The sequence below is a fragment of the Amborella trichopoda genome, chromosome 13 (genome assembly GCF_054954075.1).
Source record: "Amborella trichopoda isolate Santa Cruz 75 chromosome 13, AtrichopodaSantaCruz75HAP2 v2.0, whole genome shotgun sequence".
NCBI classification, from domain to species: domain Eukaryota; kingdom Viridiplantae; phylum Streptophyta; class Magnoliopsida; order Amborellales; family Amborellaceae; genus Amborella; species Amborella trichopoda.
Window position 1 is genome coordinate 22,977,501 of NC_142348.1, and position 112,500 is coordinate 23,090,000.

At 36.1% G+C, this 112,500-nt stretch overlaps 3 protein-coding genes, 1 long non-coding RNA gene and 1 other non-coding gene across 49 annotated transcripts in view; 2 read left to right on the plus strand and 3 right to left on the minus strand.

The window, feature by feature from the left end:
- Nucleotides 1-1,826, minus strand: part of LOC110006643 (histone acetyltransferase HAC12) — a 74,915-nt gene extending 73,089 nt beyond the window's left edge. For 3 of the 25 annotated variants that reach the window (XM_088856645.1, XM_088856644.1, XM_088856647.1), the window contains exons 1-2: nt 1,305-1,825; nt 1,069-1,167 (exon numbers count right to left, since the gene is read on the minus strand). Coding sequence is in view for 3 of the 25 variants with exons in the window: in XM_088856653.1 (XP_088712779.1) it covers nt 1,069-1,105 (37 nt within the window). In the remaining 22 variants the exon portion in view is untranslated. Of the gene's footprint in view, nt 305-1,068; nt 1,186-1,304 lie in introns of all 25 variants that reach the window. The other 22 variants (XM_088856642.1, XM_088856640.1, XM_088856648.1 and 19 more) reach the window with 18 other exon arrangements.
- A 7,625-nt stretch (nt 1,827-9,451) lies between these two features.
- Nucleotides 9,452-13,520, minus strand: LOC148779096 (histone acetyltransferase HAC1-like). Of its 7 annotated transcripts, none has more exons than XR_016048259.1 (4): nt 12,875-13,520; nt 12,250-12,389; nt 11,207-11,917; nt 9,452-9,795 (listed from the first exon to the last, which is right to left on the minus strand). XR_016048259.1 is itself a non-coding variant. In XM_088856654.1 (4 exons), the coding sequence occupies exons 1-4, from the start codon at nt 13,008-13,010 to the stop codon at nt 9,766-9,768; spliced, it is 456 nt and encodes a 151-aa protein (XP_088712780.1). In that variant the 5' UTR covers nt 13,011-13,515; the 3' UTR covers nt 9,452-9,765. The 7 variants fall into 7 exon arrangements, 5 of the variants coding, with proteins under 5 accessions (XP_088712780.1, XP_088712782.1, XP_088712781.1 ...); XR_016048260.1 differs by having other exon boundaries at nt 11,207-11,437; nt 12,875-13,513; XM_088856654.1 differs by having other exon boundaries at nt 11,207-11,437; nt 12,288-12,389; nt 12,918-13,515.
- Nucleotides 13,521-35,304: 21,784 nt separating this feature from the next.
- On the plus strand, nt 35,305-90,452 carry LOC148779097 (uncharacterized). 7 transcript variants are annotated; one of them, XR_016048261.1, is made up of 7 exons: nt 35,307-35,618; nt 52,589-52,716; nt 61,103-61,272; nt 76,923-77,000; nt 77,316-77,460; nt 88,505-88,637; nt 90,115-90,452. XR_016048261.1 is itself a non-coding variant. In XM_088856659.1 (6 exons), exons 3-6 carry the CDS (start codon nt 61,103-61,105, stop codon nt 77,971-77,973), a joined length of 675 nt encoding a protein of 224 aa, XP_088712785.1. In that variant the 5' UTR covers nt 35,305-35,618; nt 52,589-52,716; the 3' UTR covers nt 77,974-83,103. The 7 variants fall into 7 exon arrangements, 5 of the variants coding, with proteins under 5 accessions (XP_088712785.1, XP_088712787.1, XP_088712788.1 ...); XR_016048262.1 differs by lacking the exon at nt 90,115-90,452 and adding an exon at nt 89,948-90,094; XM_088856659.1 differs by lacking the exons at nt 88,505-88,637; nt 90,115-90,452 and adding an exon at nt 77,692-83,103 and having other exon boundaries at nt 35,305-35,618.
- Nucleotides 64,291-64,418, plus strand: LOC148779098 (U11 spliceosomal RNA). Its single transcript, XR_016048721.1, has one exon. It is a non-coding gene; the product is annotated as a U11 spliceosomal RNA (small nuclear RNA).
- A 7,186-nt stretch (nt 90,453-97,638) lies between the features above and the next one.
- LOC110006477 (uncharacterized) overlaps nt 97,639-112,500 on the minus strand; it is an 82,284-nt gene continuing 67,422 nt past the window's right edge. For 5 of the 9 annotated variants that reach the window (XR_016048266.1, XR_016048268.1, XR_016048272.1 and 2 more), the window contains 2 exons: nt 98,771-98,956; nt 97,639-98,127 (listed from right to left, as the gene is read on the minus strand). This is a non-coding gene — a long non-coding RNA (uncharacterized LOC110006477). Of the gene's footprint in view, nt 98,128-98,770; nt 98,957-109,107; nt 109,423-112,500 lie in introns of those variants that run through there. The other 4 variants (XR_016048276.1, XR_016048269.1, XR_016048275.1 and 1 more) reach the window with 1 other exon arrangement.

Sequence of the window (112,500 nt, forward strand, 5' to 3'; positions counted from 1 at the left end):
TTCATTTACCTTATTGGCTACAACAGCCACCTGTGCATTGGCCAGTGAGAGGAAAATAATCAAAAAGGAAGGGAGGGGGGGGAATCTATTCATTTACCTTATTGGCTGTAACAGCCACCTGTACATTGGCCAAAAGCTCCAAAACTCTTGAAAACCAAAAGAAAAATGCAATTTGAGATTTCAAGAGAGAGAGAGAGAGAGAGAGAATCCAATTCTTAAGGAAAGGGGGGAGAGAGAGGTGATTCTACTGACCTTGTAACTAGCCAGTAGATAAGAGGGAGAGGTTTCTTGTTACAAAAGAATTCTAGTCAAAAACAGGAATTGGAGTGTTAAAAAAGCTTCGTGAGAAAGAGATAGGGAATGCAAAAATTAGGCCGAAACAAAAGAACAATTGGCTGTGGAAGAACCCTTGAGACCACAAAATAAAAAAACTGAGCCAGTGAAATTCTAAAACTAAATCTGGAAGTCTTTCTCCAGAGCACAACCAGATAAAGAAAAAGGGCATCTAAGAATAGTGGTTGTGAGCTCAAAAATATGAAAAACACTTGAACCCATTTTAGGTTAGAACAAGTTTTTAGAAGAAGAAAGTAACCCTTACGTACAGAATAAAAAATAAATCCTAATAGTCATGCCTCTGTTACTAGGCCATGGAACATAGATTCTTTAAAAATATGGAAAAACAAAGAATAAATGGCCATGGAAGAAATCGTGAGGCCACAAAATAAAACAACTGAGCCAATGAAAACCTAAAACTGATTAAGGAAATTTTCCTGAAAATACATCAGACAGAGAAGAAAATAACACTAAGTATTTCTAAGATTTCTAAAAGAATATTTTAAAAGAAACTGATCATTAATCAATTTTGTGAAAATTTCACAGAATCAGTTGCAATGAACCTCTGAGTCAAAAACTCAAATTTCAGAGAATTCACAATAGAATATAAAAATTTCCTGTGCGCCAAACAAATTTCCTTCCTGATGAAAAAACAAACTAGATTCTACACGAGCAAGCAGCTAATATTTCAGAGAATTCACCATAAAATAAAGGAACCGTAAAACGATCTATTACCTCTGATCAGGGGCACTACATTCCCGGTTGTTGTCATCTCCTCTTCCAACCTTTGCCAAAAACCAACAGCTCCAAAACTCAAATTTCAGAGAATTCACACTAGAATATAAAAATTTCCTGTGAGTCCAAAAAAATTCCTTCCTGATGAAAAAAACAAACTAGATTCTACACGAGCAAGCAGCTAAAATTTCAGATAATTCACCACAAAATAAATAAACCCTAAAATGATCTATTACCTCTGATTAGGGGCACTCCATTCCTGGTTTTTGCCATCTCCTCTTCCAAATTTTGCCAAAAAACGACAGCTCCAAGACCGGATATAACAGAAGAAAATAAAAAAAGGACATGGATTCAAAAATTAGGGTTTCTGCTACTGTGAGAAGAGTGAACTAAGAGGAGAGCAAGGAAAAACCAGTCCTATCTCCCCCTCAACCACTAACCCTTCTTCTCTCTATTATTCTGCCTCCTCTCTTCTTCGTCTCTCTTCTTCTCTCTATTCTTCTGCCTCTTCTCTTTTATTTCTCTCTCTTCTTCTCTTTTTCTCTCTCTAAACTCGTTAAGTTTGGTTTTCAAATGGCATTGTTCTTGTCTGGTCGAGATATATAAAGGCACCGCTATCAACGGTCATTTGTTTGTGACGGTTGGATTCGTTTTTTCCATTGGTTGGGACATTGGATTCTGCCGAAACACATCCAACGGTTGGCAACTTCTTGCAAAATTCTCTCTCTCGCCCTCCCTCTCTCTAGGTAACATTGGCTGGCATATATATAGTAAGACCCAGTTTCTACGCGGCAAATAGAAATACGGGCCTGTTCATAAATCTATTTTTCAGATGGATTTTAAGACTTAAATAAATAAATTTTAAAAATTAAAATTAATAAATCTAATAAGAAAATATTTAGACCGTTAGTTTGTATTATTTTATATTTATCTTTAAAATGGATGCTTTACACGTTCTGAACCGCATATGTAGAAATGTTGTCCAATCCATATGAAACAATTTTCCACATGTTATTTATGGAGACGTAGTAATTAGAAAGGGAAAGGGTTTCTACGAGTCATGGGACTCATATATAGAGATGAGTCATCTCTTAAAAATTCATTTTTGAGATAAATTTTAGACCTAATTTTTAAGGAATATATAACCTTTAACATGGATATCATGAATTTATTAGAAAAACAAATTTTAAAAGCTGAAACAGATAATTTTACGAATGAAATATTTAGACCATTGGTTATAACTTTTTTCGAGAGAAACTACCCATATGAATCCATCTTTAAGATAGATGTTTTATGCCTCTGGGAATACAAATTTAAGAATTTGTCCCCTGGTTCATACAACAAGTTGCCAATCTGAAGATGGTGATACCTCAAACAAAAATAAATTTGAGAAAAAGAAAAAAGAATAGAAATATGGAAACGATGCGGTCCCTTCCACATACACATAGAAGGGACCTACAACGGTACTCCTGTAGGTGTACAACATACTTGAATTTCCTGGAGTACAAGACTGATTTATTTTATATAAATTTCAGGAGAAAAAAAATGAGTTCCTTCGCCTAAATTTCACAATCAAAAGTGAATTAAGTTGAAAGTTCATTTCTTTGATATAAATTTCAAGAGAAAAAATGAGTTCCTTCGCCTAGATTTCACAATCAAAAGTGGACTAAGTTAAAAGCTTAAATTATATCTTAGCTCGTTTTCCCTTAAGAGTCAAACTATTTTTTTTGTTAATTCAAATGTAGTGCGGTTCTCATACTTCCAAGCATATTGCTTTATTGTTGGTTGGTCCTTTTTGTTCCCCGTCTAATGACCTTTTTTATTTGAGCAACTAGGTTGGTAGAGCATGATAGCTTTCTTATGATCCACCGGTTAAGAAGTTTGGATTTATCTTTTGTCATAATGATGAGTTAGAAGTTAAAAGAGTTCTTAAGCAAAGTCATTGGAGAGTAATCCATTTTTTCAACTACAAAAAAGTGTTTGCTTAAGTTTAATAGTAATTTTTTGTAACTACATCTCTGAGGGAAGAAGACGCAATCCGTTTGGCTAAGTGTTTGCTTAAGTTTAACAGTAATTTTTTGTGGACATTTTCTAGCTTCTTGAATACCATGGCACCGAAAAAACTCCTACCATTTAGACTGGTTGTTAAGAAGGGAACCCTTCAACAGAGCAGTAGAGACCGCCTCTTATTAATCTTGATCATGAAGAAGAAATGCAAACAGAGAATCCTAGTAATGCTATTGTGGACCCTCAACAAGTTCAAACTATGGTGGCGATGGATGGTTCTATTGAGGAAGCATTGATGATTCCCCCGTTAAATGTTTTCCCAGCTGAGAACCTAGAGTTGATTTCTTTTAAGGATGACAAGTTTTCTCATCGAACATGAGGATTTTGAAAGTATCCTTGGGGACATGGGAGTGACTTTCATTGCTCTGAATAAACAGGTTGCAGATACTTTATGAGGAAAGGTCTAGAGGGCCAAGGAGGAAGAAGAAGTAAGGTGGGAGACAAGGTCATCGATACTCCTGCTGAGAAGACAAAAGCTGAGGGCAAAGGGATTGCCAAGAGTATTGCCAAGCCTACAAGATCATCACCTAGCCTTGCACCTCGAAAAATGGATCAAGGTGGTGGTGGTTTGGTCATCCTAAGTGATGACAGTGTAATGGAACCCGTAGAATCATGTACGTCCATATCCGCTGGGAAGGTGAGGAGCTTGTCGAAAATGGAGCTACTTATGCACCAAAATGAAGCTAATAAGTTGGAATGTTGGGGGCCTCGGTGAGTTGCGTCGTAAGAAGGAGGTAAAGCTTCTTGTCCATAAATATAAGTTGATGTTTTGTTATTGCATGAAACTAAATTACCAAATCCGTCTCTTTTTATTGTTAAGGAGATTTGGATTTTGGGTTTGTTATTTTTTGTGGGGTGGATTATGTCGGTGCCTGTGGGGGTTTATGGATTGTGTGGGATCCTAATGTTTCATGTTATCCTAACATCATTACAAATACTTGTTTTGTGGGAGTTATTTTGGGAGGTCATTTTTCTTCTTATATGCGGTTGTTGATCAATGCTTTTAGAAGTGTGAGGGTCGCCTCTAAGTCACTGATATGCTTAGACTATATGCCTCATGTGATTATGTGTTGGATAGGGTTAAGAGAACTAAAAGGAAATAAGAACCCCAATATCTAAGTATAATAACCCTACATAGGATGGTCATGACTCATAGGGAATGAGTCCATACTCTGATACGAGAACAACTTGTGGCATGTGCACTCACAATTGCGCAAGAAGCCACTCTTCTAAGTGTAATTATCCAACTAGGAAGAGCTAATACACATGTGCAGGGACCCTATATATTATTGTTTCTATGTCCCCAGGAGCGCACCTGTAATTCACTCACACCTAAAAGTATTGGAAAATTGATTGGGATGACATAGATAAACCATATTATGCGTCCTTACCAGAGCCTTTGGATTATAGGCTTGTTACGTCATTCCAAGTGAATGGACCATCATCACGAACTAGCGCAGTGCAGTACTCTGATACTAAAATTTCAACCCATAGATCTCATTTACCTCTTGTCCAATTTTGTTTTGATATCAAAATAAGTATTGTTTTTATATGAAAAATGATTTTGAGATTTTTAAGAAATTTTGGCAATTTTTAAAATTTTTTTGGAGCAAGAATATGAGGTTTTTTAATTTATTTGGGGTATATTTCAATCAAGGAAAGCTAGTGGAGGCCACACGTACTATCCAAGTGGCTATAGGGTGACACAAGGCACCTCATGGGACCGACATGCCTCTAACATAAAACCCCCTTAGGTGTCTTTCCTTGGAATTTGTGTGTTTTATAATAAGGAGTTTTATATAGTTTAAATGAAAAATAGTTCTATTACTTAAGTGAGTAATTTTGTCACACGCTTTAGATGGCACTCATGTAGTTTTTTTTCACATGTGTCTAGGGTTGAGGATACATCATGAAATTTTGGCTTAGGCCCTAAGTCTTGGATGATAATCATAGTGTAAATCACATTTTGGTGTGGCATCATCTATTGGCTAAGGTCAGGTGAAATTTTTGAAATGGCTTCATTTCCTTTTGAGCAAATATAGATATGGCCATTTGAGTTCTTTACGGTGTCCAGCCCACTTGATGCTCCATACTTAAGGTGATCCCCATAGCCTCTACTCTTTTATTTTTAGAGTATTTCTTCTATCTTTTTATTGCTGTAAATTTGTGATTACAATAAAAAATTTCTCCTTTTATGCTTGAGTGTTTGTGATCTTTGATTACCTTGTAAAACTATGCATCCACACCACGTAATGTGCATAGTCTAGTTTTCAATCTTGAATTTAGACACCACTTTCTCTACCATTTTGTTAATCTAATTTCTCTGAGAATTATATGAGATATTTCATGCATACTAGCAAGCATTTAGTGATTCTTTGAATGCCCCATCATAGTCATTTGATCCTAAAGCATTTCCCTTGTGAATCAATACTTGTTTTCTCTTGTCTATGGTCATATACTCCCATACATCATAAGATGTCTATGCTCATTGTTTTTATCAACATTATCATCAAAAGTACATTTATGTCTCTCATTTTGAAGCTAATAAAGTGGTTAATAATTGAGCATAAGCTTGCTGTCACATAAGTGAGACAAGCCCTTTTGTATCACAGTCGTCCGTGCTGTCATACATGGGACAAAATTAAGACCCTAAAAGGTCCGCTTATGTGATCTTGGCACAAAGGGTTTGACAATTGGCTTCCCCTTGATACTTTTCACTTATTTGTTGTAATTTTGAGTTTTTAAATGTTTTGTGGTATGGAGAGTTGATCATGTAATGTTTGGAGTTGGTTTATATTGTTTAGAAAATTATATGTGCACAATGTTGTCAGATTCTCTTCGGAGTCGTCTTCGATTTGGTGAGAAAATGAAGCAATTCGGCGCTTTAGCAGATCGGGGGAAGACTTCAAATATTTTTAATTTAATAAATAAATTAGATATATATCTAAAATAAATAAAAATAATGAAAAAATAAAAATTTCAAAAAAATGAAAAAAGAAAAAATATTTTTATATAGATATTTCTTTGCTTAGGCCGATGAGGCCAAGCTTCAGCAAAATCGGCTTGAATCATACCCAAATTTGATTGAAGCGGCCCAAATCTAACTGAAACGACAGTACCAAGCTTCGCTTCACTTCGGTCTGGTCGCTCTGAAAAATGTGCAACATTAATTTCAAATGTTTAAAAAAAACATCATGACTCCTAATGAACTACCAGAGAGCAAACACATTCGGGGTCAAATTCACCCATGTATTCCATATCATAGAAATACAGGCTTTACCTATCATACTGAGAGCGGAAGAGTTCTATAGGCTTGAACCTATGTTACAATTTACATCAGCCTGAAAGCTAGATTCGGGCCTTGAAGTCTATACATATGATTCTAGGAAAGGAAAATATACAAACACACATCAAATAAATCAATACCAAGGCCATCATGAGCCTATATACCTGACTTTATGCAGGGGTATTATATGGATGGTCTGCTCCTTCGATATCAAGCTTATCGTGAGTCTAAATTTAATAGCTTCTCTCTCTGTATCAGATTATTGCAATGTAGCAGCAACAACAGTAGTATCAATGGGCCGATCCTTAACTTACTGAAAAATACAATCACTCTCTTCTATCTCTCTCAATCATGCAAATATCATCAAAGAGTGTTTATGTCTCAGTCTCTCACTGAGCTGAACTGATCCAATCCTGTCAATCCGATGAAATTGAAGTCCTTTCCTCATCAAGAATTGAGGTTTATATAATCCTTCAATAGTTGATAAGCATAAAAGCTTATCATGTTTATCCATTTGTTTATCACGTGCCTTTATCTTTTATAATTGAGCCATAGATGATAACCATGTATCTTTGTTTGAATGTGAATGCTCTCATAGATGGCTTTGTTGATAACTACATGCTTGGTCAATGTTCATCTTATTTGACATTTGAATTCGAATTCGAAGCTCTAAGATTTCAGCAGGAACACCGTGTAAGAAAAATAAGGGATTTTGTTATTCGTATCCATCGTCGATTAAGTTGTTGCAGCCAAGTTCTACCATGTCTGCATATTTCTTCTACCGCTTCTTGGTGATGAACCCTTTGGTCATGAAATTTGGAGAGATTGTAGAGAACCCAGAGACGAACCCAATGATCCAAGTTTCGCTTCAAATAGATTATATATGAGAGAGATATCGTTCAACAAAGTGGACCCTTTGCTGCTAGAAATTACGCCAGTAGGATTAGTGATTTGCGGGCTCAACCGCTTCTACCTCAAGAATTAATATAATGTCGCACCTTTTAATGGTGATAAAGCATTAAGTCAGGAATCCAATGGTCAATCTCTCTCTCTTCGCTTCTCGGTGAGTTTACCAGTCAAGGGGTTTAGCTTGAGCTCGAACACGAGCATACTTCTTATGTGTGAAAGAGAGATGGAGTTTGGGTTTTAGAGAGATGGAGTTTTAAAGAGAGAAAGGTGAAGTTTGAGTTTTAGGAAGAGAGATGGAGTTTTGAGTGTGAGAGAGAGAGACAGAGTTTGGGTTTTAGAGAGAAATGAACTTTTGAGAGAGAGAGAGTCGATGATTTAAGCGAGAGATGGATTTTTAGAGAGAGAAAGAGATAGAATCATTTCATAAGTTATTGAGGCCAATAATACATGGTCAAAAGGGTTTAGGAGGTTGGAAGATAAAAAAGATGAAGTCATTTTGCTTACAAGTAATATTTTCAATTCTTGGGTCTAATGAGATATAAAAGTTAAAAATAGAAAATTAGAGGATATTATCCCAAAAAAAAAAATACACTATCTATGTGCCTAAAAAGAATAGAATCCCAAGATTGCACTGGAACCATCCAATTTTTGGAGGATATGATCTAGATGTTAAAGAACTCAAAATCTACAATTTTTTTATTTGAAAATAATTATAATTTGAAAATAATCATCTAATTATAATTAGATGGAATGCAAAATTTCAAATCAAATGCAAAAAAAATTCTTTAAAATAAATGTTTCACCCGATGGAGTAAATGTATAGTATGCTCCTGAACATACACAATGCAAGGAGAGAGAGAGAGAGAGTGTGTTGGCATGTGGGCCTTTAAAGAGTAGTTACTACATTACATTATTAGAAATAATCATCAACATTTAACCTCTATCGATGTAGAAAAAGCACTGGTTATAGTTGTGAAAATTAGATTTGCACAAAAATCAAGGGAAAAATGATTGGAGTTTGTTATGTCATGATAGTCAAGGCCCGTCAGTGAGATGTCTAAGGCTAGCAATGGATCGGGCCAGCCCATTGCCAGCCCAGCCCGACATTGCCAAGATTGGGTCAAAGGGATATTGGCTCAAGCCAAGCTGGGTCACATAGACTATTTAAAAAAAAAAGAAAAAAAAAAAAGAAGTCTTTAAGGAGAAACATCAAGCCTGGCATGGTCTGGACCCGGTAGACTCGACCCTTGAGCCACAGTGACCTGGTCCTCAGGCCATATTTTGTGGCTCGCAGCCTACCTCTTTTGGAATCAGGCCGGACTGTGTGACCCATTGCCAACCCTCTTAGTTAACCTCTCGCCACAAAGAACCTTTAATAATATGGATTTTATACAATGAAACCATTAAACTTTAGTATACTGAGGTCACAATTACTTATAACCATCCGATGTAAAACTTGATAGCTTGAGGGTGTCACAAAGTTCGAAAAAATTTATGAACCTAGAGCTCGGTCAATGAAATAAATATACCACCGAATTTTACATCTAATGGTCAAGATTATTTGTGACCACCACGTACCAAAGGTAAATGGTCTCATTGTATACTTTCCCTTGAAAATATAGTAGTTTTGCAAGTACATTCATTAAGAAGCCTTTGGTCACCAAAAATGCTAGATTTACGGTAGGAAAAGTGTTTCGTGCATCAGGGGACGCATGTCATATGCGCCCCCCTGATGCATCAAACATCCATCTCAAAAATATCATATTTTATTTTTAAAAGTTATTCTTTTTTTAGATTCATATTCACCGTGATGGAGATTCTCAACTGTTAAACTTTTGGACCTAGAATTCATCTCGAAGATGAGATGGATTTTGGAGGGAGGACTTATATAAATAGATGAGTCGGGGGACCGTCATTTATGGTTTCACATACATACAGTTACTAAAATTCAATCCCCAAATGCCCATCACATTCCAAGAACCTGTTGAAAAGCTAAAAAACTTCTTGTCCTTAGACAAGTTTCAGTACGAAATACCTTCTTTCAAGTATCATGCAATGGGTGTGGAATATTTTCCTTTGAGTATTGTACAATTGCTCCATCTTTAAAGTGAGATCAGAAAATGAATTCAGAAAATAATTATCAGATTAAATTATAATATACAATGTCATGGCTAATACATGAAGAGACAAATAAATAGATGGAAATGGACAGATGGATGGATTGATAGACAGACAAATAGATAGATAGATAGATAGATAGATAGAGGGAGAAAAAGGGAGTATTGCAAATTAATTGTTATACACAGCAACTTCAAGTGAAGATCAGAGCAAATATTGAATGAATCAGCAACCTCTTTTGGTTCTATTTCTTTCCTCCTACCTCTGCAACTCGTAAGGCAACGAAAGGTCGGTTCTTCTTCTTTTACACCAATCTCCTATTGGAATTCGACTTTTGATCCTTCAAGCTGATAATAGATAGGCAAATTTATAGTGTTAACTAGTGCAAATGAAAACCTTTAATCAGGTAAACAAAGGAAAAATGACATTGTTGAGATGGATTTGAGAGAGAGAGAGAGAGAGATGTTTAGAACTCCTCAGATTAAACCACAAGAGAGCATTAAGTTTGATGATGCATATGATATTAGACACCGATAAGGTGGGGGGGGTGGGGAGAGATATTTAAAACTTCAGAATAATACCGACAGGGGAGGGGGTGTTGGGGGTGGGGATAGATATAAAACTTCAGATTAATATGGTGGGGGGGGGGGGGGGGGGGGGGGGGGCGGCGGTGGGGGAAAGCGACCATCCCTTGTTCTTCAGTGCTCTCAACTGGATTAGCATTTGAAAGTGATCTAGTAAGGATAGCTCCCTATCATGTCTAAATCACATCTTTCAAATGCCTTTTCCATTTCTCCATTGCTCAGACATTGCATCAGCTGGAGTTAGCACAACCATTGAAAAGTTCTTCAAGTTCAAAACAATTGGGATATCGGCATTGCTCACCCAAGTTGAAGAGCAAGATCCAACTTTATTTGAAGCTGAGTAAAGAGATCATGAAATCCAAGGCTGTAAAATAACTATTAGAACCCCTTTCCCATGTGTGTGCATGAAAGGTAACAGGTAGATTTGTTGATTTTGCTTTTTTTGTCAGAGATGAGATTGGGTTCATTTGATCATTTAATTTTTTTAGTTATCTTCGATAAATAAGTCTTTTTATGTTATAGAGAACTGAAGGATAGAGTTGGAATTTAATTTGAGAAGATGAAGGGCTAAGATTTAAGAGTGACTAGGGTTTCTTATGGGGAAAGTGACTTAAGGTTACTTTTATAAATATGTAAGAAGGAAAACAAAACTAGAAGTATTGAATTTTGGGTCTCATAAAAGATTTTTTTATGTTTTATTTTCCTTCTCTGATTTTCCTAAATCATGTTGTAATATGCAATGCACTCTCATGACTCATGTTACAAAAAAATCATACAATCTTCGAAGGAATATTCATCATGGGAAAACAATGGTATATACATGGTCAAGGGAAATTATGACATAACCCAATACATTGTAGAAATCCCCATTCACCCTCCACTAAAGCCATGGATAATGATGGAGGAACAGTGGCAACCACCCTCACGTGAGTGGCTCCATGTCAATCTCTATCACTGTCCATCACTTCAATGTATAAGGAAGATCCAACATGACCGGGGTTTTACCATACTGCAGTGGATTAGAATATACATTGCCCATGGTAAAACAAATGTAACTAACTACATATTTATCAATCCATATAAACCCCAGAATGGGTCCTTTCACAACTTTATAGTGATTCAACTTAGCAACATATTTTAACAGGAATGTTCAACAAACCCCTTTTCTGCTCACCTCGTTATTTTCCGCTTGACCCTTCAGTGGCTGACAATGTAAGCTCTTGCGGAAATTGTCATGAACAGTATCAATGATCACAAAAGAGGAATGCTTTTCACGACGTAAGGTATCAAACTGTAAATGATTATCTACACAGAAGCCTAAGAAGGCTTGTGGTGTATAAAATATTTCACTTTGCAAAATACCATCCTTGTCCTTGGTACTTGAAGGAGGATCATTCATCTCAACCTGCAAGGAGTTAATATGTGGTGTTAATATAGCCAAAAGCATAGCGAGCAAAAAGCTAAATTGAGCTGTAAATAGAATTTAGTAAGGGTAAATATAACCTAATAAAATGGAAATGGGTAAAGCAATGTCGATTGGATCATCAACCTCCATTGATGGGATGGAGAGTGATGGAGAGAAGTAAGGTTTCCATGTCAGTTCAAGTGAACCCAGCACACACTCCATCATGGCCCATCTTTCAAAGTGGTTTGCAATGACCCAATGGACCATGATTTTTATATAGTCCACCATACTATACAGTCACATTTAAGAAATCTATAAAATATTAAAAGTTGAAATGCACATAAGATAATCCATGTATGATGAAATTTAAATGAGACTTCATGTCCAATTGCTCTACTTATCGGAGAAAAGGAATGCCTTCCCCTTCTGTTACAGGGAATTCGATTCTTGCAATCAATATTTTGTTCGGCCTCATAACAACTTCAAGATAAATAAAAAATTAGTTAACATTTTCATCATTTAAAAGTTAAAAACTGCTTTTGATTCAAATAGATATTGCATCGCATACTGACCGAATTAAAAGGTGAAATTATAAGTTCTTTAAAATATCCACTTTAGTGCATTTTTGCAATTAAATTCTATGGCATTCATTCAGTTTACGAAAGCTTTTCTTTTCTGTTCTTAATAAAACATAGATGATATGATTTTCCAGAATCATGCGAGTTTATCTTAAGACCAACATTTGAAAGACATAAGTCACTTAGAATGGTAAATTGTAAAAATTCATTCACTATATCAAAATAAGCACTTACTTCTCACAAAGATAAAAATTTTCACACAACATACAAACCCGGAGCTTCCTAGATAATTCAAATTCACCACAGTACTTGCATGCATGCTGCATGTGAACCACAATAAAATCCTCCCTCTTCTTACGAATGGAATCTCCAAGCTGGCAAAGGAAATACAGTGTAAATTAGCATTACATTCAATAAGATGAACAAACTAACAAAGAAAGAACCACACAAACCCTTAAAAGGTGGAAAGAATGTTAAAGATCCCAAGAAAATGGCAAGTTAACTAATTAATGATGTTATCTTTGTAAAAAAGTGGCATCTGAGGACAAATGTGATTTTTTGATAAGTGGTCAAGAATGTTTAATATATAACAGTTCAAGTAGCAAAAAAAAAAAAGAATGGTTTTGAAAGATATAGCTAAAAGAAAATTGGTCCGCACTTTCTGTGTCAAGAGTGCTTCCTTTGCAGTATCATTTGCAACAATAGCTTGGGTTGAACATTTTGTAGCCACTTTTGAAGGTGGTCTTTTTCCACTCTTTTGTCATTTTTCACCATCTTTTTTATCAATATTAGCAATAATACAATCTGCCCTTCTAGAAAAGTAATCCCCATCAAAATATGGCACAAAAGTCAAGGTCACCTTTGCCTTCTTTTCACTAGTACGCACAAAGAATTGTTCATACATAAGTATGCTCCACTACAATATCTTCATCTGTAGCCTTTTGTATCGTATCAAGATACCTAAGAAACAAACAACTAGTTATACTCCAGCTCATTATAAGTTCCCCTCTAAGACAGAGTACTTTAAACCTCAAAAATTGGCATTTCTTGTTAGCAAATTGGCATTTATAGTAATGATTAGATGCAAAAAAAAATAAGAATACACTGGCTCACACACGCACACATGCACCCACTGCAAGAAAGAGAGAGCTCACCACTGACGTAGTCTATCCAACTTTGGATATATTATATTTCCACACAGTCACACACCCTCACACTCACACTCACACTCACACTCATAGATATATATATTACACATATATGTGTGTTGTGTCCCCCAAAATGTTTTGGGGGTACTTTGGTTAATTTTTGTTTCACGAATTATTATTTTTATATTTTTATTAGGTGCGCTCACTAAGATGTACACATGCTCCAATTTTCAGAGCATTCTGATTTGTAGAAAAAAAATGAAAAATGAAATACTACCAAACAATCGTGACTGTGAGATTAACTTTGGACGGTGATGAGGATAGGCGAAATCACTGTTCATTTTCACCTATAAGCATTCGGAAGAATTTTTCTCATATCAATATATATATATATATATATATATATATATATATATATATATATATATATATATGTGTGTGTGTGTGTGTGTGTAGTATAAAAATTAGTGTACATATATGCTAATAATTGTATAAATATATAATAAGTGTTTACACGATCATGTACATCAATGTATATATATTAATGCATTATATATATGCAGTTATAAACTTTACTCGTACACACATACCAGTATATATACATCATATATACATAGCCTTCACATACACATATGGATATATTTTTTACACACTTATAATTGTATATATAGCTTATAACTAATTTATTGTATGGTTACTAATTTATTGTATGGTTATATGCATCAGTCTATATATATACACTGAAAGCAATGGTATGTATTGCTATACATCAATATATACAAAAATTGTTTTAATAACTGTATGTACATTAATATATATGACCATATATACAATTATTATCATTTTATACAGTTATTAGTGTATATGTATCCAGATTTGTATACTACACACACACACACACACACACACACACACACACACACACACACACACACACACACACACACACACATATATATATATATATATATATATATATATATATATATATATATATATATATATATATATATATATATATACTAGACATATATGCGTGTTGTGTATGAACTGATGTATGTATATTTACAATATGTATATATACTCATATGTTTTTCTGTATATATATATACTGATATGTGCACACACATGCACCTTTACGTATTGATAAGTTCATACATACATTTCTATATTGATTGATATATATGACTATATTGACACTGATTATCATTTGATACAGTTATTAGTGTATATGTATATATGTGTAAAGTTTTTATATATACAGTAATATATAAGATCATGTATATACTTATTATCAGTGATATATACTGTTATTAGCGCAATTTGTGTACATATTGATGTATGCAATACATTAGTTATCAGTGATAGGTACATATATGTTGTGTATGTATACACTAATACATGCATTTTATATACATTGATATATATGACCATATAAACGATATGTATATACAGATATGTATATGTGTATACTTATGTATTTATGAGTGCATATATATGGCCATATAAACGATATATATGAGTAGTTTATATATGTCTATATAGTGTGTATATATATATATATGATATGTATATACTGATATATTTATGCGTGTATATATAAACTTGTTATTAGTTATATATACACTGATATGCACAGGCACACGCAACCTTTCGCATTGATAGTGCATACATACATTTCTATATACATTGATATATAGGACCATATAGACAGGTTTTATCAGTTTATACAGTTTTTAACGTATATGTACACTGATATGTATATACGCACACTCATATGTATATGTATAAAGGTTTTATATAAACATTAATGCATAAGACCACATATATACTAATTATCAGTGATATATACAGTTATTAGCACATGTTTTGTATGTATTGATGTATAACAATATATACCATTGTTTTAATATAGATGCATGAACCATACAATACATTAGTTATTAGCAATCTATACAGTTATTAGTGTATAAAAACTACATTGATACGTGCGTGTGTGATGTTTGTATATATACGTATGTGTGTTTGGGTAAAGTGCACAACTATATATATATATATATATATATATATATATATATATATATATATATATATATATATATATATATATATATATAGTGCACTAATATATACATTTCTATATACACTGATGTTTATGACCATATATATACACTTATTATTTGTTTATATAGTTGCTTGCTATCATTTATATACAATTATCAATGTATATATACACTGATATGTGTACGCACATGCACCCTAACGCGTTGATAAGTGCATATATATTGTGTATGTATACACTAATTAATACACGTATTTTATATACATTAGATGATATATGTGCACATATCAACGTGTAAGGGTGCATGTGTGTGCGCGTAGCAGTGTATATATACATTGATAATTGTATATAACTGATAGCAATCAATTGTATACATACACGTATAAACATATGAGTATATACATATCGTATATATACACACATCACGTCATACATAACACGCATATATATGTAGTATATATATCTGTGAGTGTGAGTGTGAGTGTGAGTGTGAGTGTGAGTGTGAGTGTGAGTGTGTGTGTGTGTGAGTGTGAGTGTGTGTGTGTCTGTGTGAGTGTGAGTATGTATTTGTGTGTGTAAGTGAGTGTCTGACGATTGTGTGAGTGTGTATAGTATATAAATCAGTGGACATATATGTTAATATATGTATAAAGTGATAATAAGTGCATATATAGTCATATACTTCAATGTATATAGAAATGTATATATTAGTGCAATGTATATATACAGTTATGCATTTTACACAGACACACATATCAGTTTACACACATCGCCCATACACACATATCAGTTTACACACATCGTATATATACAGACATCACGCACACACACACACATAGCGATGTATTTTTTACACACAAATTACTGTATATATAGCAGATAACTAATGTATTGTGTTGTAATATGCATCAGTATAACTAATGTATAGCAAATAACTAATGTATTATGTGATTATATATAGTGAAAAAAATGGTATATATTGCTTTGCATCAATACGTACAGAAATTATACTGATCACTGTATATATCACTTATCATAAGTATATACATGGTCTTATACATTAGTTTAAATATATATCATCTAGACATATGCACATGAGTGTGTGTATAAATATATCAGCGTATATATAAGCTAATAACTGTATAAACTAATGTATTATATGATCATATATATCGCTGTAAATAGAAATGTATGTATGCACTATCAATGCATAAGGGTGTATGTGCGCATGTATTTCAATGTATATATACATTGATAATTGTATATAACTGATAGCAAGTATACACACATGCATAAATATATCAATATATACATATCGTATATAAACACACATCAGTCTATACACAACACGCATTTATGTGTAACATATATTTCTGTGATTGTGAGTGTGAGTGTGAGTGAGTGTGAGAGTGTGAGTGTGAGTGTGAGTGTGAGTGTGAGCGTGAGCGTGAGTGTTAGTATGAGTGTGTGTGTGTCTGTAGTATATAAATCAGTGTACACATACGTTAATAACTTTATAAACTGATAATAAGTGTATATATGGTCATATACCGCAATGTATAAAAAATTGTATATATTAGTGCACTATATATAGACAATTATTTACTTTACATACAAAAATATCAATATATACACATCGTATAGATACAGACATCACACACGCACACACATATCATTATATTTTTTGTACACTAATAACTGTATATATAACTGATAACTAATGTGTAGTACAATTATATATATATATATATATATATATATATATACACTGAAAGCAATGATATATATTGCTATATATCAATATGTACACAAATTGTGCTAATACTTGTATTTATCACTGATAATAAGTATATACATGGTCTTATACATTAGTCTATATATAGACCTTTTATACATGTACATATGAGTGTGCATATATATATATATATATATATATATATATATATATTAATGTACATATACGCTAATAATCGTATAAACTGATAATAAATGTCTACATAGGCATATATATCAGTATGTTAAGAAATGTATGTATGCACTATCAATGCGTAAGAGTGCATGTGCTGCGTATATCAGTGTATAAATAATTGATAGCAAGTTTATACATGCATGCATAAACGTATTAGTATATACATATCGTATATATCTATACACTGCATATGTATAAACTGATAATAAGGGTCTATATGGTTAAATACATTAGTGTATATAGAATACATGTATTAGTGTATACATATACAGTATATATGCACTTATCAACGCGTAATGCTACTTGTGCATGCGCATGCTGGTGTATATAAACATTGATAATTGTATATAACTGATAGCAAGCAAACTATATACATGCAAGCATAAACCTATCATTATATACATATCGTATATATAGACACATCAGTCTATACACAAAATGCATATATGTATAATATATATATATACATATCTGTGAGCATTAGTGTGAGTGTAAGTGTGAGTGTGTGTGGGTGAGTGTGAATGTGTGTGTGTGTGTGTGTGTGAGTGAATGTGTGTGTCAGTGTAAGAGTCTGTGTGAGTGTGAGTGTGAGTGTGAGTTTGAGTGAGTGTGTGTGTGTAGTATAGATATCAGTGTGAGTGTGTGTACAATATATATATCAGTGTTCGTATACGTTAATAACTGTATAAACTGATAATACGTGTATATTTGGTCATATACATCGATGTAACTAGAAATGTATATATTAGTGTGTTGTATATATACAGTTATGCACTTTACACACACATATAAGGATAACACATCATATATATATATACATTCATCACTCACACACACACACACACATAGCAATGTATTTTATACACACTAATAACTATATATATAGTTGATAACTAATGTATTGAAAGGTTATATGCATCAGTATATATGTATACACTGAACACAATGGTATATATTGCTAGCCATCAATACATACACCAATTGTGCTAATAATTGTATATATCATTAATAATAAGTATATATGCAGTCTTATACATTAGTGTATATATAAATCGTTTGTACATATGTATTTGAGTGTACGTATATACATATCAGTATACATATACGCTAATAATTGTATATGAATACAGAGTAAATCGAAATATATGAAATGAATAAGGGTGCATATGTATGAGCATATCAATGTATATATAAATGATAACAAGTTATACATACACGCATAACTATATCAATATATATATATCATATATATACACACTGTATATATATATAATCAGCAAATGCGTATCTATATGATCATATATATCACTGTATACAGAATGCATCTATTAGTGTACACATACACAGTATAGAAGCACTTATCAACGTGTAAGGGTGCACGTGCGTGTGTATACCAGTGTATATATACTTTGATAATTGTATAAAACTGACAGCAAGCAATTATAACATACATGCATAAACATATCAGTACATACATATCGTATATATGCACACATAAGTCTATACACAACACACATATATGTGTAATATATATATCTATGAGTGTGAGTGTGAGTGTGTGTGTGACTGTGTGAATGTGAGTTTATGTGAGTGTAAGTGTAAGTGTGAGTGTGAGTGTGTGTGTTTGTGAGTGAGTGTGTTTGTGTGTGTGTGAGTCTGGGTGTGAGTTTGTGGGTGTGTGTGTGTATGTTTTAGTATATAAATTAGTATACATATACGTTAATAATTGTAAAAACTAATAATAAGTGTATATATGGTCATATAAATCAATGTATATAGAAATATATACATTAGTTCACGGTTTACATACAGTTATGCCCTTTATACATGTACGCATATCAGTATATACACATCATATATATACAGACACCAAGTACACACACATATCAATGTATTTTTCCACATTAATAACTGTATATATAGTTGATAACTAATGTATTGTATGGTTATATGCATCAATATATATATATATATATATATATATATATATATATATATATATATATATATATATATATATATATATATATATATATATATATATATATATATATATATATACACACACACACTGATAGCAAATTTATACATATATGCATAAACATATCAGCATATACATATCGTATATATAGACATTGTAGATATATATATATATAAATTGTTAATAAGGATCTATATGGTCATATATATCAGTGTATATAGAATACACGTATTACTGTAAACATACACAATATATATGCACTTATCAATACGTAAAGGTGCATGTGCATACGCATATAACTGTATATATACAGTAATAATTGTATATAACTAATAGGTAGCAACTATATACATACATGCATAAATATATCAGTATATACATATTGTACATATACGCACCAGTCTATACACAACACACATATGTGTGTAGTACATATATATGTAAGTGTAAGTGAGAGTGTGTATACATACACAATACATTGACACTTATCAATGCGTAAGGGTGCATGTGCATGCACGTAACAGTGTGCATACATTGATAATTATACATAACAACAGATAGAAAGCAATTATATACATACAGACATAAACATATCAGTTTATATATATCATATAAGTACATACACAACACGCATATATGTGCAGTATATATATCTGAGTGTGAGTGTGAGTGAGTGTGAATGTGTATGTGTGTGTGTGTGTAAGTGTGAGTGTGAGTGTGAGTGTGAGTATGAGTATATGTGTGAGTGAGTGTGTGTGTGAGTGTGAGTGTGAGTGTGAGTGTAAGTGTGTGTGTAGTATATAAATCAGGGTACATATACGTTGATAATTATATAAACTGATAATAAGTGTATATACAGTAATATAGATCAATGTATAATGAAAGTTTAAATGCATCAGTATATATATATACACTGAAAACAATGATATATAATGTTATACAACAATACGTACAAAATTTGTACTAATAACTGTATATATAACTGATATTAATTATATACATGGTCTTAGACATTAGTGTATATAAAAACTGTTTATACATTTGCATATGAGTGTGCGCATATATATATCAGTGTACATATACGCTATTAACCATATAAATTGATAATAGGTATCTATATGGTCATATATATTAGTGTAAGTAGAAATTTATGTATGCACTATCTATGCGTCTGGGTGCAAGTGCATGCGCATGTCAGTAGATATATAATTGATAGCAAGTTCATACATACACGTATAAACATATTAGTATATGTATATTATATATATATACACCCTGTATATATATATAAATCACTAATAAAGGTCTACATGATCATTATATTAGTGTATGTAGAATGCATGTATTAGTGTATACACATACAGTACAAAAGCACTTATCAATACATAAGGGTGCATGTGCGTGCGCATATCCATATATATATATATATATATTGATAATTATATATAACTGATAGGAAGCAACTATTTGCTACACGCATAAACATATTAGTATATACCTATCATATATATACACGCATCAGTCCATACACAACGTGCATATATGTGTAGTATAAATATCTGTGAGTACGAGTGTGAATGTGAGTGCGCGAGTGTGAGTGTGAGTGTGAGTGCAATTGCGAGTGTGTGAGTGTGTATTTTTTACACACTAATAACTATATGTATAACTGATAACAAATGTGTTGTATGGTTCCATGCATCAGTATATATATATATATATATATATATATATATATATATATACATTGAAACCAATGGTATATATTACTTTACATCAATATGTTTTCAAATTGTGCTATTAACTGTATATATCACTGATAATAAGTATATACATGGTCTTATACATTAGTGTAGATATAAACCCTTTAAACATATGCATATGAATGTGCATTTATACCTATCAGTATACGTAGACGCCAATAACAGTAAAAAAGTTTGGGTAAAAAATAATAGCAAAAATTGATAATAAGTGACTATATGGTCAAATATATCAATGCATATACAAATGTATGTACGCAGTATCAATGCGTAAAGGTGCATGTGCATGCGCATATCGGTGTATATACAACTGAAAGTAAGCTTATACATACACCATAAACATATCAATATATACGTATCGTATATATATACACACTGTATATATATATATATATATATATATATATATATATATATATATATATATATATATATATATATATATATAAACAGCTAATAAGTGTATATGGTCACATATTTCAGTGTATATAGAATGCATGTATTAGTGTATATATACACAGTATATATGCACTTATCAACGAGTTAGGGTGCATGTGCATGCTCATAGCAGTGTATATATATATTCATAATTGTATATAACTGATAGAAGGTAACTACATACATGCGCGCATAAACATATCAATTTATACATATCGTATAAATACTCACATCAGTCCATATATAACACGCACATATGTGTACTATATATATCTGGGAGTGTGAGTGTTAGTGTGAGTGTGTGTGTGAGTGAGGTGTGTGTGTGTGTGTGAGTGTGTGTGAGTGTGTGTGTGAGTGTGTGTGAGTGTGTGTGTGTGTGAGTATGAGTGTCAGTGTGAGTGTGTGTGTGTGTGAGTATGAGTGTCAGTGTGAGTGTGTGTGTGTGTGTGTGAGTATGAGTATCAGTGTAAGTGTGTGTGTGTAGCATATAAATCAGTGTACATATACGTTCATAACTGTTTAAACTGATAAATAATGTATATATGGTTATACACATCAATGTATGTAAAAAACTATATATTAGTGCAGTGTATATAAAAAGTTCTGCACTTTACAAATACACACCTATTAGTATATACACATCGTATAGATACATATATCACAAACACATAGACACATTTCAATGTATTTTATACATACTAATAACTAATGTATTGTATGGTTATATGCATCAGTAACAGTATATATTGCTATACATCAATACGTAAACAAATTGTGCTAATAACTGTATATATCACTAATAATAAGTATATACATGGTCTTATATATTAGTATATATATAAACCCTTTAAACATATAAATATGAGTGTTCGTATATACATATCAGTGTACATATACGCTAATAACTGTAAAAACTGATAAAATGTATCCATATGGTCATTTATATCTGTGTATATAGAAATATATGTAAGCATTATCAATGCGTAAGGGTGCATGTATGTGTGCATATCAGTGTATATATAACTGATAGCAAGTTTATACATAAACGTATAAGCATATCAGTATATGCATATCGTATATATACACACTATATATAAATATAAACTGCTAATAAGTACATCGAATGCATGTGCGTGCACATATGGGTGCGTATATTCTTCGATTATTGTATAAAACTGAAAGCAAGCAACTGCATATATAGTATATACATATCGTATATATATGTATATATATACACATCAGTCCATACACAACACACATATGTGTAATATATATATCTGTGAGTGTGAGTGTGAGTGTGAGAGTGGATGTGCGTGTGTGCGAGTGTGAGTGTGAGTGTGAGTGTGAGTGTGTGTGTGTGTGTGGGTGTAGTATATAACTCAGTATACATATATACCTTCATAACTGTATATGCACTAATCAACGCGTAAGGGTATATGTGCATGTGCATATCAGTGTATCTATATATTGATAATTGTAAATAACTGATAACAAGCAACTGTATACATAGACGCATAAATATATCAATATATACATATCATATATATACACACATCTGTCCATACACAACATGCATATATATGTAATATATATATATCTGTGAGTGTGAGTGTGATGTGAATGTGTGGGAGTGAGAGTATTAGTGCATGTGTGTGTGTATGGGTATATGGATGTAGTATAAAAATCAGTGTACATATCATATATATACACACATCAGTCCATACACAACACGCATATATATGTAATAAATATATCGGTGAGTGTGTGTAACTGTGAATGTGAGTGTGAGTGCGAGTGCGAGTGCGAGTGCGAGTGCGAGTGCGAGTGTGAGAGTGAGTGTGAGTGTGATTGTGATTGTGAGTGTGAGTGTGAGTGTGTGTGTGCGTGGGTGTAATATATAAATCAGTGTACATATATGTCCATAACTGTATATATACAGTTGTGTATTTCACATATACACATATATTAGTATATACACATTGTCTATACAGACATCACACACACACATCAATGTACTTTTTACACACTAATAACAATATATATAGCTGATACCTAATGTATACATGCACGCATAAACATATCAGTATATACATATCGTACATATACAAATATCAAAATACATAACAAGCATATGTGTAGTATATATATATTTATGTGTATGACCATATATACACTTATAATCAGTTTATACAGTTATTAGTGTATATATATATATATATATATATATATATATATACATATACATATATATATATACTACACATATATGCGTGTTGTGTATGGACTGATGTGGGTATATTTACGATATGTTTATGCGTGTATGTATACACTTGCTTGCTATCAGTTATATACAATTATACATGTATGTATACACTGATGCGCATGTAGATGCACCCTTACTTGTTGATAAGTAAATATATACTGTGTATGTAAGTATATATAATACATGTATTCTATATACACTGATATATATGACAATATAGATACTTATTAGCAGTTTATACATATATACAGTATTTAATATACGACATGTACATACTGATATATTTATTCGTGTATGTATACACTTGCCATCAGTTACATAAACAGTGTTTATATATTCGATATGTATATACTGATATATTTATGCGTGTATGTATATACTAGCTATCAGTTGCATATAACCTGATGTGCACACGCACATGCATCCTTATGCATTGATAAGTTCATACATACATTACATATACACTGATATATATGACCTTATAGACACGTATTGTCAATTTATCAGCTATTAGCTTATATGTACACTGATATGTATATACGCACACTCATACGCATATGTATAATATATAAGACCATGTATAAACTTAATATCGGTGATACATACAATTATTAAAACAATTTGTATACATACTGATGTATAGCAATACATACCATTGTTTTCAATGTATATATATATATACTGATGCATATAACTATACAATATATTAGTTGTGTGAGTGTGAGTATAAGTGTGAGTATGAGCGAGTGTGTATGTGTTTGTGAGTGAGTGAGTATGTCTATGTGAGAGTGTGTGTGTGTGTGTGAGTGAGTGTCTGTGAGTGTGAGTGTGACTGTGTGTGTGAGTAACATATAAGTTAATAACAATATAAACTGATAATAAGTGTATATATGTTCATATACATCAATGTATATAGAAATGTATATATTAGTACACTGTATATATACAATTATGCAGTTTACACATACACACATATCAATATATACATATCATATATATACAGACATAACGCTCACACACTCACTTATAACAATGTATTTTTAACACACAAATAACTGTATATAAAGCTGATAACTAATGTTATGTAACGATAATTGCATCAGTAAATAAATATACACTGAAAACAATGGTATACATCGTTATACATCAATACGTACACAAATTGTACTAATAACTGTATATAACACTGACAATAAGTATTTACATGGTTTTATACATTAGTGTATATATAAATCGTGTATACATATCCATATGAGTGCATATCAGTGCACATATACGCTAATAACTGTATAAATTGATAATAAGAGTCTACATGGTCATATATATCAATGTAAATAGAAATGTATGTATGCACTATCAATGCTAAAAGGTGCATGTGCGTGTGCATAACAATGTATATAACTGATAACAAGTTTATACATACACGAAGAAACATATCAGTATATACATATCGTATATATACACACACTATATATATATATATATATATAAACAGCTAATGAGTGTCTATATGGTCATATATATCAGTATAGATAGAATGCATGTATTAGTGTATACGTACACAGTTATGCCCTTATCAACGCGTAAGTGCATGTACGTGCACATATGAGTGTACATATACATTGATAAATGTACTTAAAAGATACAAAACAACTGTATACATACATGCATAAACATATAAGTATATACATATCGTATATATCTACACATCAGTCCATACACAATATACATATATGTATAGAATATATATCTGTGAGTGTGAGTGTATGGATGTGTGTGTGAGTGAGTGTGTGACTAAGTGTTAGTGAGTGTGAGTGTGAGTGTGTGAGTAAGTGTGTTTAGAATACAAATTGGTATACATAAACGTTAATAATTGTATAAACTGATAATAAATGTATATATGGTCATATACATCAATATATATAGAAATGTAATATTAGTGCACTGTACATATACAGTTTACACATACAAACATATCAAAATATACACATCGTATATATATAGACATCACACACACACACATATCAATATATTTTTTACAAATTAATAACTGTATATATATCTGATAACTGACGTATTGTAAGGCTATATGCATCAATATATATATATACACACTAAAAATAATAGTGTATACTACTATACATCAATAAGTTCCCAAATTGTGCTACTAACCTTATATATCACTGATAATAAAGTATATATATGGTCTTATACATTAGTGTATACATAAACTGTTTATACATATGCAAATGAGTGTGCGTATAAACATATCAATGTATATATACGTTAATAAATGTATAAACTGATAAAGGTGTATATAGAAATGTTTGTATGCATTATCAATGCGTAAGGGTGCATGTGCGTGTGCATATCAGTGTATATATAACTGACCGCAAGTTTATACATACAGGCATAAACATTTTAGTATATACATGTCGTATATAGAAACGTATATATTTTAACACGCTAACAATTGTATATATACAGTTATGCACTTTACACACTATGCACTTTACACACAAACATATCAATATATACTCAACGCATCTATATAGACATCACACACACACACATATCAATGTTATTTTTACACACTAATAACTGTATATATACCTGATAACTAATGTGTATTATGGTTATATGCATCAGTGTATATATTCACACTGAAAACAATGGTATGTATTGCTATACATCAATACGTACACAAATTGTGCTAATAATTGTATATATCACAGATAATAAGTAAATACACGATCTTATACATTAGTGTATATATAAGCCCTTTTTACATAAGCATAAGAGTGTGCGTATATACATATCAGAGTACATATACGCTAATAACAGTATAGACTGATAACAAGTATCTATATAGTAATATATATTAGTGTATATACAAATATATGTATGCACTATAAATGCTAAAGGATGCAAGTGTGTGCGCATATCAGTATATATATAAATAATAGCAAATTTATATATAATCATATATATACACACACTGTATATATATAAAAATAAAAATAGCTAATAAGTATATATATGGTCATATATATGTCAGTGTAAATATAATACATGTATTAGTGTATACATATACAACATATAAACACTTATTGAGTATGGGTGCATGTGCACGCGCATAGCAATGTATATATACATTGATAATTGTATATAACTGATAGCAAGCAACTGTATGCATATACGTATAAACATATCAATATATACATATCGTATATATACACACATCAGTCCACACACAACATGAATAGAAGTGTAATATATATATCTGTGAGTGTGAGTGTGAGTGTGAGTGTGAGTGTGAGTGTGAGTGGGAGTGTGAATGTGTGTGTGAGTTTGTGTGTGTGTATGTATGTGTGAGTGAGTGAGTGTGAGTGTGTGTATGTGTGTAATATATAAATCAGTGTACATAATATAAAATTAGTGCACTGTATGTATACATTTATGCACTTTACACATACACACATATCATTATACACACATCGTATATATATAGACATCAGATACACACACACATATCATTGTATTAACCACTAATAACAGCATATATAGATGATAACTAATGTATTGTACGGTTATTTGCATAAGTTTATATATTTACACTGAAAACATTGGTATATATTGATATATTGAAGGCTTTCGAGCTTGGTGGGTCGTGCGCGACAGATCAGTTAGCATGGGCTCAGTATGCCCCTACTGAACTCGAGTCTTATATGCTGATCGCGTAAGGACCGGTTCTTGATGGTCCTGGGATCGTGACAGTTTGGTGGTCAGGTCATATTTTATGACGCTGACCACTCTGCCGGATTCACGCACTTCCTCTTCGGGCCCTGTGATTTGAAGAGGGTAGAAGGGGTTCTAGTGAAGAGGGTAATCAGAGTTGGCTGCCCCGATTGTTTTAGTGGCTTCTCTGATCAGGATTTTCTGACCACTGTCGTGCTTAGCTTTGAGGCTTTTATGGACCTCATGCCAGAATTGCGATTGGGATTGCGGCTGGCCGACTTTTCTTGCGCAAGAAAGAGCCGTCTCCATCAGATGAAGAAATGGGTGTGGGTCAGGAACTGCAGTCAACTTAGGCCAAGGAGGACGAAGGACTTGATCTCCCAACGGGTCATTGCCCTAAGCTCTCTTATGGGCTTTAGAGACATGACCGAGCTGATGGGGCTGGCTCAAGATGGTACTCTTGGGGAAGGCCTTCAGATGTGCAGATGCACAAGAGGCAAATAAGGTATTGGAAAAAGTACACTCAAGCATATGTGGGCTGTATCAGTCCGGCCTAAGCTCTATGTACGGATACGCAGATTGGTGTATTATTGACCTTCGATGGCTGCTGATTCCTTAAACTATGCCAAGAGGTTCCAGGTGTGCCAAATGCACTCGAGCCTTATTCATTAGCGTCTAGAGCGCCTACTCCCTACAATGGCATCATGGCCCTTTTCACAAAGGGGTATGGACATTGTAGGTCTTATCGACCCTCCTTCTGTAATGGGTCATGTCTTCATTCTAGCGGCAACAGACTATTTCTCCAAGTGGGCTGAAGCGGTCCCCCTCAAGCAAGTTCTTAGGGCTACAGTGGCCAACTTTGTGCGGTATCACATCATATACCGGTTTGGGGTGCCTGACCGAATTATATCTGACAATGGCCCTCAATTCAAAAGCCATCATCACATTGATCGCTTGGTTAACCATTTGTTTTTCAAGTGGAAGTATTCAACTGTGTACCACCCTCGGGCGAACGGCTTAGCTGAGGCTTTCAATAAGACCTTGCGCAGTGTTTTAAGAAAGTCAGTATCAAAGACGAAAAAGAATTGGCAAGAGAAGCTTCTTGAAGCATTGTGGGCCTATCACACCACCACACGAAATGCCACCTATTCCACTCCTTATTCCCAAGTCTATGGAGGTGAAGGAGTCTTACCTCTTGAGATTGAACTCCCTTCGTTGTGTCTCACCATACATCAAGGACTGACCGAAGATGAGAGGGCTAAGCTTTGCTATCAAGAATTAGATGGCCTCGATGAAAAGAGGTTAGAAGCTCAGCAGAATCTCGAACTCAACCAGGGGAGAATGAAGAGGGCCTTTGATAAGTCTGTCAAAGTCTGCTCATTCTCTCATAGAGATCTGGTTCCCGCCGTCAAAAGGCCGATCATTATGCATAGGCATAGTCATGAAAGTCTCGCCAAATGGGGCTTACATACTGGCCCATCCTAATGGAGAGGAGGCGAAGCCCCCCATCTATGGCTGATACCTAAAGAAGTATTATCCTTGATACTCTCTCAAAAGACCCAATAAACAACAAAAAGGAAGTAAGAACAAAAAGAAAACAAAAGGAGGGAAAGAAAAGAAGCAAGACAGTTCAAACAAAGTTTAACTCTTTTTATTGCATTAGAAGGAATTACAAGCCAAAAAGCCCATTATTAGGGAGATTACAAATCTAGCAAGCAATATTGCTCTCACAGCAGAAGAAAAGAGGGTAGTTGTGCCAGAGTTTCGCCCTTGCATCTGAGGAAAAGATGATGGTTACAGGCCAAAAAGTCGGTCTCGCATCAGAAGAAAAGAGAGTAGATGCATCAGAGCATCGCTCTTGCATATGAGAAAAAGATGATGCTCTCGTAGCAGAGGATGGCAAAAAGGGTTCTAGATGGCTTTTATCAGACATACAAGGCAAACCCTTCTAACAAGGAACTGGCCTATGATGGAGAGCACACCCCCTTCATAGTGAGTATCCTTCCACAGAACAACATGGAGTTCACAGTTGTGCAAGAGGACTTGGCTTCCAACAGACTTCATAAGCTTGGCCTTACCATTGGTCACCACCCTTTGCCTACCCAAGTCATCGTCGTGCATGACTATCGCCGCGCGTGACTCAGCGCCATGTGTGATCATCGTCGCGCACGACTTAGCGCCGTGCGTGATCATTGTCACGTATGACTTAGTGTCATGCGTGATCATCGGCACGCATGACTTAACACCGAGTGTGATCATTGCCGCGCATGACTCAGCGCCATGCATAATAATTGTCGTCCTCAACTCATTGCCGAGCATGACCGCAGTCGGGCACGACTTGCCGCCGTCCATGAAAGGATCGCCGAGTGGGCATGAGGGCATAGTTACTGCCGCTCACTATGAGAGCCGTGTGTAACCTACCACTGTACGTGTTGGCTTGCAATTGTTCAGGCCCTGTGAATCTTCGTCTCCCCAGAGACTATTCAACTCCCTTCACCCTTTGATTGCTTATGGCTCTTTGCACCCTCTCAGTGACCGTTCGTCTCCCCCAGTGATTGCTCACTACCCTACGACCTCTCGGTTTCTAGCTGAGAAACCTTATACCCATCAAGGAACTCTGCCACTTAGTGGGACCTTTCCTTTACCTCCACACCATCGGAAAACCGTCAGAAGTCTGGGGAACTACACCCTCAATCCCTATTTTCTCGCTCGACCGGTATCTCAGAACCCTTGCCATAATAACTTAGCTAACAAGACACCAACAATAGTGACCCCCGCGAACACCTCTGTGTTCCCAGCCAGAACTCTCTTTCTTGCTACTCGCGCCCTACGTTCTTGCCAAAATCACCGTCAGGAAGTTTCCCTCTCTCACTGCTAAACCTCTAAACGTTTTACCTTTGGTAAAATAGTGAAAAGGAGTTTTACCCCCTTAAATAGACGGCGTTCCCTTGAAGTGCCCCAAACAATTGAAAATGCCAGTCAGGTCCTTAAAGGCCAAAAGGCGATGGGCTGGACCGGAAGCCCAAACACAGGTCACTGCTGCCCATGTAGCGCCGAACATCCAGTGTCAGCCGGATCAAGACTAGGTCGAGCTCAGGCCTTAGACCCAAACCTAGCACCGCGCATGAAAGTCATTGGCCAACGTCGTGCATGACCGTCGTTTATGAGGGCTGCTTAGCGCCGTTTGTGCAATTGTCACCTTGCCTATCGTCGTACATGTTGTCGTTGACCACACTAGCGTCGTGCGTGCCTAAGCATGGCTATCGCCATTTGTGTTCTACTGTTATCCCTAGTGGAATTACATATGTGCCCCGGTCTGTCATCCCCAGTGGAGTTGCCAAGCTGGTTCTCGCCCTTCGAGTGGTAATGATCAGGTGGCATATGGCTCGGGTTTCAAGGAGAACCCGAGACTTGAGACCTCTCTCTCGAAAACCTTGTTAAGAAATAATGGTAGGTACTCCAACCAGTGAGAGAGGAATTTAATGTGAGGCGGGACACACCTCACCTGGGTTCGTGACTCACCCGGGCTAACTCACGTGGGCACCCTCTTAGATCACGACGAAAAGCCCCCTAGTCCTACAACTAGTTCAAAATTGTCTCCATTGACATGTACTCTCCTGTTTTTGCAATCACACATACACGATTAATTTACAAGACAAGTGGGCCAAGGGACCTCACCTTATCTTTGGGCGAATTCACACATGTGTGCACATTCAAAGGAGAAAGGGAAGAAGTGATGAGATGAAGATTGGGGTGATGGAAGGAGAAGAAAGAAATAGAATAGAGAAAAGAGACATTTGACAGGGTGGCTAGCCTGACACAGTGGCTAGACTGGTATGGTGACTGACCTAGCGTGGTAGCAAGATAGGCACGGTAACTCAAACTGACACGGCTAGCGGTTTTGGGATGAACCATACCTGGGCGGTCGTAGACAATCAATGGTGTCATTCTATTCTCTTTCCCGATGGAAGGGTGTGCCATTAGTGCCCTATGTAATAGGAACCCTAAAAAGGGACCTTGTGCCTAATCCTATGGGTTCCCTCCACAAACGGAAGATTTGGCTGAGAGCCACTGACATCCCCCTCCATGTGTGGCATAACAATACTTCTAGACAGATTGGTGAGACCTATGGCAATTTCTTTGCGGTCCATTGGAAGTCTTCTAAATTTCTCCCATTGGACACCATTCAGTTGCTCATTGAAGTCGTAGATCCCCTGCTCATACCTTCCAAGTCATGGCTTGCCATAAAGGCCACTTTTTTTGGGTTCATATTGCTTGGTATACTAGCTGACCCCAAAATAGTTGGGATAAAGCTAGGACAAAGATGATGATAGCCTCGCATTCTACATGATATACTCTTGGCAGCCATGGGCAGAACCATGGTGTAAAGTTGAAGAGGGACTATGGTAAGGTCCATTTAGAACAGACAACAGAAGTCCATGAAGGGTGGACTGCTGTAATCCACAGACACCAAGGAGAGCTCTTGTAACTATCGAATGGTAAATCTTGGGGGTCCTCATGTTCGTACCACCTCAGTTTAGATTCTAGATGTGAATGCATCTCAACATTGACGCCCCCTAATCTCTTTTGTGTAGTGCTGACACATGCCCTAGTGAGCTCTCCCCCAACACCTCCACTTCAAGACTACCATCATCATGTGTGCTAAAAAGCCTGCTAGTTCATGTAGAGGGATGATCAACTTGCCATCCTGGACCTGTCAATCTTCCCTACAACCAATACATGAGACAACTGGCTCCCCTAATCCCATCTGATAACCCACAATCGCCCCCCCTTCGCCCATCATGTGATATTCCACCACGTCTCCTCGATACAATCGAAGGCTGCAGTTTCATGGGATTGTGACACCTGTTCCCCCAACCTTGTCCTCTCATGTTTCCATTCGACCTATTTCTTTGGTTGTCACTTGTCAACTAACTCACCCTTCCCCACCTCTCTTGAGTAAAGAGTTGCGCGTGCTACTGTGGGAGGCACCCTCTAGCCATCTGCAATGTCATGTCAATCCCTTGTCACCGAACTCATCACCACCTCCCTCTCATCCACATGTACTCTCCCCTAGGGCTCTACTTCCCCACAATCAATGCAGGTTCTGACCCCCCTACATTCTTAAGTAAATCCACCACACCACCTCTCATCCCCCATCTTACCTCTACCATCTCTCATCCTGCATAACAGGATGTCCCCCACCTACTGGCCCCCATTCCGCTTGCAGACCTGAAAAGATCAATCCCATGGGTGAATGCTTAAAAAATGGGTGAATGCTTAAAAAATGGGTGAATGCTTAAAAACTAAACTTAATTACAATTTAGGAAATGGGAAATAAATCCCGAAATTAGGCGCAATGACCAAAATGTTCCTGAGATCTTTTCCGTTAATGTCGAAGCCGTCCTTGCATGCAGGTTGTTTTGCCATGGCCAGATCTTGGAAGCTTTTTCTGCAACTTGTGGTGATGGTTCAGATGATTCGTAAGCATATCTTCAATGTCCTTGCGACTCTGAGCGTTTTGATGCCCTTTAGTCTTGCTGTGGTGGCCTTTTCCCATGGGGTGGAAGTCCAGGAAAATTTGTGAATTTTGTTTGCCAATGCAGTTAACTCGCGATGTTCTAGCTCTTGGCTCTGCTTGCAAATAAGAGAGGAGATAGTCGCAGTCATTTTGCACTAAGTTTGGGCTGATTTTGTTCTGGTTTACGTTTTTGCCTAATTTGGGAGGTCACCGAAAAGAGGGTTTCGGCAACCGAGCAGATTTACTTATTTTATGACCTGGGGACTTGCATTCATCGGCCCTTGGATTAAATGCAAGAGTCATGTCAGTCTGCAGCTCTTTGCGAGGCGGTTGCATTGAACTCGTCCCCACGTTGATTCGATGCTTGGATGTTGAGCTGTGCTTCACTGGATTTGAGGCTTTATTTTAGGCACAACTTCGGCTTGCCGGTGCCTTGTGTACTCAGAGGACCAGGCTGTTGCCGGCTCTCTCCTTGCTCACTTGGGAGATGTAAGTATGTAAAAAATGACGTACAACATTCACGCGCACCTTAAAGCAATCTCAGGATTAAGCGAGGCAATTCCAGCCTTTGCTTGTAGGGATGTCAGATCGAGGTACGAACAGGACCAGGGTCATATTGCCCGCTGAATTACCCGACTCTGGTGAGCAAGTTGAGGTAATGGTGGTGAGCCATGACGGGGAAGACCCTAAAAACCCAATGGCTTGCTATGAGAATGTAGTAAAACAACATTCTTGACAAACTCAAAGGGCTGGAAGACGTCTGTCCTATGGTGTCTTCCCATCAGGAGGTGAACTCTCCTCTTGAGCTGCCATGTGGAGAAGAGGAAAGACCTCAACTTTCCCCTCTTGTCTAGGCCTCGAGGCCTCCGAATACCCCTGTCTCTCTTGAGGACCAGCCCAACGTAGCTTCCCAAGCTACGCCATCGATGTTCACACAAGAGGACGTACACAAATGATCAATAAAAGCATCCAGAACTTACAGGCGTCAAAAACACAGGAAAGTGTTTCATACCAGAAGCCTTATCCGCCTTTTATTGATCAAATGCCCTTCCCTATCAAATACTAAAAAAGGAGATTGTCGGTCTTTGATGGCACTGGTTCGCCTCAACAGTACATGGCCCACTGCATGTTCGCATGTCCTCTTTCTCTAACTTCTTTCTCCCGTCCCTCTCTCTCCCTTTCTAAACCCATAAAATCCTTCTCTCTCTCTCTCTCAAACTTCTTTCTTCTATCTTTCCTCCCAATCCACCTCTACTTGTCAATGGTAAAATTTAGATAATATATATCATCTTATATATTCATGGGGATCATGGGTTTGCATGATTAATACTGTAAAAATGTGAACTTCAGAGTAAAAGCATCACAAAGAAGGAAATGGATAAATGCATAATTTTTTCCACTTTGTTTTTTCAATGCAGTGAGAGTTGAATTCCACGATTTTCCATTTTTCGATGCAATGAGTTGACTTCCAGGATTTTTTAATATTGTGCGATGTTGTGAATTTCAAATTTCAGGTATAATATTGTAAACTTTACAAAATAGAAAAATAAATATCAGAAATTTCCTAAGGGGACACAAAAACCACTAGTGTTGAATCAAGCAAAGTGGGATAAAAGCCTACTTTTAGGTTTACTTGTTTTTTCTCTTCATCGATTTTTCAGATATTGTGCGATGTAGTGAAAGTTTCAGAGATTGTGCGATGTAGTGAGAGTAGAAGGAGAGTATGATGATTTAACAAAGAAGAGAATTGTCAGGTATAAAGTAAAATGGATAAAATGGAGTAGAGAGAATGAGGAAAGAGAGGAAATGAAGGAGACTTGAAAATATCAATATCATACGTTTTGTAATATTAGCGGTAGTTATGAGATGTTTATAAATGACATATCTTTTGTTGGAAAGGTATCTTTGTAATATTTTGCAAAAAAAGAGGGAGGTGACCCATTCCCTAAAAATAGGGCAAGTCCTCTTAAGAAATAGGGAGATAACGGTGTAGTTTTCTATTTTTAAGGATGGGGAGAAAATGACGTATCTTTTGGTGGAAAAGTATCTTTGTGATATCCATAGCTACTAATCTCCCAAAAAAAAGGATGGGGAAGAAATGACATATGTTTTGAGGGAAACGTTTATCGTGAGAGGAGTCTTTAAACAATCAAATTTGTGCCTCTCTCAAAAATTTTAGTAGAAGAGGTTATTTTGATGCTCAAGTATCATCAAATTGATCATCTCGAAATTAGACATGAGAAAAAAATAGATTTCAAGTTTTGAAAATAAGGTATTTTGTAAAGCATTTTTGATAGTCAATTTTCAAGATTTTCATATATTAATCCATCTACACTATTTTGAAGCTTTAAACAAAGATGAAAATATTATTTTAAAAATAAAATGACAATTGTCCACTTGAAATGCAGCATTAGGGCCTAGCCGGCATCCAACGGGGCCTGATTGTAGTCGCTGATGCATATTTCTTCTTCCCTATTTTATTCTGACTTGTGAGGATGGAGATGAGCACAAGATTGGGTTTGCATACAATGGAAACAGAAAAAGGGAGGGCAAGCCCTGTATTCAGTCATGGAAGGAGGGAATTTGAAGGGGAGAGAGCAGGAGCAGGTGTCAATTCCTTGCAAAAATTCCATCTCAACTCCACCTCACAAAGACCATCTCCTCTATACAAACATCGACCTCCACTCCATTTAAATCTTTCTTCCCTGATTCCACGTCGCTTGGCGGTGAGCTTTCTTTTTATTTTCTCTCCTTTCATTCTTTCGGATTCTTGACTACATTTTGATTGTAACTTTTTGTGTTTCCCTCTTTGTTTTTCTCATATCAGATGTTTCTTTTGTTAGGAACATCCTGTTTTATCAAAACTTGTGTGTGATGACCTGATTCATAGATGATGAACTTATGCGTGGTGAGGATATGATAGATTGGTGACAATGATGGTTGAGGAGGTTCCATTTCTGTTTTTTCTTTATGATGAACTTATGCGTGGTGAGGATATGATAGATTGGTGACAATGATGGTAGAGGAGGTTCCATGAAATGCCCCCAAACAGAAAAGAAACCTCGGAACCTGAACACTCTATGTATTCTTCTATGCTGGTTGTGTTCTCATTGTCCTCTTTTATGCCCATGGGGCAATGATACAAATTCAGGACCTGACTGCCGTTACCAATCACACTGATGTTGGAACCTAAATGCTTGTTTTTTTTTATAAAAATGATGTGTTTTCAGTTCTAACAGAATTGTGATGTCAATATAATCAGCATCTCTGCTCTATGCTCTTTTTGATCCGAGATGGGTCGTGTAGACTCTTCCAGGGATAATCTGTCCATGTTTGAGTAGTCACGAAATGAGATGTTAAGAGCGCATTCTGTACCAAGAACTTGTATTTTGACTTGAATTGTTTAATGATGAACTCATTGGTTATTTTTATGATCAATCCATTTGTTTGTGCTTGAATCCTTTTATGTAGGTGCCTGCTACCAGTTATCTCTAGGGCCGGGTTTGCTAGGACTTAGATGGATTTCAGTTGTTTTCTACTAATTAATTTTTATTGTATGAGGTGATTTTATGTGTTGTCTAGGGCTGGAGGCATTGATTGTTCTGGATCCCAATCAAATTTGACATTCATGGATAATTTATTGTTTTTGATAATTTTTAATTGGGGTGCTTTTATGTTTTTGACGAGAAAAGAGTGTTAAGTGCCATTTGTATTGTCAATCATATGTGCTTTTCTCATTCTAATTCTAAGTATAATTGGGCTCTTTTATGGGCTAGAATGTGAAGTTAATAGCATCGCTTTGAGAGTCAGTAACCATTGAATTGTGTCTTGTTATATTGATGATGACTAAGTTTCTTAAGAAGTGAGTCATCATGGTATGTTTTCATTGCCAATGTTTGATATCCATCCTAGATGCTGCAGTAGTGGTGGTACCTGGTAGGTGTAACATTGTTGGAAGCTATTGAGGTTTATCTTTGGCTTTTTCACTTGGATTTTTCTGTTATGCCCCTGCATAGCATAGATTAATGTGGTAGAGCTGGACTGTTAACCTTGTGCTTGAAAGAATTTAATAATTAGCTCCATGGAAATCAACTATTTTTTTTCCCTAAAGGACTCTATAGTAACTACTACCATTTAATCCACTTGTTATCCACAATTTTCAGGCACTAATGACAGCCTCAGCCCTCTATTATTCCTGCATGATTCCCATATAGATGGTATAGTGTGGTCTAGATGGACACTAAACGTGGTGTTTGAAGGAGCTGGATAATGAGCTCTATGGACATCAACTATTTAAAGGAAAAACAAATCTTAAAGGAAATTCCTAAGTGCTCTTCAATTACCATATGTGTTTCTTAGTTGGTGGAGACCACCCTGTATTGTTTGCAATTCAATTTAATAGCAACCATTAATTCTTTACAAGGAAACGAACAAAAATTTGAATTACCCTTATGAGTTCCTCCCTTGATATATCTTCTTCGAATAAAAAATAATAAATTTCTTTCTTTTCTTCTCAAAAATCCTCCCATCTCTCTCTCCCCCCTCCCTCTCTCTCTCCTAGATATCCAACTATATAAGTGATTTAAATTTCAACAATCAATTTCTCTTCTATACTCTTAAATAAAATCTGTCACATATCGGCTCTTATTAAATCTCTTTTAGTCACATTCCCCCTTTCTTTAACTCTTCTTCCATAAAGAGGCACCGAATAATAGTTTCCTTTTTTCTTTGCATACATGTTGCATTATCATCTCAGTTGCATGTGGATTGATTTATATCAATCCCATATCTTGATACAATAGATAGGGTGGTAAAAAATAATTCACATAAAAGTGCTTAACATGTGCTTTTTGGAATCAATGTAATTGATGGTTTGATAACTTCAATCCAGGTTACATGGATTCTTCTGTTTGGGTACTGTAAGGGTGTCAGAGAAATATTAAGACCCATACCAGCATGGATTATTTGTTGGGTAGATTGCTCGCCTGGTGTGCACTAGTGGCATACAATGCAGTTCCTATGGTGGCATTTGGATCAATGTTTAAAAAATCGTCGACCCAATCCAGAATCGGGCGATTCGGATCAGGTATCGTTCAGGCCATCCCGGATACACTAATAAAACAGGATCCTGCATTTTTCTACAGTGAATCATCATGATGATGTTATGATTCGGAAATGAATCGCTATTATGACAACATGGTTCGGACACCTCACATGTCCGTACTGTTCTGATGCCATCTCTAAAAGAGTTTTTTATACAAATGGACCCCGAGCATTAAGTGGCCTCCATCCGTAAACACGTGTACTGATCATGAGGGCTTTTTCCTTTCATAGAGCTTCATGCTTTTTAGATTTCCCAATGTGGGATAATTATCCCAAGTCTTCGTGGCACACAACAATCATCTCTCATCCATAAATAAAAATCAATAGCTTCGATGCCCTTCCATACCCCCTTTGTCTCTCTCATCAACCGTCAGTACACTCCAGTCTCCAAACTCCCATCTCTCTTTCTCTCTTCAATATTCATCTTCCTCAGTACACCCATCTCTCTCTTCAATATTTAGATCTCTCTCTCATCAATACTCATCTCTCTCTACCTCTATTTTACATTGCAGTCAACACTCTTTTCCCCACCCTCTATCTACTCCTATGTTTCTCTCTCTTTAAGAAGACTCACATAACCTTTTGGACCCCTTTCTCTCTGTATAAAATTAGCTTTCCCCTACATTACAAATTCCACCACCCAAAACCAAATCTCCCAAAAACCCAACCCAAACAAAAGCTGGAAAAACTGATAAAAATGGCCGTAACAGAAGCCCTGCCTTCAAAACCAGATACTCTAAAGAGATTACTCTCTGTCTCTTTGTAGTAATTTATAGGCAGATCGATCGATCTTTTTTTTTTTTTTACCTAGTTTATCCTCTCCCTCTCTCCCCCCGTTAGCATCCGTCTCCTTATCTCTCTCTCTCTCTCTTTTCGTAGCTATTTGGGCCACAAAGTGGCGATTTTGATAACTTAATTTTTTCAGATATACATATTTAATGTCATAACATTAAAATAAGGTGAGCATGTAGGATGGACAAGCTTCGGGGATTTTGGATTATGAGCGCAACAAAACACTAACACTCAGGGAGTTAGGTATAGTCAGGTGCCCACTAATTTGGATGATTCGTTTCTAGATCGATTCAATGAATTGTCATGCGAATTCAATCGATGGCACCAATGTGACCAAGATGAAGAACGACATCGTCTTTCATTTTGGTATTAGGTCATATTTTACGAATTGTATGCTTTATTGTAGTCCATGTATGACAATATACTTCATCCATGATACTTTTATGCTTCTCCTTTTGTGTGATGTAAATTGAATGGTTAACAGTAGTTCATACAAAAAAAGAATATCTCAATATTCGCAAAAAAAAATGAAAGTTTTTTATGGAGTACCCCCATTTCTTATTGGATTCCTAAAAAATAGCATTTATAATGATTTTAATATATTTTTTAATATTCGTTTTTGGATTTTTTCAGGCTGAATCCGATCGATTCGGTCGATTCCCGATCCGAATCGTCGATTCACCGATTCGGATGGGTTTTTGGGGTGCTCGATCCGGGGCACAGATCCGTTTTTTAAACCACTGATCTGGATTATATTTTTTCCAAACCTAATCTTGTCCAGTGTCTAATTTCCATATAACATTTATGCTCAACCCTCGAATGACTTCAAGTGGACCTCCATTGCAATTAATCAAGAATTAGACATGTACTGATGACTCACCCCACACACCCCACACGCCCCCCACAAAATATAAAAGAAAAGCTTTGAATTGTTTCAAATGGCAGAAGGTCGTTTTCAAATGGCGGAAGGTCGATGTCGCCAACGTCTTCCTCATTGCCACCGTCTTCCCCATTTCTCCTGGAATGAAATTTACGCGTTATACCCAATAACCCATCTTCGCACCTCCCACCAGAAGAGACTTCCGCCTCCATCTCTGTCCATCTCTCAGTCCTATCCCCCCCTCCTATTCTACTGGAGAAGAAGCATCAGGAGTCTTCCACCCCTACCACGTTTTCTCAGATTTCCCCTTTTTTACCTTACTGTATTACCACAAACCCAGAAGAGACAGATAGACTAGTCAGAAAACTTTCAGCATCCTTGGTCGAGAGTTTTCACCTGGGGCGAGATGACTCAACAGGGATCGAGAAGTGGGCGGAGCCCTATCTTATCAGTAGACGGCTCTCTAATGGAGACTACTCTCCTTCCCCTCTTAGAAACAGGCTAACCACCCCTTACTCAAAGAACCTAACCCTTCCTTCAAAGGTGTTCCCTGCTCCTTGCGCCGTTAGTCTCCTAAAGAAAGTTCCTACAGGAAGCAAAGGGTATGGCTTACCCTTCATCATATCCCGTTGCATGCTTGGTTTCTAGAAACCTTTAAGAGACTGGCGGCATCCCATGGTAACCTAGTTTCCATCCACTGGATCTTGCTGGAGTCCTTGCCTTTGGGCTCCATTCGCCTCTTGGTCGAGGTCCTGGACACCACAAAGATTCCGAGCACGCTTTGGCTGGATGTCAACGAACTCTTCTACCCTATTTCGATCTCATGGTCCTCTGCTTCGCCTCCCTCCCCCGATTTTCGTCACCAACCTATCTGGGATTCTCTTCTGGCTACCTCTTCTCAGCAGTGGGTGGTGGTGACAAAGAAGAAACACAAACGTTTGAGACCTCGTCGGAGACCCCCAGAAATGCTGCATCAACAAACTTGGCGCCCTCGCCGGTCGAATCCTACTCAGAAAACGGCTAGGAAATTCTCTTCGATCCTGGTAAGGGATTCACAGGAAGGCCAAACTCAGTTTGACTCGCTTACCTCTCAGGAATCGGTAATGGATTAGGTGGTGTCTCCGAGTCCTTTGGAAGACGCGAGTGTTGTCGCCGACTTGAATCAATGCTTGGGGAAAGAGGTAATCGTGGACAACATGCCTCAAAACTGTTCGGGGTTAGGCGATCGACTCGGCCCATCGTCCCCCCTTCCCTTTCTTTTGCTTCGCAAGTCTTCGGGTCGTCCCTTCTACCCGACCCATCCTACCCCATTCCCCTCATCTCCCCTTCTCACTTTGCCTCTCTCTCCTCTCTTGAGGCTACCACGTGCCCCACTCCCCCACCTACCCCCTCACATATGTTGCATGCCTTGGAACCCACGCGGCCACCTCAGCTGACTGCCTCCTCTCGTGTGGCATCAGATAGCTCTTCGCAGCAGAGGGAGCAACCCGAGGCCATCCCCTGTCCCTGCTTTAGGCTACCTCCTTATCCTCTCTCCCCTAGATGTCACCTTCCGACAACTCTGACCCCTCACCTACTCCATGTCCTTTCTCCCTTGGTGGCGAGCCTCAGCTCGACCCGCCATCCCTTACTCTACCCCTCTCTCATCCCCCAAAGAAGGGCCCGGGCCCGCTACCCGATGTTATTGCAATGGTCCTCTGTCGCTTGATCCCAGCCAGCTGGCCATCATCCAGCCTTTGTTCGAGAAGGCCCCGTCGAATAGTATTGACGTACCTCCTACGGAGCATTTATCAAGAGGCTCTGTTACTCCACCAATCTCCTCCCTTATATGTCCCTCCTCTCAACCACCTCACCCTTAATCTGGGTCTGTCTCCCTTCATACCTCCATCTCATCCATTGATTCTGGGGTGGTGCAGCACGTCGAATCTAGCCTTGTTTCGCCTCAATTTGCTACCTGGTGGGTTGGTCCTCATCTTCACTCTACCTTCCTCTCTCTTTCTTTCTATCTGCTAAACCTTGACTCCCTCTCTCCCGTAGGCTCCAGACCTTCCCCCGCACAGAAGATGGACAACGATCTCTTCCCAGTTGGCATCGTCACCGCCCAATCGCTGGACCCTTCCCCTCTTGATCCTGCTTCAGTCGCAGACATCCTGGCCCCCCACATTTCCTTTACCCCTCACCTTGTTCATATTCAAAGAACCCAGAACATCCACTATGTGTGGCCCCCAAACTCCCCTTACCCTCTGTCCTTCTACACCTCCATCCAGACTTACCATTTCCTGATTTATATTCCTGCCTTCTCCTTGCTACTGATAATGCCTTCCCCTATCTCGGCTAACCCTACTACTCCTAATGTTCAGGACTTGGAAAACACTCCGGTTGATAACTCTCCACTATACCCCATTCCGAATAGTTCCTCTGGTCAACCTCTCCATCCTTCCACTCACGACATTGACCATGTGCTGACCTTCTCTCCTCCCGCTCATACTAGCTCTAACTCCCCTCCTCTTCCAACCCTACCCTCTGACCTTTACCCGTCGGCCCAGCCCTTCAACTCTTCCTCTGAAATCTTGTTGAACCTTGGTCCCAAGGTGCCGAGGACGCAGAAGAAAATTTAGAAGACAGGTCTAATCGAGAGGAAGATAGGATGAAAACAATGTACATGATAATGGGTTTTGAGTACAATGGACCTGAAGGACCAGCACAGGTTCATCACGGCCGACGCAGAAAGCAAAATGTAGGTGAGAATCAAAGGACAAAGAGAGTTAAGCAACTTCTTTTCTTCCTTTTCCTTCCCAGGGAAAGTAACTGATTTCAGCCCTTCCCCATCCATTCTTGGTCGCCTGAGGAGGTCCCCCAAACTGTCATCCTCCCTTGCTATCACCTATCACAAATGAAACGACTAATTTGGACAATCAGAGGCCTTGGTCAGGACTCTAAGAAAGACGCCGTCAAAGCCTTAACCCTGAAACTCTCCCCAACTATTCTTGCCCTTCTAGACCCTGACCTAAAGCTTGTTCGTCGGGTCTGGGGCAGGAGACCTTGCCAATGGGTCTCTCTGCCGTCTATTGGAGCCTCAGGAGGAATATAGGTGATTTGGCATCCATCAGACCTTTCTCTCATCTAACATTTCGTTGGGAATTTTCTATGACTCTCCTCCTTTCTAATAATTCAGATGGAATCCCCTGGAAATTTTCGCCTGTCTATGGCCCGAACTCAAACACCATCAGACAAAGATTGTGGGCTGAGTTGGATCACATTGCCTCCCTTCCACATCCCATTTGGTGTGTTGGGGGAGATTTTAATGTGGTCCGCTGGTCCCACAAGAGGAACTCCTCGTCTTCAATCACCCAAGAAATGAGGGATTTCTTAGATTTTATTAACCGTAATCAGTTGATAGATATCCCTCTTCAAGGCTGCAAATACACATGGTCCAACCACAACTTAATAGGTTCTTGATTGGTTCTTGATTTCAGCAAATTGGGAGGAACATTTCCCTAGATCGCTATCTTTGGCCCTACCTAAACCTACTTCGAACCACTGTCCCATCCTTCTCGATACGAATCCTGTAAATAGGGGCACCCGACCTTTCAGATTCGAACTGCGTTGGCTCCTAGAGAAGGACCTCCCAGCCCTTGTTAAATCCTGGTGGACTTCCTTCGATTCTCAGGTCTAAGGGAGAGCGGGATTTATCCTCCAAAGGAAAATTCAGCTTCTCCAAGGACCTCTCAAATCTTGGAGCAAAACCATTCCTGAGAACTTCGCGCAAGTATAGTCCTCTTTATTGGAAACCATCAACAACCTTGATGATATTGAAGAGACCAGACCCTTAGACGTCTCAGAACAGGATCTTAGGTCTAAGACTAAGATGGAGTATCTCGCCACCCTAAAAAAAGAAGAAATCTTTTGGTTCCAGAGATCCAGAGTTTCGTGGTTGAAAGCAGGGGATCATAACACTGGCTTTTTTCATCAGATAGCCATTTGTCATCGCAGATACAACGCTATCATGACAATAAAAGTCAACAATACTTACCTTACCCAAGCTGGTGATATTCAACAAGCCATCCTACAGTTATTTCAGAACTTATACTCATCTCCCCCTGAACCCAGACTCAGATTCTTGACCTTAGACTTCCTTTCACTCAATGAAGGCCAAGCAACTTGGCTAGAGCGACCTTTTTCTGAACCTGAGATTCTTAAAGCGGTCAAAGCTCTAGCAAGTGACAAGGCCCCTGGGCCTGATGGCTTCTCGATTGCCCCCTTCAAGGAGTATTGGGACGTAGTCAGCCATGACTTCGTCAAATTTTTTGAGGATTTCTTCCATAGGGGCATTTTAAATACAGCCATGAATGCCACTTTCCTAGCCTTGGTGCCCAAAAAAGAAGGAGTTTAGGAAATTAAAGACTTTCGGCGTATCAGTCCCCTCAACTCTTCCTACAAGATCCTGGCAATGGTTTTAGCGTTTAGACGGCAACATGTTTTGCCTTCCATCATCTCTAACTCACGATCTGCCTTTATCAAAGGTAGACAAATTCTGGATGGGGCCCTTGTGGCCCACGAATGTGTCCATTCGAGACACATTTCCAAACAACCAGGTCTCATCTTCAAAATTGACTAGGAGAAGGCATATGATCATGTGGATTGGTCAGTCTTTGATGCGACTATGGTCAGAATGGGTTTTAGGGAGAGATGGAGGAAATGGATGAGGGGTTGCTATTCGAACGCTCACTTCTCCATCTTCATCAATGGAACCCCTCTAGGCTACTTCCCTTCTTCTAGGGATCTCAGACAAGGAGACCTCCTTTCCCCCTTCCTTTTTGACATAGCTGCTGAAGTCTTTAGCCATTCCATTGCTCGAGTCTACCAAGCAGGCCTTATTATAGGTTTCAAAACTAGTAGACCAGGGCCCACTATCACTCACCTACAGTACGCGAACGACACTGTAGTCTTCCTGGAAGCTACTGCTGCTGAGGCAAAAAATCTAAAAACTTTCCTCAGCTGTTTCCAATTAGCTATTGGGTTCAAGATTAATGTGGAAAATCTTGTATGCTGGGGGTGGCTTTGTCACTTGGTGAGATTAGGGATCTCATTTCAGATTGGGAATGTCAAGTCCAAAACCTGCCTACAACCTACCTGGGCCTTTCCTTGGGTGTTGGTAAGCCAAGAAAGTAGCTTTGGTCCCCAGTACTGGACAAGATCAATCAACGATTGGCCGGGTGGAAGGGTAGATACCTTTTCTTTGCAGGAAGAACTACCTTGATAAAAGCTACCATAGCAAACTCCCCAATCTACCTCATGTCCCTTTACCATATGCCTGCTCATGTGGCGAACCGCTTGAATCAACTCATGAGGAATTCCCTTTGGTCTGGGCAAGAAGACAAGAGGAGATACCACTTTGTTGCTTGGAACAAGGTTTGCCAACCAAAAGTACAGGGAGGTCTTGGGATAAAGGTACTGCGCAATCACAATGCAGCCTTGCTTGGGAAATGGTGGTGGCGCTTAGCCACTCAGCCAAACGCGCTTTGGGCGCAGGTCTTAAAACTCAAGTATAAGATTCCATCAGAAAATTTGCTCCCGGGAAGAGCCCAAGTCCATAATACCTCAGGGGCCTGGAAGTCGCTTTTAACAGTCCTGTCCTCTTTCAAGATACGCATTAAGTTCCTGAGAGAAAGGTCGAGAGTTAAATTTTGGCAAGATATATGGCTAGGGACTTCCCCTCTTCGTGAGGCCTTCCCAACTCCCTTCTCTCTCGCACAAAACCAAGATTCTTCTGTGGCCCAGGAACTTAGCACCTTGGGAGGCTGCAGAGTTTGGAATCCTTCCTTTAGAAGGAGCCTAAACGAAGTTGAGACGGCAGATTTCCAGCGACTATTGAACTCCCTGCACTCTCTCTTCTTCATTTCTCAAGGAAGAGATGATATCATTTGGACCTTAACTCCCTCGGGCAAATTCTCTGTGGCTTCACTCTACAAAAACTTTTCCTCCTTCCCCTCCCCATCCGAACACTTCTCTAGAATTTGGTCCACTATTGCACCACCCAAAGTACAAGCCTTCAACTGGCTCGCCTTCTCACAAAAAGCTCTCTCAGTTGATCAAGTACAAAGAAGAGGGGTGCCCATTCTGAATAAGTGTGTTTTGTGTGAATGTGAGGAGGAAACAAACTCCCATTTGTTCCTGCTTTGTGCCTTCTCTTCAGACTTATGGGGCAGGGTACAACTTTTTGGCTTACAATGGGTTACCCCACCCTCGGTAAAAGGCCTCCTTACCATCAATTTTGAATCAAGCTGGCCAAAGGCAGGTAGAATCCTGTGGAAAGCGACCTTAGTTGCTACCATTTGGCTAGTATGGATGGAAAGAAACTCCAGATTTTTTTGAGGGACTAAGCTTTCAATTCCGGCCATTTTTCAAAAGGTAACCACCCTGGTGACCTTTTGGGCGTCCAACATGAAGTTCTTAGCTGGAATTCCAAGATGCTTCTTCCTTTCCCAATGGGGAAATATCCTTCATCACCAACCAGCAGGGGCAGCTAGGCCAAGTCTCTGGTTACCACCGAACGATGGGTGCTCCTTCAGGAACCCTGGCCCAGCAGGGTCAGGAGGGGTTTTAAGAGACTTTGAAGGCAATATTCTCATCACCTTCTCCGATTACCTCGGCATCAAGGACTCTCACGATGCGGAAGCCTTTGCCCTCCTCCTTGCTCTAAAAAAATTCAACTCCTTCTAGGGCTCTAGCTTGATAGTGGAAGGTGATGCCAAGAATGTCATCTCATGGGCTAGTAGGACATGTGATCCTCCATGGTACTTGATCCAAGTTTTTAACGAGGTTCAATAAATTTGCAGGGCTATGTACTTCTCATGGCAGCATACCTAGCGGATGTCCAACGACTTCGCGGATTGGTTGGCGAAGGAGGGTGCTAGAAGACAGGGTGAGGCAGTTCAAACTGGGTCCACCTTCTTTTTTGCTTTGGACCAGTGAAGCCCCTTTTTAATTTTTTGTGCCCTTTTATTTTTCCTTGTCATTGTACATCTGAAGGTGGGGTGGGGGGGGGGGGGGGGGGGCAATTTTATAAAGCCCTATCCTAGCCTCTTTTTGTAAACCGCACTTATGGGGGAAATCCTATTACTGTACATGGGTTTTCGATCTTCTTTTTACCGGGTCGTCTAGAGGATTCTCCTGGAGAGAGAATATACTGTAATTCCCTTTCTCAGCAATACAAATGTTAACATTATCAAAAAAAAAAAATTTGTGGTGTGTAGGTGGTGACGTCAATGTCATAAGTTGGTATTTTGAATATAATAATGGTGGCTTACATCTAGCTGATAGGCTTCTCTTCCCATGTGTCTAAGCATAACCTCATACACCTCTAACTCAATAGTGCCTCTTCCACTTGGTCAAATTACCTCGTCAACCACACCTTAATGAAGCTCAATCCACTTATGTTCAGCCTGGATTGGGAGGCCGCTTTCCAAAGCGTTCACACTAGAACCTTGCGTAAAACTTTATCAGACAATGCCGCAGTCATCCTAGACTCTGAACCGGTCTTCAATGGACCTTGATCTTTTCGGTTTAAAAACGATGTGGCTGGAGGACAAATGTTTTCATCAATTGATCCCCCAATGGTGGTTGTCTTTTGCGGTTGAAGATGTGCTGATTTTTGGCTTTCTAGAAAACTACAGTGGCTGAAAGAAAGACCATGAATACTTTGGTGAAGTCGATATAAAGAATGAAGCTTTGATGCTTAACATTGAGGATATAGATCTGTTGGTTTCATCATGAAACCAAAGTTCAAGAGTCGTTAGAGAGGACCAAGAGAACCATTGCCAAGCCAATATACAAAATACGAAGCAAGAAATACTTTATTGGCAACGAAGATTGAGATGCAAATTGTAGAAGCAGAGACAACTCCTCTAAATCAAAGACGGGCAGAATTTATGATGACCTTTAGTAGTTATTTCTGAAAGATTTTCTCGGTAGAAGAGGTGGAGCCAATCTCCAGTTCCGAAGAATCACTAACAGTGATGAAGCATGGCTAGAGTGGCCATTTTTGGAGTTTGAAGTACTTAAAGCTATTACAAAGCTTGGCCAAGACAAAGCCCTGGCTTAAGGTATTCCCAATTGCCACTTTTGGGAGTCATTGGGGCCTGATGTGATGGGGATCTTTACCCCTCTTCATCCTGATGTGATGGAGATGTTTGCCAAATTACACCAAAGAGTTATCATTTACAAAGGCCCTAAACCCCAAGCTTGAAGTTGCTTAAGAAATTTAAACTTCAGACTATAAGCTTATTGAATGATTCCTACAAAAGTCTTAGCCAAGGTTGTTGCATCCGGGCTTCGCCTGCTTAACGTGGTTGTTTCTCCACCCCAAGGTACTTTTGGACAAGGTATGCAAATCTTGGATGCAGCCATCATTGCTAACAAGTGAACTGATAAAAGGCATAAGTCTGGAAGCCGCCTACATTGATCTATTAATTGGGCCTTGAAAAGGCAGACGACCATGTTAACTGGGATATGTGGGACCTAGTTATGACAAATATGTTGTTTGATTATGACTGGGGAACATGGATGACTAGTTCCATATCAAGTGTTCATTTCTCATTCCTCATAAATGGATGTCCCCATGAATGTATCCCATCTGTTAGGGGCTTGAGTCAAGGTGACCAAGTGTCATTTTTCCTTCTCAATCATAACCAATGTGTTCAAGAGAGGTGAAGAAGTACAAAAATATCTCTTAAAAGGAGAGCAATATTGGGCCAAATGTCTAATAGCCTTCGAGTTATATGTTCTCAGTGGGAGTTGTACCCTATTCCCTATCTCTCCAACGGCTTTAGGGAAGTGGGTTGGTTTCCTCTATTTACTGGCCTAAGGGTGGTTTTGGTATTTTGATGTTTTCTATCTAAGGTTAGGGTTTGTTGGGAATTGTGGTTAATGGGCTTGGGTTAAGGTTCTCTCTCTGTGGAGGTTTCTTTCTCAAACCCCATGGAGATAGTGTCGAGGCTTCAAATATGTTCTACACGTCGAGCGCTTTCCAGTGCAGTGTATTTTGTGGGTATTTTCTTGTTGGAATGTGGTTTATTTTTAGAAAGAAATTGAGATTTTTTAGCATCATGCAATCTTCAAGTTTCATGATCTATGCTCGGTTTTTCGGTGATTTATCACCATCTGGGAGGAGATTTTCGATGAAATGAATCGGGATTCCACAACTGTTCTTTTCATAAGTATCAAGCCACGATCAACCCAGAGATGGGAGGTGATTTTGGGGCCTATCTATGTCTAGCTTTTGGCTTGGACACCTTCAATGACCAATAACTCATCGGGTTTGAGGAGGTGATTCTTGCTGCAAATCATTGCAGGATCGAGCTCTACAATTCTAGGGCAACAGAATAAAGAAGAAGACATGTATGGAAAGTGGCACGTTGCTGATATTTTGATGTTCATCCATAACAGACTCAAAATCCCTTCAAAGCTTGAAGTCTTTTATTCAAATTTGTTGCAAAACAATTGTTACGTGACCCTCTACAATTTGGTGGTGTCCAATCATTTGTTTGATAGTAAGTGCCTGTATGGGTATGGGTTAAACCAAGTTTTCCAAGGACAAATATAGATATTTTGGGCATTTTTATGTCAAGAAAATTGCCCTTTTTGCATCATAACGGGACAAAAAGGTGATAATTCAGCCATGTAAGGCCCATACTTTAAATAATCCATCCATGGTTCAAGGCATCTATATAAAATCCTGGTGGGGACAATGGTTGGAAGCTATTTGCATTGTTTGGACTGTTTACAACAGTTAGAAAACCATCGAAATGGGCCATTTTGGTGTATTTCCTACCTAAAAACAGTAGTTGCATGAAATTAACTTTTCAATAGTTTGCTATGACACATTACCTTTAGTAAATGTGGTCAAATGGCGTCAGATTGATGTTAAATTTTAAAGTTATGGATTTTTAGCCTCGTGCTACTATTTTCGAAAGTCTCGGGCCCGTCAGGTTCCAATTTCTGGTTGTTCTTTTGTAACTTTGCTCTCTTTTGTGTGCTTCATAGGCGATGTACTATAGTTTGAGAATAGTTCTCCCTATTTCTCATCATCGAGCATCCTTTTGAGCTGATTTTTAGGGGATATCTTAGGGGTATCTTGGATTAGATTTGAGTCATGCTTTTGTCATGCTCTATTACTGACGATCTGATAATAGATCTGGGTCATAACTGACTTCATAACTCATGGCTTTTATTTGTTGGGCCTTCCATTATCCAAAATGATCCCTTGAATTTAGGCCCATTACGTTTCTGTTTGGGGCCCCCTCTACCATCTTTGGTATGTCCGGCTTTTTCCGATGCATAGTATCATATTGCTATCAGACTGGACTACCATTAGTTTGTTTGCAATCTGTGGGCTGCCTGAGACTGGGAAACATCATCTACCATACTTCTCAAGGATTTTGGGTACAATGTGGCCTGGATACCCGTCCTCTGGTTTCAAACTGGCATTTTGCTACAGGTTTGCCATGTGTGGCCTACCAGGTGCTATATGGTGTAACAATAGGCTCGAACAAATGTGTGCAAGATTCATTTGATAGGAATAGGTTTCAAAGTGGAGGCTTGGAGAGTGGGCGAAACGAATGAAATAAAGGATATAGGACAATTTTTTGGAACAAATGTATTGGTCTTCACTAATGTGTAGGTAAACCCAATAAAGCTCAATGGCATTGATTATAGGAAAGTCCCAAAGAAGGTCGGCATCATGGAAAAGCTTATTCTTATTCCTGGAAGGTTGTCTTACGCACATTAAAGCCACGCTTTAAAGCATTCCCATTTTCTACATGTCCTTGATTCATAAGCCTTTGAGCATAATAAGAAAAACATGAATGACTAAAAAAACATGAATGACTGATGTGTTAGTTCCTCTGGAGCACGCCTAGAGACCTACATGAATTCCATTTGCTGAACTGGTAAAAGGCTTGCTAACTCAAGGAGCCATTTGGTCAGGGGATCAGGAGGTAAAGAGTGTATCAAGCTAGGGAAATGGTGGTGGTTCACAGTGCACCTTGACCACATTTGGCTTATCCACCATCCAACCATAGTTATGCAACGGAACCTTCATGAAGGTTTCCTAGAAGACCATCTACGTCTCGGACATCAGGCTCATGGAAGGGTATCAATTTTCTTCGCCATTCCTCTACTCATACCATGTTCATTTCATTGCCAAGTCAGGTGAAGAAACCAGATTTTTGAGAGCTTGTAGCTTAACCAACAGACTTGGAGGTCCACTTTCTATGTAACCCGTGTTGCACATGGTGTGGAACAGTTTTTGTAGGGTGCTGGGGGGCGCTCTGCGGGCATGGGAGGGGGCATAACAAGTTTGAGCTCCTCTCTTTTGTCATAATTGGGATGATGAAGAGGTGAATTTGGAGGCTCTAAGAAGCCACTTCATCCCCTTTAGAGGCGGCTGAGATTATTTGGTGCCCCACCTCAGCAGGTGCCTTCTCTGTATCCTCCTTCTAAAGAGTCGCACTGGCTCGTGAACCATTAATTGTCCGAAGAGTCTGGTCCATCCCTGCCTTGTCAAAGTTGCACGCATTAAATTGGCTTCCTGAATCCAACAATCCTTTGACTGTTTGACGCAATAAAAATAGAGGCATCCTACTTTCAAACTGCTATATCATGTGCATACATGGAGAAACGGTCAACCACCTTCTACTACGTTTCCAGTTTGCCTCACAGGTATGGTCCTTTCTTGGTATTTCCGAGTGGCAATAGGTCACCGCTGTGCCTTTAGAGGGCCTTTTCCAAAGTCGGCTATTGCCACAAGAAAAACAAACCCCTCTCCCCTAAACACAAACACACATAAAAAAAAACAAAGGAAAAAAAGCAAAGAAAAGGAGAAAATTCCTTTCTGGCCTGGGTGTTGCTAGCATGGCATTTCACTTTCCTAGGCATAATTTGCTCTTTACTGGTAGTGCATTCTGTCTTCTATTTGGTGGTCTTATTCAGGATGGAGAGGGGGAAAATCTGTAAGTTTTTCCCAAGGCCTTTGTGCATTTGTGATTGGGTTTGCAGAAGCAAAGTGCCGCTCAGAGGTTTAATGTTTAAACATTTCAGTTAGGCTTCCATTATTGAAAAGGATTGTCTTAATGTCACTAGCCAATCGTGGAGACAAAAGAAATTCCTAGTGGTGCAAGATGGGCGGTGATCCTTTTACCTTTATGAACAACGCTTGCATTTGTTTTCCATTTTGGAATTTTGTTATAGATAAAAAAATCCAATTGAATCATTTTGTCATTTTCATAGTTTGGTCTCATTGATGCTGATGGGGGTGCTTCCATATAGCAGCAGTTTTAGGTCATGTAAATTATTTAGCATATGATAGATGTAATCCTAAAATTCCTGAGTCTATTCAGCTCTTGAGAGTGGCTAATTTGGAATTTGAGATGCGTTAGCCATTTCATACTAGATATTCGTTTTGATTGGTGCATGTATGGCTAGGTTTCTATAGTCAGAATATTGACAAAATGAAGTTTTGTCACGATGATATGTCTCGTTATTCCAGTGCTTCTCTAACACAATCTATGCTTCTCAGTGTTTGATGCATCAGATTTCTCATGTTATTTTTTTTTTGTTATGCCTAGGTCAGAAATTTCAAAGTCTTGAGTACAACACAGACATAAAACTTCTCTTGCTTTGCACTTTCCTTGCCCTTTCTAGGATGTTTATTATTCCTTCAATTGGCATTTATTTCTCTTTTGAAAGAATGCCCATTATTCTCTAAAACTTTGTGTTTCTTGTAGTTACTATAGAGTAAGTTTCTTTTACTTCTATAAGTGTTTTTCATTTTTCTTTTGAGGGATCAGTATGGACTGAGGCTAAAACTGGATAAGTTATTAATAACATCTTAATATGTAGTCTCTACATTATTCATTGCAGGGTTACATACTGGAAGCAGGAGACCTAGAAGTCTAGTTGCCTTATGTCTTGGAGTTCTTGGCAAACATTTGGAGGATATCATTGTTGATCTATGTGAGGTTTCTTCGATCTTTCCACCAGACATCAAGGTGAGTACTTGATTATCGAAGCCATTTGAATTTCCAAGCTTAGATTTTCAAGTTGCACGTCTTTAGCATTCATTCTTCCCATTTTAAGAGGATTCTATTGTGTGAGGTCATCATTCCTTGATAAGTGATATGTCCAATCATTTTCTTTTGTAAATAATTTATGCCTGTGCATTCTTTTTACTTTTCTTTGGTGCATGAAAATAGGAGAGAAATGATACAAATGATGATAATTCTATGTATTTCCCTAGAATCTATATTTAATAATTTAAAAATCCTTCTTGTCTCTATAAATCTTTCATTGTGTAAAATAATAGATCATATTTTTGTTGTTCAGGGTCTATTATATGTGTGATGGAAAGAGTTTAAGCTGGAAAAAATTGCATTTGTTTTTTTTGATTGACCAGATCAAGTCATGTGACCCCATTGGCTGTTGACAGCATGGGGTCTGCATCCTGCATTTTAAAACACTGCACAAGAGTTGAGAGGAATCTGCTGCTCCCATAGAAGATACTTGACCTGTCCACTTGATGTGCTTTGTGCATCATCATTCTCCCTTGGGTTGAGGAGAACTCACCCTCGACTTGGAACCTTCATCTTCATCTATCCCTAGCCCAAGATACTCAGACAAATCAGTAATGTTGAAGATATCCGAAGTCTCCATATTGAAGGCAAAACGACCTTGTATGCGTTGCTGCCCATCTTCAAACCGTAAACAACCCTATCGTGTGGTAATTCAACTTGTTGTATTTGCCTGTGGGATACCTTTCATCTGCTCAACCAACTCGTCAACAGTAGCATGACCCTTCATTATAAAAAAGAAGAAGCAGTAGCATGTCCCTTCCATTAGTCTAGATAGGAACAAAGTCAAGCTAATGGATTCAGTTCTTCCTATATACCACCTCGAGCGAAATCTTACCAGTTGACTTGCTATGAGCACTGTTATAGGCAAACTTGGCTTGAGGCAATGCTAGATCCCACTGTTTCTTCTTTTTCCTCACAATACTTCGGAGAAGATTTCCAAGATTTGCCAGTTCAGTCTGCCCATTTGTCTGTGCATGATAGGCACTACTGAACGACAATCGAGTATCCAATTTCTTCTACAAAATTCCCCCAAAATGGCTGGGAATCTTAGTATCCTCATATGAAGTTATCATTTTCAGAACATTATGCAAACTCACTATCTTTCTGAAGTATAAATTTGCAACATGCGTGGCATCCAAGGTCTTCTTGCAAGCCATAAAATAAGTCACAAATATAAAATCCATACCTTGTTGGGAACCGTGGAAGTCCTAGCATGAAATCCATGCCAACATTTTCCTAAGATGCATTGGGTATCGGAAGTGGAGAATAAAGCCCTTGCCCGCTGCCCTTTGTGTGAGAGTGATATATTTTATTGTTGCCCCTAAATGAGCTGATACGTACGACATTTTCTTGACAAACTGCATAATATCCCTCTTCAATTTTGGCAACTAATACTTGACTTCAATGCTATGGCTTCATCTTAACTAAAATGTCCGCCAATACCTCCTTCATGAAGTTCTATTGCAAGGGTCTCTCTAGGGGAACTTGCAACTATAATCCTTTAAAGAGAGATTTGTCTTAGAATAAGAAAATCCCCACTAACTCTATCATGGCACCAAACGAATATCTCCTTGAAGTTAACACAGTAATAGCATCCGGCATGGTAGCCGACTAGGCCGATTTTCTACTCAAGGTGTCTGCCACTCTGTTTTGATTCCCTGCCTTATGCTGAATGACGAAAGTAAACTCCTGCAAATAGGCTACCCACGGAGCATGTTATTGATTTAGTTTATGTTGCCCACTAATATATTTCAGCGCTTCATGATCTAAGAACAAAAGAAGCTCCCTTTGGATCACATATTGGTACCAATGTCTTGAGGCTTGAATAATAGCATAAAACTCCACATCATATGTGGAATATCGGTGCTGGGTGTCATTGAAGAAGGCAATATGATTCCCCTTTGAACTTAACATTGCACCAACTGAAAACTCTTCTTGGCCTTATCATTTGATGCAAACACCCCTTTCTTAAGCAATCTGTGATAATTTCTATGATCGAACTGAAGCCCCTGACGAACCTCTTGTATAAAGTAGCCAATCCATGAAAACTGCGAACATCAAGCACTGTAGTAGGCTAATCCTTGATGGCTGCTACCTTTTTCTGTTCAACTTTAATGCCCTTAACCGAGACAACATAACCAAGAAATATTAAGTTGTTTGTCATTAGCTCGCACTTTTTAAGATTCGCCTACATCTGCTTTTCCCGTAACAAGTCAAATGCCAATCGCAAGTGCTCCGTATGCACTTGCTCACTTATGCTGTATACTAGAATATCATCAAAGTAGACCACCGCAAATTTACCGATTAGAGGTTTGAAGACCTTTAATCACCGTCATAAAAATACTAGAAGCGTTGGAGAGGCCAAGTGGCATCACCAACCACTTGTAAAGGCTCTCTCATGTTTTGAACACTGTCTTCCATGCATCCCCTGGACAAGTACGGTTCTGATGGTATCCACTTCTCAAATCTTCATTCGAAAGCATAGTAACACCAGCTAGCATATCCGAGATATTTTTGAGATGCGGAATTGAGGCGGTACTTGAGTGTTATCTTGTTAATAGACTTACTGTCCACATGCATGTGCCAAGTCCCATCCTCTTGAGGTGTCAATGAGGCTGGGATAGTGCATGGACTCATGCTCTCTCGAATGAAACCCTTCTATTGAAGCTTTTTGACTTGTCTCTACAATTTTTCATGCTCCTTTAATCTCATTCTGTATGCAGCCTTGTTCAGTAGGCTAGACCTTGTTCAAGGTCTATGTGATATTGGATGTCCCTCATAGGTTGTAATCCCTAAGGAAGCTCATTGGGGATGACATCACAAAAATCTCTCATAAATGGCTGCAACCCTTCTACTTAGACCACTGCATAAAACATCTTGGACTCCTCCAATCCATCCACATCCTGAGCCAAGTCATCTTGTATGGCTTTGGGTGGTTTTCCATCTTCAATTTCAACTTTCACCATCTCCTAAGACATATTTTTTTCACAATGCCCCCTGCCAATCATGATTACAAACCTTCCCATAGGTGGTGCATCATGTGTGAAAGATATTAGTGCGCAACCAATTTGCCTCCTCTACTTCTTGGGTAGAATCATACTACCCTGGATCACCAAAGCTTCCCCATGATCTCTAAATGTCACTTCGAGCTCTTCTTTCTCTAGTGGCTCATCATAAACTAGGTCTCTCGCAATTAATTGCTTGGTGTCCTCTTCAAGAAATTCCTCAGCAAGGTTTACAAATGTTCTGTTTGGGCCTTGAGAGGAGACGTGGCTGATTCCCAAATACTTAAAAGCACTTAAATAATGTTGGTTTTTGGGCTATTTAGGCTACTAGAACTGCCCCCAACACTCGCAATATCCTAATGTTTGGATGAACTAACAGGCTGTGAGGTCTGTCGAGCTACCAAATTCTCACTCTTTTCTCTAAATTCGCTTATGCTGGCAGTTGTACTGCCTAGGCTGCAGCCCACTTTAGCTGCAAGGTTGTAAGCTTCATCTAAAGTCCAGTAACATTATATGACCACCACATCTTGTATAGGTGTTCTTTGCCCCTCCTACTTAATGAGCTAGGGACTGTTCCTCTTTTTCAACCACGTCACATCGAGCCATCAACTGATGAAATTCATTGTTGTACTCTTCTATACTCTTTTCTCCTTGACGAAGGTTATTCATCTTATGATAAAGGGATTGTAGATGATTTTCATGTAGGTATTTTTCCTTTAATTTCTTTTTCATCATCTCCTTGGCATTAATTTTTGGCTTTGCCATTCTTTCCCTTCTAGACCTAAGTTTTTTCCTACCATGCCAAGGCACTCTTCTTCAATTTTATAGTAACAATTTTTACTTTTTTATTTTTGAGAACTTCCTTGTAACCAAGAACCCTTCTTACAGTATTTAACCAATCTATAAACCCCTTGGGTTGAGGATTACTGTCAAAATCAGGAATATCAACCTTCATGTCGAAAACCGTAGATTGGTGCCTCCCTGGTGTCTAGGCCTTCCATTGCTGTCTGTATCACTTGACTTCACGCCAGGAGCGGGATGGTGAAAGAGATTAAATTTGGCTTCTTCGTGGGCAAATAAATCCCATCTTGCCCATGAGTGATGTCCGCACACTTCTGTGTAAGCTGCTGGACTTGCCTTTTGAGGTCTTCAATCGCCTCTTCTTTGGGGTCATGGGCAATATCTAGGAGAGCTTCATTTCCTTAGTGACTTCTCGCGGCTATGGGCTCACCGAAATCACAAGCCTAGATAATCAATATTATCTAGCAGAAATCAACAAGTTATAGGCAAAATTTGGCAAACCTTGGGTTGAGATCAGTAAACTTTTGGATGAAATTAGCAAAACATGGCCCAAAATCAACAAAACACCCTAGACTTGGTTATAGTTCTCTGGTCTTGTTGTTGAAGAAACTTGGGCTCCCACACGAAATTGATGTGGGAAACTTTTTAGAGAACAACAATATCAGCAAATTTCAGGCCAAGCACAAGCATTAAAATAGGAGCCTAGGGTTTCTTATTAAAGCACAGTTAGAGCTCCCAAAAGCCCAAGCTTTCTGTCTTTTTCATTCTGAAAAGTCACGTGAATGGCTGTCCATAGCCCCACACACCTCTTAAATATTATTACTTAATGATCAGACATTAAATGTCCATAGAATAAATGAAATAACCCAAAAGTCCTAAACTTAAGTGACTTTTAAAATAAATGACCCTGCAAATAAAATGAAAATCCCCAACTGGTCCAGAAAATAAAACCATTAAAATAATTTGAAAATCATCCTAAGCAATTCTTGCCCTTATTGTTCTTCGTAGTAGCCCTCCTAGGGTTTACATCCCTCAAATTATACACAAGAGTTAGGAGGAATCTGCTGCTCCCATGGAAGATACATGCCACCCTGTCCACTTGATGCACTTTGTGCATCATCACATATAATGATGTGTCACCTTCTTAGCATGCTTTCTATCATCTTTTGCCTACCGTTAGCATTCCATCCCATGTAACAAAGGCTCTATCACAACCTCAATTGAAGGCTGTAATGTGGGAGGTACGGCAAGTTCTTGAAAAGAGCAATACTTGGGAGATCCGTAACCTTCATAAAGGAAAGGTGTTAGGATGCAAATGGGTGTTTACAGTGAAATACGAGGCGGATGACATGATAGACGGATACAATGCTAGGTTGGTTGCAAAAGGTTTTACTCATGGTATAGATTACAAAGAGCTTTTTGCCCCTGTGGCAAAGTTAAAAACTGTTTAGAATCATGCACTTATTGGCTGCAAAAAAATCTTGGTCCTTGCATCAGCTAGATGTGAAAAATGCCTTTTTATGTAGGGATCTTCATGAGGAAGAGTGTATGCCCATGCCTTTAGGTTTTCAACTTCAATTGGAGATAGGAAGGGTGTGCAGATTGAAAAAGGCAATATATGGACTTAAACTATCATTGAGAGCTTGGTTTTGACAAATACAATTAAGCCTTAGTAAAAATTGTATTTAGAAGGAGTCAAGTTGACCATACACTATTTGTGAGGAGAATAATGTTGGGATTATAACACTCATATTGTAAATAATATTTTAGTGACGGGATAGCTTGGCACTCATCAAAAAACTTAAATGTTACCTAAGTGTTTGAAATAAAAGATTCGGGTCCACTGAGATATTTTCTGGATATTGAAATGTTAAGATCAACGAAGGGAATAACTATTTCCCGGAGGAAGTATGTGCTAAATCTGTTACAACAAACTGGAATGTTGGGTGCCAAATCAATGGATACACCTATGCGAACCAATCATAGACTTCATGAACAGATGGGAGAGTTACTGAAGGATTCTTGTCAATAGCAAAGGTTACTACTGGGCGTTACATGTCTCACAATTATGCAGCCAGATATATCTTATGCGGTTTATGTAGTTAGTATTCATGCATGCCCCTCAAAAACCTTATTTAGATGTCTACTATATCCTAAAGTATCTAAAGTCATATACTAGTAGAGGGTTGTTGTTTATTACTCATGGTCATATGGGTGTTGCAATCTACACTGAGGCAGATTGGGCTGGTTCACAGATTGATAAGAGGCCAATTACAGGCTATTGTACCTTTTTGATAGGAATTTTGGTTTCATGGAAGAGTAAAAAAACTAAATGTGGCCAAACCAAGTGTTGAAGTTGAATATAGAGCTATAGCACATGGAACATGTGAAGTCATGTGGGTGGAACTATCTTGGCTGATCCGGGAGTTAAAGTTCAGTTGCCTGTGACCCTTTATTTTGACAATGAAGCAGTTATTCACATTGTTAAGAACCTTGTTTTTCATGATAGAACAAAGCATATTGAGGTATATTTGTTTTTCACAAGGGAAAAACTTGCAGCCAGAATTATTTGTACTCATGTGAAAAATCAAGAGATCATTTGGAAGATATCTTCAACAAAATAGTTGTCTGTGACAGACTGCAAAATAGTGTTCTCAAACTGGGCATAATTGATGTCTGTGCTCCATATTGAGGGGAAGTGTCGAAAGTACAGCAGTAAGGTAGGGACTTCAATAGAATAATTGATTCTATATGTCATGTATTCAATGTACAATTGTAAGTTAGGGACATAAATGGAATAATTGATTCAATAGGGTTATGTGTGATTTATAAAGTCCCACCAAGATACCTTGTGTAATCTTTAATAATATAAACATATGGTGGATTCCAAAAAAATGGGTCATGTCATTCTCCTCTCTCTCTCTCTCTCTCACACCTCTGTTTCTTTCTTCCCTTCATTCCCCTTCCACCATCAAATACTTGTTGATAAGTGTAGATTTAATATTTTATATTTTTCAACTAGAGCTTTATAGCCTCATAGGGGTTTTGTTCACGAGCCAATTTGCAGGTTGGGAAGCACCCAGCTGTATAAATTTGCTTGTGTGAATGAAAGCACCATATTTGTGACTCGTTGTGCCTAGTCACTTTTTTATGTGGTAGAAATACAAAAGCCAGGTATGGTGTATGTTGCCAATTATTCTCATATTTTTTCTGTGTAGATCTGGGCAATATGAAAACAAAATGAAGCTTGATGGCAAAGCCAATATGTAGTACTTTTTCAGGGAGATCAACAAGGTAATACCTTTAATGCTGATGAAAGAGTGTAGTTTTCTATTGAGAAGCCAGAAAAGAAGCCAACATGTGCCTTGATTACTCGCCAGTCATTTTATGAAAACTTAAAGCTGGCCACACTGCTCCACCAGGAAGTTAAAGATGCCTATGGCATACAGACAGTTGAGCAGTAGCCCTAATTTCATCTCACTTGTGGGTAGTGGACGCATTTATCTTTTGGTCATGACTAATTTGGACTTAAAAAGAAGTCGCGCTTTCTTTAATAAATATATTACATGTAGAGGCCCTCAAACTTTTATAGTAAGGTTGGCACATGAGTGGGAATTTAGTTTGAGCAGAAACACCATGTTTTCGTGTGTCAGACTGCCCTTAAACCAACATATGAGGAACAAGTAACGTGACAACGTACTCAAGATTCTGTGAAAGAAATGGAGAGATGACGTTACTCTCCAAAAAAATAGAAATGGACAGTAGAAGTTTATCCCTCATACATACAAGTTTACACCCACCCAACAGAAATAAGAAAAAGAAAGAAAAGAGGGAAAAATAGAATATTCTTCCCAATGATTTTCTATATCTGTTGAAGATCTAGGTTATGTATGCTTCATGAGGTTCTTGCTTTGTGGGGTTTTGTTTGTCCCTGCCGTGCAATCATTGCGTATACTTGTGGGGTTTTGTTTGTCCCTGCAGTGCAATCATTGCGTATATATGGTTCCTTTATTTTCGAGAAACACTTCTGATTGTCTTGCAACTGTGGTTTATTCCTTCGATGAGTACCTTGCAGTAGGAGTTATTGCCTTGTATTTGCTCCTTTAATGAGACTTGTAACTGTGTTTTAACTGTTTGAATAGTTACTTTATGGGAGTTTTGTTGGTCACTGCAGTGCAATTATGGCATATATGATTACTTTAATTTCGAGAAGCACTTCTGATTGTCTTGTAACTGTGTTTTGTTCCTTTGATGAGTATGGGCTTGTGTTTGGAGTCATAACCTTGCGTTTTGTTCGTTTGATGAGTCATGTAACTGTGTTTTTATTGTTTGCTGGAGTCTCTTTCTATCTTGCAACTCGCTATGATTCTGGTTTATAAAGTGATATATTTGTGTTTCTTGTAAACAAGTAAACATCTGGAATGTGCTTCTCGTCTTCTAAATTTATTTGTGGCTTAAAAATCACAACCTCATCTTGTTTGATGTCTCATGAACTGCAGATGGCAATATTGAGCATCTCAAGGAGAAGGAAGTTACTAGATGATTACAGCCTCATTGCCCTAGCAGACACCTCATGGGAGCTATTGGATATTTCGGGGTCTGCTGTCAGCAATGTTGGCTTGGAAAGGGTCCCAGGCATCTGTCCCAATCTGAAAGCTCTCGATATAAGGTTTGGAACAGGAAACCAGATCTCAGAATAATGAGACCTTTATTTATTTTTATTTTGATAAATAAAATAATTTTTATAGATAACAGATAAAAACATGAAGAAAGAATAATGTTTATTGACAAAAAAATAAATGCAAAAATGAATTGCAAAGAGAAAATAAGCTTAGTACTTAATCATGTAAGGAAATATTTTTTGGCCCAAATGGACTCATCAGAGTACAACACAGTCTTACTCTAAAATGGGATCAAACCTGTTGGCTGGGATTTTGTCTCCATTACTAAGTTCCTCAGATCCACAACTGAGGAGGATGCTCTAAAGACCAACCATTCTGTTGTGTTAGCCACCCAAAGTCTTGGATCACATGATCAATGTGCTTTCTGGGTGCCCGGAAAAGGGGGAAACTGTAGGTATTCAATGTAACACTTCTAGACTAACCACCAGGAGGAGGATAGACCTACACTCATGATCTATGAAAATAATTACTTGCCTCTTCCATCAAAGCACCCTAACTACTTGGCTAACGAGTGTAAGGGAACATGTTATCCCAAGTAATATAGAGTTACTGCTAGAAATCAGCAAACTGAGCAAAAGAGAAGGGGCTAAAATCAGTTATAAAAACCCAAAATCAAATTAGAAATAAAACCCTAAACCAACAGCAAACCAGCTAAACCAACCCCACCCCTGGCCCCGGCTCCCGCCCCCCCTCCCAAAAAAATCCTAAACTAGAAATATCAACAATAAAAGAGAAATGCCCTAAATTAAAAACTCAAAATATTAATAGAGGTGAGAGAGAGAGAGAGCTTGGCAAGCGGCTCTTTTGGGGATTCATATTCCACCTTTTTTTGAGGAGGTGTGGTCTCATTTTTGGCCCCAAAATAAGGAGACGCTTCTCTCAGCGAGATGTATCTCTGCTGCATTTTTGTGAGCCAAATGTCTGAGATCGCTAATCATCTTGGAGAGGCATCTTCTGGTGCCCAAACAGACCCTTAGTTTCTTTAGTAAGGAGGTTTCTAAAGCACTCCAGACCGATGAGAAATAAGTAGGGAAAGAGCGTGTTGTCTTGTCCTGTTCCATTCTTGCCTTTGGAAGCTCCAAATGAGTCATTGATGATAACAGAAAATCCAGGGGAGGTGAAACACATTCGTATGCAATTGTTAAAGGTTTCTCCAAAGAAAGACATCAGTTTAGTTAATTGAAGGATTTTCAATTAACTTAGTCCTTTTGAAGAACTATCTTAAAACAAAACGCATTCTCTAGTTGTTCATTGCACAGGCTGTGAACAATTTCATGGCCAACAATAGCTTGCTTGAATATGCCTATGTTTTGGCAAAGGCATCTTGTATTGATTGATGATCAATCTAGCTTTTGCGCTGATATAACTAATTAGCAATGATTTTGAAAATCTTCTAATGCAGATTACAAAGGTCTATCGGTTTAGAAGCAATCACAGAAATTGCACCTATTTTCTTTAGAATGAAGGTGATAAATGTTGATCTAAGAGATCTCATGATGGAGTTAAGATGGAGAGAGCTATGATGGATTGATGGTTAGCCATATGTCATCACTCATTATATGCCAAGGTTTGTGGAAAAATTGGGTTGGGAACTATTTGAGTGGGGAGATTTATTTGTGCTGAGGTTCATGAGGGTAGAGGCAATCTCCTCATTGCTGACTTACCTCCCTAATTACAATTTTCTATTTAATTATTTTGGTGTCACTAGGTGTGGGAGGTGTGAAGGAAATTGGCTGAATGGTGCCGGGCGATTCCTCGAAAAACAAAAAAAGTTAATTTCATTGATGATCTCTTGTTTTTGTGAAGTGATGGATCCATCTGAATCGTTTAAGTTTGGATATGGTTGTACTAGACTTGGGGGCCATGGTTCTGTAAAGGAGAGAACTTGGTGCAAGAATCGCCTTGCCAGTTTGGCCCTGAGGCTAGAAACCCCAAATGAAAGAGGAAATGAAGGTTGAGGATGCAAAGGGCTAGAATTCCATGAGATGGTGAGGCAAGTGTCGTGCTCCAAGGGATATGTCGGCTTCGACTTGCTTCAATGTTGGAAGACCGGCCACATATGAAAAGAAAACTGAGTTCAAAGCCACAATTTAATGATGACTAGGATGTCATAAAAATGGACAAAAGATGAAAAGAAAATTAGTAGGATTTATATTTCAATCATTATCATCAATTTCTTCATAATCATTGGCTTCATTCCTGTCTCCTCCATCCGATTCCAAACCATCATTAGAATCGTCATCTTCTTCAACATAATGGTCCTCCTCAGTTTCTTGTGAATCGGCCTCCTCTTCCTCACCTCTCTTTCCTCCTCCTTTGTGTACTAGTAGTGGTGGTCATTAGCCCTCCTATGGGTGGAAGCTGGTCCTAAACTTCCTCGACCATATCCCAGGTCAACCCTCACTAAGGATCTTCAACCAACCACTCTTTTGGCATCATCCAAGTCTTTGGATGAAATGGGATCTCTCTTTGGGATCTTAAAAATGCTCATCTATAGCATCAGATTATGCTTGACAAAGACTAAATTATTGAGCCTCTTTTTCTCAAGCTGGTTCCTGCTTTTGTGTGGAACTGTAGTAAAATATATGAGCCACAATTCAGACTTATAAAACTAAGATAATACCCTAATAATATGAATCACTAAATCTATGATAGTCTTAAATTTTTACCATATCAAAGGAACTCCAAATTTAATATCTAAATTCATATGAAACTATGCAAAATTAATAAATACTAAGGAAATTACCTACATTTGATTTAGTCCTTGGTCTCACCACCATTTCCTTCACAAATGATTTCAAAGTACACTTATACAAAAGTAACTCGTTAGCATATATCTTATCTTGGATGTCATTGTGTAGATCTAGCCTCTCAAGACATTCATTAACGGCAAAGCCTGACATAATTGCATCCTTTATCTCAATACCTAAGTTTGTGCAGAAGAACTTCAGGTTCAAAACCTCAAATAGTACAATTTCAGGTAATGACTGATGAAGCTGCCTAAGAAAAAGGGTCGGTTGGCTAAATATGCCACTCCTGCCCTTCGAAGTTGGGTGCTGTATGGCTATCAAGACATATGGCCGACACAATTTCTGGGCTGATGAAGCTGCCTATCCCATTTTGTAATCTATTATCTCCCACAATGGTTTAAAAACCGGATCGGTGACCCGGATCGGGCTTTTCAAAAACCGATCCGGATCGGCGAATCGGCGATCCGGATCGGAATCGGGTGAATCGGTCAGAATAAAGCTTCAAAAAAATCCGAAAAAATTATTAAAATTCATTATAAATATTGGTTTTTAGGAATTCAATAAAAAATGAGGGTACTCCATTAAGAATTTTCATGTTTTTGAATGAATATGCGAATATTGATATGTTCTTTCCCTGCATGAACCGCCATTCAGTATTTAATTTACAGTATTTCGTGCTCATCCCTACACTGTTGCTGTTGGGACTCGATATGTGAATAATATGGCTGGGATAGGGTGGCCTCAGAATCATCATCTCTCTCGTTTTCTCTTTGAATAATATGGATTAAAAAAAAAAAAAAAAAAATTTTCAAAAAAATCGATCATGGATTAAAAAAAAAATCACAAATTTTCAAAAAATTCTATCATGGATTACAAAAAAAAATTCGATCATGGATTAAACAAAAAAAATCACAAATTTTCAAAAAATTCAATCATGGATTACATAAAATTCGATCATGGATTACATAAAATTCGATCATGGATTACAAAAAAAAACAAACAAAAAATTCAATCGTAGATTACAAAAAAAGAAAAAAATAGTTCGATCATGGATTACAAAAAATTCAATCATGGATTACAAAAAACTCTATCATGGGTTACAAAAAAAGCAAAAAACAAAAAATTCAATCATGGATTAAAAAAAAACAAACAAACATTTCGATCATGGATTACAAAAAAAAAACAAACATTTCGATCATATATTACAAAACATTCGATCATGGATTACAAAAAATTCTATCATGGGTTACAAAAAAATCGATCATGGATTACAAAAAATTCTATTATGGGTTGCAAAAAACCAAAAAATTCGATCATGGATTACAAAAAAATCTATCATGGATTACCAAAAAAAAAAAAAAAAAAAAAAAAAAAAATTCCGTACGGAATCGCCGATTCACTGTTTGGACTCGTCGATTCCGTACAGTGAATCGGCGATTCACTGTACAGAATCGTCCGGTTCTCTCTAGAACCGGACGATTTCCGATTTTTGGGCGATCCGGTTCCTTTTTCACTATTTCCGAGTCGAACCGGGCGAGTCCGGTTCGACTCGGCGTTTTTTAAAACGCTGATCTCCCATATTGAGCAATACGTACTCTCATCATTGACCAAAGCTTTTGCTACCTCCATCTAGTGCATCATATTTAGAGCCCATAATGGGCTTCACGTCACCATTAACCTATTTTTAAAATTCACTAAGGGTAGAAAGACTTTAACCGAGTAGACTACCCACTTGACAAACTCTTAAACACACTGTCACATGCCCTTTCCCCTTTAGCACATCTAGGCCACTTACATCTAGATAACTCTTCTAAAGTTAACATCAAACTCAATTGCTTTCTCTTCTACAATATTCTTTGTAAACTTAGAAAAGAAGTGGCAAATCCGGTTACCCCAGCCCTTGCTATATCGCTCTTCTAAGCGATCTTGTGCATCATGCTGAAGGCAATGGTGTGACTATATATGAACATTGTCACGACTGTAGCCTTAGGAAGTGTACCTGATACCCTAGGCAGTTCACTAATAGCCTTAAGCATGGGTCTATGCACTTTGCTAAACATGGAGTTCAAAAGTTACAAGGCCGCTTTTAGTCAAATAAATTAGGAATAACCATATTTTCTATAGCATTATCAATTACCACTTGAATATCATTCTCTTCCCCAACCTCATTGAACTTGTCAATTAAAGTAAAAAGGAATTGTGCATCCTGTACATTATCAAATGCATCAATAAACTTTAGAATTCGTGTCCTTAAAGGACAATTCACCTTTATGTTCATTACACTTCTGTTCACATCACTCCATGTACCTGTCATAATCATGATCCTGTGATCCTGTATTGAATGCTCGCATCCTTGTGGGTTTGGGGCACTCCTTTGTGAATTGTACCTCCTTATGTTATTGTTTGAAAAAACAGCTTGCCCAGTGCCTAGGAGGCTGTCTCGCCTAGGCTTGGGCAGGCCTTCCCGAGCGGAAGTTCTTAGGCGTTTGCCCTAGAAAGCTAGGTGGGTGCTTAGGAACATTCATAAAAACGACATTTTTTTTTTGCATGTTTGGGGCCATTTTGGGTCATTTTGACCCATGAAAGGGGGTATTCTAACACCTTAAAGTAAAAAGAAAAAAAGTAAAAAAAAGAAAAGAAAGTCATACCAGTGTTTCAAAGAGCGCTAGGTTGGTCCCAGGTGGCTTGGGAGGTCCAGGCCACCCAGTGGCTAAGCAAGCGCCTAGAATCTGGGCAGCCCAGTTGAATCCAAAAAGGATTCTATAGTTATATATTGTATAAAATATAAGAATTAGGTATTTGGGGCACATCAGAATTCAAAGTATAGTACACATTAGCACACACTCCATAAGTAACCATAAGTCGGTCCATAATCCATATCCAATTAAAACTTAAAATTTACTATTCATAGTTCAATCAAAGTTCAAAGTTTAATAATTATTCAACATTCATCATTCATCATCAGAAAAATTAGGGTCAGCTGCATTAGTATCATATTCATCGGAATCGTCATCCTCGTCGACATATTGGTCGTCCTCATCTGTCTCTTCTGAATCTGCCTTTTCTTCCTCCACCCTCATTCTCTGTGCAGAAGATCTAGTGGCCCTAGGAAGGCAGCTGATGTCCCTGAAGCATCTATAACCATGTCCCATGTCAATCCTTCATACCCCTCGACTCATCATCATCAACTAACCGCTCCATAGCGTTGTCCATGTTTTTTGATCTAATGGGGTCTCTATTATCAAACATGTCCTTCAAAAATCGATTACACTTGACATAGACGAGGTCATTAAACCTCTTTGATTCAAGCTTGTTCCTTCTCTTTGTATGAATCTAACAAAATCAAATGAAACTAATTAAAGTCTATGGTTCATGTATTATTAATACAATTATACAAATTACCTTTACGACCTTACCCCTTCAAAAGCACTCCAATTGCGCATACAACCGGATGAGGAAGTGGTTAGGTTTAAGATCTGAATGATCAACTTTTATAAATTTGGAGAACTACACCCATGTTGGCTCCACCAATTGGCTGCAAAGATATAGAATAAAATCATAAATAAATAATAGAATTATAAAAATGAAACTTGATTACGTGAACTTGATGAGCTTAAGAATATTATTACTACTTGGATCAATTTTGGTCCTTTACCTCATTGCCATTGGACTCCCAAAAGACTTTAATGAGCACTTGTAATTTATCAGCTCATCAGCGCATATAATATCTTGGATATCAGAATCAAGGACTAGCACATCTACAGACTTATTAAATTCAAGCATAATTGTGTCATTTGTGTGTATATCTTTGTCAACATAAAACAAAGCTGGGTTCAAATAATAACCAGCTGCATGCAATGGCCGATGTAGCTGCGTATCTCACTTCTCATCAATAATCTCCCAAACAGAGTTATAGCAGTTCTCATCATCATCAAAATTTTGAGCTCTCTTTCTTCCATTTCTCCATGGCCTCATATATATAGCCCATATAAGGCTTGTCACTATCAACCATGCGAAAGACTTTGACAAGAGGAAAAAATACCTTAAGAGCGGCCCTTCACCTCTCGCCAAAAAGCCTTAGAAAGGATAATATCTCTCACCTGTTTCCCAACTTGATCCTTGGACCACTTGCATGCTCTCCAGTCATCCGAGGTAAACATTTGCCTTAACTGCACTCTCCTCGAATATATGTTATCTAAGCATAAGTACCAGGTCACAAATCTTGTGACCCCAGGCTTCACAATCTCTTTCTTCTTTGTAAATCTACGCATCATGCTGAGGGTGGGATGGTGGCCATAAATGAAATTTGTAATTGACTTTGCCTTCTTCACGGTACCTGATATCTCGGTTAAACCGCCAAGAGCCTCAAGCATGAGGTCTATATAATGTGTTGCACATATTGTCTAAAAGATTTTAGGATAAGCTATGCGCAACAAATTAGCTGCAACAACATTAGGAGCAACATTGTCTTGACAACCTGTACAACATGATGCTCCCCAACCTCCTTCATTCCCTTCTCTAAAACTTGGAATATGTAATGAGCATCATGGATATGATCAGAGGCATCAATAGACCTCAAAAAAACAGTCCCTTAAGGACAAGTCATAAGCAAATTCATCTAACTTCTTCTCTTCTTATCACTCCAAGCATCAGTCATAATAGATACCCCATATTGAGCCCATGCATCTTTCTTAACTTCTATAGCTTCCTTCGTGACACTCACCGCCTTTTTCAAAAGAGGCTCTGAAAGCTGGGGTTGGGGGTTTCATCCCAGGCCCAAATTGGCCAATTGTCTCTACCGCGGCATAGAAGTTGCTTAAGTGAGCGGTATTGAAAGCAATGCTCGCCTCATAAAATCATGTAGCAAGATGATAAGTAGCTCTCTCTCACTTTTCCTTTGTCATGGTTTGCTTCTTTGTTTTCTCTTCTGCAACCTCAAGGTCAGACCAACGCTAAAAACTATCCATAGGGCCCATAATCGAGGCTTCTTAGTCCCAGAACCAGAACCAGAAAAAATTACGACTCCCTTTCCCTTTCCACTAAATGATTGTTCAACTTCTACCTCTTGACATTCCTCCCCAATCCCATCCTCATCACTATCATCATCATCATCATAATTGACCCAAGCCCCAGACCTAATCTCTGTTATGGAGGCAAATCTCTCATCTTTTTTCATTTTTACCATATTAAAAAACTTGGTTATTTCTTCTTTAACAACATCAGCAGTCTTTTTACATGGGGCAACATCCCCCCTGATACTAGCAAGATGTTTTTTGAACCAGTTTATGCCCCCTTTTGTATCCTTCTCAAAAAAATTGCATCTTATACAATTTTTATCATTAGGATCTAGGTTGTAGCCATATTCCCAACTGGGATCGCCACTCCTATGAGATCCCGAAGAAGACATCTCAAAATAATGCAATTTATACAAGCAATAAAAAAAAAATCACTTACTTTGAGTTTGATTGCTCAATCTTCAAACTTCCACCTCAAAGATGCTTCTAAGGACTCAAAATCTTCTAAAAAACCCCCCAATAGATTTATAAAACATCAAAAATTAAGTCTAATATCAATGGGTGATGTTTTGATCAATTTCTCATAACTTTGAGGAACCCTTTGATCTCAAAGAAATCACGAAAAACTAGTTTTTTGGGGGCTTTCTCTCTCTTAAATGAGCTCCAATAAGTTTTAGGTTTCAAATGAACCTAAAACCCATAAAAAAAAAATGGACAAAAAATACCCCCACCGAAAGCAATTTCCGCCTCTGGGTGGGGCGTTGGACCTGGGCTCCGCCCAAGTCTAGGGCCTAGGCGGCCGCCTTGGCGGTTTCCTGGGCTCGTAGGCGGGTGCCCAAGGACCACCGCTTTTTTTGGGCACCTAGGCTTGGGTGATGTGCCCAGGCTCCCAGATCCGCCTAGGCGCTGGGTGGTTCGCTTTTTGGAACACTGAGCCGTACCATATCTTAATGTGACTTTTTTGGAAATGCGATTTTTTTTGGATTTTGTTGGATATTTCTATGTTTTGGGAATGCGAAATTTTGAAATATATTATTGCAATAAATTTTAAGGTCCAAATGAAGTTCTTACAAAGATCTTCAGGGTAATTCTGAGCTGGTTAGACAATCGAAAAATTGAGCATAAAACATCGAAAATATTGAATAATTAGAGATCTCTTTCTTTTCATTTGCATGCCATTTTTTTTACAGCATCATTTTGTATTGGTATTTGGTCTCATTGGACACTTGGAGTCCATAAGCATGATGGTTTGAAATATGGACTACTGAGTATGCTGCATGGACACCAAAGGACTAGTACATCATGTACTTGTTTTGTTTCTTCTTCTTTTTTTCACTTTTTTAATTATTTAAGCAAAAGTTTTAGTGATTTGAAAGTGTCAACATTTACACACAAATTTGCATAAAAAAGGTGGTTAGAATAGATATAAATGTATAAATACGCATAGGCATATATGTGCGTTTAGAAAGCACATATATGCATATATGTGCATGTTTCAAACCTCTGGGCACCTGAGGTTCTGGGTAGCTCGCTTGGGTGCTGGGCACTCGAGACAACCCCCCCTCCCCCCCTACGGGGCGCCTAGGGACCGCCCAGTGTTTTTCTAAACCTTGCTTATGAAGCAATGGCTTCTTAAGCTTATAAGGATTGGGCCCTTCAACCCTGGTCCAAAATTGCTTCCAATATTGTATAAAAGCTACTTAAGTGAGATGCATTAAGGGCAATACCTGCCTGATAAACAACCGATGAATATAGTAAACTTCTGTCTTGAACCTATTTTTGATCGTAACTTGCTTTTTCTATTTCTCAACTGCATCGTTGGGATTGGGGGGCAAAGGCATCCATTGGCTCCTTCATACAAGGCTTCTTCATCTACAAGCCTCTCATTGAACTTTGAGAGGAACCCACTTTTATTTCCCCTCCGTCATCATCATCATCACTCCCATTGTCACCATAGATATTCACCCCTTCCCTCAACTCTACGATACTCTCCTCTTTTGCTTCCTTCTTCCCTTTTTCGGCATCCATATTCTCAAGAATCTCCTTCCTAACTTCTCTTAGGACCTCCTTACATGGGGCAATATCCCCCTTAGTACTAATGAAGTGTTATTTAAATTAATTACAACAAAAATTGCAATGGATTTTGTTGTCATTTTGTCCCGAGCAAAAACCATATTTCCATCCTGAATCTCCACTCCAATTAGAACCTGTTGTAGACTTTTGGAGAAATTAAGAAATATCAAATGCAGAGATAAGAACGAACCTTGTGCGATCTTCGATCTGCAATGTTTTGGATGAGTATGAACCTTTAAATCACCTTAAAATAACCCTTATTACTTTTTTGTGTTCCACAATGCTTCATATAAAAGAGACAAAGTTTGAGATGATTCAAACTTGGAAAAATTCTTTGATAAAAAAAAATCCAAAATTTATGGTTGTTTTTCTAAATTTTTTGGGTTTCAATGCCTCTAAAATTATTTTAAGGTAATATTCAAAAGAAAAAAATTACTTAAGGGAGGTTGGAAACACACCTAAGCCTCTTTTCTTCCCTTATTAAGGAGGAATTTTTGTGGAAATGCTCGACATTTTCTACCGTTGGGCAAGGGCAAAACCTAGGCGGACGCCCTGGTCTAGGCATTGGGAGCCCGCTTAGGCGACGTCCAATCTGCTTGGGGCGGCGCCAAGGCCTCCCAAGGGCACCCCACCTTGATAGATTGGATGTTTTCTCTTTCCTTGGTTGATTGCTTCAAGAGATTTACGTTGGGGGTTTGAGATTCAGTCAAGGAAAATAAGTAAAGTTCTTAGAAGTGATGGGGGATACAAGTACACCCTTAACTGTTTGGTAAGTCCAATGCGGATCAAGGGATAGGTTCCGCAAGAAACGATATCCTATGCTCAGCATCAAAATGGTATCGCAAAAGGAATGAATTTTTCCCTAATTTACAAGGGAGTTCCATGATGGCAGAAACACATATCGTATTGACCTTTTGTTTGGGAGATGCTTTGTTGACTGTTATGTACATTTTTACTAGAATTCCTTCAAAACCTGTGCCTAAAACCTCTTATGAGTTGTGGACCAGTAGAAAACTTGGTCTATCACATCCCATATGACTAGTAATCTAGATTAAAGGTCCATGGAATGTCCTTTCATATGATATGTTTCTTCAAAGGTATATCCTAATCTATGATTTTGAAATGGGTGGAATCTCATGATGTGAACTTCATTTTGTCGAAGTACTTAAGCACTGAGAGGTCGGTGGGATCTTAAATAGGGAATGGTGAAGCGATTCCTCTACTAAAGGGCTATAGTGTGAGTATTCCTATAGTCGTCAAGAATAGCGGGAATGAACCACCATTCATTCTCAAGCATCAAAGGAGTGCAAGTGACAGAGTTCCCCATAGACATTTTGAGATTGAAGGGGAATGCCTGACATGTATCTCCATTAATGAGGATGAATCAGGTCACAATTCTTTGTTGTAGCCAATTGGATTGCCACAATGTCCCAAGAGATTAGTTCCATGGCTATGGTCGCTTTAGGATATTTTTTTACGCTTGGAGTGGGAGCGCTTTTCCGGTATAATAAGAAGCAGACGTGTTTGCTATTGACTTCCTTAGAGGCGAAGGACATTGCTTATTGTGTAGCATTTGCAGGAGGGCTGATGGTCTAGGAGGTTCTTGCAATGTTAGGGGTCAGATCAAGTGCTAGAGAGCCTGTTGCCGTGTGTTGTAACAACTCGACAACACTAGCTTCTATAAAGAATCCAAAGTATCACAATAAGTGAAAGCACTTGGAGATAAAAAATTATCTTGTGTGAAATGTCATTGAGAAGAAAGAGGTTTTCTTGACATAAATTCCCCTGCGTAGGGTGGTATGTTGTGCATCAACACGCTCCAATTAGCATCCCACTTGATGCATTGCTTGCGACAAGACACACATATGTGACTGAATTGAGACATGTTTGGTGAAATCTGATATAGTATCTTGTATTATTTATCATTTACATCATGTAGTTCGACTCATAGTGTGACATGAGTCACACGTGCCGTTATTAGTCGTATTGAGGTGCATACGATATTCCCTGCCTCTTGTTATACCGTATATAATTGCCCGTCACCAAGTGACCTTGAGTGCCTTCATAGATCTGGTGACTAGGTTAAGAATTGGAGACTTGATTGTGCTACTTTAGCATGTCTTCCCTATTTGTTATTTGGGGTTCTCACCCCATAGGTAGGACCTCACCACGTTGACCATTCACTACCTAGTGGCTATTCACCATGGTGGAACAAAACTCCCATATAACTGGGCCCTACAGTGGTCAATTGACCTCGATATTTAGTAAGGAGTCGCTGAGATCAAAATTAGGGGATTTGGAGGCATGAGTGAGCTTGTTTTCTTTGGAGTGTTAAATGCCCCGTCTCGGTAAAATTTCGAAGCGCAACGGTTCCGACTAGTATAATATTTTTGAGTCTCTGAGTTGCACACTCAATGCCCGTACAATATATATATATATAAATAAGGTTAGCCCACTAGCTAACAACTATAGTGTTAGCTTAACGACCCATATTGAATCTGGGCCGATCTGACGATCACAACCTCATTTTATAATATAATTTTAATATTTTTCTACAAATCCAAATCACATAAAATTTGAGGTGTCCATTCTTCTCTGCAAGGTGCACATAATAAAAATATGAAAAAATAATTAGCAAATTATAAATTGATCAAAATACCCTTGAAAGTTTTTGGGGATATTGGTCAATTTATTTTTTGTGAATTGCTTTTTTGATGTTTTTATTTGATTCTTCTATTTTTAAAGAATAGACGCTCATAATTTCAAGTGATTTGGATTCGTAGAAAAAAAATTAAAATTCAAGTACAAAATGTAATTGGATTGTCCTAGATTCAATATGGGCCGTCGGGCTTACGCTGTAGTGTTATAATGACCCTTTTCTTTGTAATTCCAACATATTCTTAGGTCTTTCTTTTTGTTTTTGGATTTTTTATATTTAAATTTTTTTTTTTTCTTACGGAATTATTTGCTTTATGTTTATGATCTTTTTTATGATCTCTAATCAGTAATTTCACCCGTAAGACATCGATTGGGCATGAAATGCAGGAATAAATTTACTTTGATCGATCAATGGATGATACAAGAAATGATCCAATTAAATGTGTATTGATCAATGGATGATATAAGAAAGGTCTTGAACATTCCCGCACAAAATAGAGTACCAAATATGTGTATTTTTTCCTTATCTCTCTTGATTTTCTCTAATTGCTCATTCTTTCTTTAAATATCAAAAGTTACATACTCAATGGAGATGGAACATTAGAGAGAGAGAAATTCCGTCAAGCCCAATGCCATAGTCTGTCTCTCCTATCCGTTCTTCTTTGCATCTTGTGCTTGTTGTATATTTCCAACAAGAGAGGTAAACGAGACAATGGCTAGAAACAAAAGAGAAAGAGTTTTTCTCATATTGTTGAGAGAGAGGGAGAGAGTAAAATAGCCCCTTTCTTAATGCCCCCATAATTAAAGAATTATAAAAAGCTTTCACCCCACTTGGGTAAGGGAGAGAAAAAGATGAGTAATAAAATAATAAATATTAAAGAGGAAATGCCACATCAAAAGAAGGTAGTGAGCATGCTCTTCTTTAATAGATGGAAGACCATTAAAGCTATTAAACCACATGAGAATAAAGACAAAGAAGTAATGTATTACATAAAGTAGAGGGGAAAACATGGCCCACATGATAAGAGGTTAAAAGGGGGGAGCTCCATTTAACGAAGGTAGGAAATCACAGTGAAAGAAAAGAATGAGTGCACCAAGTGAGAGAGAAAAAGATTTATGGTCCATAAATTATCATCAGAACCTTTTCCCGACTATTTGGGGTTGGCTATACGAATCTTGGTTTGCCATTCTGTTCTATCAAGGATCATACCCTTAATGAGGCCATAAGTCCCCCTATCTTTTCTCACTACTTCCAACCATGCCCTTTTAGACCTACCCCTTGTCGTGTTGTAGCCTTCCACTTGAACCGACTTGCACCTCCTAACAGCTGTTGTGCTCGGTCTATGCTGTACATGGCTAGCCCACAAAGTCTACTCTCTCTTTCATCTTATCGCCTGTTGGAGCCACACGTAAGTTCTCCCTACTTGTCATCATCATAGCCTTTTCCTAATTAATTGGGGTCAGCTGCACAAATCATGTCCGTCAGTCTGCTCTATTAAAGGCCATACACTCAGTGAGGCCATAAATCCCCATATCTTTTTGGATTACTTCCAACCACGTTATTTTCAGACTACCTCTTGCCCTTTTTAGTTCTTCCACATGAGCTAGCTCACACCTCTTAACAGGTATTGTACTTGGTCAGTGCCACACTAGCCAGCCCATTTAGGTTCTCCCTAATGTATTTATCTTGAATTCTATCCCTTCCTGTCTTGCCAATTATCCATCTCAACATCCTCATCTCAGCTACATTCATCCTATGGATATGTTGTTTCTTGACCGCCAAACATTTTGTCCCATAAAGCAAAGCTGGTGTCACAACTGTTCTATAGAACTATGCGGTGATCACATAAAACTCCGGTTACATATCTCCACTTTGCCCACCTAATTCTAATTTTATGTGCGGCATCTTCCTCTGAAAAAGGAATCCTATAAGATTAGGATAGTTATTTTCTGGATAGCATATTTTGAGAGAATCTTGTTTGAATTGAAAATATGAATCTAGATCTTGGATTTGGATGGATTTCTAGGTTGAAAAGATAACTATCCAGAGTAGGGAATCTTGAAAGGGGGCGTCTCTATATTAGAGAGTTTAGAAAGAGAGGAGATTCTTTTTTATAGAGATCACTTACCAGCCAAAGTGGTACACCCGTCTCTAGGTCCCTCTTTCTACCGCCCCATCAAACCATCTTTTTCCCACTTTTCTCTATAGGGAAAAAGAAATTTAACCATACAATTTTGCAAGAACTCTCGGGCCATCTCCATTGAGGACCGTGACTTGCTTTGTGAGGTAACCCTGTTGGTTATTGTAATCAAGGAGGTTGACCGGAGGTTGCGAGCATCAAACTCTCGACCCTTAAAAAGGAGTAGCCACAAGAGCAAAAAGTAAGAGGAGGTCCACAACAGGGCGATTGGACTTCCAAAGGTATGTAATTGTATCTGATTCTCATTTTTTTTTTAATCTTTTTGTGTTTCTGCTGCGTTGGGACTTGCCCACAGTTTCCAACCAACATGGGGTAATAATACAAGTGGTAAGGCCTTAAAAGGCCGCAAGACCCAAAAGACAAGCCAACCAGCTCATTCCTCCTGCAAACTCAAAAGTATTTTATGCTAGGTTGCAGATTATGTTTGCCTGCGAAAGATTAATGGCTGCAAAATCACATCCCATGTTCCAAGGGGGAATCTGTCTCCTTCTGGTAAACCAATCTAACATCTTCCTGTGATTCCTAGATTTCTTGGTGCATATATTGTTAAAGGAAGCCACAATAGTCCAATTTCCCATAGATGGGTGCCAAAAACCTTCTCTTTGGCACCCATCCTAAATCTTGATGACCTTTAGTTATGCATTTGCCATCTCAATATAACATGTTAATCATTTCCAGTCCCTCCTAGAAGTGAGGCTGGAGTTGTAAACAAAATGGTGCAAAAGAAGACTGGTCTGGGAACAATATCTCATGTATTTGTTAAATGGTTGTATGTTGATTTTGCTTTTGGAAATTACCATGAACTATTATTATTCTTTGATTTTCTAATGCCAAATTTATTACAATTGGATTACAGCTTTCAGTTTATTAGGGCGGAGTTCCAGAGTCACCTTTGACTTGGGTTGTTGTTACTTTAGTTTTTTCTTTTTCATTTGTGCAGTCAATGTGACAAAATAACTGCAGATGCTGTTTCACACCTTCTGTTCCCGTGCCATAGATTGGAGATATTGCGTTGTGGGTATGTACTCTTCAAAAATTCTTTGTTATGTTACTATTATCGTTGCTCCAGGTTTCAATTCATGAGTAGCAAAATCCTTTAAGGTCCGATATGAAACTGTTGGTAACTGTCAAGTATGGAAGGCTGTTATGGGCCTTGACAAATGACATTCTTGAATCCAGTTTCTGAGATTGAAATATCACATATTTATCTGCAAACACATTCACAGACATCTTGGTGGTGCTGATTGTTTCACTTTCTTTCATTTTCTTAATTTCTAATGGTAGGTTGTAGCTCATTCAATTAACTTAGTAAACCTTACTGTGAGAATTGCAGAGGCAGTCACAGAAGTGATTTTACAGCATGGAGATGCTTGAAGTTTTTAAAGCCAAGTTTGAAGGTTGTAGAGGAGGAATCATGGGAAGAACTGGATAGCAGTGTTCTAGCCAAAGGTGCCCAGTCTCTACGCTGGTTGATATGGGTATGAGCTTATCATTTCTTTCACATTAGATTCCATTTTTCATATCAGTCATCTGCAAGCATAGAAGATAATCGTTCATTCCCCCTCATTAATCATTAGTTACCTATTATGATCTCATGGCAGATTGCCATATTATGACTGCTTGTTTATCCTAAGAAATTAAATAATATGTCAGATTTTTATGATTAATTGTATTTCCAATGGAATATGTAAATTCCGGTAACCATGAAGGCACCTGATCGTGATTCCATCAAGCTTAACTTTGACGGTTGCTCCCTAGGCAACCCTGGTCCAGCTAGAATAGGCGGTCTGTTTAGGAACCATGAAGGCACTATCCTTGCCTCCTGCTCTAAACCTATTGGTGACTTTGACTTCCACTCGGATGAGGCCCGGGCCCTCCTAAAAGGCCTCAAACTCTTCGATCGCAATTGGTCTTCAACCTTTGTAATCGAAGGTGACTCAAAGAATGTAATTGCTGGGCCTTTGGCACTGCTGCGTACCCTTGGTCCCTAGCGCTCAATTTTGAAGAAATCTCTTGCCTATGTTTGGGTCTCATTGTGTCATGGCGACATGTTTGGTGTGAATGCAACTCTCAGGCAGACTCCTTCGCTAAACAAGGAGCTACAAATTTAGGGGACTAAGAGATTTTTTGTAGCATTGGTCCTTCCGTGCTGCGAGTGGATCACCCCTCTTCTCTCTGCCCGTCTGGTCTTTATACACCGTCCCTTTAGGGGAGCCTTATTTTTTGTTGTATATAGCTCCTGATCTCTTGGGTTGCAATTTTGTACTTTTTTCGTTCTTCAATACAAAGTAAACATTTAAAAGAAAAATATGTAAGTTCTATAGGACAATTGTGAGACCAGCTTTGCTCAATGGAGCGGAATGTTGGGCGGTCAAAAACAATATACCCATAGAATGAGTGTAGTAGGGATGAAGATGTTGAGATGGATGAGTGGGAAGACAAGAAGGTATTGAATTCGAAATATATACATTGAGAAAATTTAGGTGTGACACCAATAATCGATAAGATGAGATAGAGTAGACTTAGGTTGTTTGGTCATGTGTGGTGCAGATCCAGTACAACACCTATTAGGAAGTTCAAGTTAGTTAAAGTGGAAGGCTCTAAAAGGGCAAGGGATAGGCCTAAAAGGATATAGTTAGAAGTAATGAGAAAAAATATTGGGATTTATAGCCCCACAGAGGGTATGACACTTAATAGAGTAGAATGGTGTATCAGGATTCGTGTAGCCCCGACCCCAATTGGTTGGAAAAAGACTTTGACGATGATGATGATGATGATGATGATGATGGTCGTCATGTATTTAGGAAGGAGGCAGATTTGGCCAGTGCCTTTTCAATGATCCACCCAATGATCTGCTCATTGTTATTTTAATTTGTCATCCAAAAAGATGGGTGAAAATACCGATAATCTAGATCTCCTGCGATCACCATTATAATGTTGGATAGATTATTTAAACCTTTAGTTGACTAAGAATAAAGCTTGGAATTTTTCTCTGAGGTACCATGGCACAAGTGCTTTCAAAATCTAATTAAAGGCCTTGGATTGATGTGATGTGTAATGTGGTAGTTGTAAATGCAAGGGCCACTTCAACAATTCTTAAATCATGCTATTTGTGGTATTCAACTGGGTAGTTTGATCTATAGTTGCTAGTGTTTAGGTGGTTTTTGTACTCCTCTAAACATTATTTGTAAGGGACTGCTTCATTATTAAATTTTGTCAAATGGAATTTTTCAATTTGTAACTGACCAAATGTCAATTTGGTCAATTATCTGTTTGCTCTATCATCGTCATCATCATCATCATCATCCAAGCCTTATTCCAACTATTTAGAGTCAGCTATTATGAAAAGGTGTAGCAAAGTTTTATGTTGGCTGCCTTACCTAACACAACCACTTTCCTTTATCTGGGCTTGGGACTGGAATGACCAGCTTGGGACCTCTTTTATCCTTTAATTTTAAAATTGGAATGACAAATAGTTTTTATGTGGTTTGATAGTGGTGGTGGTGATAGTGATGGTGTGATGGCAGCTGTATAGTGTGGCAGTGATGATGGTGGAGATGCAATGGTGGTGGTGGTTGTGTTGGGGTGTGTAGTAGTGGTGGTGGCGGTGTCCCCGGGTAAGCATTGGAGTGGTGGTAGTGGAGTGACAGTGGTGTTGGTGGTGGCGGCAGATGGATGGTGGTGGAGTGATGGTGGTGTTGTGGTTATGGTGGTGGCAGGTAGGCAGTGGTAGTGGAGGTATGATGATGGGGTGGTAGTGTGGTGGTGGCAATGGTGATGTTGGTGGTGGGCGGAGAGCATATGATGATGGGTTGGTAGTGTGGTGCTGGCAAAGGTGATGGTGGTGGTGGGTGGAGAGTGACAAAGTGAGGGAGAGAGAGAGAACCAAGTTGAATTTTGTTGCAAAACAAAAGTTGGTTTTGCAAAAAATTCAATTTGGGGTTTAATTGCAATTGGTAATCAATTCAAATTCGCAAATCATACATTCTTTGAGGCCAAATTGTTGGGAGAAATTTTCAAATAGGCCCAAATTGCAATTTGTCTACGAAATAAGATGGTGCCCAATTGTGTTTCATATACATGTTGTAGATATGTCATGAGAGATGAGTTTCTGTAACAAAAAGTCATCATATTATGGCATTACAAATGCTACATGTGCAAATACGATGTGCATGTTTCCCAATGTTATCGAAACTTGCCCGTACAATGTATATGTTACGAATTGAGATCCTTAAAGTTTTGGGCTCTCAATCCCACCTTTTGGGGATCTCCATACTGCCTTTTGGGATCTCAATCTCAACTTTATAGGGGATCTCGCTCCTGAGCTTAAAATAGAATTTCTTTATTTATAGCCAGTAAGCAATGCATAGATATTAAAAGCATAATTGCAATGCTACTTGGCTATAAATAAAACAAATAATCACTTTGGAGATTGGGTTCCCTAATAACGGGGATCGAGATTCCAAAATTTAAAAATTGAGATCCCATTAAGATTCCTTTCCCAGAGCACCGGAGCAATATTCCGGAGCAGGATCACGACTTGGGTTGGAAGATCCCAACAATTATGGCTTGGAGTAGCCACAATTGCCCATGAGAAAATGTTCGCATTATGCCTATGCCTTAAGTGGTTAGTGTCTAACATGACTCATGGTTCTGACATATAGCCTATCTCTAAAATAGCATATGCCCAATATGGCTCATGTCTTTGATAGATCACTAATATTTTATGAACTGTTCTATCTTGTGACTATCATGATTGCATCCATGGCACACTCTACAAGGCCTATGGGAAACAGCTTATGAGTGTACATGGAAAACTCTCGTCCATATACTGTGACACTGACCTAAATGAGATATCAAGTCAATGATTTGATGCTACCTAAAGGCAACATCACGTCAGCGACTTAACGCTTCATCAAGTCAGCTCTTGCCAGTATCCATTGTTAGAGGAGGTACTTGGATGAAATGTTGAGTTGGAAGACCACAGTCCCCATGAAAGAAGGAATAGCAGCTAAGACGTGGGAAGTAGGCAAGGAGCACACTTTCCTGAGGACACATATCCTAATTCTAAAAGTCAAGCACACAGCCCACTTCATCCGGGTTTATATGGTCTCAATAAACTGCCTTTATCCGTTCACTACGACAACACCTGCTCACATTGAGCAACTGTCTCCTTAAGAACCATACCATTGAGCAACTGTCTCCATTAAGAGCCTTACCATTGAGCAACTGTCTCCATTAAGAGCCATACTCTTGAGAATCTATATTGGTGCCTAAGGAAGCTTCATGTGAGGACAATTTTAGTGACAAAGTAGGAGTGAATAAAAGGGAGAAAGAAAAGGAGACTAAGGAGGTGCCTTTTTGCTGAGTAAGGTATAAGGATAATATATATAATGTATTATCTACCACAATTCCATTCGTCTTTTCTTTTAATTACTCTCTCTCTCTCTCCATTCTAACAATGAAGTCAATTAAACAGAGGTTCTTTGATAGAATGTTGTTTTGGATTTAAAATAAACAGGGTGTCTACTGGTGCCCAAGAACTCTAATCCCAAGAATCCAAATAACAAACATAATAATAATAAAAAAAAATCTGTTTTGGTCATATGTGTTTGTATCATTGCAAAAGTTGATGCATATTTTGAGCAAACAGCCAGGTAATTCGTAATGGATACATCAAAAAAAACTTTAGGTGTGGCACCAATAGGCGATAAGATGAGAGAAAGAGTAGACTTAAGCAGACTGGCCTTGTGTAGCACAAACCCAGTACAACACCCATTAGGAAGAGCGAGTTAGTTCAAGTGGAAGCCTCAAAAGAGGCAAAGTGTAGGCCCAAAAGAACATAGTTAGAGGTAATAAGAAAAAATATGATGACTTATGGCCAAACTTAGGAGGTGTGAGTTGTATTTACACCATAATTTCAAAAATTAATAGTAAATAATCTATCATTTCATGTGTATTTTTTGGCCACCTATGTAATAAAAATAAGAATAATAAAAATAATAATTGGTAATCAATGAGAAATTACACAACATAATTTTCATAAGAAATTAGTAAAAGCTCAATTGAAATAAGATACCTCTCGAGTCTCCTCTGATATTTTAAATTTTTTTACAATTACCAAACCTTCTAGTTTCGTAATCAACTTTTTTCTCATTTCTAACTTGTACTATAAAGATTTTGAATTTGATATCATAAATTTATTGTTTATTTGAAATTATATGGAGGGACATTTGAAAGATTTCTATAAAAAATAAATAAAAATAAAGTTTATCACAATAAAATCATATTATTCCAATCATATTATTTCAATGACTTATCATATTGAAACCACAGTCAAGCAAAGGCATACAAAATAGGTAGGAAATGATGTTATTATAATTTTAGAATGGTATAAGTTATTATTAGAAAATCTTTTTGGAATGGTGATGTTATTATTAGAAAATCTTTTTGGAATGATGTGATAATGATTTTAATTCTGTATTTGAATGGAATTTTATGACAAAAAAAAAAAAGAAATGATAATTTATAGGGAGTGCTGGTAAAATGTTGGTAATGCATTTCCCATATTTATTCCAAACGTAACGAAACAGTAGCAATATATTTCTTAAGTTGCATCTACATATTACCTAAATAGTAACAATCCATTTACAAGTAATGCATTATACAGTAATGTATTACACCAATAATATATTTCCCGGAGCCTTGAATGGCTATAATAAAGAAGAACATGTTAATCTTGTCACTACGACTAGTTACTTTCTAGAGTGAGCATCCACTTTACTGGAGATTCCTTGAATAACGGCTATAGTGTTCTTAAAACTAGATTGGTTATCAAACCAGCGTAGAGGCTAGTGTGGTTCAACTTGTTCCGACCGGCAGTTCGAACGAAAATCCCTCTCTCTTGCATTAGGTTTTGCACAGCTGTCTCGCTATTTCATATAGTTGGCAACATTAAAAGTTGGGGTTGCCTTTTTATGAGTTCTCCTCTATGATTGCAGTCACTGATGAAGCAGACGATTGGGAAGAGAGGGTTTATTCAAGCAATGAAGTTGTATCACGGTTAGCCAAAAAAAAAAAATAAAAAATAAAAAATAAAAAAAAAAAAAAAAAAAAAAAAATATATATATATATATATATATATATATAGCTGACTAGCATGACCTAATCATCAATAAACCTAAGTTTTAGTATTCGTAAAAGCATTATGGCACCCTGTAGAGAAAGTATATATATATATATATATATATATATATATATATATATATATATATATATAATTAAGATTTTTGTGTTTATTTTTTAACTCAAGAACATGAGGTGCACAGGGATAGGTGGGCAAGAGTTGTGCAGGGATAGGTGGGCATGAGTTGTGAGTGAATTGATGTTGATCAGTTAGTTGGGAAAGCTTTCTACGTTCCCCTACAACATAGAAGTTTTATCCTCCCTTTTATCCAACCGTTCATTTTTTAATGGACGGCTAAGATTGTCCCAATCACAATATCATGTCTCTACACTATTTTATTTTTAATTTTTTTCTATAAACTATTTTGACACCAAATTTTAGATGTCCATTCCTCTCTTAAACTAACACTAATAGAAAAATATAAAAAAATATTTGTAATAAATAAACTAACCAAAATACCCCTAAAAGATTCAAGAGGTGTTTTAGTCATTAGTTTTTATCGCAAAATTATTGTTACTATTTTTTATAGGTGCGTCCCAAAGAGAAGATAATATATACCAAATTTCATAGTAAAAAAAATTGCATTAAAAAAATTAAAAATAAAATACTTTGAGACGTTGGATTTAAGATCAAATGGTAAGTGGCTGTCTTGATAAAAAATAGATTGTTGGATGGTAAGGGAAAGGTAGAACTTTATGTTGTAGGGGAAACATAGAAAACTTTCCCCGGGTAGTTTAAAAATGTAGTTAGAATAAGGTTAAATCAGGTTAGTTTAAGAGCATAAATAGAATAATGTTAAATTTAGAGGGTTTATTTTTGGCAACGTGGCTATTTATTGAAGACGGTAGATTATGGGTAAAACGTGGCTATCTATTGAAGACGGTAGATTATGGGTAAAACGTGGCTATCTATTGAAGGAGAAGGTTTGGATAAAAGGTAGCTAGGTTAAAAAAGAGAAAATAGGGGAGAGATAAGATAGGAAAGTCTGTTGTTTATCTTATTTCTTAATTTTTTTTAGTATATTTGGAGGGAGATAAAAAAAGTTCATTGTAAAAAAGTTAATGAGTTAATAAATTTTGATATCGTGTAGATTCTCTTATAGACTTTAAGATAGGGTATATTATCTCAACCATTCTTTTTATTTTTATTTTCCTACATCACCCTCTATTTAAAGAAGAGAGAGAGTGTCATGGGAGAAGTAGAGGCTATAGAGAGAATCAGAAAGAGAAGAAGGAGAAGAGAACCAGCTGAAAACCTGCGTAACAATTGTACGTCCATTATCTTCTACAGCAATAATATAAGTATCCTTCATAATTATTGGAACGTATTTACAGTTAGCCATTGTAAAAAAAATCAATCTCCAATGGCCGGATGTTATAAATTGAGACAAAGTCAAAGCCCATTATAGTATAATCCCTAAACCTTCTATAGCATGAACCCTGTATATGTGGGTTATGCAGAGGCGACGCCCTTTGCAAATCCAGGAAACATGGTGCTTGTAAATCATGTTAATAGAAATCCCTTAACAATTGGTACCAATCTCTCTTAAAACTGAAACCAACAACCTCAGGCGCACAACGCCAAGTACTCATTGTAAACCCGCCTGTCATAGACCCGAATTTGCTTGCCTATCGAATTTCAGGCCATCACCAAGACAATCAATGGAGGAAATAGGGCAATGAACCCACCCTTCTCCAAGCAACTGATCAATCTAAGGCCTATATTAATCCTCCCCAAATCGTAAATATGAACAGTTCAGCCTCAATCTCTCATTTCCAACCTGTTCAGGAAATCACGATTTCTCATATGGGTATTTGAATAGCACCCATGGCGTTTGATCAAACATAACAAGGGGTTCACTCTTTGAGTCTTTTTTCCCAACAACCATCTAATGGCATTCGAATGGCCGTGGATTATCTCATAGAATGAAACAGGGGACTGTGGACTCTGTTTCATCAAATTTACAGGGGGTTCCGATGGGTTAAAAATATTTGAAGGCGACTCAAGAGCTTCTTGATGAGGTTGATAGTGTAGGGAAGGGCATTAAGACTTAAAAGGAAGAGTTGGGGAGATTCACAGGGGAGAGAGAAACACGCGAAGTGGACTTACAAGGAGCAGTTGGGGAGTTTACGGGGTAGGGAGAAACACGCGAAGTGAAGAGAGAGAAGGGATTTAGAAGAAAAAAAAAAAAAAAGTTTTATTTTTTTTTTAAATAAAATTTGAGCTATAAAAGATAGGAAGAAAGTGGGTAAAGTTCATCTAAGTAGTTAAAAGATAGGGTGCAGTTGGCATACGGATCCATCCGTATCTAAGTGGTTAAAAGATAGGGTGCAGGTGGCATACGGATCCATCCGTATTTGTAGAGGTAAGGTGCGCTTTCTAATTTTATCATGGTATATAATTTTGATATAAAATGTTTTTAGGATTATCTCAAAATTTATTTTTATATTTAATTATAAAATTTTAAATTTTAAAAATAGTTAAAATCAAGTAGATCTATAAACAAATGAAAATCTTAAAAGTGGATGGTGTAGATAATATGATATAAAATGCACTATTTTTTAGATTGAAAATCTTTTTATTTTTCATAGTCTAACATCTCGATGTCGAGATGATCAATCAAACAATTTTTCAACATTAAAACTACATTTTCCGATGGATTTTTGAAGTGCATCCGAAGCTCTACATTATAAAGTTGCATCCTTATATAAACTTTGTCCTAAAAGATCGGATCTCTATGCTTCGAAATACATTTTGAAATCTTTATTAGATAAATGAAAATTAAAAATAGAGTCTACAAAAATATTTTCTCAAAAAAAAATATGCATCTTACAAGGGAATCTATTTGTAAAATTCCCTTTCTTGTTTTTACTTTGGCTCGTTTCCATGTCAAGCGGATTCACTGTGGTTAAAAAGTAATTAATGGCCAAGCATTCACACTAGTAAAGTAAAGGATCATCGCAAAACCATATCAAAAAGAAAAATTTTGGTACAAAGAAAAACCGTCTAATCAAACATTTAGACCTCGGCAATTATACATCTGGAAAAAAAAAATTAAGCCTTAAAGTTATGTATTGTAACATATTATTTGGGTTAATCCTTTTTCACATGTTCAAAATCTATACCTTTTTGGAACTTCAAGAGTTTGAAAAATCAGGAGCAAAAATAAATTTTAGTTCCAATCCAACGCAGAAACAACATTTTTTTGGCAAAGTTTGGAGTTACGGCTTTAGATAAAACTTTTTCATCGTGCTAACCAACAATATCGGGAAGAAATATACTAGTCAACAAATCTCAATTACAAAAGAAACAATCAATTTCAAAAGATTACAAACCTCCAACGACCATCTCAAACTCATATAAGATATTAACATTTCTAGTTTTGAAAAATACCATGTAGTATTTCAAAATAATATACAATCTAGGGGAATGATTGTTGGGTTTATGTGGTCATTAAAGACTTTATGAGAGCTTGTAAAAGTATTTTATATAGTGAAACATAATTTAGTGGGAGTGTGGTGCTCATGTGGACCATACTATGTAAATGCTATTTGTCGATACTCAGACTAGGCTCGATGTTTTAGACCAGCTGAGTTTGGACAAACCAAGGTATCTGGGTATAGAGATATCACTGAGAAAGGTTTGCTTGGTTAGCCCTTGATGAGGTTGGAGTCTGCCTAGATGAGAGCCGAGAGACTGTGTGACCTTTGTATGATGAATAGCCTTTAGAGATAAGGTTAAAACCTTATCGTTATATTATCACACGACATGTACATAGATAGACGTATTGAGATTTATCATTGAGGGTGAAGCATGTACAAGTACGAGAGATTACCCTTATGCACCATTGAATCGTAATTGCATCATGGTCTGAGGAACCATGGTTTTATCTCTAGGGAAGAACTTGAAATCCATAGACTGGGATTGCGTCCCCTAGTCTATTGGCTAACTTTGGTGGTCCAATCATGAGCCCTTACAGTGGACTGTGGATCATGAAAACTGCTGGGTCAGATTGAGAAAGGTAGGTTAATCGTGGTCCGCAGTTGAAAGTGGAGTGCTCCTGTGCATTGATAAATTCTTAGATCGGATCTGATTCCCATTAAAATTAAATAATTTTATATTATATGATTTTTGAAATGTTTATTTGAATTTTTGTGAATTTTTTTATATTTTATTTTTGTCATTTGAATTTATAAATTAAAAAAAAACATTTTCCAATGTTTTTAATAAGGGAAAGTATATAATAAGACCATTTACCTTTGGTACAAGATGGGCACAATAAATCTGACCACTGGATGTGAATTTGGGTGGCTGCATTATTTCATTGACCAACTCAAAGTTCAGAAGAGTTTTTCTTGAACTTTGTGACATCCAAGCTATCAGATTTCACATCGGATGTCTGTAGGTAATTGTGGTCTCTTTATTCCAAAGGTAAATGGTCTCATTGTATATAATCCCTTTAAATAAACTATGAGATTTAAAATTTTAAAATACAAATTTTATATTTTCTAAATTTATGTGGGACCCTCCATAAAATATGGGGACCCAGTTACACATGTGCTAATTGGGTTGGGGTCTATGAGGGGCCACCACGCGATGGCACACCCCACACATAGGGATTACTTGATCACCAAATAAGGTGATAGTTGTCTCATGTAAGTTGGCTTTCTAATTTTAGATGAAGTCAACATGATGAAATCAAATATTTGAAATATTTAGTAAGTTTTGTTTATGAAGATTGCTTGATTCAATAAATAAGAAATTGATATATACTAAAATAGAAAGTAAGAGATATATTTTTCTTATTTAAAGATTTCACGGGAATATGTTTAGAAAAGAGAAGATAATATTTTAACGCCTTCATTTGAATCTTGATAGTGGATCAAAAGTATGGATGACTCACATCTCTCACCCTACAAGTCTCTTTAGATTGACGGTCAAGATTTGATCCTACTAATTATGACAAACTCGAAAGCATATAAAATATATAAATAGAGGTTCTCTCACTGCATAAATCTCTACACCTCTTTTATCTTCTCTCTCTAAGAATTATCAATCTGTCCAAGATCTATCTAAAAGGGGTACACCCCAACCTAGAGCATCATCTCTCTCTCTCTAAGTTTTTTAAGGGGCATGCCCCAACATAGCTGATCTCTCTTGGGTTTGAAAGGAGCATGACCCTTTCTTGGATCGATTGTTTGCAGGTAGCAAAGGGGAGAATCCCCTAGCTAGTAGATTTCTCCCTCTCTCTCTCTCTCTTTGATTTTTATCTTTTATTTCTCTAAAGATCAATCCAAGGGGCTTGAGCAACGCTAAGACATTGAGGCCTTTGGTAGTTAATTCTAGATCGAGATCCATATGCTATTAAGAGGGTGTTGCCACAAGTAAGAGAAGCAAGAGACTGATCATTGATCCCGAGCACCATTAGAAGGAGGTGACTCAGTATGGGGTGTACTAAGCCCAATTGAGGTAATCGTCGACAATTTTACTTCTTCAAATTTTATTTTTTGTTGGGCTCTTTTATTCCCATAAAGCAATGAGTCAATGTTTTGATTTAAGAAATTGTATTCAATAGTGGTAGCAAGTGAGAACTGTATCTTTCTTTTTTTATTTATTCATTGATTTCAAGAGTTATTTGTTTGTAAATGGACATTGTGAGTGGTCTTGCCGATGTAAGAATAAGAAAAATTTTATTTTCTATACACCGTGCTTGATTACATAGTCCAACTTTCAATTATTGGCATGTTCAATCATCGAAAAGACAGTCTGTAGAATGAGGTATTTTGTGTTGTTTTGAAGCAATGATATGAAGAAGATAATAAGGTATTTATTTGATACATACTTCAATGATATTATATATTTTTGAGAGGACGACCTCCAATTTCAATGGGAGATCCTGGGGGAATTGAGAGTTATGGACTCATCAATTAATGGTGTTAGTTCTGACCATATAAAATTCAGGAACTGTCCATTGAGTTCCGTGAAACACCAATCATATGACTTTATTTTTATTTAAAATTTGATTGTAACTCATCAAATTGAGTCCACTTTCAAACAAAAATAGTTGCATGAAGCTCCTTGTGGTTTGAAAGATATAGTCATTTTATTCAAATGTGTGCAAGTGTTATTTTCTGCAATGAAAATCGTTTTAATGATTTAGAAGTCAAGATTTTATTCTATTATTAACAGAATATTTTAAGGCTCACACCAAGTTTTTAAACTGTCATTTTGAGTCTAATTTATAATATAAATTATTTGAGAGAGACATATCCATGGGAAATAAAAAATAGAAATTTTGGATTGGAGAGAGGTCATCTTGAATTTTTTATAGTTTGGTGTATTTTCATTGAGATGTAAATATTTATATTTATTAAGCCTACTTAACATAGTGATATGAGGCCTGTAAAGATATATTTGTTGTTATTCTGTGTCTACTTTTAAACAAAATAGGTTTGAAAGGGAAACTCCATGAAGGTGAAGAGGAAAGACAATTTTACTAAATAGTGTTCATCCTGGAATTCTGCAGTATGATATATTTTATGATGTGAATGTCCTTTATTTATTTATTTGAAGAAAATATTACTTGGGATTTACACCATGATGTTATGCTTTGGTTTGAGTCTAGTTTTCAACAAAAAAACATTTCAGGAAGAAATCATTTATGTATTAAGATAAACAATTATTTTATTAAGAGGTGCACAACTTGATTTTCTACTATGAAAATTGTATTGTGATGTGAATGTCATTAAATCGAAGACCCACTAAATGGTGTGATTTAGGGATGGAGCAGAGCACTATTTTGTAAAGCATGTAAAAGCATCTTGGTTTCTTCACAATGAAGGGATATGTAGAGAGACTAGGTGACAGCACAGAAACTTTAAAACTCAGTGGGAGAATTAAATTTGTGAGATATGATGAAGAAGAGTATTTCTTTATATATGTATAGGAGAATCCAAAGGCCGAAGAGGTGGATGCTTCATCGACGTGTAAAAGATTATGACCAAGCGTTTTTTCATCAGTTGTGTGCTCTTTCAAGTTCATAAAAGTTCGTCAGCACGTAAAAGCAAAGAATCAAGAAAGTCTAAGTATCACACTACATGGTTTTGAGGTATGAAATCTATTTCACATTACATGGTAAGGTCATATGGGGAAAGATGATTCAATAACATTTTATTTTTTGCTTTATATACTTCTTTGATTATATTTTGGCTATTTTTTTATGAATATGTATGAAGTGTATGACATTAGGAAATAATTAAGAAGTTTGAAAGAGCCAGTTTTTTTAATACCTTGTCTTTTAGTACCCACTTGTGCTTTTAAGAACTACATAAGGTAGTGATACACATGGAGATGTGGTTTGATTAATGATTATAAACTTAAGTATGAAAGACGAGAGATGAGTGTGACGCATTCAAATATGTAAGCACAAAGAGAGTGTTCCGATGGAATCCGATCTTAATGACCATCCCCCCAATAATGTCTAATAATATGATGTGTTGCATGTGATGATGATCTCATGATAAAATCTTTATATTTGCCAATAAGAAGTGTTTTGTCAGGTTTTGATAATCATTCTTTAGTCATGCTTTATTTTGGATAAAATTATAAGATGGACTTTATGATTTGTTTTACGGCTATAAACATGACTTAGTAAGTAATTGAAGGTGAATGCTGTCAAAATGATTTATAAAGATTAAGCATATATTTAAAATTAAATTGGATCATTTGTGAAAAACCTAAGTTTTATTGTGAAAATATACCATGTCGAGAGTTTTAATATATATATATATATAAAACATTGGGCCTTGAAAGTATTTTATGTACATATGAAAAGGTATCATTAATCTATGCACTATTTTGAAATACCTGCATGTCTTAACTCATGTTTTTATAGTACCAATTATGTGACCTGGTTTTGAGTTTTTTAGAATTCTCAATTACCTAAGACTATGAACCGTAGGGTATATCATAGGATGGCCATCTTGCTAGGTCTCCTTGATATGTGCTGTGTGGATTAGATAACTTGGTTTGTATGGGTATACTACCAAAAAGACTAGTGTGGCTGAACCTTTGTTATTCAAGAACGTTTTTCATATTGTGAAACCAAACGACCATTGAGTTACTATTTGGTATGAGACTTGCGATACTAACTCATGACATAAGCATGAGAATGTTGAGATAACACTTCTTATGTGTTATAATTGAAGTGGGAGATGTTAACAATCCTATGATTATCTTTAACTACTTGGATATTCAAATATACAAGTATCCTATTATGAAAGATCCAGATGAACCCAATATTCCAATGAGAGAGCCTGCTTGTGTTTGATGGTTCAGCTGGAACAATATACTATTGTTCACCTATGGAACCAGGATGCATGACGCTAGTTGTATAGCTGCAGAAGAGAGCAGCTTGATTGAAGAATTGCTTTAAGCTCCTGAAGATACGACCCTATGCGATGAGGGTATGTGATGATTTCTGCGACAACAAGTCTGTGATTCGCAATGAGACATGAAAGATGGACTATGACCACTTCTGGGATGAGATTCTAGCAGCAAAGAGATATAGGCGCTGCCTCCATAAATGCTTTGTGAAAGGATTGATGGAAAAAATCATGATTAATATAATAAGAGAGAATAAGTGAAATATGCTTGAGAGATAGATTGTAATTAAGGGGATGAGAAAGTGAGAAAGAGATATTCTAAGGTCTTCAAAGGCCGAGCGGGAGATGTTGGGTTTATGTGGTCATTAAAGGCCTTACGAGAGTTTGTAAAAGCATTTTATATAGTGGAACATAAACTCAGTGGGAGTATGGTCTCGTGTGAACCATAATAGGCAAATGCTATTTGCTGATACTCAGACTAGGCTCGACGTACTAAGCCAGGCGAGTTTGAAAAACCCAAGGGATAGTATGAACCTTGTATGTGATGAATAGCCTCTAGAGATAGGGCTAAAACCTCATCGTTATATCCTCACATGATATATATATAGATAGTTGTATTGAGATTCACCATTGAGAGTGAAGCGTGTACATGTGCGAGAGATTACCCCTATGCACAATTGAGTCGTGGTTGCATCATGGTCTAATGGACCATGATTTTGTCTTTAGGGGAGAAACTAAAATCCATAGGCTGAGATTGCATCATTTAGTCTATTGGCTGACTTTGATGGTCCAATCATAAGCTTTTGCAATGGACTGTGGATTATGGGAACTGCTGAGTCAATTTAAGAAATTTAGGTTGATCGTGATACGCAGTTGAAGGTTGAGTGCTTTTTTGCATTGATAAATTCTTAGGCCTAGACAGATCCGATTCCCATCAAAATTAATTAATTTTAATTAATTTAGGTTATATGATTTCTAGAATGTTTATTTAAATTTTTGTGAATCTCTTGATATTTCATTTTTTTTCATTTGAATTTATGAATTAAGACAATAATTTTCCAATGTTTTAAATATACATATGAGATTTAAAATTGTAAAATTCAAATTTTGTATTTTCTATAATTATGTGGGACCCTCTATAAAATATGGGATCCCATTTTACACATGTGGTAATTGAGTGGGGCCCATGAGAGGCCACCAAGGAGTGGCACACCCCACAAGTAAGGATTACTTGATCACCAAATAAGGTGATAATTATCTCATGCAAGTTGGCTTTTTAATTTTGGGTGACGTTAGCCTAATAAAATGAAATATTTGAAATATTTAGTAAGTCTCATGAATCAAGATTGTTTGATTCAAGAAATAAGAAATAGATATACGAAAATAGAAAGTAAGAAATATATTTTCATTATTTAAAGATTTGACGTGAATAGGTTTAGGAAAGGGAAAATAAGGTTCTAGCACCTTCCTTTGAATCTTGATAGTAACTTTCATTTGAATTTTGATGGTGGATCAAAGGAATGGATGTCTCACATCTCTCACCCTACAAGTCTCATGAGATCGACAATCAAGATTTGATCTTGCTAATCATGGCAAATCCTAAGGCATATAAAATCTATAAATAGAGGTTCTCCCACCTCATAAATCTTTACACATCTCTATCTAAGAATTGTCTCTCTTCAAGATTTTTCTAAAGGAGGCACGCCCCAACTTAGAGCATCATCTCGCTCTCTCTAAGTCTTTTAAGGGGTGCACCTCAACCTAGTTGATCTCTCTTGGGTTTGAAAAGGGGCGTAGCCCTAACTTCTTGAATCTATTGTTTGTGAGTAGCAAAGGGGAGGATCCTCTAGTTAGTAGATATCTCCCTCTCTCTTTGATTTCTATATCTCATCTCTCTAAAGGTTAAGCCAAAGGGGTTTGAGCAAGACTAAAATCAAGATCCATATGCCATTGAGAGAATTTTACTACAAGTAAGAGAATCAAGAGACCGATCATTGATCCCGAGCACCGTTGGAAGGAGGAGAATATGTGTGGGGTCCGGTTGAAGTTATCTCTAGCAATTTTACTTCTTTAAATTTTATTTTGTATTAGGCTCTTTTATTCCCAATTTTGTGTTGGGCTCTTTTATTCTCTTAAAGTAATGAGTCAAGGTTTTGACTCAAGAAATTGTATTCAATAGATATAGTAAGTGAGAATCGTATTTCTCTTCTTTTGTTTATTTGTTTGAAGAGTTATTTATTTGTAATTGGACATTGTGAGGGGTTTTATTGGTGTAAGAATAAAAAAAAAGAAAAATTTTAATTTATATATACCGCGCTTGATCACATAGTCCAACTTTCAATGATATCATGCAACATTTGTATAGCAATATGATGCAACGGGCTTCAAAAACAATGCTAAATCCATTTGTTTGATCCCAAAGTTTAAATACATACTATTTTCATTCCATTGAACAATAACAAACAAGTAAAATTTGAAAATGCATCATAGAAAGTGTTATTTTAGCCCAATCAACATAAGCTGTCCATTTTGTTAAGGTGCCTAGATCTAGGCTATGGAATGATTTTTCTCTTTTCAAAATTTTTAGACAACTTTGTTATCATTAGATAAACAATGTTGAAAAAGATAAAAAATAGTTTTGAGTTCGTAAAGGCGTCGATCTTAAAGTTCATAAAATGGATGGTCTAGATTCAACGTTGGAGGGGACTCATTTTAACTATATCTATTATACAAATTGAATTTTTTTTTTTAAATTGACTATTAGGATGAAGATAAGGCATGTACAATTTTTGGTGTAATACAAATGCTACAAACATGATTGTCTAGAAGTGTGGTTGCATTATATTACTATACAACTGTTGCATGAAATTATTCCCCGAAACTATCAACCTCAACGCCATTTATTTTGCAACCATCCCTTAAGTAAAAATAGTAATTTTTTTAGATCAAAATATCATTCATTTTAACCCGTGATTCCAAAATGTGATGCCAATATGTGTTGGTTTGACACAAAAATGTGTCAGACCGGCGCAAGCCGAACCGGCACTACTTGAATACAGAGCCGACCCAACCCAAAAACAACTTTCTTAGAGAGGGTGAAAAACGTGGCTTAAAAAGAAAATGATTTAGTCCTAGAAAAACTTACTTTTTGACATTGACGGGTGGGTGAAACTGAAATTAGGAGTGTCATTTACGTCTATTGGAGGGCCATGCCTAGAAAAGAAAGGTTAAAGAAACATTTATAATTTTCCTTTTATTTTTCGACTGTATTTTGTAGTGTAGCTTCACTAAATTCCATAATGCTGTGTCCTTCTAAAATTTGACCCTAAGAGTTAAGGATGATCGAGCCTATGTGCGTGTCGTGTGGATTGGGTATTTGACCAGGAAACTCGTGGAGTGAATGCAAGCACGCCATCATAATCCCTCCACCCCAGCCACACTGCATCCCTATCAATGGATTTTTTATGTACGTGAAGCAAGCTTACCCACTCGATAAAACTTTTCTTTATACCACAAGTATAGAGATTTTATATATGCCACCTCTCTCTCAACCGAATGAATGGCTAAGATAGCCCCATCAAAATATCACGCCTAAAAACTATTTTATTTTTAGTTTATTCTTACAAATCATATCATATCTACACCAAAGTTTGGACATGCCATACTCTCATAGAGTCACTTAAAAATACTTTTGAAAAGATAAACGAATCAAAGTACCCAAAAAATTTCAGGGGTAATGTGGTCTTTTTTATTTTTTATAAATATTTTTTAAATATTTTTTGTAGACGCCCCCCATTGAGATGTTGACCCACCAATTTTCAGGTTTATATGAAAATTTTGAAAGTCCACTTTTCATGCCACATCTTCTCTTTTTCTTTCTTTTTTTTTAAAAAAAAAAATTAAAATAAAAATTTCATATTGGGGGTAATATAGAAAGAAAAAAGAAATTCAAAAAACAAAAATAACACCTCATCATAATGCAGCCAAAATATGGACCATGGGATAACATCAAATTTTTTCTGCGATGTATTTTGGGTCATTATGTTCGGGTTCTACGTTTTTTAATATTTCTTTTCTCATTTTTCCCCATTCAAAGTCTTAAACTTTTCAACCACCCACCAAAAAAACGGGTGTATTTAGACAATTCGAACTTCTAACTTCCAAACTACCCGAGCACATTAATTATCTTGTATTTTGGTTGGTTAAAAAATTTGAGCTTAGAATCACTAAAACATATGTTTCGGGCAATTCAAAAGTCTTAATTTTAGAACAGTTCAAATATATCAATTTTTTGTATTTAGAGCAGTTTAAAAGTTAGACTTTCATTCTAAATGAGTGAAAATGAAATAACTCAAAAAATAAAAGAATATTATCATAAATATATCTTAATTTTAGCTTAATTGGAAAAAAAAAACTCAAACTTTCGTAAACTTTGTCTACACTATTTTTTCTTATTTTCGATTTTTTTTTTGGTTTTACCAAAATAACATTCACGGTAGTCGTATTACCCTGAAGAACATTACGGTACTTTAAGTATCGTAATATTTAGTGCATTTTATATGTTATTTTAACTACCGTAATGTTTGATGCATTTTATACGGCACTTTTAATACCATAATATCTCCACTTTTATGGATCGTTTGGATACTTGGAAATATATTGCTTGCGTAATACATTACCAAATGGATTGTTACGATTTGGGTAGTATTTAGATGCAACCAGGTAAATACATTGCTACTGTTTGGCTATATCTGGAAGAGATATGAGAATTTCATTATCAATATTTTACGAGCAATTACTTATAAACTATCATTTCTTTTTTTTTTGTCACAAAATTCTACTGAAATACGGAATTAAAGTCATCATCACATCATTCCAAAAAAACTTTTTAATAATAACATCATCACTATTCTGAATAGATTTTTTAATAATAACTTGTACCATTCTAAAGTCATCATCACATCATTTCCTATTTATTTTGCATGTTTTTGGCACTTACATGGAATCACATTTCCTACTTATTTTGCATGTCTTTGGCACTTACATGGAATCACATGTTTTCTAATATGATTAAACTTTGGTTTCAACATGATAAGTCATTGGAATAATATGATTAGAGTAACATGTTTTTATTGTGATAAGCCTTATTTTTATTTATTTTTTATAGAAATATTTCAAATGTCTCTTTATATAATTTCAAATAAGCAATAAATTTTGATATCAAATTCAAAAAATTTATGGTACAAGTTAAAAATTAAGAAGAAGTTTGATTAGTAAATGTTGGTAATTGTAGTAAAAAAATTTGAGGCATTGGAGGAGAGTAAAGAGGTATGTTATTTCAATTGAGCTTTTACTAATCTCTTATGATGATTATATTATGTGAAATTTTTTATTATCATTGTGTTATGTAATTTCTCATTTGATTACCAATTATTATTCTTATTATTTTTGTTTTTATATGAGAGCTGATGGCTTCATATGATGGTTAGGACCCAAATTGTTACAAAGGTAGGTAGAAATGGATATGCACCGTAGAGTGTAGAATGACAGGAGAATGGATGTGCATGTGAGAAAGAGAATTGAGGGAGATAGATGATTTTTTTGTGTGTAGAATGACAAGAGAATGGATGTGTAGGTGAGAAAGAGAATGGCGGGAGATAGATGATTTTTTTGTAAGTGGTGGGTAAGGAAAAGAAGAGAATGGCAGGAGATAGATGATTTTTTTTTGGTAAGAGATGAGCATAGTTAGATTACCCGTTAAGTGGAGTTAAGAGAAAAAGTAGATGTACATAGATGTATATAGGAGAGAGGGAGTATTTTGGGGAAATCTTATATAATTTAAACAGTTATAGGTGGAGTTAAGAGAGAAAGTAGATGTACATAAGAGAGCTTATAGGTGGAGTTACAGAAAGAAAGTAGATGTACATAGCAGAGAGGGAGCATTTTGGGGAAATTTTATATAATTTAAGCACTTATCGGTTATAAGTGGAGTTGAGAGAGAAAGTAGAAATGGATATGCTCAAGAGGGAAGGAAAATGAGAAGAGAATGGATGTGCATAGGAGAGCGAATGGCAAGAGATAGTGGATTTGTTTTAGGCAAGTGACGTGCTTAGATTACCCACACGTAATGGATTTCACAGCCATTTTGCTCGTAATAGATTTCACATATTCCCTTAAAGAGTGTGAACTCTTTACACAGCTTTTTACAATGGCAAACTCTCACACTATGATGCATTTGGTGAATTGAGTTCGCAGAATTTGATGAGCCAAAAGTATTTTCAGAATTACATGACCTGCTAGAACTACCACCCTCTTTGTTCCTCTTCAGAATGCTTGTTGCTACTCTCAAGCTTCTCAACCAACCCTTCTTTCTCTTCAAACCCTCTATAGAAATGCGAGACTCAACAAGATCTCGTCGCATGAAATGTTGCACAAATGGAGAGCGCCCAATGTCTGTCTAAAATTCGTCGATGGTGACCAAACGATCAGAGCCTACTCTTCTCAGCCTGCTTAAAACTCGATTGCCACTTGGGTTATTGATGACGAATTCAGTGCCATTATCCAAGTTTCTTATTCTGCAAACCATATTTTCTCTATCATCATCAACTGAATTTATCTCTTCCAAACCCCTACTCATGAGTGAAGATCTACTCGACGAGAAATTGATTTCAAAATTGGAGCTCATTAGATCTGCCCCACTGTTCTCTTTTAACCTTTCAACGCTTGGTAGTTTGAGTACAGTAATTAGAGATATTATGGTAATAAGCGTGTCATATAAAATGCGTTAAACATTACGGTAGTTAAAGCACTATATAAAATGTAAACATTACAGTATTTAAGTACTGTATAAAATGCGCTAAACATTACGGTCCTTGAAGTACCGTATAAAATGGGCTAAACATTATAGTACTTAAAATACCGTAATATTTTTCACGATAATACGACTACCATGAAGGTCATTTTGATAATAAAAAAAAACCAAAAAAAAGAAGTGTAGACGAGATTTACGAAAGTTGGGAGTTTTTTTCCAATTAAACTATTATTAAATTATATTTCTGATAATTTTTCAAAAATAAATTAGACCTCGATAATGTTTAAAGAGGTAGACCGGTTCATTCTACCACTAACCCACTGGATCTGATTCCACTTGCCCGACTCAGTGCGGTAAATGAGCAAGCTGGCAAAACTTTTAGCATCATGCAAGTGAGAAAGCCTCACCTTCACTAGGGTTTGCATACACCAAGTTCCTCTCCCATAAAAATTCCGCCTCTCCTAAAGCACTCAACTTCCCCCATCAAACTTCACCTTCTAGGGTTTAGCATCTTCCAGGGCCTAGGACAAAAACCACATCACTCAACTTCCCCCATCAAACTTCACCTTCTAGGGTTTAGCATCTTCCAGGGCCTAGGACAAAAACCACATCCATTGAAAGGCCTCAGTGAGAGTAGAGCGAACATTTAAATAATGTCTAGAATGGCAGTTTCAATATTGGAAATTTTTGTCTTTAAAATATGTTTGCATCTTTAATTATAAAATTTAAAGCTTAAAAAAGAATATAGATCGGGCAGATCTATGAAAACTTGAAAATTGACGGTCCAAAAATGCATTACAAGACAAGCTATTTTCAAAACTTGAAATCCATTTTTTTCTCATGTCTATGTATCTGATGTCGAGATAATCAATTTGAGTATATTTGGCCATCAAAACAACATCTTCTAGTGAAATATTTGATGTGCGCTCTAATTTCATTGTTTAGAGCATCAACTCTATATAAACTTTTTTCATATAATATATATATATATATATATTGAAAATACTACGCAACACCTATAAGCGAAAATGAACAGTGATTTCGCCTATCCCCATCACCGTCCAAAATTTATCACGCGATCATGATTATCCGGTAATGTTTTCTTTTTAAGTTTTTTTTCTACTAATCATAATGAACTGAATTTGGAGCGTATATTTATCAAATTTAGGGGAATCTTCGAAAATTATAAAAAAAATATTTTACAAGAAAAAATTTGACCAAAATACCCCCAAAACGTTTATGGGGTATTTTGGTCAATTTTGTTTTCGTGCATAATGTTTTTTATATTTTTATTAGATGAGCCTCAGTAAGATGTACATACCCTCCAAATTTCAGGCCATTGCAATCTGTATTAAAAAAATAAAAAATAAAACACTACCAGACAATCGTGACCGCGTGATGAAATTTGGACGGTGATGAGTAGACGAAATCACTCTTCATTTTTGCCTATAGGCGTTGAAAAGGCTTTTCCATATATATATATATATATATAGGGCAATGATTTTATGCGACGGTTGTATAATAGTATAATGCAACGACACTACTAGAAAACCATGTTTGTGGTATTTGTATGACCCCAAATTTTGCACACACATTCTCTTTATCTCAATAATCAATCTCAAAAAAAAAAGTTCAATTTGAATCCAAGATTTGGTAAAAAAAGGTCCCCTCCAACAACGAATCTAGACCATTCATTTGGTGAATTTTAAGATCTTAGCCTTACTAATTCAAAATCATTTTTATCTTTTTTAACATCATTCATCTAATCATAATAAAGCCCTCTAAAAGATTTGGTAAAGAAAAAAATCCTCCTAAGACCTATATCTAAGTATCTCACCAAAATGGATGGCTTATATTAATTGGGCTAAAAAAATATTTTCTAGGTTATGTATTCAAATTCTTCTTTTTTGTGATTGTTCATTAGAAAGAAAATAGTGTATATTTCAAAATTTAGATCAAACAAATAGCCCTAACATTATTTTTGAAGGTTGTTGCATCATATTACTATACAACTGTAGCATGAAAATCATTGCCCATATATATATATATATATATATATATATATATAGAGAGAGAGAGTGAGAGCAATGATCCAATGCAACAGTTATATCATAGTACAATGCGATGACACTTCTCGAAAAGCAAGTTTGTGGTATTTGTATGACCTCAAATTTTGCACACGCTCTCTTTATCTCAATAATCAATCCCCTCGAAAAACAAAATTCAATTTGAATCCTAGATATGATCAAAATGAGTCCCCTCCAAAAACTAATCTAGACCATTCATTTTGTGACTTTCAAGATCTTAGCATTTATAAACTCAAAATCATTTTTTTGTTTTTTAACATTGTTCATCTAATGATAATAAAGCCATCTAAAAAATTTGGAAATGAAAAAATCTTTCTAAAGTCTAGATCTAAACATCTCACCAAAATGAACAGCTTATGTTAATTGGGCTAAAAAAAATACTTTATAGGTTGTGTTTTTATTTTTTTGTGATTGTTCATTAGAATGAAAAGAGAGTATAATTCAAAATTTGGATCAAACAAATAGTCATAAGATAGTTTTTTAATGTTGCATCGTATTACAATACAATATATATATATAATACTTCAAAACACCTATAGGCGAAAATGAACAGTGATTTCGCCTACCCTCATCAATAACCAAACTTCATCGCACGGTCACAGTTGTCCGGTAATGTTTTAATTTTTTTTTTTTTCCTTATCGAAATGATCTGAAATTTGGAGCGTGTGTACATCTTAGTGAGGCACACCTAATGAAAATATGAAAAAAATAATTCACAAAGTATAAATTGATCAAAATACTCCTATAACTTTTTAGAGGTATTTTGATCAATTTATATTTTACGAATTAATTTTTTCATATTTTTATTAGGTACACCTCACTAAGATGTACACACGCTCCAATTTGAAGTAATTTAGATTTGTAGAGAAAAAAATAAAAATACTACAAAACAATTGTAACTGTGTGAAATTTGGATGTTGATGAGGGTAAACAAAATTACTCTTCATTTTCGTTAATAGGCGTTGGGAAGAGTTTTCCTACAAGCTAGATCCAGATGACTACATATGCTGTCCACAAATTGTAAAGCATCCATCTTTAAGAAGGATGCAAGTAGGTGCTCCATCTAAAATTATGAAAATTAATGGTCCAAATGTTTTCTTACTACAATTATTATTTTTAGTTTTTAAAATTTACTTATTTTTTCATATTCATCTCCTGTCCTTAAAACTTTAGTCTAAAAATCCATCTCAAAAATGAATAGTATATAAGGTAAACCTTACAACAGCTATCGAGCTATAATGAATAGTATATAGGTAGAATGTGAGCCGTCAGATCTTCATCATACGGTTCAGAATACATATTACTATTTTAATTTTAAGATATTTTTATATAAATCTGATTAAAATGAAATTTTAGGTGTATATACCTAACATTATTGCGCACCATATAAAAATATTTTAAAAAAATATTTTCAATAATTCAAATGACCAAAATGCCCCTGTTACTTTTCAAGGGTATTTCGATCATTTTATATTCTTAGAAATATTTTTTATATATTTTTTATTTGTGGACCCTATTTTTTAATGCACATGTCCGAAATTTATTATGATCCGATTAATAAAAAAATAATTAAAATTAAAATAGTGATATGCATTATGAACCGTATGATGAAAATCTGACGGTTCCCATTTCACCTATAATACTATTCATTATAGCTGGCCAGCTATTGTTATCTTTTTTCATATATATATATATATATATATATATATATATATATATATATATATATATATGAAAACACTACGCAACACCTATAGGCAAAAATGAATAGTGATTTCGCCTACTCCCATCACCGTCCAAAGTTCAACGCGCGATCACGATTGTCCGGTAGTGTTTCATTTTTCATTTGTTTTCTAAAAATCAGAATGCCTTGAAATTTGGAGTGTGTATTTATAAAAAACAGGGGAATCTTCGAAAATTATATAAAAAAATGCTTTACATAAAAATAATTGACCAAAATACCCTCGAAAGGTTTCGAGGGTATTTTGGTCAATTTAGTTTTTTCAATAATTTGTTTTATATTTTTTATAGATGCGCATCAAGAATATGTACATACTCGCCAAATTTCAGGTCATTCCGATTTGTAAAAAAAAATAAAAAATAAAATACTACCAAACAATCGTGACCGCGCGATGAAATTTGGACGGTGATGAGGGTAGGCAAAATCACTATTTATTTTCATCAAGAGAGCCACTCGCCGTTTGATCTTAGATCCGACCTCACAAAGTATTTTATTTTTAAGTTTTTTTATACAACTTTTATGAATATAAAATTAGGTATGTGTCAACTTCTCAAATGGGGTGCACTTATAAAAAATATTAAAAATAAATTTTAGATAAAATATAAAGATCAAAATACCCCTTAAAAATTTTTGGGGTTATTGGGTCATTTTATTTTATTAAAAATATTTTTTTTATATTTTTTGCTAGTGCGAGTTTAATAGAGGATTGAATGCTTAAAATTTGGTGTCAAAATAGTTTATAGAAAAAACATTTTAAAAAAATTAGTGTAAGAACGTGACATTGTGATTGGGGCAATCTTAGCCCTCCATTCATAATTGCGGGTTGGACAAGGGGAAAGATATAAGTTTTATGTTGTAGGAGAAGCATAGAAAGCTTGCCCTATATATACATATATATATATATATATATACTACAAAATGCTACAAAACGCCTATAGGCGAAAATGAAAAGTAATTTCGCTTACCCTCATCACTATCCAAACTTCAACATACGGTCATAGGTTTCCCGTAGTACTTCAATTTTCATATGTTTTTTTACTAATCGGAATAATCTGAAATTTGGAACGTATATACACATTAATAATCGAACCTAATAAAAATATGAAAAAACTAATTTGTAAAATATAAATTGACTAAAATAACATCGAAGCTCCAAATTTCAATTAATTTGGATTTTGTAGAAAAAAAATGAAAATTGAAATACTACTGGGCAATTGTGACCGTGCCATGAAGTTTTGACGATGATGAAGGTAGGTGAAATCACTGTTCATTTTTTCCTATAGGCGTTGCGTTGTGTTTTCCTACATATATATAGGAAAAAATGAACAGTGATTTTGCCTATGCTCATTACCGTCCAAAGTTCATCGCACTATCACAACTGTTTGGTAGTGTTTCATTTTTTATTTTTTTACAAATCGAAATGATTTGAATTTTGGAGCTTGTGTTCATCAAAAATAGGAGAATCTAATAAAAATATCAAAATAATAAGACGAAAAATATAAATTGAAAAAATACCCCTGAAAAATTTATGGGGGTATTTTGGTCAATTTATATTTACAAAATATTTTTCATATTTTTATTAAATGCACCTCACTAAGATATATACACGCTCTAAATTTCAGATCATTCCAATTTATAAAAAACATGAAAACTGAAATATTATTGGACTATCGTGGTCGTGCAATGAACTTTGGACACTGATGAGCAAGACGAAATCATTGTTCATTTTCGCCTATATATATATATATATATATATATATATATGAGATAGGATTCTATGCTTCCCCTACAGCATAGAAGTTCTATTCTCCCCCTACTATCTAACCGTCCAATTTTGATCAAAAGAGCCACTCGCCGTTTGATCCTATATCCAACGACTCAAGATATTTTTTTTTTCTTTTTTTAATACAAATTGTATGAATATGAAATTTGGTATGTGTCATCTTCTCATTGGGTTGCTCCTATAAAAAATATTAAAAATAAATTTTCAATAAAAAATAATGATCAAAATACCCCTTGAAGCTTTCAGGGGTATTTGGTTATTTTATTTTATTGAAGATATTTTTTTATATTTTTTGCTAGTGCGAGTTTAATAGAGTATTGAACGCTCAAAATTTGGTGTGAAAATAGTTTATAGGAAAAAAAACAAAAATAAAATAGTATAGAGACGTGACATTGTGATTGGGGCAATCTTAGCCCTCCAGTCAAAATGGAGGGTTGGATAAGGGGAATATAAGTTTTATATTATAGAGAAAGTATAGAAAGCTTGTATATATATATATATTACAAAAACGCTTATAGGAAAAAATTAACAGTGATTTTACCTACCCTCATCACCATCCAAACTTCATCGGACGGTCACAGTTGTCCAGTACTAATCGGAATAAATTGAAATTTCAAACGTGTGTACATCTTAGTAAAGCGCACCTAATAAAAATATGAAAAAAATAATTCAAAAAATATAAATTGACCAAAATAACCCCATAGTACTAAATTTCATGTAATTTAGATTTGTAGAAAAAAAATGAAAATTGAAATACTACCTGACAATTGTGACCGTACGATGAAGTTTGGAAGATAATGGTGGTAGACAAAATCACTGTTTATTTTCGCCTATAAGCGTTGCGTGGTATTTTCCTATATATATATATATATATATATATATATATATATATATATATATATATATATATATATATATATATATATATATACGAAAATGAACAGTGATTTTGCCTATGCTCATCACCGTCCAAAGTTCATGACATTATCACAATTGTCTGATAGTGTATCATTTTTCAATTTTTTTTTACAAATCGAAATGATTTGAAATTTGGAGCTTGTGTTCATCAAAAAAACAAGAATTTAAAAAAAAATATAAATAAAATAATTTGAAAAATATAAATTTACAAAATACCCCTAAAATTTATAAAAGTATTTTGGTCAATTTATATTTTACCAAATATTTTTCATATTTTTATTAAATGCGCCTCACTAATGCTTCAATATTCAGATCATTCCAATTTATAGAAAAAAGTGAAAAATGAAACACTATCAGACATTCGTGACCGTGCGATAAACTTTAGACAGTGATGAGCATAGGCAAAATCACTATTCATTTTCGCCTATAGGCGTTGGGAAGACTATATATATATATATATATATATATATATATATATATATATATATATATATATATATATATATATATATATATATAAATATATATGAAAAAGGTTTCTATGCTTCCCGTATAACATAGAAGTTCCATCCTCTCCCTACTATCTAGCCGTCTAATTTTGATCAAGAGCCACTCACCGTTTGATCTTAGATCCGACGTCTCAAGGTATTTTATTTTTAATTTTTTTAACACAAATTGTATGAATATGAAATTTCGTATATGCTAACTTCTCATCGAGGCGCACTTATGAAAAATATTAAAACTAATTTTTTGATAAAAAATAATGACCAAAATACCCCTTTAAACTTTCACGGGTATTTGGTCATTTTATTTTATTGAAATTATTTTTTTATATTTTTCGATAGTGCGAGTTTATTAGAGGATTGAACGTTCAAAATTTAGTGTCAAAATAGTTTACAAAAAAAAAAATTAAAAATAAAATAGTGTAGAGACGTGACATTACGATTGGGGCAATCTTAACCCTCCAATCAAAATGGAAGGTTGGATAAAGGGAAGTATATAAATTTTATTTTTTAAGGGAAGCATAGGAAGCTTGACCATATATATATATATATATATATATATATATATATATATATATATATATATATATATATAAAAGATACTACAAAACGGCTAAAGGGGAAAATGAACAGTGATATTGTTTTACCCTCATCACCATCCGAATTTCATCGCACGGTCACAGTTGTCCAATAGTATTTAAATTTTCATTTTTTTTTTTTACTAATCAGAATAATATGAAATTTGGAATGTGTGTACATCTTAGTAAAACGCGCCTAATAAAAATATAAAAAAAATAATTTGTAAAATATAAATTACCCAAAATAACCTTGAAGTTCCAAATTTCAAGTAATTTGGATTTGTAAAAAAAAAAAAAAAAAAAATATTACCGAACAATTGTGACCTTGCGACGAAGTTTGGACGATGATGAGAGTAGGCAAAATCACTATTTAATTTTGCCTATTGGCATTGCATTGTGTTTTTCTAAATATATATTGGCGAAAATAAATAGTGATTTTACCTATGCTAATCACCGTCCAAAGTTTATCGCACAAATATAATACAAATATACAAAAATAATAATTCGAAAAATATAAATTGACAAAATACCTGTGAAAGTTTATGGGGGTATTTTGGTCAATTTATATTTTACAAAATATTTTTCATATTTTTATTAGATGCTCATCATTAAGATATACACATACTCTAAATTTCAAATCATTCCAATTTATAGAAAAAAATGAAAAATGAAACACTATTAGACAATCGTGACCGTACGATAAACTTTGAACAGTAATGAACATAGATGAAATCACTGTTCATTTTTGCTTATAAGCGTTGGGAAGAATTTTTCATATATATATATATATATATATATATATATATATGGGAAAGATTTATATGCTTCCCCTACAACATAGAAGTTCTATCCCCCCTACTATCCAGCTGTCCAATTTTAATCAAGAGAGCTACTCACCATTTGATCTTAGATCCGACGTCTCAAGGTATTTTATATTTAGTTTTTTTTAATACAAATTGTATGAATATGAAATTTGGTATGTACCATCTTCTCATTGCAGTGCACCTATAAAAAAATATTAAAAATAATTTTTCAATAAAAAATAATGATCAAAATACCCCTTGAAACTTTCAGGGGTATTTGGTAATTTTATTTTATTGAAAATATTTTTTTATATTTTTAACTAGTGATAGTTTAATAGAGGATTGAATGCTCAAAATTTGGTGCCAAAATAGTTTATAGAAAACAAATTAAGAATAAAATAGTGTAGTGACGTGACATTGTGATTGGGACAATCCTAACCCTCCATTCAGAATGAAAGGTTGGATAAGGGGAAGTATATAAGTTTTTTCTTGTCGGGGAAGCATAGAAATCTTGCCTATATGTATATAAATGATATTACAAAACGCCTATAAGAAAAAATGAACAGTGATTTTGTCTACCATATCACCATCCAAACTTCATCATACGGTCACAGTTGTCCAGTAGTGTTTCAATTTGCATATTTTTTTTACTAATCGAAATAATCTGAAATTTGAAACGTGTGTATATCTTAATAAAACGCGCTTAATAAAAATATTAAAAAAATAATTCGTAAAATATAAATTAACCAAAATAACCCCAAAGCTGCAAATTTCAAATAATTTGGATTTGTAAAAAAAAAAAAAAAATTGAAATACTGCCGCGTAATTGTGACCGTGCGCTGAAGTTTGGATGATGATGAGGGCCAACGAAATCACTGTTCATTGTCTCCTATAGGCGTTGCGTGGTGTTTTCTTATATATATATAGACAAAATGAACAATGATTTTACCTATGCTCATCACCGTGTAAAGTTCATCACAATATCACAGTTGTCTGACAGTGTTTCATTTTTCACTTTTTTTTATAAATCAAAATAATTTGAAATTTAGAGCTTGTATTCATAAAAAATAAGAGAATCTAAAAAAATATATAAAAAAAATAAATCGAAAAATATAAATTAACAAAATACCCCTAAAAATATACGGGGTTATTTTGGTTAATTTATATTTTTCAAAATATCTTTCATATTTTTATTAGATGCGCCTCAATAAGATATACACATGCTCCAAATTTCATATCATTCCAAGTTACAGAAAAAAAAATGAAAAATGGCACAATATTGAACAATCGTGACCATACGATAAACTTTGGACGGTTATGAGCATAAGCGAAATCATTGTTCATTTTCGCCTATAGACGTTGGGAAGATATATATATATATATATATATATATATATATATATATATATATATATATATATGGGAAATGTTTTTATGCTTCCCCTGCAACATAGAAGTTCTATCCTCCCCCTATTATCCAGCCGTCCAATTTTGATCAAGAGAGCCACTCACCGTTTGATCTTAGATCCAATGTCTCAAGGTATTTTATTATTAATTTTTTTAATACAAATTGTATGAATATGAAATTTGGTATGTACCATCTTCTCATTGGGGGGTACCTATAAAAAGTGCTAAATATAATTTTTTGAATAAAAAATAATTATCAAAATACCCCTTGAAAATTTCAGGGGTATTTGGTCATTTTATTTTATTGAAAATATTTTTTTTTATATTCTTTGTTAGTACAATTTTAATAGAGGAATGGACGTCCAAAATTTGGTGTCAAAATAATTTATAGAAAGGCTTTTAAAAATAAAACAGTGTAGAGACGTGACATTGTAATTGAGGCAATCTTAGCCCTCCATTTAGAATGGATGGTTGGATAAAGAGAAGGATAAAACTTCTATGCTGTAGGAAAAGCATAGAAAGCTTGCCACACACACACACACACACACACACACACACACACACACACACACACACACACACACACACACACACACATATATATATATATATATATATATATATATATATATATATATATATATATATATATATATATATATATATATATATATATTTCTTCTCTATTATTTACTCGTAGAGTATTATTACTAAAACTACCAGAAGCTGTTCTATTCGATAGTGTTCTAAACAAATTTGCCATTTTATCTTAGTGTTCTTTCCTTGAGTCAACCAGAAATAGTCCCTGCACCTTATGGCCTTCTAGACTCGCGGTGGTCTTTGGGTCACAGGGACTTTAGGTAGGTTAACCAGATAAATGTACAAATTAGTTCAGTTTTCTACTGAATAAACTCGGCTCCGATACCATAAATAGCGGAAGCATAAACATAAATAAGAAAGAGTAACATTCATAAGAATATTCATAAAACCAGAATAGAGATAGGCACTTACATGAAAGCTCGAAGTAGAGGTAAGAGGCAGAAAACAAAAAAAAAGCTCAAAATAGGGGTGAGAGGCAGAAAACAAACTTGAAGTACTCCTAATAAGTACTCAAGTTTACAACAATCACTCAGAAATTATAATCACTCAAATTTATAACAATCACTCAGAATACTAAAACTCTAGCTATGATATTCAGAAGGAAATCCCGAGGTGTCTTCCTTCTGAGGCATGATCATCCTTTTATAAAATAGAATGCATGTATTAGTGTATACATACACATTATATATGCACTTATCTACGCGTAAGGGTACATGTGCGTGCGCATATTAATATATATATACATCGATAATTGCATATAACTGATAACAAGCAACTGTATACATACGTAAAAAGATATGCATATACATATCGTAAATATACACACATCAGTCCATACACACCACGCATGTATAATATACATCTCTGTGAGTGTCAGTGTTAGTGTTAGTGTTTGTGTGAGTGTGACTGTGACTGAGAGTAGGAGTGTGAGTGTGAGTGTGTGTATGTGAGAGTGTGTGAGTGTGTATGTGAGTGTGAGTGCGAGTGTGTGTATGTGAGAGTGTGAGTGTGCCAACGAGTGTGAGTCTGACTGTGAGTGTGAGTGTGTGTGTGAGTGTGTGAATGTGAGTGTGTCAGTCTGTGTGAATGTGATTGCGAGTGAGTGTTAGTGTGAGTATGAGAGTTAGTGTGAGTATGAGTGTGTGTGTATGAGTGTGAGTGTGAGTACGAGTGTGTGTGAGAGAGAGTGTGGATGGGAGTATGATTGTGCGTGAGTGTGAGTGTGTGTAGTATATAAATCAATGTACATTTATACTAATAACTGTATAAACTGATAAATAGTATATATATCGTCATATATATCAATGTAAATAGAAATGAATATACTAATGCACTATATGTATACAGTTATGCACTTTACACATACACACATATCAATATATACACAACATATATATACAGACATCACACACATACATAATAATTATATATACAGCAGATAACTAATGTATTATATAGTTATATGCATCAAAAAATACAAATACACTCAAAACAATGGTATATATTGCTATACATCAATAAGTACACAAATTGAACTAATAAATGTGTATATCATCGATAATAAGTATATACATGGTCTTATACATTAGTGTATATATAAACCCTTTATATATATGCATATTAGTGTATGTATATACATTTCAATATACATATACACTACTAACTGTATAAACTGATAATAAATGTCTATATGGTCATACACGTCAGTGTATATAGAAATTTATGTATGCACTATCAATGCATAAGGGTGCATGTGCAAACGCATATCAGTATATAAATCAGTGTGAGTGTGAGTGTAAGTGTGAGTGCGAGTGCGAGTGCAAGTGTGAGTGCGTGTATATGTGTGTAGTATATAAATCAGTGTATATATACATTAATAAATGTATAAACTGATAATAAGTGTATATATAGTCATGTACATCAATGTATATAGAAATGCATATAATAATGCATTGAAAATATACAGTTGTACACTTTACACATACACACAAATCCGTATATATACATCGTATATATACAGACATCACACACACATCAATGAATTTTTACACACTAGTAACTGTATATATAGTTGATAATTTATTGTATGGTTATATGCATCAGTATATATATAAACTCTGAAAACACTGATATGCGTTGCTATACATCAATACATACACAAATTGAGCTAATAATTGCTTATATCATTGATAATAGGTATATACTTAGTCTTATACAGTAATGTATATACAAACCCATTCTTATACATTAGTGAGTGTGAGTATGTGTGTGGTGTGTGTGTGTGTTAAGAAAAAGTTACTTAATAAAATTGCAAACCGCAACTAAAGCTCCAAAAAATTCATTCCATATTTACATGAAAGAAGCAAGAGTTTGTGTGTTAAGAAAAAGTTACTTAATAAAATTGCAAACCACAACTAAAGCTCCAAAAAATTCACTCCGTATTTGCATAAAAAAGGAAAAAGCAGTACTATACATGAGAAGCAAGAATCATTAAGTAAATCAAGCTTGCAAGATCAAGATCTCAAATATCAAATAACGTAAAGAAATCCACCTTGATGTTAAGTTGCTTTCTTGCTTGTTGATTTAAAGAAAACTCGATGAAGATGGAGCTCATCAATATTAATAAAAACAAGTACAAATAAGAAAAAAAATTAAATGGTCTATCACAATTGGGTATTTAGCATAGCCAATTCATCAAGAGAAGATACTCATTCTTATGCCTAATTCTATACAGAGTAATAATGAATTTTTCCTAGGCTTATCAGATTAGAGGTGATAGTATATATATCTATGAGTGTGAGTAAGTGTGTGAGTTTGAGTGCGAGTGTGTGTGTGAGTGCGTGTGTATATGTGAGTATGCGTGTGTGAGTACGTGTGTGTGAGTGTGAATGCATGTGCGTAAATGTGAGTGTGAGTGCGTGTGTGTAGTATATAAATCAGTGTACATATACGTTAATAAATGTATAAACTGATAATAAATTTATATATGATCATATACATCAATATATATAGAAATGTATATATTAATGCACTGTATATAAACAATTATGCACTTTACACATACACACAAATCCGCATATACACATCGTATATATATAAACGTCACACACACACATGCACATATCAATGTATTTTTACACATTAATAACTGTATATATATTGAATAACTAATGTATTGTATGGCTATATGCATCAGTATATATATATACTCTAAAAATAATAGTATATGTTGTTATACATCAATACATACGCAAATTGAGCTAATAACGGTATATATCGCTGATAATAAGTATATACATGGTCATATACCTTAGTGTGAGTGTGAGTATGTGTGTGTGTTTGGTGTACAAATAAGATAAAAAATTAACATGAATTATCACAATTGCGTATTTAGCATACCCAATTCATCAAGAGAAAAAACCCATTCTTATGCTTAATTCTATACAAAGTAATATGGAATTTCGCCGAGGCATTTCAGATTAGAGGTGAGTTTGAGTGTGTGTGAGCGTGAGTATGAGTGTGAGTGTGAGCGTGAGTGTGAGCGTGAGCATGAGTGTGCGTGAGTGCGAGGAGTGTGAGTGTGAGTACGAGTGCGAGTGCTAGTGTGAGTGTGTGTGAGTATGTATGAGTGTGAGTGTGAATGTGAGTATGAGAACGTGTGTGTGTAATATATAAATCAACGTACGTATACGTTAATAAAGGTATAAACTGATAATA

Bases quoted from the DNA above. Each gene is read 5' to 3' on its own strand.
- LOC148779096 (XM_088856654.1), bottom strand. From the start codon at position 13,010: ATGAGCTGGAGTATAACTAGTTGTTTGTTTCTTAGGTATCTTGATACG. The intron at 12,390-12,917 runs GTATGAACAATT...TTCCTTTGCCAG, and splicing joins TTGTAGTGGAGCATACTTAT to CTTGGAGATTCCATTCGTAA. The intron at 11,438-12,287 runs GTTTGTATGTTG...AACTCCTTGCAG, and splicing joins AATTATCTAGGAAGCTCCGG to GTTGAGATGAATGATCCTCC.
- LOC148779097 (XM_088856659.1), top strand. From the start codon at position 61,103: ATGGCAATATTGAGCATCTCAAGGAGAAGGAAGTTACTAGATGATTAC. The intron at 61,273-76,922 runs GTTTGGAACAGG...TCATTTGTGCAG, and splicing joins CTGAAAGCTCTCGATATAAG to TCAATGTGACAAAATAACTG. The intron at 77,001-77,315 runs GTATGTACTCTT...TGAGAATTGCAG, and splicing joins TTGGAGATATTGCGTTGTGG to AGGCAGTCACAGAAGTGATT.